General features: G+C 35.7%; 2 protein-coding genes across 3 annotated transcripts; both read left to right on the forward strand.

The window, feature by feature from the left end:
- The first annotated feature begins 1,072 nt into the window (after positions 1–1,072).
- On the forward strand, positions 1,073–78,687 carry LOC125366510. 2 transcript variants are annotated; one of them, XM_048367261.1, is made up of 46 exons: positions 1,073–1,842; positions 2,369–2,422; positions 4,833–4,886; positions 5,434–5,538; positions 6,973–7,026; positions 7,828–7,932; positions 12,375–12,434; positions 13,029–13,133; positions 13,898–13,951; positions 18,638–18,742; positions 19,694–19,747; positions 21,243–21,347; positions 22,478–22,531; positions 23,149–23,253; positions 26,195–26,248; positions 27,426–27,530; positions 28,300–28,353; positions 29,185–29,289; positions 31,520–31,573; positions 32,545–32,649; positions 33,202–33,255; positions 34,212–34,316; positions 36,526–36,579; positions 37,995–38,099; positions 39,139–39,192; positions 40,474–40,578; positions 44,118–44,171; positions 44,697–44,801; positions 45,208–45,261; positions 46,538–46,642; positions 48,575–48,628; positions 49,149–49,253; positions 51,013–51,066; positions 55,348–55,401; positions 58,022–58,126; positions 58,604–58,657; positions 62,430–62,483; positions 63,326–63,430; positions 64,374–64,427; positions 70,326–70,430; positions 71,582–71,635; positions 72,230–72,334; positions 73,072–73,125; positions 73,880–73,984; positions 77,169–77,222; positions 78,362–78,687. In XM_048367261.1, exons 1-46 carry the CDS (start codon positions 1,782–1,784, stop codon positions 78,484–78,486), a joined length of 3,588 nt encoding a protein of 1,195 aa, XP_048223218.1. In that variant the 5' UTR covers positions 1,073–1,781; the 3' UTR covers positions 78,487–78,687. The 2 variants fall into 2 exon arrangements, with proteins under 2 accessions (XP_048223218.1, XP_048223219.1); XM_048367262.1 differs by lacking the exon at positions 72,230–72,334.
- A 3,024-nt stretch (positions 78,688–81,711) lies between these two features.
- Positions 81,712–101,311, forward strand: LOC125366519. Its single transcript, XM_048367281.1, has 16 exons — positions 81,712–81,750; positions 81,885–81,938; positions 83,416–83,517; positions 85,164–85,217; positions 86,533–86,637; positions 87,180–87,233; positions 87,876–87,977; positions 90,668–90,721; positions 91,159–91,263; positions 92,352–92,402; positions 93,259–93,363; positions 94,109–94,162; positions 95,524–95,628; positions 96,820–96,873; positions 97,729–97,833; positions 101,079–101,311. The coding sequence occupies exons 2-16, from the start codon at positions 81,914–81,916 to the stop codon at positions 101,150–101,152; spliced, it is 1,149 nt and encodes a 382-aa protein (XP_048223238.1). The 5' UTR covers positions 81,712–81,750; positions 81,885–81,913; the 3' UTR covers positions 101,153–101,311.
- Positions 101,312–101,790: the final 479 nt, after the last annotated feature.

The raw sequence follows: 101,790 nt of genomic DNA on the forward strand, positions 1-101,790 counted from the left end.
ACTCTCCCTGAGCTCATCTCTATTTTAGGTTTGGAATTTACATTTCCTAGGCTATCAGTCAATAAGTCTGACCCAGCTTGAAGCCATCAGTAGAACACAACTAGATGAAAATGAACATGGTAGACTAGTATAGAATGTTCCAGTTGCTGAAGACTAGGGTCCTGTAGACATGGTATCATAACACAGGGTGGGAGATTGCTGGGAGAGTACCTAAATAAAAATATGCCATGCCCTTCTGCTTAGCAAGTCAGTCCACAAATCTTGGCTGTCATGGGTAGAAAAAGTGCAGGGGCTATATGCATCTACCTCCTTTCCTCTCACTCCTTTAACATGGGCAGAAAGCAGATTTGAGCTCAGTAATGTGATGGCCTCTTGGTATGTAAATACCAAGCACCACTCACAGGAGGACCTGCGACTTCCACATACAGAGCCTTCCTATTCCAAGCCTGATGGCTTCTGCAGGTGGAGTGTAGACATGTAGGAAGCTGCATTCTTAAAGCATACCTGGTTTGGGGGTTTCAGGTGAGCAGAGCTTGTTTGGTTTCATCTTGTAGGGTAGGGCAGGGCTGCTTGAGTCATACCATGGGCTGACACATCTTAGCTCAGTTTCCTATTATTTTTATCAGTCTAATCTTGATTTTTGAATGCATGGGTAAGTGCAGAGCAAGTTCATTTAGTGACAGGTCTGACCTCAGATGTTTTAAAATTGAGAAAAAGGAAATAAAGTCAAATAAACATTTTTTTTATTCAGTCATGGAAAATAGGGTGGTGTTAAAAATATATCACTGGGTACCAAACTGAGGTTTCTTATTTTCTAGAGCCTTTGATATCCTAAGATGTATAAGTATAAATGTTAATATACATATGATATGTAATATAATTAACATATTGTATTTTATGTGATTATACTTTAAAATAAGTATGTTAATATTATCACACAATCATATATAGTATATAATATGAGATATATGATATATAATGCTATACTGGATATACTACATTAAAATTATATATTGTGTAACTTATTAACATATTTATATGCATATAATCTGAAGTGATACAGTAGAAAATGGCTTTCTGCATATTAGAATGATGAGTGTTTCTTTTGCTTCACACTTCTTTCATATACAATGTCTCTCTAGTATAACAGCATATTAAATTACAAATATATTGCTTGTACAATGAAGAGAATACAAATTTACCAAACACATAATGAAGAGAATACAAGTTTGCCAAATATATACTTGTGGTGGGTCCTACATTGCTCCTACCCTGAGAAGGCAGACAGTGCTTAGTACACTGATGTCTACATTTACCTTGTGTTTTCTAATCTGGATTAGATTGGGGTGAGTACCACAGCAGATTCCAGAAAGGGAGTAGAGAAAACCTGCTTCAGTTGACTGCCTCTTTTGAGCCATAATTCTTCCCAAGTAGCCTCTCGACCAGCTCATTTCTCTTTTTCTGGTCCTGCTATCATCTTTCCCCAAGGCAGAAACCTCTCCCTTCTATTCCTCCCATATACCACAGGATGCTAAAGGCTTCTCACAAAAGCTACCCCCAGGGAATTCCAGTCTGAGGCTTTCTGCATTCTTCTCAGACTTCTGCACAAGTCCTCGGATTAAATGCTCCTCAAACTACCCAAACCAACCACCTCTCTTCTACTGTGACTTCACATGATATAGTCAAATTATCCAATTAAAATAGTATGTATACTGATATTTTCTTATCTTTTAAAAGGGAGAAAGATTAGTGCCAGTGATATCATAAAAGTTCTGGGAGACATGGGGATCGAACTCACTGAAAAAGAACTTACAAAGCTACTGCAAGTACTACCTACAGATGGTGAGCCATACAAATCCTAACATAGCCTTTCCAGGGAGCTTGGTTTTCAGGATCATTGTAAGCAATTCTCTAAAGTCACCTCTCCCATTATTTTCTTCTAAAATGTGCTGAACATGATTAAGAACAGATAAATTCTCTTTCATACAGACTTGATCTGTCACCAAGTTCCTCTATTGTGAATTTTGCCATCAGAATTGGTGCAAATGTAACAGTCTTACTCATTCAGGTTGTTGAGGCCTATGGAAAAAGAAGGAGGGTGAGACACACTGAAATGAAGAAAATGAAGGAAGAGGGTCAGAAAACAGTCAGGATTGTTACTGCATAATATAATCACCCCCAGAAGTTTCCCCCCTGTACACATTTTTCTCACTAAGAGTTTTCTTTTTAATATTGTATTTTGTAGGAAATTAGGGAAGATTTCTCAGGGAAAGCATTAAAAAAATCTCCTGCTGCAATTACTCCATGGCCTAATAACTGTGTGCTTTCTTTCTTTCCCTTTCAATATAAACAATGTGTTTTCTCATAGATGCTGGAAAAGTATATGAAAATAAATTGTTGGATGGTGTGAAGGCTATAAAAGGTAAAGAAGAAATATGGTTGGCATAAAAAGACTTGTAAAAAGATCAACAATGTAGCTAGAGTATTTTTTAATTGTATGTTCCTATATTTAGATATCTTACCTCATTAAATTCATTGGACAGTAATTTGATATAATCATCCAGGCTATAACACTGTAAGAAGTTTATTCTCTCTTGAATATTTCTAAGTAGTGCCCTCTCAAAAAATAATTTAAAATCTAATTACATCCAGAATATTACGTTGAGAATATTAATTTTCTGGGGATTTGCCCAACATCCATTTGGGATTATCTTTAACATAGTTTTATTTCATGAATAATCTTTTAGTTCCCTCATGTATCTTTTCCTTGTGGCCATTTAACACACAAAATGAAAGTAGAGAAAAAAGCCTGGGATTGTAGCCAGGATGCTTTTTTATTTCTTCCTCCTTTGATATCAGACCTTCACATAAGAAACAAATTTTGCTTCCTATTAAATTGCAAGAGAAGTCTTTTACAGGTGACAGTCAACTTCTTCATGTTCCAGACTCCCAGAATAGTGGCAATTAGCAACATTCACTGCAAAAATTTGTGGTTGAATATATTGTTGACAATACTGGCATAGCAAAACTTATCATTTTAATCCATTTTTTTAGGTATAGCAATAAAGCAGAACACTAATAATCAACTCTTGAACTGATTGTCACTCTCACTGGTTGCCATGACCTTCTTTCAGATAAAGACCTGTCAAGTTTTTCTCCTTATACCTCATGAGGACTAATTAATAATACTATATAACTTCAAACACACAATCATGGCCTGTTGAGTAATTCTTAAACCTCAGAACATTTTTATCTAAATTGTTCTTGACATTATAGGTGATTTGCTGAATAGTGCTAACAAATGCCTAGTCATTGATGCAAATAAACTGTGTATTTATACTTTTCATTACACTAAAATTCATCTAAGTATAAGTTTAAGCCTAAATATATCAATATTTTAAAAATCATTAGTTATTTTTCTCATTTTTGTTTGTCTGCTTGCTTCCTAAGGAGGAATAGTCAAATCCAAAAATCTAGATACTGCTTTGGGAAACCTGGAGATTAACCTCACAGAAAAAGAACATGCAGAACTGATCAAAATTCTTCCATTCAATTGTGAGCATTATAGATTCCAAGAGGTCTTAGAAAGGAATTGACATTGTAGCCTGTATTTGGTAATATATATTAACTGGTTTGTATACAAAAAATATTATGCAAAGATAAGTGAGAAACCAGTTATCATTTAATAACAAACTTGTATTATTTAGGGTGTTAGAGAAAAACTATAGCAAAACAATTTAACTGAGTTAATTTAAACATTAAAGATTCACAAATGGGACAGTAAGGTCAGAAGAAATTCAGATAAGTGCTACTTTAGCAGTATGAATGTAAAAGCAAAGTAAAGAATCACATGATTTGCTCTAGATAAACATTTGCCTTACTTGGGTATGATCCCAACTTATATAAATTAATGGTATTGTGATAGGCCTGCAGTTCATTATAATTAGCTTAAATTTGATTTTTAATACCTCCAAGCTACATTTTAGTTACATTTATATGGATTCTGGGTACAGAAACAACCCCTTGTTAATGGCTGGCTACTTGTTTTACTTAACTAAAAACAAGCTCAAGTTTTGCTTTGAAACAACTAAACTTCAGAATGGGTTATGTTTTGTCAATTTCACATAATTCTATCATTAAAGTCCAAGATGATAGCTTTATAGATGGTGAGCAGTGGTTCTTCTCCATTCAATGATAGAAGAATCCACATTCCTTCCATCTTGTAGTCCTTCCTAAGCCAATTTAGTCCTTATGTCCGCTTGATGGAATAGAAAAGAGTACATATACTATATAGCACACAGAATTTCTATAATCATCCCTTTGCTGAAATTTAGTCACATGATTATATCTACAAGCAAAGAAGGGAAATCCAGTTAGCTAGGCATTCCTCTATTTACAATTCCAGTTATAGAAGAAAGTGGGGAAAATGGTGAATAGTTAGCTTTTTTGCTAGCTATTATTCTAGCCAGCTAATTACTTTTCTAGCTTCTATTTACTATTTCTATTACTATTATAATAGCTTTATTCTTTTTTGCCAAAGAACCGTTTCTTAATTTTCATGTTTGAAAGAATAAGGCTTATAAGAATAGGGCATATCTGTTCCAGAAATCCATAGTCATTTATTTCTTCCCTTCTATGTTCTCCACATTGCTTCAAAAATAGTCAAGGCCACTTGCAAATTAGGAAATGCATATGGAGAAGTGATCTTTAGTGCAAACATCTCTTCTAATTTTTTAAAATTTTATTTAAATTAAATTGTGAGCAGATTCTAGTCCTTAATTTATTTTATTTCTTACAATATTTTCTTATCTTTCTTGTGATTTTTCTTACAGCTAGTGGGAAAGTTCATCTCCGTAATTTGCTGGAAGCTGTGAAATTTATTACAGGTTGGATTCTATAAATCTAGTATTTTTACTTTTATATTAAATTAGATTTTTATACAATACTATTGTTTTTATTACCTTTTATCTTGTTCCTTTTCTTCTATATAGATATTTCTCTGAAGCTGTGGTTTAGAATGTCATTTTAGCACTGTTTCAGTACAAAGTCTAGGATATATACTAATATGTATCTGGGATATATACTAATAAAAGTCATTAAGTTTGACAGTGAGACCTTAAATAACAAGTTATACAGTTGAATTTCATAAAGATTCTCTTGTCATTAATAGAGCCTGTTGGGAGAAGAGTATATAGACTCCTGACAAAATATATGAATCTTATACCTACAATATCCTAATTTACCTCATGTAAAATGCATCTTTTATCTTTTATTATATTAAGAATAGAATGTCAGTTTCAAACACAATTATAATTGTGAGCAATCATATTAGTCTGCATATGCATTTATAATGATTGTAATGGAATACATATCAACATGGTTTTGGAGATAGGAGACTTTTATACTAATATGTGTTATTTTATTATGTTAAAGGAGAAGAAGTTGATGTGAGTGATATAAGAAATATTCTGGAGAATATGGGAGTAACTCTCACAGATCAGGAACATGAAGAGCTGTTAGAAAGCCTACCGGTTAATGGTAAACATTTAAAATATTAATATGATCTTGAAGGCACTGCATTTTATTTCATCTGTGTGAATGTCTATGAACTTTTGAAAATGATAGCAAAGAAAATGCTGTAAAATCATTCAGAATCACTTCTCTCCTGCTAATGTAATTACAGATAGATGGACAGAATATATAGACTCTAATTTGCTAATGTGAAACTTTTGAGACTTTATGATAGTGTTTGTAGGCTGAGAAATGAGGAAAGGGAAAAAAGCACAAAGACTAGGCTTTAAAAGTATGTTCAACTATGGTATGAGGCAAATTTATGCACTTACATAAAATATATAAATCAAATATTATAAATTATTTTAAAGATAAGGAATGACCAAATTTGACCTTAAAAAGAAAAGTAACTCCTGCCTACAATTCTAACTACTTGTGAAGATCACAGTTTTTAAGTTAACCCAGGCAAAAAGTTAGTGCCACCTCCATCTCAAGCAATAAAGTTTGGCATGAGGATGTGTATGTGTCACCCTAGCTATACAGGAGGCTCCAGGTAGGATGATCATGGTCTGAAGCCAATCTTGGACCATAACCCTGTCTAAAAACTAACCAAATAATAAAAAAGCTATGATGGAGGTGTGACTTAGTGGCAGAGTGCTTTCCTAACTAGCATGATGTCCTGAATTCAAATCCAGTATTGGAAAAATTATGTCTAATGGTAGAAGAATGTTAAATGTTGAAGCTGTGGATTTATGGGATTTTTATTATAGTATTCTACTTTTATATACATTTGAAAATTTTCATAATAAAGACATTAATAGATTTTTTAAGTAATTGTATTAGAGAAATTGGTTTGGTTTGACAATCAGCTCCTGCTTTATAGTAACAAAACCTGCCATTAGGGTTAGAAGATACCTTTTGTAGACCAAGAGTCTATAAGGAAGGAATTCTCCAAGTTAAAGTGTTTTGTGAAAGAGCAGAAAAAAGGAAATTAGGAATTCATGAGGAATTTGAAAATGAAGGTTAATGTTAGAGCATTATAGATCACCAACAAAAATACTTTCAGATGCCAGCAATTGAATAAAATAGATACATTGAAAATTTTCACTTTTTTTTTTTTTTGGCCAGTCCTGGGCCTTGGACTCAGGGCCTGAGCACTGTCCCTGGCTTCTGCCCGCTCAAGGCTAGCACTCTGCCACTTGAGCCACAGCGCCGTTTCTGGCCGTTTTCTGTATATGTGGTGCTGGGGAATCGAACCTAGGGCCTCGTGTATCCAAGGCAGGCACTCTTGCCACTAGGCTATATCCCCAGCCCTGAAAAATTTCACTTTTAACCTTAAAAACAAGTTGAATTTTTTCTGGAGAAAGTTACAAATCTTCTTTATCTTAAATGAAGATGTTTGCTGCCTTGGCAAACTTCCACATGATTCACTTGTGTGTGACGTGGCTTATGTTTCTGCAGCAAATGGAAAACTCTACCAGAATAGGTTGATGGATAGTTTGCAGTCTCTTAATGGTAAGTGGAAAGCATAATGAAAAATCATATAAATCGAAGAAACATGCATATACTAAATTGTTAAATTATTAAATATTAAGTTGTGAATCTTACCCACTCAAGTTTTGATAGCAACTGTATCTTCCTGTGTAGATAGATTTGAGCCAAATTATCTCCATATTAAATTTAATTTTTTTCTATTTGGCAAAATAAAGTATATACCAAGCAGTGAAAACAAAGAGAAATAACTCTGGCTAGTAAGGAGTTGAAACAATTAGTCTTATAAAATAAGCAAAACTGAACCTATTAGTGAGAAGACTGAATTATTTTCCCATTAATATAAGTTGTTAAAGAATGACTCAGCCTATTTTAAGCTTTGTGGTTTGTAAACCTATCACCACAATCCAACTGAGGAAAAGATACTCAGTTTTGTGGGGTTTTTTTTGTTTGTTTGTTTTTGGAGGGTTTTTTGTTTTGTTTTGTTTTTGCCAGTCCAGGGCCTTGAACTCAGGGCCTGAGCACTGTCCCTGGCTTCTTTTTCCTCAAGGCAAGCACTCTGCCAACTTGAGCCACAGCGCCACTTCTGGCTTTTTCTGTAAGTGTGGTGCTGAGGAATCAAACCTAGGACTTCATGTATACGAATGAGGCAAGCACTCTTGCCAGTAGGCCATATTCCCAGTCCCAGATACTCAGTATTTAAGTCCATTTTCCCCTCTTCGTATTTAGATCCTAGACATTCCTACTGGAATTGATAACCTTACTATATCAAAATTAAGAGCTTTGGACCTTCAGTTTTACTCATATTCTTGTTGTTCTTCAAAGGAGGGCTTGCCGATGTTAAGAAAATTGATTCAATTTTGGGAAACATGGGATGGAAGCTCACAGAAGAAGAAATTAAGGATCTAAGACACAATCTTCCCATTGCTGGTGATTATTTGAAATAGTTTTGTTTGTTTGTTTGTTTGTTTGTTTTGTTTTTGGCCAGTCCTGGGCCTTGGACTCAGGGCCTGATCACCATCCCTGGCTTCTTTCCACTCAAGGCTAGCACTCTGCCACCTGAGCCACAGCGCCCCTTCTGGCCGTTTTCCATATATGTGGTGCTGGGAAATCGAACTGAGAGCTTCATGTGTAGGAGGCAAGTACTCTTGCCACTAGGCCATACTCCCAGCCCTGAAATAGTTTTAAGTAATACCAGCTGCCCGAGATGCAAAGAGTTGGAAGGATAGTGGTTTAAGGCCAGCATGGGAGAAACATTAGCAGGATGCTCTCTGGATTAGTAACTTTGGCATGGTAGTTAACACCTGTCACCTAGTGAATGAAGGAAAGCCACAGACAGGAGATTCTCTATCTGAGGCTGGCCCTCAGTCAAAATGCAAATCCTACCTGATAAATAAAGTACAAAAGGGCTGAAAGTGTAGCTTAATTTTGAGAGTACCTTCCTAGCAAGTAGAAGACCCTGAGTTCAAATTTTAGTAATCTACATACACACACATATATACTCACACACACAATTTTTATTACTCAAGAAAATTGGGGTTTTCTGTGCAAAGATCAACCAAGCTAAATGTTCATTGGGCAGAGATAGGCCTTTTACGTATAAAGTAAGGCAATGAATAACTAATTTTGTCTCATCATATTTATCAATTCATGATGCAATTCATTTCACTTGAATCTGAAACTGGGACTCCCTTTTGTTCAGGTTGTCTACAATAGTGGGAAATGTTAGAGGAAAAAAACAGAAAAATTAGAGGGCAGAAGAGAGTGAAAATCATATTAGAAAAAATTATATGGAAAAAATACAAAAGAAAGAATGCTGAGAGCAGAGAGTAACTTAGATGCCATCTACTAGCCACTAAAAGAAATGTCTACTACTACTAATCCCACTTGGTTAGGCAATTACCATTTTTGCAAGACAATATAAAAGGAACAAGAAGGAATGACAGGCATGGGACACATTCCTTTGCCAAGAAGCCGTGCAGAACCTGGCACCTGTCATGGGGTTGAGGGCAGTGAGGGATTCAGACCAGCACATATGTCATATCCTCTCTATGCAGCTACAAAATGCCTTTCCTTTGGGCCCCACTTTGTAACCCAAGGGTTGTATTCTTGGGTTTCCAACTACCTCTGACTGAACTGGCAATAGCACTTAAGTTCACCAAATCACAAAGTAATTCCATCATAAATGAGTATAATAGATGAGTAGCAACCTGGGGAAATGCTTTGGCTAAAACTGCTCATGATCATTTTCTTAATTTGTGATTTCTATTCACTGTTACGGACTAATTACTATACCCTTGTGAAGGAGATGAGTTATTTTCAGAATATATTTCTGTGCATTTATTCCTGCACATCTTTATTATTTTCATGATAGTTATTCCTTTTTGTGTTTTAAGATAAAAGACATGGAAATATAAAATTATAATGTGTAATATAGATAGATATACAGATATATATATGCTACAAAGTTTTCTTTGGCTATACTGAGTTTGAACTCACAACCTATTTGATAGACAGATGCTGCCCCACTTGAGACATATTCCAGGCCTTTTGTGCATTCAGATTTTTAAATTATTATTAAAGGTGTTGTATAGAGTGGTTAGTTACGTAAGTCAGGCAATGAATGTTTCTTTTTGGTCAGTGTCACCCATTCCCTCGCTCTCTCCCAGATTTTCCCTCCCTCTCTCATCCACAAGTTGTGTAGTTCATTTTCAACATAGTGTCTAGGGAGTACCATTGCTGTATTTGTTCACTTTTTATCCCTCCATTTCTGTGTCTTCCTTACCTTCCTAAAGACAGAGACAGATGAAAAGAAAACAAAAACAACAAGAAAAAAAACCCTCTTGTTTCCAGTTCCTAGAATTCATTACAATAAATATGATTTTATATGATTAGAGGCACATAGGCATTGTTGTCTTTGTTTTCCTCCCATAAGAATATCCTTCTTTGATCTCATTGTTCACTGTGTGTGATGCCTAGAGTTCTGTGTAAGTTAATGTGTCCCAATGTATTTTAGACCTAACTTCCGCATTTATCTCTCTGAGCTTGGCTTACCTCATTTAACATGATTTGTCCTAGGTCCCTCCATTTCCCTGCAAATAGCTTTCAATTACTTTTGCAGTAGAGTCTCACATTTTTTTTCTGGTCTGGACTGATCCTCCTACTTACATTTACATAGCTCAACTGCCACACCCAGCTTACTTATTGAGACCAGATCTCACTTTGGCCAGCTGGCCACAAACCACACTCATCCTGATCTCTGCCACCTGAGTAGCTGGGACTCCATATATGAACACTGTACCCAACCCAAGTTTTATACATATATGAAAAATGACAATTCAACATAGGGGCTCTTCCCCCATCTCATCTCTTTGCCATTCCCCTGCAAGGCAATCACTATGTTGATTACTATAGCAATCCCTTTACTTTAAAACAATTGTTTTTCATATATGTGCATTCCTAAACAGTATTTTAATGCATTCTATTAGCTTTATAAAAAGTTATCTTAGAGTATGTTTCCAATCTTCTACAATTTATTTCTTCAATATGAAATTCCTAGAAGTCATCTGTGTTTGTTATGTCACAATAGCAGTATTTCTTGGTTGTGCTGTAATGTTTAATTGAATGAGTATACTATAACTTATTGATAGTTTCTAACATCAGTGGACATTTTGTTTCCAGTTTTCACTATCATAAAGATTCCCTCCAAATACAAACATGTAGATGCCTCTTGGTGCATATATCAAAGAATTTCTATGGTTTATACCTAGAACTAAATTATGTGGAATTCTTAGGCCATAAAGAAAAGGCTAAACTGAAACTCATATTTTATCAGAAGTCTTGATGTAAATATTTCTATCAGATATTAATTTACATAGTTATAACAATTATGTATATATACATGTTTTCCTTTTATCAATCTAATGAGTATAAAATCTTTTATTTGGATATTAATTATTAGTTGGAGATATAAATTTGCTCTTATATAACTGTTACCCATATGGATGAATGATTGCCATTTTCTTATTACTTAGAGCGATTCTTTACATGTTTACATAGTCTTTTGTCTGGATAGTCTTATAGTATATTCCCATAGTTCATATATTTTCTCTTTATGATATCTGCTGATGGACAGAAATACTCAACATTGATATCTAATTGGTCAGTTTTTTTCATGATTTTTGCTTTTCAATTATAGTTTCAAATAGCCTTCCTAATGAAATAAAAAGATTCAAAAGATTTTAAAAAAACTCACTTTAAGTTTTCAAGAACTTACATATGGTATTTATTGCTGTGATCTGATTTTGTTTTTTCCACATTGATAATAATCATGTTAGTATCATTTATTGCCTTTTTTGACTTATTTCACTTATAGTCAACATAACCATTTTCAAATATGAAAATTCTATTAATTAATATATGTCTTTCTGGTCAGTTTTAGTCCATGGGTCGGTTTATCTCTCTGTACACTAATGCTACCCTAATAGTTGTTATGGCTTAAATAAATTTTGACATTTATTAGTGAAATAGGATACTTGGACTCCTAAAACTTCTGCTTAGAGATGTCAGTTTTCATTGGACAAAGTAGGTCAAACAGCCAACCCAGACATTAATGATGCAGTAAGTATAATCTTTCAACTGAGGATACATCTCATAATTTATCATATAACTCAAAAAAGAGTGAATAAAACTTACCTAAGCCTGTTAAAAAAAGCAAGGAAATACTGAAAATGTCACGTGAGAAAATGGACAATACCACATTGAAGCATTATTGAAAAGTATAAACTTAAATTTATATAAAGTATAAACTTAATTTATAAAGTATAAGCTTAAATAAATTTAAATACTGTTTAAGTTATTTAATCTTTTTTCCTTACAAAGCTAAAAGAAGACCTTTGAAAATAAATTATTTTTTAATCTCCTCTCTTGGATGTGGCAGGTTTGATTTGCTATTAAAGAATTATAAATTATAGTTACTGTTGTAATTATTAAACTTTTGACATTTCAATCTTCACTCCAATTCATTCTCAGAAAGAAGGTAAAAGTAGAAGAAGATAGAGGGATTTATTATAAAAATGTTTTAGGCTTGGGGCTGGGAATATGGCCTAGTGGCAAGAGTGCTTGACTCACATGAAGCCCTGGGTTTGATTCCCCAGCACCACATCTATAGAAAACGGCCAGAAGTGGCGCTGTGGCTCAAGTGGCAGAATGCTAGCCTTGAGCAAAAAGAAGCCAGGGACAGTAGTCAGGCCGAGTCCACGCACCAGGACTGGCAACAAAAAACAAAACAAATAAACAAAAATGTTTTAGGCTTCTCCTCACATTAAGCTTCATAGTCTATATCTTTTTGTAATTTGCCTTTCTTCTTATAGTGCAAGCTTCAAATAACATTCCAATGAAAACACTCTTGGATGGATTAAAGCCTTTTACAGGTGAGGAATTCTGTATTAACAAAATCTTCGAAGTGACAGTGTACAGTAGAAGATTTTTAAATATTTCCTATTTCAGTCCTAATTCATGAATTTTAATTTTTAACCTTTGTGAATAAAACATGTTTCACTTACCCCAAAGTTTCCTTTTATTTGTAGCAACTAAGTTTGTATAATTTACGAATATAGTTAGAGCTTCCTGGAGCTTGCATACTAAAAATAGCATTCACTAAAACATTAATAAACTCCCAAGCCAGAATAGATAAAATAACATTAAAAATAGATCTTTTATTTTCAGAAAGAACAAATAACCTAACTTAGTGAAAATTTGAAGATTCACATTGTTTATTGTTAATAGGTATAAGTGAACTGATTCTGATGTCTTAGCCAGCTGTTCAGACAATGCTAATTTTCCTTCACTTTGACTCATCCTCAGATTAGGAAATCATTCTTTTCAGCATTTTAATTTTGTTGTATTATATTTTATTATATCTGAGCCTCCTCAAATTGGGGAACACCTCATTTAACATTTACATTTTAATTTGGCATAATTATTCTGTAAGATTCTTGGGTGATAGCAGTTCATGTTTTCCAAAGGAGAAAAGATGGATGTACGAAATGTGCCTGATATGCTGAGTAACATGGGTCTCGAGCTAACAGATAAAGAACAAATGAAGCTACTGAGTGAACTGCCAGTTGATGGTAAGTTTTGTAAGTGACTTGATGCCTTTGAGTTAGCTTAGTTTTATAGAACTATTGGAGGATTTAAAAATCATTTTCTGTGTAGCATTTTTTAAATATTTAAAACACTACTCAGGAGATTAAGATAAAGAAGGTCATGTTTCAAGGCCAGACTAAGGTTTATGAGATTCATGGTGCACTCTCATCACATCTACTACAGTGGAAAGAGAAAAATGGGACTGTGGTCATGTCACATGCCTACGCAGGAAATAGCCAATGCAAAAATAGACTGGAAGTGTGGCTCAGTGGTAGAAGGCCTTAGTAGTAAGCAAGAGGTTCTGAGTTCAAATCTCAGTACTGAAAATACATAAAACAATTACCAAATAAAGTTTTGAGTTAAATAACTCGGGAGCCTTTCACCCCTTTTTAATTTAGGCCATGGAAAGTAAGCAAATGATTTAATGTCATTCCTTCTCACCAAGAGCGAAACAATCTCAGGAAGGAAAATAAAGAAAAGTAATTGTGGGAGAAAGTTTCAGAATTGAAAGAATTCAAGTCACAAACAGAGGAATATGAACATAGTACAGCCACTAAAATTGCCTCACATGTTAAAAATTGCATATTTAGTCACATTGACAGTTCTGATTTTCATTCTTCATTTTTGTTGAAGAACATGAACCTGATTATTTAGTAAAGAATAAGATTTCTTCCTGATTTTAAGATAGATAGATAGATCGGCATCTATATTACATTTTGTTTGACATAAAGCATTCTTTATCTCACAGCTACTGGGAAGGTATATAAAAACAGATTGTTGGATGGTATCAAGTCTTTCATAGGTGAGTAGCAAGCAACTTGAGGTTTAAGGTTTGTATTCTATTTTAGAGTTATTAACCCATCCTTTTCATGAGTCAATGTTTAAATTACCTTCTTAGGTTTTAAATATATTTTCCTACCTAATGTTTCTTATGGTTTTCAAAACCAAACCTTCAAAGTATACTTTGAATTTTAGATAGGTAGGCAAATTATGAAGACAGTAATATATAACTATTCCAGCCAAAATTTAATCTTGCATATTGTCAGATTGATTAGGCATTATTTTCTAGCAGAATTAGTCTATTGTCTTATTATGTTTTCCCTAATTATAAAGTATAAAGTAAAGTCAACTTAAGAAAACTGTAAAGAAAGCCACAAACATTTCTAAGATGCATTTCCCCCCCATCCCTGGTTCATCAGGTCTAGCATAAAAATAAAAGGTAAAGTGGGAGGAAATGAAGAAAGGTGTTCACTCTGCTACTTGGTGCCTGTTGAAAAGAATCTCTAGGCACAGAAAAAAAAATTGCCTCCTGGCTCCTTCATTATTCACTGGAAGAGTTTAATGTGGTTGTTTATGATACTCCCATTTTATAATTCGGAAATGCTACTATAATATAAATTTTAAATGAAGCACTAGCTGGCCACTGGTGGCTCAGGCCTGTGGTAATCCTAACTACTTAGGAGGCTGAGATTTGAGAATCAGTTTGAAGCCAGCCTGGGCAGGATAGTATGAGACTCTTATCTCCAATTAACCACCAAAAAGAAAAAAAAAGCTGGAAGTAGAACTATAGCTCAAATGATGGAGTGCTATCCTTGAGCAAAAAAGCTCAGGGACAGAGCCCAGGCCCTGTGTTCAAACCCCAGAACTGGCAACAATAAAAATTTAGAAAGGAGAAAGAAGGAAAGAAAAAGAAAGGAAAGGAAAGGAATATAAAGGAAGGAAGGAAGGAAGGAAGGAAGGAAGGAAGGAAGGAAGGAAGGAAGGAAGGAAGGAAGGAAGGAAAAACGGAAGGAAGGAAAAAAGGAAATGAAGGGCTGGGAATATAGCCTAGTGGTAGAGTGCTTGCCTCGCATACATGAAGTCCTGGGTTCGATTCCTCAGCACCACATATATAGAAAAGGTCAGAAGTGGTGCTATAGCTCAAGTGGCAGAGTGCTAGCCTTGAGCAAAAAGAAGCCAGGGACAGTGCTCAGGCCCTGAGTCCAAGCCCCAGGACTGGCCAAAAAAAGGAAATGAAACGTGAATCACCAGAAGCTTATAGTTTCTCCTCTATCCTACCTTCCCCAGTCTTCAGACTCCTGTCTCACAACTTTTTTTTTTAAGTTTTTATTATAAAACTGATGTACAGAGAGGTTACAGTTTCACACGTTAGGCATTGGATACATTTCTTGTACTGTTTGTTACCTTGTCCCTCATAACCCCCTTCCCCCTCCCCCTGTCCCCCCTGAGGTGTTCAGTTCACTTACACCAAACAGTTTTGCAAGTATTGCTTTTGTTGTTGTTTCTCATATTTTACCCTTTGTCTCTCAATTTTGGTATTCCCTTTGAATTTCCTAATTCTAATACCAGTACACACTGTTTCCCATACACTCAGATAAGATTACAGAGATAGTGTAGATACAATCACAAGAAGGTGATACACGAACATCATCAATAGTAGAAACTACAGATACACATGGGATGTTGAAAGTAGTTTCAACACTGATATAACAATCATTTTCATAAAATGGAGTTCATTTCACTTAGCATCATCTTATGGGATCATAAGGGTATAGCTATTGGGCTCTTGTGATCCTCTGTTGTGACTTGCCTAAACCTGTGCTAATTAGTCCCAATAAGGGAGACCATAGAGTCCATGTTTCTTTGGGTCTGGCTCACTTCACTTAGTATAATTTTTTTTCCAAGTCCTTCCATTTCCTTACAAATGGGGCAATGTCATTCTTTCTGATAGAGGCATAAAATTCCATTGTGTATATGTACCACATTTTCCTGATCCATTCGTCTACGGAGGGGCATCTGGGTTGGTTCCAGATTCTCGCTATGACAAATTGTGCTGCAATGAACATTGTTGTGCTGGTGGCTTTACTTTGATTTTGTTTGTAGTTTTTTGGATAAATACCCAAAAGTGGGGTTGCTGGGTCATAGGGGAGTTCTACATTTAGCCTTCTGAGGAATCTCCATACTGCTCGCCAGAGTGGCTGAACCAGTTTACATTCCCACCAACAATGAAGTAGGGTTCCCTTTTGGCCACATCCCCTCCAACAATTGTTATTGTTAGTTTTCTTGATATATGACATTCTTACTAGGGTGAGATGGAATCTCAATGTTGTTTTGATTTGCATTTCCTTTATGGCCAGTGATGTAGAGCACTTTTTCATATGTCTCTTGGCCATTCTCATTTCCTCATCAGAGAAGTCTCTTTGTAGGTCTTTAGCCCACTTGATGAGTGGGCTATAAGTTCTTTGCGGTTTTGTTTTGGAGGAAAGTAATTTTTTTAGTTCTACATATATTTTAGATATGAGGCCTTTGTCCGTTGAATGGCCGGTAGAGATCTTCTCCCAGTCTGTGGGCTTTCTGTTTATCTTGCAAGCTATGTCCTTTGCCGTGCAGAAGCTCTGCAGTTTGATGCAGTCCCATTTGTCCAACCTTTCTTTGATTTGTAGCCTTTCTGGGTCTTTGTTCAGGAAGTTCCGTCCTGCGCCAAGGAGCCCAAGTGTTTCTCCTACTTCTTCCTTTAGTGTTTTCAGGGTGTCTGTTTTGATTTCAAGGTCTTTAATCCATTTGGAATTGATTTTGGTGCAGGGTGATATATAAGGATCTAGTATTAGTTTGTTGCATGTGTTGAGCCAGTTTTTCCAGCACAATTTGTTAAAGAGGCTATCTTTCTTCCAAACTATTTTCTTAGCCCCTTTATCAAAGATTAAGTAGGCGTAGTTCTGTGGGTTCATTCCCGGGTCTTCAATTCTGTTCCATTGGTCTTCAGACCTGTTCCGGTGCCAATACCAAGCTGTTTTTATTACTATAGCTTTATAATACAGCTTGAAGTTGGGTATTGTAATTCCTCCAGCACTGTTCTTTCTGCTTAGGATTGTTTTTGCTATTCTAGGTCTTTTATTGTTCCATATGAATTTCTGGATTGCTTCCTCTATTTCATAAAAAAAATGGTGTTGGGATATTAATGGGTATTGCATTGAATTTGTAGATAGCCTTTGGCAATATTGCCGTTTTGATTATATTAATCCTCCCAATCCAGGAGCATGGGAGGTTTTTCCATTTCCTTAGTTCTGACTTAATTTCGTTTTTCAAGGTTTTAAAGTTCTCCTCAAAGAGGTCTTTCACTTCTTTGGTTAAGGTTATTCCTAGGTATTTTATGTTTTTGGAGGCTATTGCAAAGGGGGTTGCTTTCCTGATATCAGCCTCGGTCTTCGGGTCGTTAGCATACAGAAAGGCCATTGATTTTTGAAGGTTTATTTTATATCCTGCAACTTTGCCAAAGTTTTGGATCAGCTCTAGTAGCTTGGGGGTAGAGTCTATGGGATTCTTTAGGTATAGGATCATGTCATCTGCGAAGAGAGAGAGTTTAACTTCATCTTTACCTACTTGGATCCCCTTTATATTTTCTTCTTGCCTGATTGCTCTGGCTAGGAATTCTAGTACTATGTTGAAGAGCAGGGGAGAGAGTGGACATCCCTGCCTTGTTCCTGATTTTAAAGGGAATGGCTTTAGTTTTCACCATTTAGAGTTATGCTTGCTGTTGGTTTGTCATAAACTGCCTTGATTATATTCAGGAATGTTCCCTGGAATCCCAGTTTTTCCAGGGCTTTTAGCATAAATGGGTGCTGGATTTTATCGAACGCTTTTTCCGCATCCAGCGATAAAATCACGTGGTTCTTTACCTTGCTCCGGTTGATGTGGTGGATTACATTACTTGACTTGCGTATATTAAACCAACTTTGCATCCCTGGGATGAATCCAGTTTGATCGTGGTGTATGATTTTTTTTATGACCTGTTGAAGTCGATTGGCCAGAATTTTGTTGAGAATTTTTGCATCTATGTTCATCAGGGAGATTGGTCTGTAGTCCTCTTTCTGTGATGAGTCTCTGCCTGGTTTGGGGATGAGGGTTATACTGGCTTCATAAAATGAGTCTGGTAGTGAACGTTCTCTTTCAATTTCATTGAAGAGTTTGCTGTCTCACAACTTTTACAAAATATTTTCCTCTCCATGTGTTCCCAGAACCATCTCCTGTTTCAGTTTCAGAACACTTTTACTGAGTGCATAATTCATGGAGATAAGTAGATATTAATTTTTGTCAATGCAGGTAGCTATTTTTAAACAATCTCTACTCACAAGCTATCTTCAGAGCATGAATAAACCAGGTCTATAGTAATTTCTAGGTTTCAGTGGACATAGCACTAGTTTCCTCTGAATCTCCTTCCACCAACAATTTCATTGGTTGTCTTCACTTGCAATTGCAAAATCCCCTTAGTGAGTAGTGCCTGAGTGTAGTTTCACCAAGGCAAAGCTTAAGGTTCTTTAATGCAGAATTTCTCTAATCATTCATGTTTAAATAATCTTAGTTGCCGAGAAATGGATTTTATTTTTCCTTTACTGATTTATTTTTACTTTAATATAACTACCATGCTCCTAATTGTTAACATATTTCTTCTATTTTAACAATGTTCTCAATCTTCATGTCTTTTTCTAAGGAGGCAAAGTAGAAAAAAATAAAATGGATGCTACTTTAGAAACCCTGGGAGTCATGCTCACAGAAAAGGAGCTCAGAGATCTAGCAGACAGTGTTCCAGTTATTGGTGAGCAATGGGGTTATTACTGTGTCTTTCTGCACCTGTGCTCTCAAACTTACCTTATTGAATTGTCTGTATACTCTTCTATCTTACTAGGTTCTTTTTAAGATCAGTAGTTTTAATTCCTTTTAAAGCAACTCACAAATTACTGTATCTTTAAGATCAGTTACCATAGAAGTATTGTATTCCATTGATACCATGTTATGTTGCTTTTTTGGTGTTTTGTTTTTTTAAAAAATATATATCATGCCAGCCAAGCTACTCTCTAGGTCAATACTCCTGGTCCCTGAAGTACAGAGCAACACATAGGCTCAGGTGCTAAAGTAGAAATTGTTCTGAGGCTCCCTAAGAGCAAAGTTGAGTGTAGCAACATGAGATAGAGACAACTGTCTCAGGCAGTTTGTTCCCAGAGGATAGGGAGAGCTGTAGCAGCTGAATAGAGGAAATCTCATACTTTCATGTAGATGTGATGCAAAAATCACAAAGCCTCAGGGATTGTGGGATGCAATGGCTACTAGCTGGTGGAATCGGAGGAGGTATAGTAGTGACTCCAATGTCAAGATACTGCAAACCAGAAATCAAGTGGGAATTGAGCCCAGAGTTGATATGACTAAGTTGATATGGGCTCTTAAGAATCACAAGCCATCAGGATCCAGAGCTATTTGCATTCTGAAAACATTTTCTGTCCACTTGTTGAGCTGGGGGGCCTCGCTCAGGGACTCACAAGTGTTGGGAATGTACTCTTCTGAATCCCAAAGCTGAACAACTCCCTTTGATCTCACCTGCAAACTAACCACAAACAAACCTGCTCATTTCCGCCAAGGGTTTAAATTTAGTCATTGAAATTAAAGGATGCTTTTCAGAAAATGAGGAAAATTTATTTGGACTAGTGTTGAGTACATTTTATTTCATTTGGATACATTTTTTTCTGTGTCATGTATTTTTGTTATCTCATAGAATCTGGGAAAGTTAATTTCAATGAGATGATGGACAAAGTGAAAATTATCACAGGTAAGAAATGAGTTGCTATAAATCTAATTCTTAACATTAAATCATATCTTGATGATATGCCTGTTTTTCTGTTTTACAGTCTTGTTTGTATCTAATTGTATAAGGCTGAACTTCAAACTATATGATAATAATAAGTTTATTTTAAGAATAAGAATTTGGGGGGCTGGGGATATGGCCTAGTGGCAAGAGAGATTGCCTCGTATACATGAGGCCCTGGGTTCGATTCCCCAGCACCACATATACAGAAAACGGCCAGAAGTGGCGCTGTGGCTCAAGTGGCAGAGTGCTAGCCTTGAGCAAAAGGAAGCCAGGGACAGTGCTCAGGCCCTGAGTCCAAGGCCCAGGACTGGCCAAAAAAAAAAAGAATAAGAATTTGGGGCTGGGACTGTGGCTCAGATGATAAGGGCTTGCCTAGCATTCCTGAGGCCCTGGGTTAATCAATTCTCAGTACTGTAAGAAAAAGAAAGGAATTATTTTAACTGTCATTTGTTTTTTGGTTTTTGTTTTTCATTTCTTTTTTTTTTTTCAAATTTTTATTATCAAACTGATGTACAGAGAGGTTACAGTTTCATACGTTAGGCATTGGATACATTTCTTGTACTGTTTGTTACCTCCTCCCTCATTCCCCCCTTCCCCCTCCCCCTTTTAACTGTCATTTGTTAATCATAGATTTCATTCTCTGTAGTTATTTTCCAATTGTATAACTTAGTAACCCTGTGATTTTAAAAGTACCAAATTATAAATTAGTACAGTGAATTATAAAATAGCATGTTGGTGACAAAATAGATAATTTTATAATTTGAATAATAATAGGGCCACTGCCTAACTATAAAAATATCTCAGTTATCTAAAAATAATTTTAATTACATGTTTATTGCACACTGTATTTAATTATATCATTACAAAATAATCTAATTTGATAAGACTAAGAGGAGAAACTTTGTTGTTATTGGTGGTTGTGGGGCTTGAACTCAGGGACTGGGTGCTATCAGTGAGCTCCTTTGCTCAAAGCTAGTACTTTACCACTTTGAGCCACAGCACCATTTTCAGTTTTCTGGTGGTTAATTGGGAGATAAGAGTCTCATAGACTTTCCGGCTGCAGTGACTTTGCATCTTGATCCTCAGACTCTAAGTAGCTAGGATTACTGGCATAAGCCCTGTGAGAAACACTTCTTTCTTTTTAACCCTGTACTTCCCTTGTATAAAGTGGACCTCCCTATACTTTTGCTTATGTAGTTGTTGAGGTGAACATTGGCTAGTCACAAGAATTCATTCATTCATTCTGTTATTTACAATTATTTTCTCACTATGTAGCCGCAGTTGGCCTGGATTGCTCTGTAGTCAAAGCTAGCCTCAACCATTTGATCTTCTGTGTCTCTACCTCCTCAATGCTTGGGGATTATGGGCTTTTGTACCACACCATCCAGCACAATTTATTAAAGTCATTAGATAATATGCAAATTACTCATCCATTTCTATTTCTATCTTTTTGAAGGAGATGAAGAAAATATCAGTGAAGTAAAAAATATTCTAGAAAATATGGGGATAGAGCTAACAGAGACGGAACACACCGAGTTGGTGAAAAATCTTCCCATTGATGGTAAACATTTCAAGTAGCAGTATGGCCTTCAAGGGAGTTGAAGACCATTTTTTCCTATGAGAACTTTTATTAATTCTTGTTTGATAGCCAATGAAACATTAATAACAACAAATTATTGAAATGTGCCTGAAGAAAAAAAGTCCTAGCTGAACTAGAAATTTCAATAAAGAACTTAACTACATTTGGTTAATAGCATCACCTCTGACCACAAGAAGGGTAGACAGGCATTATTATCCTCCCATGAATCTGGAAGCTGCTAGAACCTGGAACATTTGACAAACACTATTTAATACTATTGCAGTAAGAATTTCTATTTCTACTCTTCCTAACCATTGTTGGAAATTTTTGTCAAAACGGTAAAGTGGTACTGTCGTTAGCTCTATTATTTCATATATTTATAAACAATTTGTGTTTCCTCTCCTGTTATCTATTTTGTTTCTTTTGCCCATTCATTGGCTTATAATTTTCTTACTAACTTGTAAGCGTTCTTTATATTCTTTCTTGATCAGGAGGCAAACAAAGGTTTTCTATAAAAGGCCAGATGGCAAATATTCTAGGCTTTATTGCTGCTGTCACAACTGCTCCATTCTTTTTTTTAATAGAGAAAAGTAGCCATAGTTGACAGCTAAACAAATTAACATCATTGTGTTTCAGTAAACTGTAATTTATGGAAGCAGGTTGTGGCTTGGTGTCTTACTGGCCATACATTGCTTGCCTCTGTTCTAAATGCTAAGTTGTTATAGGTGTTTAAATGTTCTCAATATTAGTTTGACTCTCTCTACTACACTTCCTTCTAAATGTTTGCCTTACACATTTACCTCTTCACTATACCTGAAGTGAAGTATCAGCTTGTCAGAGCTAGGAATCAGCCTATTCAGCCAAAAATGGGTTTAAACCTCAAGTGCTCATTTTTTAGTTCTCAGTTCTACTAGGAGGTTTGCTTCTAGAAGATAAAAGGGCAGAAGTGTCATAAAAGGTTAGAAGTATAGTAAAAGAGAAATTAAGGAAATGAACCCAGAAATTGGAGGGTTCATTTCAGCTTTGTTAGGGCTAATAGTTCATGGTCTGGTGTTCCAAAAAATGGGGATACAGGCCTTATCTTTGATTGAACTGGGACTTTTTTCTTGCAGCTGATGGAAAGTTCTATCACAACAGATTGATGGAAGATCTAAAATCTCTTAGAGGTGAGTGAAAGCATAATGAATGGAAAGAAGTTGAGTCTGACATCATCATGTTTTCAGTTTATAACATTTTATAGTCATGAAATAGTTCTTCAAACCATCATATATATTTCCTGTTTACATACATATTATATAATTTTTAGTAATCTGTAGATCTACATACATTTTAGCAGATGATCCTTTTATGTTCTCCCCTGGATGGAAGACTCATTTATACTAGAATTTTCTAGTCATTGGCATGGTAGAAAATAAAGTTTAAGTCTGATCAATGAATAAACAACAAAATATTAACAGATGGTAAATCCATTTGGGAGCTAGAAAAATTAATCTGTGTTTGGAGAGAAAAAATAAGCTTTATACTATTCCGAAACTGTTTGGAATTTTACTTTAATTTTTGTGAACTGATATGCAAACAAGTAATAATTTTTTAATGGTTGTGAAAAAATATGCTTAGTAAAAGTGACTTTGCTTTTATTGTATTATAAGTTATCTTTGTACACTTACATTGACCTCAATGGATGTTGGTTGTCACACTGAAGAAAACTATAGTATTCAGGAAATAATGATATTTGTTATATTTTGAACTGTTAGTTTTTTCACAAGCTTTTTTTCCCCATAAGGAGGAAAGGCTGATATCAACAAACTGGACATAATACTAGAAAACATGGGGATGAATGTTTCAGAAGCAGAATTTAAAGATATGAAAAATAATCTACCAGTGAGTGGTGAGTGTTTAAGATACAATTGAGTCCCTGAGTGTGAAAGCCTAAAGACTTTTTAAAGATATTTTCATTAGTAAATATGAGATGTTATTGGATGATACCATGCATTTATAAGGTACCTCAATCAAACTCATATACCTAGCTTTCTCCCTCTTTCCCTTTCCCTTCTTGAAATAAGTTCAACATACATGCATATTATAATTCAACGTACATGAATACTATAATTTAGATTAACCTCATCAACTGCTGTCTTTTCTGGCCCACCAGCCTTCTTCATACATAGATACAATGTGTTTCCACATTTTTAATAAGATCTAAAACCTATTTGGCAACAAAAAGACATTTAAAGTATCTTAGATAATAAGCCAGATGTAAAATAAGAAAATAACTCCAGTAAGAATGGTCATTTTCAAAAATCAACAAATGACAAATGCTAGCAGAATATGGAGAGTAGAGAATTCTATATACTGTAAATAAGAATGTAAATTTGCATAACCACTATGGAAAACAGTGTGAAAGTTCCTCAGAAAACTAAAAGTAGAACTACCATGTTATCTACCTATACTACTATTACATATATAGTCAAAGGAAGTGAAATCAGAGTAGTAAAGAGCTACCTGCACTCTTGTTTATTATAGTACTATTTTCTAGTAACCAAAATATAGAATCAACAAAGGTTCCTATTGATAAATGAATGGATTATGGAATGGTGTCCATACACAGAGTGGAATATTACTCAGCTAGGAAAAAAAAGGAATGAAATCGTGTCATTTGCAGCTGTATGGATGGAACTAGAGGACATGTGTCAAGCGAACTAAGCAAGGCATAGAAAGAAAAATGCTGCATGCCCCTCACGCAAACTCATTGATTTGTTATAATTACAGAGTAGGATGTAAGTTACCAAAGATTAGAAAGGGTAATAAGTAAAGAACAGATATAAGTCACAGCTGGGCTCTGGTTTCTCACACCTGTCATCCTAGCTACTCAGGACAATCTGAGGATCACAGTTTGATGCCAACTAAGGAAAGTTCATAAGACTTTTATTGCCAATTAGCTACCAAAAAGCCAGAAGTGGAGCTGTGGTTCAAGTGGTAGAGTGCCTGCTTTGAGTATAAAAGCTTTAGGAGAGCTCTTTGATTCTGCATTCAAGCTCCAATACTGGAAAAAATACATATATATGTATATACACATATATATGAAGAAGAAACAAGTCAGTTATTGGATACAAACTATAATTAGATAAGAGAAACAAGTTCTAATGTTCTAAAGAACAGTAGGGTGACTGTAGTTAACTAAAGATAGCAAACACAAAGGTATTTGAATCTTCCAAAAGCAAATAATATTTGAGGTACTGGATCTTCTAATTGCCTTGATTTCATTGTACATTATGTACATATAGTAAAATATATTGTACCCTATAAATATGTACAATTATTGTGTGAACTAATAAGAAAATAATAAATAGTCCAAGGGAACCATCATTCAGTACAGTACTACAGATATTTGATTCATTTTTCCTATATGCCACTCAACTTCTGCTAAAGACATACTACCTTCCGGCTAATCTAAAAGTTTTACTCTATTATTTAAATTAAATATATTATAGGGGAGAAGGATGGAAGGGGTGACACTGACCAAGATGCATTGTAGTCATACACTGACACTTGGACTTGAAACCTTTCTGTACAACTACTTAAAAATAATTTTAAAAATAAGTAGATAAACAAAATGTGATATGTATAAACAATGGAGTATTATTCAGCCACAAAGAAGAGTGATGGTCAAGGGCCAATGGCTCATGTCTATAATCCAGCCTATTTGGGAGGCCCATAATTTGAGGCCAGCTCAGGCAATAGCATTCATAAACCCTATCTTAGTAAATACTTGGACTCAAGGGCAAACACCTGTCAAGTGACTAAATCATGATCGTAGTTTCAGCCAATCTAAGTAAAAATGTTTATCTCCATCTCAACAGAAAAAGCTACACATGGTGGCTTTGCTTATTTTCCTAGGTATGGTGGGGAATATAAGTAGGAGAATCACAGTCCAGGGTAGCCCATGCACAAAAGCAAAACCCTATTTCAAAAATAACCAAAGCAAAAGAGGATGAAGTGGTAGAGTGCCCCCTTAGCCAGTGCAAAGTCCTGAACTGAAATTCCAATGCTACTACTGAAAACAAAAAAAAAAGGGCATACAAAAAAATTGTTTTCTGAACATTATGCAACTATCATATTAAGAAAAATAAGCCAGAACAACATATTGCCTATTTTTCTCCTATGTATATTTATATTTAAAATAAACACATGAAATTAGAAGAGAGACTATTAGAAAAGAGGGGCTAGATCTAGAGAAAGTAATAAGGGTGTAAATATGATCAAGTCAGGGTACACTATATACATGTATGAAAATGTCATAAAGAAACATATTTTATATAGTTGATATATACTACAAAAAAATGGCTTTAAAGAAGTCCACCTCATTTACAGGCTTGTGCCATGCCTCCAGCTCTTGCTATTGCTATTCTCATTATTTTTGAAATAGAATCTCACCTTTTGCCTAGGCCAGCCTAGCTCATGATCTTCCTGTTTATGTCTTCTGCTGTGGCTGGGATGACAGGCATGAACCACCACAGAAGGATTTTTCTGTTAAGATAGAATTTTATGATCAGAATCTTGTGATCCTGTGGCCCAGGACTAGCCTGGGACTTCAGTCTTTTTTATCTCAGCCTCTCATGTAGCTGGGATGACAGATGCACACCACCACACCCAGCTGGAGATTTTTTTTAATTAAAATTATTAACTTTTAATAATAAAAACCGAAGATACATTGGTGAAAACATTATATATTGTCATATTTAAATGTGTTCCTCGTAAGTCATGCTTATAAAGTGGTTAAATATGTTAAAATGCTAGAATATATGTATGTGAAATGCATTTTCTTGTAGATGATGGGAAAGTTGAAATGACAAAGCTGATTGATGAAATGGAAGTTTTTTCAGGTAAGTAAGTGTACTATAGCACCAAGACTCACTCATGTTGTATTTTTTTTTTTTTTTTGGCCAGTCCTGGGCCTTGGACTCAGGGCCTGAGCACTGTCCCTGGCTTCTTCCCGCTCAAGGCTAGCACTCTGCCACTTGAGCCACAGCGCCGCTTCTGGCCGTTTTCTGTATATGTGGTGCTGGGGAATCGAACCTAGGGCCTCGTGTATCCGAGGCAGGCACTCTTGCCACTAGGCTATATCCCCAGCCCACTCATGTTGTATTTTAAATTGGCATCTTACCAGTCATATATCATTGACTTTTAAATTCTGGCTTTTACATGTTTATGAGGATGTCCCATGTTTTACTGTATTATATGAATATTTAAAACCTAGAAAGCCAGAATAAATGACAAAATTAAAACTCCAAATGTTGGGCTGGGAATATGGCCTAGTGGCAAGTGTGCTTGCCTCCTCCGCATGAAGCTCTGGGTTTGATTCCCCAGCACCACATATATGGAAAACGGCCAGAAGGGGCGCTGTGGCTCAGGTGGCAGAGTGCTGGCTTTGAGCGGGAAGCCAGGGACAGTGCTCAGGCCCTGAGTCCAAGGCCCAGGACTGGCCAAAAAACAAAACAAAACAAAAAAAACTCCAAATGTTTTTTTTTTTTTATTATGAGATACAGATTATGTGTTTTCAATGTGTATATGTATGTGTGCCAGTCCAGGGGTTTAAACTCAGGCCTCTGTTCCTAAGCTTTTTTGCTCAAGGCTTGTTCTTTACCACTTGAGCCACAGCTCTACTTCTGGCTTTTTGGTGGTTAATTGGCTTAAGAGTCTCACAGACGTTCATGCCTGGGTTGACTTCAAACCACACATAATCCTCAGATCTAAGCCTCCTGAGTATCTACGATTATAGGTATGAACCATTGTTGCCTGGCTAGATCAGGTTTTAGATTTAAATCTTAAATTTAGGTTGCAAATCCAGGAGCATTCAACTCTCTGACTAATTATACAAATACAAGTTTGGGTTTTTTTTGCCATTCAGTCCTAGTTCTCAAAAAAAAAAATCAAAATTAGCTTCTCTAACAGTCTTGAAGAGTATTTATTAAACTCTGAACTTTATTTTGTACATCCTATCTTAGAAGTATAAATAGATTTCTTGTTCTTTTAGTAGTTAACATTCTCATCTTTTCCAAGGTGAAAAAACTGATATCAATGATCTCCAAAAAACAGTAGAAAGCATGGGGATAGAGCTCACAGAAGAAGAATTTTCAAAACTGCAGGAAACTCTGCCAGTTGATGGTGAGCCATTAAAATGCTACTCAGGCTTTACAGGAAACTTGATTTAGTGGGCTCTGAAAGTTAGTTTAAACTTTCCTATTTAAAATTCCTTTGGAAATTGTTAGGAAGTGTGAATCCAGCTATAAGTCTTTAGTTTTGCCAAGGACTGTGCAAAAATGTGGAGAAAATGAAAGAAGAAGAATAAATTAATTAAAAAGAAAAATGAGAGAGAAAAAAACCATGTAGTTCAGGATTATAGAAGTTTACAAAATGTTTATGTATATTTTATATACCAGAGAACCTCTAAGAATGGCTTCAAATGCTGCATTGTGTAGATTTGTCACATAGCAAAATTTTTCTATTCTTTGATTCATATTTGAAGATAAGTAGGAGAAACATTTAAAGAAATACTGTTTTACAGAAGAGAAAAAAACTGGGAGAGGGCTGGGAATATAGCCTAGTGGCAAGAGTGCTTGCCTCGTATACATGAAGGCCTGGGTTCGATTCCCCAGCACCACATACATAGAAAACGGCCAGAAGTGGTGCTGTGGCTCAAGTGGCAGAGTGCTAGCCTTGAGCAAAGAGAAAAAAACTGGGAGAGAGTAAGAGAAGGGGACATTGTCCAAAAAGAAATATTACCTGACTTATGTATCTGTAACCCTTTTGCACATGACCTTTATAATAACTATAAAAATTGAAAAAGAAATACTTTTAAAATTTCATTGTAATTAAGGTAAATGAACTGTCTTTAATAATATGTTTCTGCCATGAATTAAACCTCTTATTACAGATGCCGAGATGGTATTTCAGAATAAAGTGTTAGATGAAATGAAGTCTCTCAAAGGTGAGTAAAAAACTTACTAGGCCAGAACTAGGTGTGATGATGCATTTCTATAATCCCAGCAGTCAGGAGGTTGAGGCCCCAGGATCTTAAGTTCAGTGCCAGCCTGGGATACATAGTTCCAGGCCAGCCTGGGATACATAGAGACATCCTTTCTCAAAGGAAAAAAGGCAAAACCTTCTTAAAATCTTATGACATAAAAATAATATTCATATCTTTAGATAGGAAATCTTGTCTCTCATTTATAAACCATTTCTTAAGCATGGCTTTTTATCAAGTACATATGTAATTTAACAGCTAGTATTTTAGATATTTCTTAGCATAAGTCAAACTGTTGGACTTTTCTAAATTTCACTTCAAAAGAATTATTTTAGCCTTTGGTAGCTATTTCAGGAGAAAAAAACTGAAAAGACACATGTGAGTTGTTTTTTAAGTTGGTCAGTGGCAGGAACTCATCATCAATACAAAAGTTCAGAAAATGTGAAAAAAAACAAAAAAACATTTGTTTGAAAATATGAACTCATCAAGAGAAGTCATTTAAGTCCATCAAGTATTTTCCAGTGTGAGCCTGGTACAACAACAAGGTTTAGGAAGCAGATTCTGATTATAATTCTCCTGTTAACTTTATCTGTTCTCTTGAGTAAATCAAATTGTTTGTATTCATATTGTGTACCAGAATAATATATAACATTATATGTAATAATATGTAACATAGGACCACATTGAACTTTTTAACAAGAACATATGTTCATTACATGTAATAGTAGTAAATTATCATTAAAATAATACTTATTGCTTTAATTTATTCACATTCCTAACTTCTATCTTTTTAAGGAGGGAAATTCAGTGTCGGTGACATAGACTCTGTCCTGGAAAATATGGCGATCAAACTCACAAAATTAGAGCTTAAAGATCTAGCAGAGTACATAACAGTTGATGGTAAGCCTCTTAGAGACTGCTATTTCCTTTTGTAAGTCTTTACTAAGCTTCTCAGATAATGCATAGAATTTTTTTTTTTTTTTTTTTTTTTTTTTTTTGGCCAGTCCTGGGGCTTGGACTCAGGGCCTGAGCACTGTCCCTGGCTTCATTATGCTCAAGACTAGCACTCTGCACTTGAGCCACAGCGCCACTTCTGGCCATTTTCTATATATGTGGTGCTGGAGAATTGAACCCAGGGCTTCATGTATGCGAGGCAAGCACTCTTGCCACTAGGCCATATTCCCAGCCCCAGAATTTTTTAAATTAGTATTTCTACAATTATTCTTTAAGATACTGAAGGAAAAGAAATCGTATAACCTAATTTTAAAAATCCCAAATCATTGATCTCTTCTACAATGAAATAAGGTGCATCTTACAAGTAAAATAAGGATTACTACCCAACCCAGATCTCCCTGGAACTGGTTAGGAAGCAGAATAAAAGCTGAGAGAATAAAACAGAAGATTCCAACATGTTCATTGGCATGCCAATTATATCTAACCAGTTGAGTGATCTTTTAAGAACTCAGCCTCAATATTTCCAATTCTACATAGCTTTCTTCCAAAATGGACTCATATATTTTCTTCTTAGAGTGTCCGTTCTTTCTGCACTTGTCCAGTATACTTCTAGAGTTTTTAGCCAGAGAAACAAGTCAAGAAAAAGATACGAAAGGGGTAACAATAAGAGAAAAAGACAAAACAAGCCAACTTGTCCCTTTTTGCTGACAGTATAAAAACACCTCTTAGAGCTATAGATGCTTTTGGCAAAATAGCATAATACAAAATCAACATACAGAAACCAGTTAGCTTTTCCATAGCTCAATAATGAACAGGCTGAGGAAGAAATAACAGTTCTATTATAAAGTCTTAAATGTACCTACAGATAAACCTAACTAAAGAGGTGAAAGATATTTACAATTAATTTTGTAAAACACTAAAGAAAGAAATTGAAGACCTTAAATTATGGAAAGATTCCATGTTCATGAATCATCAGAATTTATAATGTATATAAGTGGCCATCTTACTGAAAGTGATCTACATATCAACACCATCCTTATCAAAATTCCAATGAGATTCTTTGCAGAAATAGAAGAAAACAACAACAACAATTCTTATATTCAGGTGAAATCACAAAAGACCCAAATAAGAAAGCAGTTTGGGTCAAAAAAAGGACAAAGCTGAATGTATCACATTATGTGACTTCAAAATATACTGCTAGATAGTAATAACATTAGTAGAATATAGCCACTATCAACAATAGTTCTTCTAATGTTCATACAGTAGAATGATTCTCAAAAATTCTGAAAAATTACAGTGTCTATGTATAGACAATGTGTATATGCAAGATATTTTAGGCTTTCCAGGACTGAATTCCTATCACATGTAGTTACTTATGTCCTTTCCTTTTAAGCTCACATTTGTCCTGGTCAGTGAGGTTTGTTTCTTATAGGCAAGCAATAGTTGGATCTTGTATTTTTAATCCAATCTACCAGTGTATGTCTTTCGATTAGAGAGTTGAAACCATTAACATTAGTGAAACTATTACCATTACATTAGTGAAAGATATTACTAATTTATTTCATTTTTACAATGTTTGTTCCTTTTCTAATCCTCTTTTTTCCCTACTCTTCTATAGTGAGTTTTATTCTTTCATAGATTGTCATTTTTTCTCTTTTGTATATAGAATCTCTTTATCTTCTTTATCTCCCTTAATCTTCTTTTTTAATCTTCTGGTTTTGTTTTCATGAATTTCTTTGCTATTTTTTCTTTTTCATGAAAAGTTTTTGTTTCTCCATAAATCGTGAAGGGTAGCTTTGTGAGATTTAGTCATCTGGATTGGCCATTATTTTCTTTGAAGGCTTTCCATGTCCTCCTGGCTTTAAAGATTCTATGGAGAAATCAGAGATTTTTGTATTACTGATTGATTTGCCTCCACATGTAACTGTGGCCTCTCTCTTGCAGCTTTCAATATTCTTTCTTTGCTCTGTATATTTAATGACTATAATATGATAAAGCAGGTTCTTTACTGGTCTTGTCTGTTTGACATTCTAAAAGGCTCTGATACTTGGATGACCTTTTTTCCCCTCAAGATTTGTCTTTAAGTCCGTCCATTTTACTGCAACTGCACTCTTTTTATGGCTGAATAACACTCCATTTGCTGGCTCATTTATTCTAATTTTATCTTTTCTTATAGCTAATGGGAAGGTTAGTCTTACTGAGTTAATGGATGGAGTAGAAGCTGTCACAGGTAAGAAATTTATACAAATCTGAAAGTGTAAGTTTTATGCAAGTTTTTTTTGTGTTTGCTTTTTGTTGTTGTTGTTGTTGTTGTTTGCAGGTCTGGGGCTTAAACTCAAGGCCTGGTGCTCTCCCTGAGCTTTTTTGCTCACGGCTAGTACTCTACCACTTGAGACAGAGTGCCCCTTCCAGCCTTTTCTGAGTGGTTTATTGGAGATAAGCATCTCACAGACTTTTCTTCCCAGGTTGGCTTTCAACCTTGATCCTCCAGATCTCAGCCTCTTATGTAGCTAAGATTACAGGCATGAGCCACCAGCATCTGGCTATTCAAGATTTTTTCATGTCCTTGTTTCTTCTGCCACATTGTTGTTTGTGTTTTTTAATCTAATTTCTCTAATGTTAGGTTAGGTTTTTGATTGTTTACATTTAGCAATAGAAATTTAATTTTGTGACTTTGTAGCAAGTTCGTTGCTGTTTAGATATGACACTAAAATATTCCTGTATCACAAATCCTAGATCAAATAATTGAACGAGAAGGTAAAGCTCTCATATATATGTACATGTATATATTGATGATTGTGTTATTTAAAGATGTTCAGAAAATTGATATGATGAAAAATATATGAGTCAGTTCTAATAAATTCCTAATTCACAATGAAATTTTATAAACCTCTTTTTCTTACATGTTGTGAGTCCATATAAGGTTCAAGTTATACTGTCTTATCTTTATCAGTATGACATAAATCACTTTACTAGGGTTAAGCAGTATCTTTACAGCACTTTACTAGGGTTAATCATTTTTCTAGGGTTAAGCAATGTATTTATGTGAATGTAATTGATTGTATAGAGAAACCACACTGTCTTTGCTCTTCAACAAGCAGTGAAGATCATGTGGAACAGGCTAAAATGATATTTTTTCATGCTTTGGAATTAGATTACCCTTTAAAATTCTCATATTTTTTCACTTTGTGGTTGTTGAAGGAGGAGAGATTGATAGCAATGAGGTGAAAGATGTTCTGGAACACATAGGGATATATCCAACAGAAAAGGAACTGTTGAAGCTGCTGAAAAATCTGCCAACAAATGGTAAGAATTTCAATTATACTAGTATTGCTTTAAAGGGGATTTACTTTTATGTATTTGTAATCATTTTTAAATCATTTGATTACAGAAAAAAGATTATGCATCTCAGAATACTTAGCTCATCCTTTTTCTGCCTTAAGAATGTCTGTCTCAGTTTAACAGTTAACGAAGTGCAGTCATAAATCCCACCACCACAGGAGAACTTTACATGTTTGGATTCCATGAGAGGACAAAAATTAAATTGTGAATAGAGAAATAGAATATAATACAAGTAAAGAAGTAGATTACTAATAATAGCAACAACAACAACAACAAAAATAAAAAGAACTAAAAATGAACTGTTTTATCAAGGAATTAGCCAGTAGTAACTGTATATATTGCTCATGAGTAACTGGAATGTCTGTAGAAAGAACTTTCTCTATTCCTTAATCTTATTATGTTAAAATGAACTTATTGATGTACATAATCAAATGTCTTTCTAACTTGTAAATTTTATATTTTATCATAATGAATAATTCCTTATACCTCTGATTTGACGTGTACATTTTCTTACAGAGAATGGAAAGATCTATCAAAATAGGTTGATGGATGATGTAAAGTCTCTTAAAGGTAAGAATCATGAATTTTACAAATGCAAGGAAAACACCTCAAAATGTTTGTACTGCCCCTCAATCACTAAATTGTGGATATTGTCCCTAGTCATACATATTGATTTTATTCTTATACTTCTATAAATTGTGATTTACTATTTTATTTTTATTTTTGTTTTTTGGAAGAAATTCCATACTCGGGGAGTTTTTATTCTTAGGCAGAAAAATGGTGCTTACATTTGAAATGTCAAAAAAAAATTTGTGCAGGGAGTTTAGCCATTTGTAGAAAGAAGCTCAATAGTTACTGAAAGCAAACTATTTGCTGGCCAAACATATAACATGTGTCATTAAATTGATAATGTAGTTAATCTAGCCTTTTAAAACTTTACATTACAGGACTGGGAATATGGTTTAGTGGTAGAGTGCTTGCCTAGCACTCATGAAGCCCTGGGTTTGATTCCTCAGTATCACAAAAGCAGGAAAAGCTGGACGTGGCGCTGTGGCTCAAGTGGTAGAGTGCTAGCTTTGAGCACAAAGAGGTGTTAAATAATGTTTTGATTATAAAGGCCATTATTGATTCTCTATTTTTACTGTTATTTTTATTGTTATTTTTACTGTCTACTGAGGCCTTGAGCCTCAGTCCTTGTGCTGAAAATGATACTCATAATACATAAGAATTAATAATTCTATTACTTTTTATAATGCTTTAATTTTGTTTTGTTTTTTTTTTTTTTTTTTTTTTTTTGCCAGTCCTGGGCCTTGGACTCAGGGCCTGAGCACTGTCCCTGGCTTCTTCCCGCTCAAGGCTAGCACTCTGCCACTTGAGCCACAGCGCCACTTCTGGCCGTTTTTTTCTGTATATGTGGTGCTGGGGAATCGAACCTAGGGCCTCATGTATCCGAGGCAGGCACTCTTGCCACTAGGCTATATCCTCAGCCCCTTTAATTTTGTTTTTATGTCCATGTATCTTGCAAGAAGGGACAATGGATATCAATAAACTGGACACATTTCTGGAAAACATGAGCATGAGACTCACAGAAACAGAGCTTGAAGATCTGACTCAGAAGCTGCCAGTGGATGGTAAGCAGTGAAAGTTACTGGGCTCCTCAGAAGGAGGCGTTGGGTATAAATGCCTCTAAGTATAATTATTGAGAATTATTAAGCCATTTAGAAAAAAAATCTATGTTCTTTTTATTTATTTTTTATTTTCTTTTTTTCCTTTATTGTCCAAAGTGAAGAACAGAGGGGTTAGTTTCATATGTAAGGCACTGAGTACATTTCAACTTGTTACCTCTTCCCTCATTTTCCACACACTCCCCACCTTAAAGGAGGAAAAAAAAAAGCCTAAAGTGAGATTCAGTCTTTCTCTAATTATTCTCAGCACTATACTGTCATATGTTATGGTAACTTTTTACACTGTTTTGTTAAGACCAAGGAAGTCTCTAAGATTGCTGGTGGGACAAGGGAGAGGAATTAAACAAAAACAAAAAGTAAAGTGTTTGATTTTCTAGCATAGTGTGAGGAAAAATGGAAATTGAATAGAATGCAAAAGAGACAAGAAAATAATTATAGTGAGAAATTATTAAAATGCCACTAGAAAAATAAAACACCACTATGAATTTCCTTAAGTGAATAATTAGCTGCAATCTCCCTACCCATTAATCATGAAAGTTCTAAGGGGAATAAGGAGCAATGAATGCATCTATCTCCATTGACCACAGATGCTGTCTACCACTGTATGATTCTGAAAAGTATATTGTATTTCTCCTGCTCTTGAAACACTATGGATCCTAATACTTCTCAGAATCTTCATGATTTTATGATAGTGTTTGAGCACTTTAAATCTCACTTGAAAGATAGAAAAACAATGAAGCTATTTCTGATTTTGAAAGAGGCAAACAGTGAGACTATTATTCCTCACTGTTCACTTTCGCACCTCTCCATTCACTTTTTTGGAACTGATGAAGTGCCTTGCACATGATTATTGGTGATATATAAATATGTTATATATAAAATAAAAATAAATAATATATTAACTAAATTACATTGAAATATAATAATAAATAGTATAATTAAATACCAAAATAATATTAAAACAAATCATAAATTAAATATATTATGAACATATTTGAATATTATTACATATTTAGTATTAAATTGTTTAATATCAAATATATTATTAAATATTTAAATATTAATCTATTTCTATCAAATATATTGTCCATAAACTATATACAACATATAAATATTTCATATATATAAAATACATTTATATATTGTATATAGCTTGACATTTACCTAGTCTCAGAAAACAGACTTTGTGGTAGAAATCTGTATTTCAAGTTGATTGTGAATGCTCTCAGGACACCATATCTCTGAGGAAATACATTACACAGGGATTAGGCAGTGAGGGTAATTAGAATGTACAGAAGGATCAGCTGATCATAGAGATGCAGGGCCTGTGTATTCTAAATCAATGAGGCATTCAAAATGGTCACCTCTCCAGAGGGAAGGCACTTCTGTATTGGAAGCAATTCCAAGAAGAAGAATAAGGCAAGGAGCTTTCAAAACTCAATACTTTACCTGATGGAGGAATGACTACTTGGACTAATATAGGACAGCATCTAATAAACAATCCTGAAAAATACTGAAGAAAGTTAATTTAGGCATAAGATTAATTTCAGCCAAGGAGGCCATCCTGACTGAAGAGTCTAGATTTGCAGCAGAAATGGTTCTTTTGCTTCTTTTATAGCTCAAAAATACTAATAAATTATAATTGATAATGATGATTTAAAATGAAAATTTAATCAATTATGTCATTCTGCAGTTTGTTATAATAATGTCTTTCAGGACATTATCACTACAATTATTACCTGGAGGCAAAAATACACATCTAGGTCAAATAGACATTTATACCTTCTCCTTCTCATGCTCTATTAGTGATATGAATCACTTCTAAATTTTAACCTTATACTAAATTTAAAAAGTATGTGCCAAAGTATCCACACAAGTAAACAAGTTTCATAGAAAGAAAAACTTGAAATTCAACTTTTGTATACCCTGTATATGATTCAATAACTTGGAAAATAGGAAGCCTAAGTTATATGCCATTATGGTCATTTTACCATGAAGGATTATTTTTCCTTCTGTATGATCTTGAAAGAGATTTTAAGATGAAGTGAAATTATAAACAAAATTTTACAGCAAGTCTTGGATGATTGGTACATTTCTTTGGTATCCCATGTCATATTCTACTATCAATGCATGTAATTTATGCTTTATTTTACAGATGATGGAAAAGCTGTCATTAAAAAGGTGATGGATGAAATAAAAAAATTCTTAGGTAAGTAAAAAGGTTGCCATAAAATATATCTATCAGCCTCCTCTTATTCTAGTTTTGACTTATATTTTATAACCCAATCACTTTAATAGTTGTGGAGTGTTAATTTTTTACTATTGATACTGTATTTACTACATTTAGATGTTAGATCATTTAAGGCTTAACAACAGATTAAAGGACTGGGTGTCTTAATATCTTGTTATTTTACTCTGTAATTTACTTTTCCAAGAAATTCACAACAAGCATTATTTATACAAAACTCTACTTGGAATAATAAATATATAAAATAATTGTCCTTGTTACAGTGACTACATAATCACATAATTCAGACTAAAAAACTACTTGCAGAGAATGCAGATGGTTTAGTTACTCTCTTGTGTTATTATAATTACTGGTCAATTATGCAACCAAAATTTAGAATCTGTCGTCCATAGATTTAGGAGTTTTCTTTTCAATAAATTGTAGAAGTAACTTTTTATGATTTCTCTATTGATGTACATCTCTCTATGGATATGTGTGTATGTCTATACCTTGAGTCCACCTTATATATTGATTTGTTATGTGCACTTTTGACTAAACACAGTTAAGAAATTATCTTAAGAGGAAAAGGAACTTCACATTATTATCAGCTGTGTTCAAGTTGTATGATCTTCTGGATGTTTCTCTACCCTTAATTTTGTAAAAATATGCCTTCCCAAAAGCAAATGATACCTCCCCCTGAAAAAGGTAAAAGTTATAATAATATTCCCAAGCCAAAAAGGCCATGTAAAATGCTTACTTTAGGTGTTAAGGTAAGCGGTTGAGATTTGTTGAAAGATGACATGTCTTTAGCAGTAGTTGGATGATTATGGAAAAAAATGAATCAAGCATCTGCAGTATTTGAATTAAAGATAAGCAAATGAGGCCTAGTTTGGGGAGAGTAATATTAATGTGTAAAACAGTAATTGTGTGATGGTAGTATTGTCTATTCCATGTGGTTGCAAATTATGGATGCACAGGACTGGGAATATGACCTAGTGGTATACAAGAAGCCCTGGGTTCGATTCTTCAGCACCACATATATAGAAAAAGCCAGAAGTGGTGCTATGGCTCAAGAGGTAGAGTGCTAGAAGAAGCCAGGGACAATGCTCAGGCCTTGAGTTCAAGCCACAGAGCTGGCATATATATATATTTCTTTGCATCTCTATCTACGGATCCATATAAAGAAGGAGAAAAGTTAAAGGTCTACTATATGTGTGTGGGAAAAAAAAAACATGTATATGTATCTATCTACTGAGAGAGAGAGTGAAATTTTATTCTGCCCTTGCATTGCATGTTCTCAAATTGTAGGTGATTCTTTATGAGCATGGATATTTCATTATTTAGAATCATTAAATGACTTGCTAAACTCTCAAAATCTGTATCCTCATTTTTCAAAGGAAAAAAGGTTGATGTCAGCAATCTTCAAAATCTCCTTCGGACCATGGGAATTGAGTTAACTGATACAGAGTGCTCAAAACTGAAGGAATCCCTGCCCACTGATGGTGAGCCAGAAAAGGGCCTTGACATTATAGCTTTTTTTGAGAATTTGCAAAACTTTTCTGTAATGTTTCCTCTGGAGATTTCTGAATTTTATTAAAATTAAACTTCTAAGTTATGTAGGAACTATGCAATTGTTAATTGTATTTTATTTTTAAATCATTAAAAATCCAGTCATGTGAGTTAAGAAAATACTAACTTAATAAATACCCTGAATTATTGGCTTCATTGTCCTCAGAGGTAGAAAGGCAAATGAGAAAAGGAAAAGGCTGGGAGTAGGAAGGGAAAGGAGAAAGAGAAAAATGGAAGCAACAGTATAATGAAATTGTTAAAGGCACTTTCCTAAGTCTCCATACTCAGATTTAAATTGTGGTTCTACCACTTAACCCTTATGTTGAAGAAATTACTTCTTGACCTCTCTATGACTCAGTTTGTACAATGGGACAAACATTAAATAAGAAAAAGCTATTTGAAATTGTGATTGACATGTACAAGCTTTGATAACAAATTAAGTGTTAGGCTGTTACCATAGTTGAGATTTCCATGATGATAATAATGATAATTATGGTGGTGATGGTGGTAGTATTGGTTACAGTAATGGTGCTTAAGAATGAGCCAAATTCACAGTTTCTTTAGATGACAAAGATCATAGAGATTTGGGCTGGGAATATAGCCTAGTGGCAAGAGTGCTTGACTCTTATACATGTAGCCCTGGGTTCGATTCCCCAGCACCACATATATAGAAAATGGCCAGAAGTGGCGCTGTGGCTCAAGTGGCAGAGTGCTAGCCTTGAGCAAAAAGGAAGCCAGGGACAGTGCTCAGGCCCTGAGTCCAAGGCAGGACGGGCAAAAAAAAAAAAAAAAATATCATAGAGATTTGTTATTTTTTAAAATAATTTGCCCTCCCAACTTTCATTATTATGGCTATATACAGTGATTTTTTAGAGAAAATTATTAAAAACTGTTTCTAAAGTGCTAGATTATCAAATGCTCTTTTGAGACTTTCTGCAATTTCATTCTGAGATAGATTTTTTTTTCTTATAGCTGCTGGACAGGTGTTTCAAAATAGGATGCTGGATGGTGTAATGTCTATTCCAGGTAATTTAAACATGAAATTCCTAGATTTATAGTTATAATACTGTGAATATTATTAACAGACCCAATATCTATGCTTATTTAAATATTTATATTTTATTAGATAATATCTTTACTTTTATTTTTGTATCTTTCCCTGAGTTTTTCCAAACCTTAATGAAGGGGAAAAAGTTATACTCTTTTTTTTTGTTTCCTTTTTCTTTTCTTTTCTTTTCTGAATCCTTCTGACCAGTAGATGGCAGTCGAAAGACTTTCTGGGATATGTCTGTTTTCACCTGTGAGTTTAAATAGAATCTCCAGTGAAGAGCTGGGAATATGGCCTACTGGCAAGAGTGCTTGCCTCATATACATGAAGCCCTGGGTTCGAGATTCCTCAACACCACATATATAGAAAACGGCCAGAGGTGGCGCTGTGGCTCAAGTGGCAGAGTGCTAGCCTTGAGCAAAAAGAAGCCAGGGACAGTGCTCAGGCCCTGAGTTCAAGGCCCAGGACTGGCAAAAAAAAAAAGTACCAATAAAAAAAAAAATCTCCAGTGAAGACTTGTGGGTCCTCAACCCCTGGAGTAACTGTGTGACACAGTTACATTAAACTTGTAGCTACTTCTCCCAGGTCAAAAATATCACCCCTAAAGTAATAATAAAACTATTATGGGATTGTAAAAGAATATAATAAGATTGTAAAAGGAAAACTATTGAGGAGGGTCAGAGATGAGCAGAAGTAAGGAGGTGAAAAGGAAGAGGGTATGGGAGTGAATATCATGGAAATATGTATACATACATATATATGTAAACTGATTCAAAAGGAGACAAAAGAAGGAGATTAAGAAAGAATAATACGGTGACTTTGGACAAAGTACATTATATGCATTTATGGAAAAATCACAATGAAACTCCTTTGTACAATTAAATTACACTAATAAAATATTAAAAAGATTCATTAGAAGTTTATATACAATAGAGCTATTTTATAAATTTATGACATGTAAACTCAGAGACTGTGACCAAAATGACCTAGTTTTCAGGAAACAGAAAGATTAGTTACTTTGGCTTTGGTTGAAAAGTTACGAAGTTCTTGTATATTCCCTTATCCTCTGGTCAAGGTTTAAGGAAACAGGTTCTTATCACTTGGCACTGATTTTTTCAGTCATTAGTATAGCTTATTTTCATGATTCTTTCTTTATTACATTTCTTAAGTAATAATGACTATTTAAATAAAGTAAGATGTGTTCAGAACTATATTTGAAGTCATTTAACTTGTCTATTTGAATTTACTCTTTTTCTAAGGTGTGGTAGTTAATGTTAACGACCTAAACAAAGTTTTGGGGAGCATGGGATTTGAACTCACAGAAAAAGAACTTGACAGTGTGACGGAGAACCTTCCAGTTAACTGTGAGCATGAAATATATAATATATCCCAATATTTCTGGAACCTCAGAGGGGCTGTATTCAAATATCTGTTAAATATATCCCTACTTTCATGTCTCTGGGAACTATGAAATTCAACATGACCAGAAAGAAATTCATTATATTTTAATTGAATAGACTGTCACATATTCTAGGGGTGTCCTCTGTTTCTCAAGTCAGTCATAATAGATCTGAAATCTAGAGTCATCTTTCACTGTGTCTTTTTCTTCACTCTTGTTTCAAACTTAGTTTGACATCCTAAAATTTTTTAACCCATTCCTGACAGTTTTTTACAATTGTAATTATTCCTAACCCTTGTTATCCGAGACTTATTACACCAGAGATGCCATTCAACTAGTATTTGTAGATTTGATCTTCTTACTAATATTTAAGATGTCAGACATTTTTCATATGGTTGATATGAAATAGTATCTCATTTAAAATTTTTCATTTCCTAATTGCCAGTGAGGTTTTCTTTTTATAACCTTTCAGATCATATAAACGTCCTCTACTTGAATTGCCTTTCTATATAGCTTACCTATGTTTTGGGCTCTTATAGATTTTTTTTTTCCAGAGTTGAGGATCAAACTTGGGGCCTTGCACTCTCCAGGCAGGTGCTCTTCCACTGAGCTAAATCCCCAGCCCCAGTTTACCTATGTTTTATATGCCAGTCTTTTTTTAAAAAATTATATATGTATGCAAGAGTCTCACCTCCCAGTCAGTGGCATATCACGCCACTGAAATGATCATCTCTCAGATAAGTTGTTAATTTTAGTGAGTTAAATTTTTCATAATTTTTATTTTAATTTGCTTTCCCTCTAGAAAAAAAATTACCTTTTTATCAAATTATATAAATTTCTTTCTTCTGTTTTCACATGTTAGGCATATTCCTTTAAAAATGATAAGGAATTCATTTTGGTTTTGTTGTGAGTTCAAGATCTAACCTTTTCTTTTTTTTCTTTTTTTTTTGCCAGTCCTGGGGCTTGGACTCAGGGCCTGAGCACTGTCCCTGGCTTCTTTTTGCTCAAGGCTAGCACTCTGCCACTTGAGCCACAGCGCCACTTCTGGCCATTTTCTGTATATGTGCTGCTGGGGAATTGAACGCAGGGCCTCATGTATACGAGGCAAGCACTCTTGCCACTAGGCCATATCCCCAGCCCCAAGATCTAACCTTTTCTAAATAACCAGTTTTTCATTAGGCCTTTTTCCAACTGATTGGTAAAGGAAACTTTTACATATAAGCTAGACTCTATTTCTGTTTTAACACTATTTTATTGGTCCATAATTTTACTGTAATTTTTAAGCCCATTATTTTTCTTTTCACATTTTGTTAGCTAGAAATGTCAGGGCAATGTTGGATAGTAGAGGTAATAATAGGAATGTTTATCCACTTAATATTTTAACAGAAAGGTTTCCAAAGTTTCACCATTGCATAATGGTATCTGCTCTTAGGAGATTTTTATTTAACTGAAGTGAAAGTCATTTATTCACATAACAAGACATTAACCATTTAAGGTAAATGATTTAATAGTACTAGAACATTCAATATTGTGTAACTGCTACTTCTAGTTCTTAAATATTTTCATTATACAATTAAGAATTCCCATTGTCAGCCCAGCACCAGTGGTGACTCCTGTAATCATAAATTACTCAGGAGGCTGATACCTGGAGAACTCTGATTCAAAATCAGCCTGAACAGAAAAGTCTATGATATTCCATCTCCAATTAACCAGCACAATGCCTGACCAGAGGTGTGGCTCATTTGGTAGAGCACCAGCCATAAGCAACAGCCCCAGTAAAAGAATCCCCAGTGTCTTTCACCCGCCCCCCCCCCCAGTACTGGGGTTTGAATATAGTGCCGTTTGATTAATAAGCAGGTGCACTAACACTTGAGCTATGCCCCCACCTTTCTGCTCTCTTTAAAGCAGTGAGTTTACATTAATTCTTTCTTCAGTATTAAAGTAATACATTAAAATGAGTTTGGAATTGTTTCTTCCTGTTACTTTGGAAAAGTTTGAGGAAAAAATGGTGTTAATTCTTTTTTGAATGTTGATAGAATTCATTAGTGAAACTATCTGGCCTGAGTTTTTCATTGCTAAGAGGTTTTAAATTATTGATTCAATTTCTAGTTTAAGGGGTGTTCATGTGTTCTTGAATAATTTTTGGTAGGTACATTTTAGGAATGTGTCCACTTCATCTAGATTCATGTAATTCATTACTATGTAGTTATACTATCCTCATATAATTCTTTTATTTCTGTGCAATCTAAAGTGATATTCTTGTTTTTATTTCTGATTTTAGTATTTTATGTCTCTTCTCTCCCTCTTTTAAAATCAAGCTACCTAACTGTCCATTTTATAGGTCTTTTTGGCCTTTGGTTTTCTAGTTTTTCCCTATGTTCCTATACTCTTACTTTTACTGTGGCTTTCTATTAGCTTTAAGTTTAGTTTATGATTGGCTTTCTAGGGATTATGATAGGCTCAGACTGAGGAATGTGCTGGAGAGTTAGCAAGTTTGAATATTGTTAATGGAGGGAATAGTAAATGGTTATGACTCCTAGGGTGATTAATAGGTAGACAATAAAGTTGGCCACATATCCCAAAAGCCTATTGCATAACTTGGACTATATTAACAACACTTTGCATATTTAATAAATGCATTACTAGTAGAAATGTTTTTTTTTTTTTTTTTTTTTGGCCAGTCCTGGGCCTTGGACTCAGGGCCTGAGCACTGTCCCTGGCTTCTTCCTGCTCAAGGCTAGCACTCTGCCACTTGAGCCACAGCGCCACTTCTGGCCATTTTCTGTATATGTGGTGCTGGGGAATCGAACCTAGGGCCTCGTGTATCCGAGGCAGGCACTCTTGCCACTAGGCTATATCCCCAGCCCCATACTAGTAGAAATGTTTTAATGAAGAAGAAAACAGAATGCTTTAGTAGCTGCCTCAAATATATAAAAATAATTGTTTCTGGCTAGCCATAAGAACTAAAATTTATTCAAGAAAAGATGAAGATAAATTTTATTAAGAAAACATATGAGACTTCATGACCTGTGTAAATCAAATCTTGTAGTCCTTGTGAAGCACTATATAATTTTTTTTAATCAGTCATGGGCCTCGAACTCAGAGCATGGGCACTGTCCCTTAGCTTTTATGCTCAAGGCTAGCTCTCTATCACTTTGAACCACAATGCTGCTACTACTTTTCTTGTGGTTAATTGGAGATAAGACACTCATTGACTTTCCTGCCTGGGCTGGCTTTGAATAACAATCTTCAGATCTCAGTCTGCTGAGTAACTAGGATTACAGGCATAAGCCACTAGCACTGGGTGCACTATAGCATTTTATAGCCTAAAGATTAATATAACCCAGAAATAGTTGGAATTTAATTTTATTGGATGAAATCTAGTAATTATGAACTAAATATGACTTTGGAAATTAATAAAAGAGAAGACTTTACTGAGGGCTGTAAGTAAAAGCTTTATGCATTTCTTTAAACTTATAATCTAATTGTACCTTTTTCTGTTAGCGGATGGGAAGGTTGATCTCAATGAGGTAATAGATGAAGTAAAAGCTATTATAGGTAAGTCAAAAATACTTTGAATCTAAGGATATAAATTCATACTAAATTATGTTTAATGATAACTTCATCATAACTCATTTATTTAAGACATATTTTCCTTTTTATTCATGAATGAGATACATCTAAATTCACAGAGTTGAAATATAGATTATCTGTATTTTAGGAACAATATTGGTAGCAAGCTTGTTTTACTAGGTTGTATATTACATATTTTGCAACTAGTATGGATAGCACTGTAGATTAAATAAAGCTTTGATAAAGATATAGGAAATTATGAAAAGGCTAACATGAATTGCATACAGACTAAATTGTAAGTGTAGATGATCATATTTACAGTAAGCACTTTATCACTATATTTTCTTGCATACTATATTGTTGTATCCGCCAGATTATGATACATTTCATATGTATTTATATTGGAGTTTTGCTCTTGATTCAGTAATTTGAGATCAATGTTACATAAGAAAAGATACAAGTAATTTTTAAAATTCTTATATATGTTATGATTTTTTTTATTATTTGGAGGAGAGGAAATCAATATCCATGATGTAAAAGATGTTCTGGAAAACATTGGAATAGAACTTACAGATAAGGAATGCTTGGAGCTATTGGAAAAGTTGCCCATTCATGGTAAGTAGTTAAAATGTCACTCTACTAGTGATTTTTCAAGTTAGGGGCAATATTTCTTCCAAGAAGACTTTTGACAAAATAGAAACCGTTTTGAATACCACAGTGAGGGTGGGGATAACATATCTAATGGATATACGTAATTGGTTAATATTGTCCTACAATGAATAGGACAATCCCCACAAAGCAAACATTATCTAGCCCCAACTGAAAATTCTACAATGATGCCTAAATTTAAAGGGAATTTTTATTTGTGTGCTTTTATGAAAAAAAAAATCTTGTCCCAGTTGATACCCAAAGGAAAGGCTTGTCAAAAAAGTAACCTAATCCTGCTTGTTTCTGGAATTATTTTTATTTCATCTTGGTACCTCTTACCTCCCTTTGACCTGAATTGTCCTTTTTCCTACAGCTCATGAAATAATCTATCAGAACAGATTGCTGGAAGGTATAAAGACTTTTGGAGGTAAGATGGAAACAAATACATTTGAAGGTTTTGTGAAGCCAGATGCTGGTGTCTCATGCTGTCATCCTAGCTTCTCAAGAGGCTGAAATCTGAGGTTGTGGTTCAAAACCAGCTTAGTCCACCAGACTTACTTCCAAAATGCTACCAAAAAAGCCGAAGTGGAGCTGTGGCTCAAAGTGGTAGAGTTCTAGCCTTGGTCACAAAAGCTCAGTGACAGTGAGTCCAGACTCCGAGTTTAGTGAGCCCAGACCCCGAGTTTAAGCCCCAGGACCAGCCAAAAGAAAAGTGTGATTTGTACTTATTTCCTAGACATGTAAACACAACCCCTGCTTTCTTTTATATATTATACCTCTAACTCTTATCTTTAAGATTCTTCTATAGAGTACTCTATGCTTTACTATTTTTGCTGTGGAGAAATGTACATGACAAAATATTACAATTTCAACCATTCAATATATACTTTAGTAATATTAAGTTCATTTCCAGTGTTGTGATACCATTACCCCTACCCATCTCTAAAACATTTTTATCACTGCAGACCGAATTTCTGTGGCTGTAAATACTCATTCCCTTCACCCTTCCACTCCTAGTAACCTCTAGTCTACTTTCTATGCATGTGTCTCTTCTAAATAGAAACCACTTAATTTTAATAAGTGGGTACTTGTTAATTTTTTATTTATGAATATTTATTTATTTGTACTCTGCTGGGCACCAGTGGGTCATACCTGTATAGTACTAGCTACTCAGGAGGCTGAGAGCTGAAGATTATGGTTCAAAGCCAGCCTGGGCAGGAATGTCCGTAAGACTCTTATCTCCAGTTAACCACCAGAAAACTGGAAGTGGCCCTATTCAAATGGTAGATCACTAGCCTTGAGCTGAAGAGCTCAGGGACAACACCCAGGCCCAGAGCTCAAGCTCCATGACTGACTACCTGTTTCTCTCTCTCTCTTTCTCTCTCTCTCTCTCTCTGTATATATACTTATATAATATATAATATATATCCTTATTTAATTTTATATGTCAAATTTTAGAGGAGAGTTCCATAGTCTTTGGAACTTCCCAAATTTTGGTAGAAGTTGGAATAAACAAAATCTAAACCAGTACCTTTAAAAAAGAAAAGACTTGCTTTAATTCAATTAATATCCAAAGTCAACCAATCTGAACATTGAGTCATTAACAGCAGCCACCCTATTAATTGGCAAATAAAAAAAGGATTACCCATTTTTACCACATTTTAGAATTACTGTACTTTACTCTTACTATCTTTCTTTCTTAGAAGGGAAAATTGAGGCCAGCAAACTGGACACAGTTCTGAGAACCATGGGGATTGACCTCACAGCAGAAGAACTTCAAGATCTGGAACAGAGTCTGCCAGTTAGTGGTAAGCATCTGCACTACCATTCAATCAGGGTAACATAATGGTTAGAAGCACAGATACTGGAGACAGAATACCTGGTTTTGAATTCTGGCCTTTCTGCTTAATGGTTGTATCATGCTAAGGTTTCTATGTGCCATTTTCCTCATCTCTGAAAGGGTCTATTAGTAACATCTAATTACAGAAGTTTGTTAGGATCAAATTAAATCACCATCGTTGCTATGTTATTAATCAATACTGGCCTATCCTTAAGCCTCTCTGAAAATACAGTAGATAGACATTTGAATCTCTTCAAAATGCTACTGACACTGAGCCACTTAGAAGAACGTTGAAAAGAACTCAAGAAGAAAGTAAGAACAGACCCCTTCTCTTGGTGTTTATATCAACCTAGTGACTTCTTTTTACTGAAAATTCTACATGTTGCTGAGAATGCCGCTGAGACTACTGAAGGGCCAAATAGGAGGTAGGAAAAAGAAAACAAGTGGAAGAAGGTACAGAGTGGCAGTGGAACACAAGAGAATTAAAATTACAATAGGCAAACAAAAAACACCTAATGGGAAAAAAAACCTTCCATTTAAAATTGTTTTAACTACACAGAAATTATTTTTCCTCTGGCCATTTTGAAATAGAAAGCAAAGTTAAAATAGTTAGTGGTCAACCTTTAGTTCCTCATACCAGTAATTCTGATCAGCTTGTTTGACATTCTGTCTCCTAAGATTCCCAAATAAAATAGCCAGGTTTTATTGACCACAAGTATGATCTTACCCCATTTATAACCTCCACAAGTAATTCAAAAATTATTCAGTTATAATAATGTGTAAGTTGTATGGGCCAACTTTATAAGAATGGAAATCTTCAAAACTTAAAATAATGAAATAAAACCCAGTGCCCACAGCTTATGCTTGTACCCTTAGCTACCTGGGAGGATTAGAATAGCAAAACTGCAATTCAAGGCAGGCTGGGCAGAAAAGTTCACAAGACTCCATCTCAACCTGTAGCTGGGCCTGGTGGCACACAACTGTCATCTGAAGCTTAGTAACAGGCTGGCACTGAGAGAGTTTCAGGCCAACCCAGGCAGAAAAGTCAATCTCAAGGGGAGAAGCTGAGTGTGGTGGTATGTGCTTGTCATCTCAGATATGCTTAGGAAGCCTTAAGTAGACCACAATCCATGCACATTCCTGAGCAGGAAGTAAGACTATCTCAAAAACAACCAGTATACAAAAGGGCCAAAGAAATGGCTTAGTGATAGAACACCTGCCTACCACTAAGTAATATCTCATCAAAACCCAGTATTACCAAAATAAGACTGAAATATGGGGGCTGGGAATATGGCCTAGTGGCAAGAGTGCTTGCCTCCTATACATGAGGCCCTGGATTCGATTCCTCCGCACCACATATACAGAAAATGGCCAGAAGTGGCGCTGTGGCTCAAGTGGCAGAGTGCTAGCCTTGAGCAAAAAAGAAGCCAGGGACAGTGCTCAGGCCCTGAGTTCACGGCCTAGGACTGGCCAAAAAAAAAAAAAAGACTGAAATATGATACATACTTTTTTGTTTAGTAGCCAGCTAAAATAATAATCATCTAAGATCCAAATGCTAAAAAGCAGCTGAAAATTTTAATATCTTTTTTTATTATATATATATTTTTTTATCAAACTGAATTACAGAGAGGACAGTTTCATACATTAGGCATTGGATACATTTCTTGTACTGTTTGTTACCTCGTCCCTCATTCCCCCTTCCCCCCACGAGTGAAAATTTTAATATCTTAAAGCAAGAAAAGTTGATGTCCTATTGTGAACATAACTACATTTGTGAAATTAAAACCTTTTAATTTGTCTCACAATAACGAAGGGGAAAGTAAATTTTACAGTAAGTAATTTCTACTAAATTCTTTTGCTCATTTTGTTCTGTTCAGTGTTACTATATGTTTTCTTGCAGTTGATGGGAAAATCGATGTAAAGAAGGTGATGGATGAAGCAAAAGACTTCATAGGTGAGTGATATACCACTAACAAACTGAGACTTCACAATGATTCCTGTCTCTCATTGCTGTTCCCAGTGTTCAGTAAAAAGCGTTGTCTTAGATTACATAAAGTTCGAGAAGATGAAGCAAAAAATTACAAAAATAACTATAGGACTCAATCCATAGTATGAAATCTTATGTTCTGTAGAACTCTTCTAATATATTACTCCTTGGGAAATTTGAGGTAGACAAAGTGGCACTGGTAATTTTTAAGGAGTAGAGTTAACATTGTCAACAGTATTAACAAAAATCATATGACAATTTTTATGGAGGTCTTTGTATTAGCCACCTATATGGTTGTCAACAGTAATGGAACCAAATTTATTTTTTCCTAGAATTCAGAAAGAAACTTTGTATATTGCCATAGAAGGAATCACTAAAATTCCAACTCCCCAAAGACAGTACAATGAAAAAGGACTGCATTATGTTTTTGCAAGTCACTATAATACAGTTGCATCATTAACACATTTACCTGTCACTAACTTTTTAGGTGACAAGGTTGATATAAAAATCCTGGAAGATGTACTGCGAAAAATGGGAATTGAACTTGCAGATAAGGAATATGCAAAGCTAATTAAAACCCTGCCACTTAGTGGTAAGCTTATAAATACTTCTTCCTTACTATTATTATCTTTATTTATTATTATTATTATTATCTTTAATTATACAAAAGGGGTCTCTAGTTACCTGGTTCTGTTCTCACATATGTACATTGAATATTTTGAGTATATTCTCCCAGCCTTCCTCTCTCCATTTGTCTCCTTTCCCTCTCTATGACTTCTTCCCCACTCCCAACATCATACATTTCAGCTCTGCTGGAACTTTCTTAACATTATTTCACAACCCTGGGAGTAAAATTCAAAGGCTTTAGAATTTAATGGCAACAAATTAAGGAAATAATGGAAATTTAAATTACAGGAAATTTAAGCTCTGAATTATTTTTCTAACAGCCCCACATCCAAACTGAGAGATAAATTACAAAATAAATAGTGTACTTACAAATGTGAAAATTATGAATTAAACCCTGACCCTAATGTCTTCTTAGAGACTTCAATGAGCTGGGCACTAGTGGCTCACACCAGTAATCCTAGCTACTCAAGAGGCTGAGATCTGATGATTGTGGTTTGAAACCAGCCCAGGCAGGAAACACTATGAGACTCTTATCTCCAACAAACTACTCAGCAAAAGCCAGAAGTGGCATGTGGCTCAAGTGGTAGAATGCTATCCTTGAGCACAAAGATTATCTGGAATAGCACCAAGGCCCTGAGTTCAAACCCCAGGACCAGCAAAAGAAAAAAGAAAAAAATGACTTCAATGACATGACAACCTAATGCTTCATTGCTATATAGCATTAAAGTAGCAGTTGATCAGATTTTAATCAATTCTTTAGATTAGGTTTATTGTAAGGCTGAAATGAGTTAATAAAACAATATAAACCTAGTAAAGTATTAATACCTGTGAAATCTGGGTAAAGAATATATAAGAATTTTTGTTTTATATTTGAAACCTTCTGTAAATCTGAAATTATAAAGTCTGAAAAAAAAAAAAGAAATACTGGTTTGAGAATTACTGAGATCTCCAGTGACGACTTGTCATGTTGAGATGACTTTATTAAAATATAATCCACAATGCAGATAAAAGTGTCGTGAATCCTAATGTGTAAAATAATATAATATCATCCAGGAATTGCATCAGCTTTCTATTTTTTCTCCAGGTCATTTTGTAATATATTTTGGTGGCACTCTACATTGAAATTAGACTCTTGAATTTGCTAGGCAAGCACTCTCGAACCACAGCAGGTGTGATGTGATACTAGAAAGTCCTACAGTTTTCCAGAACGCATTCATGCATAGAATATGGAATATTATTTTCATTTTTTGTGCTGGTACTGGGGCTTGGACTTCGGAACTCAAACCTCTTGTTTCGCTTTTTCTCCTTTTTTTTCCCCCTTTGGTAGGCTGGTACTCTGCCACTTGAGCCACACCTCCAATTCCACATAATTTCTAATTTATGTATTTAATTATTTTCCATTCTCATTCATTATTCACTATATTTGTGTTTATCTTTTCCTCAGTTCCTAATAGTTATCAGTGGTATTGTTTACATCTTATTTTCCTCCTGAAGAAATCAACTCGTATTTATAAGTCCTTTCTTTTTGTTTAGTGCATTAACTTTTACTGAGTCTTAATCAATTCCTTTCTTTTTTCTGTCTTTAGGACTTTTTTAATATTCTTAATTGATCTTGAACTTGAATGATCAATTCTATCTTCTTTCTTTGTTGTTTTGCCTTCTGTTTTCATAAATTCCCTTACCTGTATTATAAAAACAAATTCATCTCCCATTTTTTCAAATAGATGATGGAAGAGTACATCCAATTAGGGCACTGAAGGAGATAACATCTTTGAAAAGTAAGTAAAACTTATAGTATACTTACAGTTCTATGTGAAATCTTTAGGCTTTGTATTTTTTTTTAACTTCTCCACTTTATAGTTTTGTTCTTATGCTTATGTTGCACTTACACACAGTGTATATACTTATATCTTCATAGGAAACACCATACTTGAAATTTCACTTCCAGAAGAGAAAGTAATATCTAGATATACACAGCAAAATTGGAAGATTAGTGTCCTTTTCTATATTTAGGAGCATTGTTCAGTAAGAGACAAAGTCAATATGGGAGTTTGGCAATAATATAAGTATTCCTTACTGTACATTAGAAATATATATATATATATTTTTTGCCAGTCCTGGGCCTTGGACTCAGGGCCTGAGCACTGTCCCTGGCTTCTTCCCGCTCAAGGCTAGCACTCTGCCACTTGAGCCACAGCACCGCTTCTGGCCGTTTTCTGTATATGTGGTGCTGGGGAATCGAACCTAGGGCTCGTGTATCCGAGGCAGGCACTCTTGCCACTAGGCCATATCCCCAGCCCGCATTAGAAATATTTTTAAAAATGAATAGCTTCTAGGTCCAGTTGCCATTAAGCCAAATCCTTCTAGGAACTTCTATGCTATGTAGGTTTGTTTTCTTTTTAACCAATACAGAATTTAAGAAAATAGATTGTTGCTAGGTTCTGGTAGCTCACACCCGTAATCCTAGCTACTCAGGAGGCTAAGATCTGAGGATCACAGTTTGAAGCTAGCCCGGCAGGAAAGCTCATAAGACTCTTACCCCCAATAAGCTATTCAATAAATCCAGAAGTGGGGCTGGGGATATAGCCTAGTGGCAAGAGTGCCTGCCTCGGATACACGAGGCCCTAGGTTCGATTCCCCAGCACCACATATACAGAAAACGGCCAGAAGCGGCGCTGTGGCTCAAGTGGCAGAGTGCTAGCCTTGAGCGGGAAGAAGCCAGGGACAGTGCTTAGGCCCTGAGTCCAAGGCCCAGGACTGGCCAAAAAAAAAAAAAAATAAATCCAGAAGTGGCACTGTGGCTCAAGTGGTAGAGCACTTGCATTGAGTAAAAAAAAGCTTAAGGACAATTCCCAAGCCCAGAGTTCAAGCCCTAGGACTCGCAAAAGAAAAAAAAAGAAAAAGAAAGAAGATAGGTTCCATTTCCATTGTTGATTTATATCCTGTTCGGAAAGTCAAATAGAAATTAGTCTTTTCAAAGCCAATAACAGCAATACTAAGACAAAGATAGAATGGTATTCTTGTTGTTTCTTTTCTTAAAATAAATACTAACTAAAAACATCCAAAACACAAACATGTTTTCCATCCTTCTTAGTCGTAATGTTCCTTTGTGTATTTTGTAAGGAGGAAAAGTTGACATCATCAAACTGAAGCCTGTCTTAAAAAGCATAGGTATCAAGCTTACTGAAAAAGAACTTGAAAAGCTAAGAGAAAATCTACAAGCTGATGGTATGTATAATAGATACTATTGTTAGTCTCCAAAGCTGAAAATTTCTAAAACTGCATTTAGTTAGTGGTGAGATAAATGTTCAAAATCTTAGGGAATCTGATTATTAGTATCAAAGTATAAATACCACCCCTTAATATTGCTGGCCTTTAGCACTGTTTTTAAGATTCTAGCTACTTCAATGAGAAATTTTGATAATATAATTTTTGTTGTTGATTTTAGTTGTCGGGCTTGAACTCAGGGCCTGGGCACAACATCTCTGAGACTCTTTATGCTCAAGGCTAGCACTCTATCACACACTTGAGCCACAGCACCACTTCTGGTCTTTTGGTGGTTAATTGGAAATAAGAATCTCACAGTATTCCCAGTCTGGCTTTGAACCACAATTCTTAAATCTCAGCCCCCTGCATAGCTAGGATTACAGGTGTGAGCCACCAATGTCAGGCTTGATAATATAATTTTAGAAAAGAAGCAATACAACCTTTAGTTAGATTATATGGCTGTGTATATAAACAGTGCAGGAAAGAAACCAAACAAAACATATTAAAACCATTTTGGTTCAGGTGCTTCTATGAAATGCAGTCAATCATAAAAAACAACTCAAATTTTTTCTTTAAGCTAGAAATAACCAAGTAGAAATATAAGTAGAAAATGTCCTATTTTGTAATAATAACTATGTAGTATCTATAAATAAATTTAACCAAAATGGGACTTTCATAACCAGGAATAATGTATTAAATCCTACTACATGAATTAGATTTTCCCCAGTCTCAAGTTTTACTAAATATTTTCAGAGAGGAAAAACATTTTTTGTAAAAAAAGAGATCTGAGACATAAAGGGCAGGTTTATAGGTTCTCTCCCATGTCATCCCTGCCTTTCTAGCCCGTTGTAAAATGTGTTAATGCCACAGTTACATCAGATAACAGAAACATTTGAAATATTAATTAAAAAACAAATTGCAAAATAATAGTAGTAGCTCCTTTTAATAACTACCTTGAATGTAAATGGCTTAAATTTTCTAATCAAACAATGTAGTATGGGTGAATGGACATAAAAATTAAGACCCAAGAATATTGTACCTAAAAGAGATTAAATTCAGGCCAGTTTTGTAGTACTAAGGATTAAACTCTTGTCCTTATTGCTTGCTAAAAAAAGCACTCTACCACTTGAGCCACATCTCCAGTCCTTTTGCTTTCTTTAGCTTTGTTTTTTTCATTTTCCTACTTCTTGCCTCCCATGTAGCTGGGATTGCAGACATACATCCACCACACCTGGCTTGTTTTTGAGATGGGCACATAGTAACTTTTTTCTAAGCTTGCTTCAAACTATGATTCTCCTTTCTCAACCTCCCAAGTAAGTGATATTACAGATACATACCACCATGCACTGCTCAACTTAGTTTTTCTTCATTTCCAAAAAGAGAAGAAATTGGAAAAGAAAGTCCATAAAAATGGAACCCAAGAGGGAACATTTCCAAATTCATCAAGGTTATGGGGCTGGGGATATGGCCTAGTGGCAAGAGCGCTTGCCTCGTATACTTGAAGCCCTGGGTTCGATTCCCCAGCACCACATATACAGAAAATGGCCAGAAGTGGCACTGTGACTCAAGTGGCAGAGTGCTAGCCTTGAGCAAAAAGAAGCCAGGGACAGTGCTCAGGCCCTGAGTTCAAGGCCCAGGACTGGCAAAAAAAAAAAAAAAATCCAAATTCATCAAGGTTAGAATTTTCCTGATACCAAGACCAGTCAAAGACATAATCAAAAAAATAAAAGTAATACAGGCCAAGTTCCTGATGAAATATAGATGCAGAAATCCCCCCAAAACATCAGCTGACTGCTGAATACAATAGAACATTAATACGATTAAGTGGGATTTATTCCAAGGATATAAAAATACTCAACATATGCAAATCTATCAATGTGATACACCATTAACAGAATGAAAACAAAAAACTGTAAGGTCATCCCACAGATGCAGAAAAAAAATTTGACAAAAATTCTCAACAAATTATAGAATGTGCCTCAACATAGAAAGGTCATCTATGGCAAACCCATAGCAACTGTCCATTCAGAAGTTGGCCTTTTTTCATTTGACCTAAGACAAATACACCTGCTCCTTCCACTTTTGTTAAGAGTTGTTTGCTGACATGATCTGGGATATAGAAAATCCCAGACTAATAATAATGTTAGAAATAATTTGAAAAATTGCAAGACACAAAATAATTAGTAACAAACTATCCAAAAAATAAGGAAAAAATCTTATTTTCCTACAAGAAAATTAAATAAATACTTAGGAGTAAATTTAACAAAGGATGTGAAAACTGTAAAATACAAGTAAAAATGAAAAAGTTACAAAAAGATTAGAAATTATCTTGAGTTTGTAGATGGTGATAATTAATATTTCTAAAATGTCTGTAGTACCTCAAAACAATCCAGACACTGAATATAATTCCTACCACAATTCCAGTGACATTCCTCACAAAAATAGAAAAGCAGTCTTAAAGTTCATATACAGCCACAAAAGATCCCACATAAATAAGGAAATCTTGAGTAAGGCAAAGGAGGTATCAAACTACCTACTTCAAAATCTACCACAAGCTGGGTGTGGTGGCTCATTCCTGTATCCTAGCTACATGAAAGGCCAAGGTGTGACTCTGGCCAGTGTAGAGTGCCTGCCTAAATAAACTTTCAAGGCCTTATGTTCAAACTCTAGGACTGAAAAAAGAGAAGTTATAAATATATCTGGAATTTGTCTTCAAATATAGTCTTCATGTATGTTTCCTGAACCTATGACATCAATTACATGTCTCACTTTGGTTTTTTGATTCTTCATAGTTAATGGGCAAGTGGATCTAATGAAAGTGATAGATGGAGTGGCAGCCATTACAGGTAAGGGAAAAGTTAATGTATACACTGGATCCTGATTCTTTACAGTAGTTGTGGTTTTTCCTCATGCCTTGTTTTGTTAATTCTACCATTGTACTTCTTATTTAATGCTTTTTTCATACAACAAATGGCCTAGAAGCTGAATGTTTTCTAATGTGTTTTCTTTTTTTTTTCTCAAATTTTTATTATCAAACTGACGTACAGAGAGGTTACAGTATCATACGTTGGGCATTGGATACATTTCTTGTACTGTTTGTTGCCTTGTCCCTCATGTCCCCCTCCCTTCCCCCCCCAGGTGTTCAGTTCACTTACACCAAACAGTTTTGCAAGTATTGCTTTTGTAGTTATTTCTCTTTTTTTACCCTGTGTCTCTCGAATTTGGTATTCCCTTTGAATTTCCTACTTCCAATACCAGTAAACACGGTTTCCAATATACTCAGATAAGATTACAGAGATAGTGTAGGTACAAACATAGGAAGGTGATACAAAACATTATCAATAATAGAAACTACACAAACACATAGGACGTTGAAAGTAGTTACAACTGTGATATATCACTTGTTTCCATAACATGGAGTTCATTTCAATTAGCATCATCTTATGTGTTTCTAAGGGTATAGCTATTGGGCCTTGTGATGCTCTGCTATGGCTTGCCTAAACCTTTACTAATTATTCCCAATAAGGGAGGCCATAGAGTCCATGTTTCTTTGGGTCTGGCTCACTTCACTTAGTATAACTTTTTCCAAGTCCTTCCATTTCCTTACAAATGGAACAATGTCATTCTTTCTGATAGAGGCATAAAATTCCATTGTGTAAATGTACCACATTTTCCTGATCCATTCATCTATGGAGGGGCATCTGGGTTGGTTCCAGCTTCTCGCTATGACAAATTGTGCTGCGATGAACATTGTTGTGCTGGTGGCATTACTGTGATTTTGTTTGTGGGCTTTTGGATAGATACCCAACAGTGGGGCTGCTGGGTCATAGGGGAGTTCTATATTGAGCCTTCTGAGGAATCTCCATACTGCTTGCCAGAGTGGCTGAACCAGTTTACATTCCCACCAACAATGAAGTAGGGTTCCCTTTTGGGCACATCCCCTCCAACAATTGTTATTATTAGTTTTCTTGATATATGACATTCTTGCTGGGGTGAGATGGAATCTCAATGTTGTTTTGATTTGCATTTCCTTTATGGCCAGTGATGTAGAGCATTTTTTCATATGTCTATTGGCCATTCTCATTTCCTCATCAGAGAAGTTTCTTTGTAAGTCTTTAGCCCACTTGATGAGGGGGCTATTGGTTCTTTGCAGTTTTGTTTTGGAAGAAGGTAATTTTTTTAGTTCTGCATATATTTTAGAGATGAGGCCTTTGTCTGTTGAATGTCCGGTAAAGATCTTCTCCCAGTCTGTGGGCTTTCTGTTTATCTTGAGAGCTCTAATGTGTTTTCTACAAACAAATTTCTTTTTCCTGCTGAGCACTGGTGGCTCAAGCCTGTAATCCTAGCTACTCAGGAGGCTGAGATCTGAGGATCACAGTTCATTCAACGAAAGCCCAGGCAGGAAAGTCTGTGAAACTCTTATCTCTAATAAACTATTCAGAAAACACTGGAAATGGTGTTGTGGCTCAAGTGATAGAGTGCTAGCATTGAGCACAAAGCTGCTCAAGGACAGCACCCAGGCCCTGAGTTCAAGCCCAAGGACCAAAAAAAGAAATTCATTTTCCTTATATTAAGTCAACTAAATTCTACAATAAAATGAAGTGAATCTTATAAAAATGGATCCTAATAATAAGATCCAACAGGTTGAATTATTTTTTTTCTATATATGTGGTGCTGGGGAATTGAACCCAGGGCTTCATGTATATGAGGCAAGCACTCTTGCCACTAGGCTATATCCCCAGCCTGAGGTTGATAGAATTATTAGAATAAGGCATTTGCAATTTACTAATTGAAGAGCGAGAGGCATAGTACCCAGTTGTTGTTATTGTCATGATGTACGCCATTATTAGTATAAGCTGTCCAAGAAGCAGTCACCAAGGCAAGGACATTGTTAGGAGAAATAGCTAGATAGGATAAAATAGGAAAAAGCTGCTGGACTACAACTCAAGTCTGATTTCAGATTAAAGAACAAGGGAAGGCTCAGTGACAACCTTAGACACCAGTCAGTGTAAGGAAGACCTAACAAGGCCTTTTAGAATCTCCAGGAAAGTCAGCCACCCATGTCTCCCAAGACCAGATTTATCTTGGTGTCTGCTACACTCAGTCACTAGCCAGATTAGGCCTATGAATGATATAGGCCTAGTGCAAATTTCAGAGCAGCATCTGGGACCCATGGTCAATTGTGTTTTCTATAGTTGGAGGTCATATTGGCATTATTCCCTTCTTTATAAAACAAAATATATTTCTGTGAATAACAATCTCTTTCCATACTTGGTCAGTGCTCAATGGGCCTTACTTCCCAAGCTTATACACATCATACAGGCATCATAAATTAGCTTTTTAAATTATTTTGGTGGCAGAGGTAGTTGGGACTTGAACTCAAGGTCAGGGCCCTCTCCATAGATTCACTTCTTTATTTGAAACCATTTGACTATACTTAAATTCCATATTCATCATTTTATTAAGGAGGGAAGGTTGCTATCAACGATGTGAAAACTGTCCTGGAAGACATGGGGATAGAGCTCAAAGATAAAGAATTGTTGGAACTGGAGACAAGTTTAGTATTCGATGGTAAGCATTTCAATTACATATGTAACAAAAAAATCTTTTAGACTTCATTTGTGACAAAACTATCTTAAATTCTGAACTCTGCCAAAAACAGAAAATTCTTCTCAAAAACAAACAAAAGGAAGAAAAAATATATCCTGAGGTGAATCCATATCTACATACTTTTACTTTTAGATTGGGAAAGAACATCTCCATTATGATGAATCATACCAATGATAAAAAACCAAAACGAAGATTGATCTGGGTCTTCTGAAAAGAATAGGGCTGATAGGTTAGGAATGAGTAAAGGTGGAATTGGGTGGGGGGTGGTTAAAGAAATGTGTGCTTGATGTACCAGATCTTTCCAGTTTTCTTTCAAATTTTATTATAATGGAAAAATAAAGATCTCTACTGAGAATCATAGAAAATCAAGTTTTCCTGAGAGTATGCTGGTGATAAACCACATTTGTCCTGAGACATGGAACCTATCTTTTCTTACAGATGACGAAAAGATCTTTCAAAACAGGTTGCTAGAAGGTGTGCAGTCTCTTAAAGGTAAGTGAAATGCCTAATGGGAATGCAAATGAATATAAGATCCTCACATTGATACTGTCTTCCAAATATTAAATAGCAAATGCTAATAAGTAGATACAGCATACATAGAATGCAAATTTATTCCCACAGAAGACCAGTCAATCTTCACTTTAACAGCTGGTCTATTCTAGGAAGAAAGTTCTCCACCTTCTCAGGATTTTCCAAAACTTTTCAAAAGAAGAAACAACAGGGGCTGGGGATATGGCCTAGTGGCAAGAGTGCCTGCCTCATATACATGAGGCCCTGGGTTCGATTCCCCAGCACCACATAGAAAATGGCCAGAAGTGGCGCTGTGGCTCAAGTGGCTGAGTGCTAGCCTTGAGCAAAAAAAAGAAGCCAGGGACAGTGCTGAAGCCCTGAGTCCAAGTCCCAGGACTGGCAAAAAAACAAAAAACAAAAGAAGAAACAACAGAATTTCAAGTTGTTGTAGGGAAGAGATTGAAAATATTATTATGGTGTAAGGAACTATTAATAACCCACAAATAAACTGGGAACTCAGTTATCAGAAATCAATCCCACATGTTGTTCCAGAAACAAAGAACGGTTGAATGGTAGAATTCCTTTAAAATTTATTTTATTTTTAAAAAGAAAAGTGGAATTTTATATATTATATATAACCATATATATTAGAATATTAATATATATTAGAATATATATAGAATATAGAGAGAGAATATATATATTAGAATATTAATATATATATTAGAATGACTGAATCTAGCTGATAATCAAAGTATATTGCCTTGAATAGTTACAACTTTGGGGATAAAAGCAGTTAATATCCCCCTCAGCATATTTCAAGAAATGATTGTATTGTTAACTATATATCCCATGCCATAAATAGATCTCTTAAACTTACTACTACTATCTAGCTGAAATTCCTTATCATTTAACCAACCTCCCCCACCCCACTCATAGTCCCAATTCTACTCTCTAGTTCTATGGGTTTAACTTTTTAATATCCCACACATAACAGAGATCCTACAGTGTTTGTTTTCTTTGCGCCTGGTTTGTTTCACTCAACATGTTATAATATCTGGGTATCAATGGTTCACACTTGTAATCCTAACTATTCAAGAGGCTAAGATCTGAAGATCACAGTTTGAATCTAGCCCAGGCAAGAAACATCATGAGACTCTTATCTCCAATTACTTACCAAAAAAGCCAGGAAGTGGAGCTGTGGCTCAAGTGGTAGATCAGTAGCCTTGAGCAAAAAGCTCAAGGACTGTGCCCAAGCTCTTTCAAGCTGCAGGAACAGAAATATATATGTGTGTGTGTGTGTGTGTGTGTGTGTGTGTGTGTGTGTGTGTATTCCAGTACACGTGTGTGTGTGCACACACACGGCATATTTTCTTAATCTCTTCATTCTTGGAAGAACACAAGTGAGTTCCCCATCTTGATCACTGTGTTTAATGCTGCAATCAACATGGAAATACATGACAGTGAAATTAACTTGGAGTATAATTTAACATACTGATTTCTGATTTCTGACTTTTCAAATATGTGTCCAAATAGCAGGAATGCTGGATCATATGGCAGTTCTAAGGAATGTTCTTATTATTTTCTATAGTGACTTTACTCCTTAACAATTTATTCAGTAGTATTTAAATCTTTGAGTTGTATAGGTTGGTCCCTAAGGCAAGTCTCAAGGAAACTGACCTTAATATCAACTTTGCAGTTGACTTTCTTTATAGGTACAAAATCTCTGGTACTTGCAAGGCACCAGTGGCTCACACTGGTAATCCTAGCTACTTAGGAGGCTGAGAGCTGAGGATCACAGTTTAATGCCAGCCTGTGCAGGAAAGTCCATGAGACCCTTATCTCCATTTAACCACCAAAAAAGCCATAAGTGGAGCTCAAATGGTAGAGTGCCAGTCTTGAGCAGAAAAAGCTAAGGGACAGTGTTTAGGCCCTGATATCAAGCCCCATTACCAACACACCCATACATAAGTGTGTGTACACATAAAATTTCTGGTCTCTACTAAAATTGATGTTTTTGTAACTAAGAGGATACATTTCAATGTCTTGTCAGTTAAAAGTGATAGGTAAGTGATGTAATGGATACATTACTTAGTTTTTTCTAACCATTCTACATTGTGAACAATTATGATGTTTTTATTTTAAAATACTCTTAACTAAAAAGAATAAAATTATGGTCCATTTGTATTTTAGAGCAGCATTATTAGCTCTGGTAAGATACTTCAAGGGGGGGTCTCAGAGTTGGCTTTAGAGAATGCATGAGCTCCCCCTCCCCAACTGAAATTGCATGTAGTCTTTCTGAGCACTAGCACACAAATCATGAAATTCACACCAAGGTATGTGTCTCCAAAAGCTTTAAGAACCTTTATTTTGGCACTTGATAATTCTCTTAATGTATTATCTCTTTCTTTAGGTGGGAAGGCCAATGTTGAATACTTGAAAACTATAGTGGATAATTTTGGAATCCAGCTAATGGATGTAGAACTTAAGGATCTGATTCAAAATCTCCCTATTGGTGGTGAGCAAATCTTTCAAGCATCGTAGTTACATCAGAAGGTTTTAATTACAAAGATTCTTCTATTGGCAATAAAAGATTTAGGGTAAAGGGCTTTAGGAATGGTGGTCTGATGGGACATAATCAAGAAGCTATAAATGTGGGCAAAGCATTTTAGCAGCCAATTACCAAAATATGAAAACACTGAACTTTGAATATTGGGAATATTTATTCTCTACTCATATCATGATCCAGAGTAGACAGTCATCCACATTTTAAATAGAAAAATATGAGCTCTTAAGATAATGGCACTTGTGAATTTCTTCTGATCATTAACACATATGAGTCTGAGATCAGATAGAACTGTAAATAAAACTTTACGTTATTGAAATGGTATGTCCTAACAGTTAAGTTTTTTTAACCTAGAACTCATGAAAATAGAGATTGAATAAAATAACAGAAAATACTATCCTGTAAAATGCATACATACAGAGGAGGTGGATTTGTTCAAAGTGAATTGTGTGCACAACAAAACCTACTTCATATTACAAATTATGCTAATAATAAGCTAAAATAAAACTAAAATAAAATAAAACACTCTTGTTGAATACGGGTGGTTCACATCTGTAATCCTAGCTACTTAAGGGGCTAAAATCTGAAGGATCATGATTCAAGCCCAGCCCAGTTAGAAAAGTTGGCTGGATCCCATCCCCAAAATAACCAGCAAAAGCAGAGCTAAAGGCATGACTCAACTGACAGAATACCAACCTTGCAAGCACAAGGCTCTGAGCTCAGATCCTTTAATAACAAAAAAAAACTCTCGATTTTACTAAAAAGATAAAATAAAAAATGTTTATCATTTAAAAAAAGAAAATATTCTGTGTGCCTTTTACTTAGCAATATGCAATTAAGGTGCCTTTTACAGCTTGATAACTTACAGCTTTTGTCACTGAATAATAGATATGACCATTTCTTTATATTCAGAAATGCATATAACCATTTCTTTATTTACCTATTAGAAGAAATTTTCTTGGTCATTTCCAAGTTTGAGGATTATGAATTAAAGTACTCTAAACAAAAATAAAGAAACAAATATTGCCCCGTATTTCCTTTAAAAGCACATATAAAAATTTAGGACAGTACCTAACACATAATAAATGAGGATTTATTATCATTATGCCTATGCTTTCAATCACAATATTCTGCAATTTTTGTGAGTGTTTTTTTTTAACTCAGGATGACCTTGACCTTCTCTTACAGTTGACAGGAAGATTTCTCTACCAACACTGTTGATTAAATTGAAAGACTTCACAGGTGAGTGAGACAATGCTATAAACCTAGCATTTTGGTCCTATATTAAATTTTGATTTCCACCGATATTGCTAGTATCTTACTAAATTAAAATGTGCCACAATTTAATATATGCATGTAAGTCCCATCAGACTTTTGCAGTAGAATACATGCTGTATGTCAGTTTGAAATCCAAAGTCTATATTGGCCATGCCAGTAATATGCTTCACATCACCAAATGGTTAAACATAATTGTAAAAATATATAAAAATAGTGTGATGATGTTTAGAAGTGATCAAGAAAATATATTCACAGAAATCCTCAGGTAGCAAATATTTCTGAAGAATAATTTATGTAAGAACTAATATTATCTTAATTTGCTCTCCAGACTTTATTCTGGAAGTTATCATTCCCAATGTTAGCAAAACCTCTTTCTTTATGTATGGTTTATTCACTTGTATATCTTCGGGAGCGTGGGGAGGAGGGGTACAGAACTCAAGGGAAAATGGGTAAAAAGGTGCCTCAGTGGAGCTCACTGGACACTGATGAAAGTGAACTATACAATTCATAGGTGGAGATGGTAGGGAGGGACTGGGAGAGAGTGGGGGAAGGGAAGACACTGTATGAAAGAAAATATACTCATTACCTGACTCATATAATTGTAATACCTCTGTATATAACAATAAAGTAAATTTAATTTTTTAAACCCTCTAATTTAGATTATGTCATAAAACATGCCTGATAACTCTACTGTAGATTCTTCACCTTAACTAATAGAATGTCATTAACTTATAGAAAATGATTTTATAACTTGACATACTACCTTGGTACCCAGCATTCTTATGTCTGCTCTCCTTTTTGGAAAGGAGAGAAGGTGGATTCCAGTGACCTGAAAAGTATCCTGAAGAATCTGGAGCTGGAGCTCACAGAGAAAGAGCAAGAGAAGCTATTGGAAACACTGCCTGTGGATGGTGAGCCATCACAGAAGTTTGCCAAGGCCTGCTGGGAGTCCAGTTTTGTTTGTCTATAGGATTGTGTAGACATCTCTGATGCTGCTGCTTTTTTCTCTAAAAATTCAAGAGGAAAAAAATATTTTTAAATTGAAGTCCAAGTTATATAGCAACCTTATCATTGTGTTTATCACTTATATTGGAAACTGCAGAGCTTTGGGCAGGCAAAAGTTGATGTTAAGAAGAAAACGTGATTAGACCATTAATTTTCTTATATCATCAAATAGGAAAAAAAGAAAAAGATATTACATTACTGATTTAAAAAAAAACAAAAAACAGGGCTGGGGATATGGCCTAGTGGCAAGAGTGCCTGCCTCATATACATGAGGCCCTGGGTTCGATTCCCCATCACCACATATACAGAAAATGGCCAGAAGTGGCGCTGTGGCTCAAGTGGCAGAGTGCTAGCCTTGAGCAAAAAGAAGCCAGGGACAGTGCTCAAGCCCAGAGTCCAAGCCCCAGGACTGGCAAAAAAAAAAAAAAAAACATGCTTGGGCTGGGAATATGGCTTAGCAGTAGAGTGCTTGCCTAGCATGCATGAGGCCCTGGGTTCAATTCCTCAGCACTACATAAACAGAAAAAGCCAGAAGTGGTGCTGTAGTTCAAGAGATAGAGTGCTAGCCTTGAGCAAGAAGAAGCCAGGGACAGTGCTCAGGCCCTGAGTCCAAGCCCCAGGACTGGCAAAAAAAAAAAAAAATGCTTAATCAATTAAACTCCTTCAGGTGCTAGAGTAGAAAGGTTTGTACAATAAAGAAATGTTCTTTTCCCTAACTTCCTTGTATCAAATAAAAAATAAAGGAACATCTTCTTAAAGTGTTTTCTTAAAATAATTTATACCATGCTGTTTTTATTTCTTATCTTTTATTCATTTCAGCATTAAGGGAATTATGTTTTTTTCTTACAGATGCTGGAAAAGTATATTACAATAGATTGCTAAAAGGTGTGAAGTCTCTGGAGGGTAAGTTTCCCAATTAAAAGGCATGTTATCTGACATTCTCTGTAAGTCATTAATAGCAAATGAAGATTCTTACTGTGTTATCATTCCTATTTCTGACTCAGTTTGTCTACACTGTAATTAACAACATGTATTTTATTTTAGAAAAAGTCCCAAAGACTTGCACTTAAAAAAAAACTTTATACAGGGGCTGGGAATATGGCCTAGTAGAAAGAGTGCTTGCCTCATATACATGAAGCCATGGGTTCGATTCCTCAACACTACATATATAGATAAGGCCAGAAGAGGCGCTGTGGCTCAAGTGGCAGAGTGCTAGCCTTGAGCAAAAAGAAGTCAGGGACAGTGCTCAGGCCCTGAGTCCAAGGCCCAGGACTGACAAAAATAAATAAATAAATAAATAAAAACTTTATACACCATCTGTTTTGGCAATAAGGAAAGATTTAGTTTTGACACTTTTATTGCCTGTGTACTTGGATAAGTCTATTGAAGTGTCTACCTTGTTGAAAATGGAAACTTAAAAATCATAAAATATACTTTTTCGGTTTACTTTAATAAAATTTATGGTCATTGTACAATTTAGAATTTGACTGAAGAAGCAGGATTACTAAGAATAACATAATGACATGAGACCTGGGAAGAAGTCTTTGAAGGCTGCTGCCTTTGCTCTTTGTGACAGGCCTGAAAATCTGAACTAACCATAGCCAACAAGGCCAGCAATCAGGAAGAAAAGCTGGACACAAAAGAGTTGAGGAAAATGAGGGCAAACTACCACCTCTGACCACATATTAGAATCCATGCCTGTCTTCTGCATTCTTAAGAATTCTAGTGAACAGAAAAAAATAACAAGTACCCTTCTCTGTGGAGATGTACATCTGTATAGCACAAGACTAAGAGAATCTGAGGAGAAGACATGGCATAAGTAAAGGGACCTGTAGGCCTGGCTTCCACCCCATGATAGCAAAGGTGACCCAGAAAGTGACAGCTGGGGTATGTGCTGTAATGGCACCTGGAGACCTTCACTGACCTTCAGGGTCCGACGGCAGATGCCTCACTTGTGGCTTCCAAAATCTGATGGAAAAGTCAGAACTATGCAGAAAAGGAACTTGTAGAAATTGGTTAGTCAGATTTTTCCTCACTCTGATGAATATCTGAGAGAAACAGCTTAAAAGACAAAAACAAAATTTATATTGACTCACTGTTTCAGAGATTTCAGTCCACAATTTCTAAACCTGTGGTGAGGCAGAGCATCATAGCAGGAGAGTATGGTAGAAGAAAGCTATTTACTCCATGAAAGCCCAAAAGCAGAGCAAGGAGCAGAACAGGGGACATGTCCTCATTAACCTACTTCCTTCAGCTAGGACCCATTACCAACTCTCCACCACCTTCCAATAGGGGCACACATTATGAATCTACCAAGGGATTAGTACTCTAGTGAAGGTATAGGGATGTAGCTCAGTATCAGAACACTTGCCTAGCATGTGTGAAACCTGGGTTCAACCCCCAGCACTGAAGAAAACAATTGCTGATATCAGGCCTTTGTCCATTGTATGGCTGGTGAAAATCTTTTCCCAATCTGTGGGCTTTCTATTTATCTTGGAAGCTATATCCTTTGCCCTGCAGAAGCTCTGCAGTTTGATACAGTCCCACTTGTCCAGCCTTTCTTTGATTTGTTGGATTTCTGGGCCTTTGTTGAGGAAGTTTCCTCCAGTGCCAAGAAGTCCTAGGGTTTCTCCTATTTCTTCTTGTAGAGTTTTCAGGGTATCTGATTTTATTTCCAGGTCTTTGATCCATTTGGAGTTGATTTTGGTAAAGGGTGATAGATAGGGGTCTAGTTGTAGTTTGTTATAGGTGTTGACCCAGTTTTGCCAGCACCATTTGTTGGAGAGTCTGTTTTTGTTCCAACCTATATTTTTAGCTTCTTTGTCAAAGATTAGGTAGCCGTAAGTCTGTGGGTTCATTTCAGGGTCTTCAGTTCTGTTCCATTGGTCCTCAGGCCTGTTCTTGTGCCAGTACCAAGCTGTTTTTATTACTATAGCTTTGTCATACAATTTAAAGTTTTCCTCCTGCATTGTTCTTTCTACTTAGGATTGTTTTTGCTATTCAGGGTTTTTTATTGTTCCATGTGAATTTCTGAATTGTTTCTTCTATTTCATTGAAAAATGATGTTGGGATATTGATGGGTATTGCACTGAATTTGTAGATAGCTTTTGGTAATATTGCCATTTTCATGATGTTAATCCTCCCAATCCAGGAGCATGGGAGGTTTTTCCATTTCCTTAGTTCTGCCTTAATTTCCTTTTTTAGATTTTTAAAGTTCTCATCATAGTGTTCTTTCATTTCTTTAGTTAAGATTATTCCTAAGTATTTCATGTTATTTGAGGCTATTCAAAAAGTTAAATTCCTCCAAAACAAAGAACCAACAGCCCTCTCAACAAATGGGCTAAAGATCTAAAAAGAGACTTCTCTGAAGAGGAAATGAGAATGGCCAAGAGACACATGAAAAAGTGCTCTCTACATCATTGGCCATAAAAGAAATTCAAATCAAAACAACATTGAGATACCACCTCACCCCAGTAAGAATGTCTATTATCAGGAAATCTAATAATAACAAATGCTGGAGAGGATGTGGCCAAAAGGGAACTCTACTACATTGTTGGCAGGAATGCAAACTTGTTCAACCCCTCTGGAAAGCAGTGTGGAGGTTCCTAAGAAGGCTAAACATATAGCTCCCCCATGACCCAGTAGCCCCACTTTTGAGCATCTGCCCAAAAGACTACAAGCAAGACCACACTAAAGCCACCAGCACAACTATGTTCATCGCAGCACAACTTGTAATCACTAAAACATGGAACCAACCTACATGCCCTTCAGCAGTGGATCAGGAAAATTTACATATACACAATGGAATTCAATGCCTCCATCAGAAGGAATGACACTGCCCCAATCGTAAGGAAATGGAAGCACTTGGAAAAAATCATACTAAGTGAAATGACCCAGACCCAAAGAAACATAAACCGTATGGTGTTCCTCATAGGGAATAGCTAATACAAAAATAGGCTAGTCATGGTAGAAGACCAAAATACCCCAATAACTACACCCATATTACCACGTAAGAAGATGCCAAGTGAAATGAACTCCACGTTACAGAAACAAGAGTTATACCACTCTTGTAATTATTCTTAACATGCTATGTGAACTTGTACTACTTTTTTTCTCTTTTTCCTTGTCTGTTTGTTTGACTGAGTGGTTTGTCTAGTTTTATTTCTCTTGTTGTCCCTTCCTGTGGCTATACCCTTGCTACCACTGTACCACATCCAAGTACCCTGGATATTGTCTGTTACGGGTAATGGAACTGGGGAAGGGAGAGGGAATACCAAAATCAAGAGACAAAGAACAAAAAGACAAACCATTCAAAAAGCAACACTTAAAAAACATTTTGTGTAAACCAACTGCACAGTTCTTGGGGGGAGAAGGGAAAGGGGAGGGGGAGGGGGAAAATGAGGGAGGAGGTAACAAGTAGAACGAGAAATGTACTCACTGCCTTTCATATGAATCTGTAACCCCTCTGTGTGGGAGATTCTGTTTTTGTTTTGGTTTTATTTTTTTGCCAGTCCTGGGGCTTGAACTCAGAGCCTGAGCACTGTCCCTGGCTTCTTTTTGCTCAAGGCTAGCACTCTGCCACTTGAGCCACAGCACCACTTCTGGCCACTTTCTGTATATGTGGTGCTGGGGAATCGAACCCAGGGCTTCATGTATACGAGACGAGCACTTTACCACTAAGCCATATTCCCAGCCCTTCTGTAACCCCTCTGTATCACACTTTGACAACAAATAAAAAATATTTAATGACAATCTTAAAACAAAAACACAATTGCTGAAAGTTTCTGGTGGTTTACCAATAAGTGTAGAGGAAAAAAATTCACAAAATCATATCAAGTATCAAATATCAAGGCAGGTATTGATTTTTATCTGCAATTAAACCTTGTCTGGAGTTATAACGGAAGTTAGAAGGACCACCAAGTTCAGTTTATATAATCCACTGTTCTCCTCTAAGATTACAAGGGAATGTGATGATGGCTTCCTTTTTTAGGACTGAAATAAATGAGGATGCATGTGCAGTCTAAAAAAAGGGGGGGCGGGGAATGTGATAAGAATTACTCTGGTACCTCTTTAAAACTCTCAGTGGTGCTCATATCTGCTACTTCTCAAAAAATTTATTATTCTTTTTGGTTTGTACTTTGGGTAAATAAAGACATTACTACTGTATCTTTTCTACCACAGTAAGACTCACTTCACAGGCCAGAGAATCTTGAGGAAATTCTGTCAATTTCTGTCAATTCTGAGTCTATTTGGAATCAGAGAAATAACCACAGAGTCAATTTAGTGATCTTCTAGGCTTATTATGTGATAGAACCAAGCCAAAGCTCTGTGATGATCAACTTAAATTTCACTCTTGCCACTAGGCCATATTCCTGTCCCTTAAATTTCATAAGTCTTTATGGAATGAATGGCAGACCACAACAGTATTTTGAATCTCTCAGAATCAATATTCTTTCAAAGCCAGTATACATTTTGTCCTAAAAGGTCTGAGTGTATGGATGATCCACACACTCTCTCACTGACCCAAGTAATAGCCAGGCAACCCCAACAAACCCTCACACTCTGAACATAACAAGAAGCCCACCATGAACAAGTAGGCCTACAGAAATCTGAGAAAGCACATGAAAGACCCCATCCAAACAAATCAAGATGCTGGAAATCAACCAAGCAGCCTATTTTATCATGGTTTATCTTATTTTGTGCCTGGTTTATACACAAAGGCATCCAGGGGGCAATCAATCAACTCCTCCATCCTCCAGCGACCTCAAGCAGCAGTTGAGTAGGCCAGCTGAGTAGGCCACTATTGGAAGCTTCAACCATGAAGATCCTGAGAAGCAGATATTTGACTGGGCTTATGAAGCAGTTTGACTAAGTCAGCACCTAAAGGCCCACAAAGTCACCTATACAAACCTTAGGCACTATGTGGATTTACCTGCATGGCTAAGTACACATGGAGCCCTCAGACACTGACAAGCACTTTATCCTCATCTAAGATATACTTTACTATACCCATCTGGGCCCACAGGATAGGAATACTCTCACATGACTCACGGGAACTTATAGGCACTCCCACAGCCAGAGTCATTCTGCTCAAAGCTTCCAGTGAACATTCCTGCCAGTGAACCCATCCCCGCTGGTGGTTCAGTCTCACATATCCTGTAGCCTGGACCAGTAAGACACCCAAAGACATTGCTAACTTTGATTATAGCTAAAGAAACCTTGCTAAAGTACCCATCTAAAACCAAAGCCCCCAAAAAGTATATCCATCCAACACTGAAGGGCCCCTGGACCAGCAGAAAGCCCCATACTACAATATCTACTCTATCAGGTTGGTAGAGACAAGTGCCCTGCTGCCAGATCCACAAATACCAACCTAGGGTCAGATGAAGCATGAAAAGCATAAGGTAATGTTATACCTCCAAAAGAACACAGAACTCTAGCAACAGACCAAAAGGAATCGACAAACTGCCTGCAAAAGAATATAAGAAAACATAACAAAATACCATACCATGAAATTAAGCAAATTGTGAATAAATGAGAAAATCCTGGAGCTGCACAGGGTTGACCTAGGACTCAGAGAAACAAAAGAAGGTGAAGGGTGTGGCTCAGTGGTCAAGCTCATGTGGATTTGATCCATGGAGATGGGCAGAGATTTATACAGTAAAGAGGTTCCTGAAAACATAGTTTCAACTTAAGTTGATATTAGTCCAAAACCACTTCAGTCACTAAAGATAGTAATATTAGTATTGAATAGTTGAAATAGTACATTTCTTCATGATTCTGTGTTGTCTCTTTTTTAAGGAGGAATGGTTCTTAAAAATGAACTATACAATGTTCTAGAAAAACTGGGAATTGAACTCTTAGAAGAAGAACGTGCAAACCTCTCAGAAATCCTTCAAGTTGATGGTAAGCACTGTATCTCCCAGAAAAAAAATATCTTTTTTCTTTGGATGATTCCTGATATATTTTAAATACTTTTTTAGGGCTCAGAATGCAGCCTAGTGGTAGAGTGCTTGCTTAGCATGCATGAAGTCCAGGGCTCAATTACCCAGTACCACATACAGTGTGGCTCAAGTGGTAGAGGGCTAGCTGTCAGGGACAGCATCCAAGCACTGAGAAAAAAAAAGAATTTTTTATTGTTACTATGAAGGTGATATACAGGGGATTACAGTTACAAAAGTCAGGTGATAAGTTCAATTCTTTTTGGATATCTGATACACTTTAGAATAAATTTAGTTGGTTACAGGTGCATGTAGAAAAATGAAGATCTCAATGTTTATGTATGAATAAAATTTTTGGATCTTTATTACAATTAAGCTAAAATCATGATCATTTCTCTATTCCTATTCCTTCAAAAATTGCTACAGGTACTATCAGCACTCTGAAAGATCTAGATCACAATACAAACAAAACACAAGGTTACAGAGAAATTAGAGGGAAACCATTTGGCCCATTCTTCTATCCATTTACCTATCTACTGAAATTCTTAAAATGAATTCAAAGAGGGATCCTAGTTTATTTTTTTTAAAAACCTTCCTCTCTGATACAATATTTTGTTTTATTCTTCCCGTAAGACATTGAATTATTTGTAATTCTATGTATATAATTTGATATCCCTATAATTTTCTTTTTCTCAACCTCTCCTCAGTGTGAAGTCCCCCCCACACATGACCAGTCTTACTAATAAATTAAATATTTCAAGCATACTTCCCAAAGGAAGGAATCTTAGAACATATCAGGATGGGTTAAGGCCTCTTCCTCATCTGTGTGTTAATATAAGAGGTTAAATTACCAGAATAACTGACCATCTTCAACCATGGTTTATAATGGCAGTTGAAAAAAATATAGATAGCACAATTTTCTGATTTATTTTCTAAAATATAGAGGACATTCTTATTAATATGAAGAGAAAGTAATTCCTTGATATCCAAGAATGTAATAAGGGTAGGTAAAATTAAGATATAAGGAAACTTATAGGATTTGTCCCCAACAAAATACGTGTCTTAAGTTTGTTTTCTGTGTTTATGACATTATCTTTATGGAGTCTCTTCTTGTAGATGATGCAAAAGTTAGTATGAAAGAGGTGATGGATGGAGTAAGAGCTACCACAGGTAAATGAGAAAATATGAACATAGGGTGTTTAGAATTTACTGTGGTTTATCATCATTCCTTCATTGCTATGTTAATTATGGCATCTACTTAATTTACTAAATGTTTAAAATCCAACTGGAAGCTTTTTACTTTGTTTTCTAATGCATTTTCAGTTCATTTATGTATTTGCTACAAAGCCCTCAATCTCTATATCAGTAAAATAATAGATGAGGCAAGCACTGTAGCCACTAGGCCATATCCCCAGCAGTAATATAATAGATGAAACAAAGGATAACTTATAAAGATGAAACTAAAGACCTTGTTTTAGTTGATAGTTATTTAACTGTCATTTATAGTATTATAATTCAACAAAGGTACATACTATAGATTTCATTCATTGGATGTAGCATTGCCACTGTCATTATAATTGTCTTCTTTTTATTAGTATTTATGGCTGAAATCACTTTTCTTTGAATGTCATAGTCTACTAGTAGAACTCTGATTGGCCTCTAATACCTAGTCATGCAATGTAGTTATAGATTATTTTTCTCTGTTTGGAATCATCAGATAAAGTTGTAAGTTCATATATGTGATGGTGTCTATCTTTTTCTCAGGAGGGGAGGTAGATGCCAAAGATGTGAAAAGCACTTTAACAAACATGAGATTAGAACTTACAGATAAGGAATTGTTGAACTTGGAGGAAAATCTGCCTTTTAATGGTAAACATTTCAAATATTATTGTGATCTTAAGGAATTCTTAGCATTTTTAATTTTAGCTTCTAAAATTACTCTCATTTCCTAATATTAAAAAATAAAAATTTGGGGCTGGGGATATGGCCTAGTGGCAAGAGCGCTTGCCTCGTATACTTGAAGCCCTGGGTTCGATTCCCCAGCACCACATATACAGAAAACGGCCAGAAGTGGCGCTGTGGCTCAAGTGGCAGAGTGCTAGCCTTGAGCAAAAAGAAGCCAGGGACAGTGTTCAGGCCCTGAGTCCAAGCCCCAGGACTGGCCAAAAAAATAAAATTAAATTAAAATTAAAAAAATAATAAAAATTTGAATGTTCCTGATAGAAATTCCTACCTATGCAGTTTAACTTTTAGTTTGGAAATAAGCATTCCCACCATTTTGAATTATGTCAACCCAAAGAAGAAATAATCAGACACTCCTAGGTGACTGTAGGAAGTAAAAATGAAAGGGGGTGAAAAGAAAAGTAGAAAGAAAAGTGAGAGGCAGAATCTCTCTCCATACACAGTTATACATGTTGCAATGTACCTTATGTGTTGAATTTTCAGGTTGCTTCACCTTATAAAATTTCCCTAGTATTCTCTCAACTTTATTTTAGTGGGAGAAAGATCTAAAGCTTCATAAATACTTCAATTTTGCTGAAATAGATTTAGTACATAGCCTCATTATTTCTCTATGATCTTAATTTTGCGGTGTTTTTTTCTTATAGATGATAACAAGGTCTTTAAGAACAGGTTACTAGAAGGTGTGAAGTCTCTTAAAGGTGAGTGGGAAGCATCATGAAAAGGCAGTGGCTTTGAGATCCTCATATTTATACAGATTACATGATAATTGAATTTGTGGACACTACCATCTCTCTATATATCAACTGCCAATTGTACTTTTTAAGTGCTCAGTCTGTATGGTAAGCAGATAAACCTCCTTTGTTTTATCTTAGAAGAAAAGTTCTGCCCTCTGTTGTGATTTTTCAAACTTCTCAGGAAAAGAAATGCCAAACCACAAGTTTGCATTGCAAAACTTATGTGTGATTACAAAAAAGTCCAAATAATTAAATAAGTAGCAGATTAAAATTAAATTGGGAATTAAGATATAGTCAAACCCATACATTGTTCAAAAGTAGAAATGTTGGTCTCCATAATCAGAATTCTCCAAACATTTGTTGGATGCCATTTTGAATATTATGTTGTATAGTTATCCAAGGGAAGACTCAGGGTAAGTGGCCTGAATTCCAACTTAATGATTGACTTTTCAGCTTAAAATATTTGGCCTCAGCTAACATTGCTAATAATCTATTGAATTTTTTTTTTTACTGTTAAGTATTTTTTTAACCTCAAGCTAGTAGTCTGATAGAAACCTTAGATAAGCTTTAGTGAGTAAACACCTTAAACTATAGTGTACCAACTTTGTGTGATTAATGATAGGCTGCTCTAGAAATGCATGGTGGTATGTATGTCAGGAAAATTTAAGAACTCCTTCGTTGTCACTTATTTTATCCACTGTAACTATTTTTTTTTAAGTTGGGAAGGTCGATGCGGATAATCTGTACACCCTTCTGGAAAACCTCGGAATCAAACTTGAAGATAAGGAACTTCAAGATCTGTTTCAAAACATACCTGTTGGTGGTGAGGAATTTATCAGATGCCATATGCCTCATTCCCTTTTGTGCTGAGATGATAGCATCTACCTACTACACAATTTTTTTTATTTTTTTATTTTTTGGCCAGTCCTGGGCTTGAACTCAGGGCCTGAGCACTGTCCCTGGCTTCTTTTTGCTCAAGGCTAGCACTCTGCCACTTGAGCCACAGCGCCACTTCTGGCCATTTTTTGTATATGTGGTGCTGGGGAATTGAACCCAAGGTCTCATGTATACAAGGCAAGCACTCTTGCCACTAGGCCATATCCCCAGCCCCAACTACACAATTTTTAAAGATCAAAAGTTAATTTCTCACTGTTCTGGAGGCTGAGAAGTCCAAGATAAAGGCCGCTGTGCCTGGTGAAGGCCATCTTACTGTGTTATCACATAGCAGAGCCCTCATGAATAATCACTTGTTAAAAAAACAAAACAACAACAAAAAAAAACTCTTTTTTTCTTTCTTTTTTTTTTTTCTTTTCCGGATGCTACCATTGTTTTATTTCTTGGCCTAAGTAGTGGTTACACAAACATTTCTTTCTAGTTTTGTTTTTGTGGAAGTCCTAGGACTTGAACTTAGGCCTGGGAGCTATCCTCTGAGCTTTCATGCTCCAGGCTTGTGCTCCACTCCTTGAGCTTTTATCATGGTTAATTGGAGGCAAAAATTTCAGACTTTCCTATTGGGGCTGGTATTGAACGACAATCCTCAGATCTCAGCCTCCTGAGTAGCTAGGATGACAGGGGAAGCAATGGGTACCCAGCTTACAATCACTTCTTAATACTTTATTGGCTGTAATTTTTTAAATTATCTTTAGGTAGTTGTAGAAAAGAGTTATCATTCACCAAAGCAGATTTTTATCATTATCTTTAAGTAGTTATACAAAAGGGTTTCAATTCAACATGTCAGTTTTTTAGTATGATACATCTTGATCAATGTCATCCCTTTTATAATTCTCCTGTCTCTTCCATCCCCATCCACCCCCTCAATTTTCCTAGTTTGATTCTCACATATGTACATTGAATATTATGACTGCATTCACCCACCTTCCTGCTCTCCATTCATCCACCCTCCCCATTTTGACTTCACCACATCCCCTGACACCCCAAGTCTCAGCTTCCTACTATTCATTTTGTTAGACTGAAAGTTAGTTGTTTAAAGCACCTTGGGAATCTTCCTGTGTATATACCATACATGTTTTAAAACCACACTTCTTAACACTGTTCAAACGGCAATTAGTTCAACATGAGTTTTGAAGAGGACAGACATCCAAACCATAACACCATAGGTGCTCCCTAGCCCAAACTTAATTTAACCACCACTCTGTTTCTATGAGTTAACCTATTTTATAGTCCATATGTACATAAGACCATGCAGTATTTTTCTTTCTGTGCCTAACATTTCATTTACTACAATTCTTCTAGCTTCAGCCATGTTGTCATAAATGACAGGATTTCCTTCCTTTTTAAGGATAGTATTCATTGTGTGTATATTCCATATTTTCTTTATTTATTCATCTGTTGAAATATATTTAGATCAATGATATAATTTGGCTATTGAAAATAGTGCCATAGTGAACAAGGAGTACAGCTATGTCTTTGACATGTTAATTGTATTTGCTTTGGATATACTTAATAGTGGGATTGCCAAGTCATAATTTCATATTTTAGGAGCTTTTATACTATTTTCCATAATGGCTATACTAATTTACATCCCCTCTACAGTAGTAAGAGTTCTCTTTTCTCCATATTTTGTTCAGAATCACCCCATACTATAGAAGCAAAAATAATCAAAGATTTTATCTTGAATCAGAAGCAAAGAGAGAGAGAGTCAAGCAAAATTCAGGCTTTTATGACAGTCTTCTCAACAAGAACTTCCACAGTCCTACAAACAGTACCTTCTGCAGTCATTCCTCCAAAAACTGTAGGAGTCTGTGGGAGAGATGGTTCTACTAGGTATCTCCTGCTTAACCATTCCCCCTCCTAGTTCCAAGCAAATTCCAACTAGAGAGAGTAGAAGAAGCAGGATGCTTTTTTCTCTTCTCCATGCAGCCATGTTATCTTCTCCCTCATTATTTTCTCACCTTCCCCCTCCACAATTCCTTCCATTCCCTCCTAGTTGTACAGTTGGTTTATCATATATTGTCTTGTAAGTACTGTTGTTGCATTGGTTCACCTTTTACCCTTTGTCTCTCCACTTTGACGTTCCACTTCCCTTCCCTAGTTCCAATAAAGATATATGCAATATCCAGGGTACCAAAATCAGTTACAGTGACATCAGGGGTAAAACCATGGGGAAGAAAGACAAAAGAAAAAGGCAGAATTTCACATGGCACATTGAAAATAACAACAACAATGATAAACCACTTATTTCCATAACTTGGAGTTCATTTCACTTAACATCATCTTATGTGTTCATATGTACTAACTGTTATCTGGAGGTTCCTCAAAAGGCTAAAAATAAAGCTCCCCTATGACCCAGCAACCCCACTTTTGGGCATTTACCCAAAGGAGTACAAGTAAGATCACACTAAAGCTACCAGCACAACTATGTTCATGGCAGCAAAATTTACCATCACTAAAATATGAAACCATCCCAGATGCCCCTCAGTAGATGAATGGATGAAGAAAATGTGATACATATACACAATGGAATTCTATGCTTCTGTCAGAAAGAATAACATTGCCTCATTTGTAAAGAAATGGAAAGACTTGGAAAAAATCATATTAAATGAAGTGAGCCAGACTCAACAAAATATAGACTCTATGGTTTCCTCACTAATAATAATTAGTACATGTCTAAGATAGTCCTAACAGAAGATTACAATAGCATAGTAGCCCTACTGGTTTTTTACTACTTCTTTGTTATTTGTCAGTGTTCATCTTCAGACACCCCAGATCAAAATGTATTTGTTCATTTGTTATTTTGTTATGGGGGCAAGGAGAAGCCTATAAGCATTAGATATCTTTAGTTGGCCATCTTTCTGATGTCACTCTTCTTCTTTTTCAATGCTTATATAAAGGATAAAGGGGTACAATAATAAGCCAGAAAGCATGTATAATTAGGGTGGTTCCTGACCTAACATTTTGTAAGTGTAACTTCTATAATTATCCTTATGCTTCTCCACAAAATCTGTGTAACTATGATATCTCAATGTAATTTTAATCTCCTCCTATAGTTGATGGAAAAATACCTCTAGAAACATTGATGGAAAAGGTCAAAGATTTTATAGGTAAGTGAAAAAGCTATTGTAAAATTAAGAAACGATTTCCCAGTATTTCTCAGTATTCAATCCTCGGCTTTTAAATTCTGCTAATTTTGCATGTTTATTGAGAAAATATTTTCCACTCGAACCCTATGTTTGGACATAAAATTATCTTCACTTGTGGAATGAAATTCTATAATCTCTGGTTTATGCCAATAATACTATTCACATCACTTGAGATTAATAAGTATGATATAGAAAACCCTGGAAAATCTGAATAAGGTAATAAATGACCATTAATACCTTCATTCTATTTGTCATGTAATTTTTATTATAAAAACTAAAATACAGCTGGGCACTGGTGGCTCACACTTGTGCTACTCAGGAGGCTGAGGATCTGAGGATCATGGTTCAAAGCCAGCCCAGTCAGAAAAGTCCATAAGATTCTTATCTCCAATTAATACCAGAAAACCAGAAGTGGGGCTGTGGCTCAAAGTGGTAGAGCACTAGCCTTGAGCAAAAGAGCCCAGAGACAGTAGCAGGCTCTAAATTCAACCCTCCTCCCTGGCCAAAAAAGTTTTTTTTTAATACTTCTTGGCTAGGCATGGTATTCTCACCATTTGTGAAGCCAAGACAGAGAGATTGCAGGTTAAGGCCAGCTACATAGCAAGACTTTGACAGGAAAAGAACAGAATAATCCCAGCTACTCAGAAGGCTGAGTAGCTAGGCAGTGAGACTCATCTCCAACTAAACACCAAAATCCCAGAGGTGGAGCTATATATAGCTCAAGTGGTAGAGTGCTAACCTTGAGCACAAAAGCTCAGGGACAAGCCTAGGCTCTTAGTTCAAGCCTCAGGAATGGCACAAAGATATTTTGAAAAGGAAAGCAATAATAGAAATAGTTTTAGAAGAAAAATTCCGAAGTATCTTAAACTAATTTACCAGTTTACATGCAGAAATTATCTTCCATGCATTTTAGAACCTTGTTTATATGATGAAAATAAATTTGAGCTAACATGCTTTTTGATTCCATAGTTAAAATATTTTTGTTTAATCTTCAAACTAAAAATTAGGATGGTGTTAATCTTCATTAAGTAACTTTAAAAATAAAACTATCATTTTCTGAAATGGTCATATGTGCCCTACCTTATCTCCCATTTTCAAAGGTAAGAAGATTGATGCTAGAAATCTGCAGAATGTTCTGGAAAGCCTTGGTATTGAACTCACAGAGAAGGAAGTGGAGGATCTTTTGAGTACATTGCCAATTGATGGTGAGTTCCATGCTATCTAAGGACCTTCTAGGAAGTATGGAGGGGCTTTATCTATATGAAAATATTTATTTCTTCAAGAACAGGATGGTTTTTTTCATTAAAATTTAAGCTACATTTGGCAGGGTTTTTTTTTTTTTTAGTAGCCAAGAAACCTTAAGGTGAAAGGTACTATTAAGAATCATATGTGTGGTATGAGAGTGCTTGCCTAGCATGCATGAAGCCATGGGTTCAATTCCTCAGTACCACATATACAGAAAAAGCTGGAAGTGGCACTGTGGCTCAAGTGTAAGAGTGCTAACCTTGAACAAAAAGGAGCTCAAGGACTGTGCCCAGGACCTGACTTCAAGCCCTAGGACTGGCAAAAAGAAAAGAATCATACATGCTTCCTGCTACTTTCTTTGGAGAAACATCTAGTCATTTCCTTTGTCAAATTTTACATTAAGTTGTGTCTTTACTATTGAGTTTTAAATTCTTTATATATTACAGATAAAAGAGCCATCGCGGGCTGGGAATATGGTCTAGTGGCAAGAGTGCTTGCCTCATATACATGAAGCCCTGGGTTCGATTCCCCAGCACCACATATATAGAAAACAACCAGAAGTGGCGGCACTGTGGCTCAAGTGCAGAGTACTAACTAGCCTTGAGCAAAAAAAAAGAAGCCAGGGACAGTACTCAGGCCCTGAGTCCAAGTCCAGGACTGGCAAAAAAAAAAAAAAAAATAGAGCCATCTCAAGTCACAGTTTACAAGTCATTTTCTATGATTCTGTTTATTGTATTTTCCCTTTTTTGTTGTTGTTGGTCGTGGGTCTTGAACTCAAGGATAGCTTGAATTCAAGGATAGCTCTCTACCACTTTGAGCCATAGCACCACTTCAGTTTTTTGGTGGTTAATCAGAGATAAGTCTCATGGATTTTGCTACCTGGGCTGGCTTCAAACCATGATCCTCACTCAGATCTCAACCTCCTGAGTAGCTAGGATTACAGGGGTGAGCCACAGACCCCCGGATTTTTCATTTTCTTTATGGTATCCTTTGATACACAGAGTTTTTAATTTCAATCATGTCTAGTTCATCTATTTTTTTCTCCTTTAGTTTATAATGTTTTTGTTGTCAAAGTTAAAAAGACTGCTGTGTTACTAAGATCAATAAAATTTACACCTGGACTTTCTTTCCTGAGAGTTTTCAACTTTTCAGTTCATATAATTAGGTTGTTAACCCATTTTGAGTTGATTTTTGATTATAGTATAAAACAGGGCAGGGAATATGGCCTAGTGGCAAGAGTCCTTGCCTCGTATACATCAAGCCCTAGGTTTGATTTCTCAGCACCACATATATAGAAAAAAAACCAGAAGTGGCGCTGTGGCTCAAGTGGCAGAGTGCTAGCCTTGAGCAAAGAGAAGCCAGGGACAGTGCTCAGGCCCTGAGTCCAAGCCCCAGGACTGGCAAAACAAACAAACAAACAAACAAACAGACAAAAAAAAACACCCCACAAAAACAGAGATCCCAAACAGTGAATATCCCTTTACATGTAGCTATCAGGTTGTCCCAGAGGCATTTGTTGAAAAGATTTTTCTTTCCACCTGAATGATATTGGCACCTTTAGCAAAACTCAATTGACTATAAATATAAAGGTTTAATTTTGAATGGTCAATTCTCTTTCATTGATCTACATGTTAAATGTAATGTCAGTAATCCCACTGTTTTGATTGTTTGGTTTGGGGGTACATTTTCACATTTTAAACTCTTGAGTCCTCCAGCTTGGTTCTATTTCAGAATTACTTTGGGGACTTGAGGCATGACTCAAGCAGTGCACACCTACCTAGCAGGACAGAGCTCTAAGTTTAAACTTTAGTACTGCCAAAAAGTAGTATACGTAGAGTCCCTGCACTACCATATGAATTTTATCATAATTTCATCAGTTTCTACAAACTAATTTGAATGTTAATAGAATTGGATTGAATCTGTAGAACAAATTAGGGAGTATTAACATCTTTACAATATCAATTCTTCCCAGTCATAAATGGTGGATATCTTTTCATTTTTTAGATCTTTTAAATTTTCTATCATGTTTGTAATTTTCATAGTATAAGTCTTTCAATTTGATAACTTTATTTTTTTATGGTATTGCAACTGAAGTTGCTTTCTTAGTTTCATTTTGAGTTTGTACATTGCTACCATATGAATGTACCTCTTTTTTATAAGGACAATTATTTTAAATATCTTATTTTGTATTTTTAACTTCATACTAGCCTCATTCATCTAAAATTTATCATTTTGCAAAATTTGGCATTTTATACAGCTGCTGGGAAGATATCTAATAATAAGCTGTTTGATTGTCTGAAGTCTCTGAAAGGTAAGGAAGGAACAAAACTCAGGTTGTAAGGCCTATTATCTGAATTCTCAAATCTTCCTATCACTTATTTCCTATTTGCCTGTATAATTTGCATTTGGAATTCCTTTAACAGAACTACATTTTATCTGTTAATATGCTTTTCCCCAACCAGAGATCTAGTAACTGATTTTTTAACACTTTTCTCTGTCGGGAAAAATCAGACTTAGCAAGGCAAAATAAAGAGCTGGCCATTATCAAAGTATATGAGTCTACTAACGTAGTTAGTAAGTCAGTCAACAAAATTAGTTCTTTTTTTGTAAGGGAATAAAGTTGGTGTCTACAGTTCAACTTGTTCACTTTCTGTAATGCAATTTAAATACGTAGGCTTGCCAATAAGAATAAAGGAAATACATCCAAATCTGATGCTTCTATTGGGTGCATTCAAGTGGACAAACCTATTGAAGAGTTTCAGCCTTGTTGAATATAATGGTATAAAGGCATAAAATATATTGGATTTATACTCTCTTCTATTCTGTTTTAATAATACATGCTTACTAACAATAATACTAAAAGTGTTAGCTTTCTCATTTAACTATGACATGACTTTTTAAAATATTGTTTTGTTGTTCCATCCCAGGGGGAAAGGTTAAGAAGAATGACCTTCATAATAGTTTGGGAAGGGGCTGGGGATATGGCTTGTCTCATATACATGAAGCCCTGGGTTCAATTCCCCAGCACCACATATACAGAAAATGGCCATAAGTGGCGCTGTGGCTCAAGTGGCAGAGTGCTAGCCTTGAGCAAAAAAAGCCAGGGACAGTGCTCAGGCCCCTGAGTCCAAGACCCAGGACTGGCAAAAACAAAACAAAAAAAAACTTATTAGTTTGGGAAATACAGGAATCAAGATCACAGAAAGAGAATTTGACAAACTGTCAGAAAACTTACAAGTTGATGGTAAGCACTAGAGATCTACTTAGTTATCATTTATCTTCATCTTCTATGTGATGTTATTTTCCTAAATCACTATATGAGTAATTTACATTTGTTTGCTATGTGATCATGTATTTTGAATGCACATTTACCTACAGAAAATGGGAATATTGATGTGCCTGATGTGATGGAAAGAGTAAAAGACACTACAGGTGAGCTTGAAGTTACTATAAACCTAAAATTCTTCTTGACGCAATAACACTATTCAACTCCTGGCACTAATGTCTGGGTTAATTGTTATGTTAATTTTTTCATGCGTGTTTGTCTAAGTTGGGCTTTGTGATAAAACTGAACTCTCGGTAATAAGATTTTAGTGTTATTTCTTGCCAAAAGCACCTTTATTCTCTAGATTAATGTTCATTAATGCTTTCTCTTGGTTAGTACAATAAAGGTAAGATGAGACATTGCTAGCTGGGTGCCAGTGGCTCACTCCTATAATTCTAGGTGCTCTGGAGGCTGAGGTCTAGAGAATCATGGTTGAAAGCAAGCCTGAGTAAAGCAAAAAGCCAGGGTGGAGGTGTGGCTGAAAAGGTTAGAGCACCAGCTTAGCAAAAACAAGGCCAATACTAACATCAATACTAAAAAGAAAAAAAAAAGAAGGAAAGCAGAAGGGAAGGAGTAGAACCATTGTAGAATGCTACTTGTTATTGTTATGTATTTGCAGAAGAACATAAGTATTAAATATGTGGTAAGTTGAATAAAATAGAAGTATCTTACTTTCTAGGTTTCCATTTATATAGTACTAAATTTATTTTGTTCAGTGAATTGCTGCTCTTCATGTTGAAAAACATAAAAGTTTGACAAGAAATGTACTCACTACCTTATGTATGTCTGTAACCCCTCTGTACATCACCTTGAAAACAAAATTAAATTTAAAAAATAATCACTAAACTGTCTAAAGTGCAATAAAGTGCTTAAAATAGTAAAAAAAAATTACACAGCAGTTAATATTTTTCAATATGGAGTAGACATTCTAAAGCCAGGTTTCATAGATATTCATGAGGCTCATTGTTGGGCTCCCATGCATCCTTTGAAGTCTTTGTTATTTCTAGTTCTGGAGCTTGAATTCAAGTCTCTGTGCTCTTTTTCTATTTCTTATTTTTTGCCAGTTCTGGGGCTTGAACTACAGGCCTGGGCACTGTCCCTGAGCTTATTTTGCTCAAGGCTAGCACTACCACGTGAGCCACAGCACCACTGCAGCTTTTTCTGGTAATGTGGTACTAAGGAATCAAACCCAGGGCTTCAGGAATGCTAGGCAAGCACGCTACCACTAATCCACATTCCCAGCCAAGACCTTGTGCTCTTATTGAGCTTTCTTGCTCATAGCTGGTGTTAGATCACTTGAGCCTAGCTTTTTGCCAGTTATTTTGGAAATGGAGTCTCATAGTACATTTTTGCTTGCTTCAAACCTTGATCTCCTAGATCTCAGCCTCCTAAGTAGCTGGCACCCAGCTGTATCCTCTAAAATCTTAATGCCTAATTTATATGCATACATTTACTTTGTAGAAATGTAAGATATATAGCTGTTCTCAGATTTTCAAAGGGTTTATGTCTGAAACACCAACACACTTTAGAAATCACTTGGAGCCCTCACTTCTTTTCCTCACACTCCTATCTCTTTTTGAGTAGAGAAGGTTGACATCAAGAACCTGAATACTATTCTAGATGACATGGGAATCAAGCTTACCAAGAAGGAACTTGAAGATCTGATACAAAACCTACCAGTTAGTGGTGAGCATGTTAAGTACTATTGACTTTTTTAATGCTTATCTTCAGTTGTCCAAAGGAGTTGACTATTGATTTTGAAGGGTTTTTTGTTGTTGTTGTTATTGTTTTTGCCAGTCCTGGGCCTTGAACTCAGGGCCTGAGCACCGGTCCCTGGCTTCTTTTGCTCAAGGCTAGCACTCTGCCACTTGAGTCACAGTGCCACCTCTGGCTGTTTTCTATATATGTGATGCTGAGGAATCGAACCCAGGGCTTCGTGTATACAAGGTGAGTGCTCTTGCCACTAGGCCAAATTCCAGCCCCTGACTATTGATTTTTATTGATGTTGTTTTATAAGACAGTATCTTGCTGTGTAATCCAAATTGACTTGGACCTTGCTATGTAACTTAGGCAGTCCTCAAACTCATAATCTTCCTGCTTCTGCCTTCCAGGTGCTGGAATTTTAAGCTTGTTCTACCATACCCAGTGCTATTGAATTTTGAGCTTTGGGTCTTTTGCACTGAAAAGAAAGAAAGAACAGATATTTTTATAGGGAAGATAGTAAAGTTGGATAAGACTAACAAAGAACTTAAGAGTACAGTATTCCACACACTGCTTACATGGTCAGTTGATGTATCTTCTCAATTTTGAGGGTATGAAATCTGGCCTTAAGGAGACAGCCACTTTTAACTGTCATATTTTTGTAAGCAAACACAATACTTGCCATATTGTAGGACAGAAAGTCAAATATATATTTTTGAAGTAAATTTATTTTTGATATAAATTTTTCTTTGCTTTATGCTTGTAACATATTCTAAGTATTTATTGAGTTACCATTTAAAGTGATTAACAAAATTTTCAGCAACAAAAATGTTGTTGGTAGATGGGTATTTGGGGGTTTTTGCTTGTTTGTGGAAGTACTGAGATTTGAACTCATTGTCTTTCATGCTTTCTAGGTAGGCACTTTGCCACTGAGCCACATCTTCACCTGTGATTATTACTAGTTATTTTTTGAAATAGAGTCTCACTTCCTGACTGGGCACAATCCTGGACCATGTCCCATTTACCTTTAGGCTTTTTTCCATTGCTGGGATGTCAAGCATGTGCCGCCATGTCCAGCTTCCTTATGCATGGAGAATCTCACAGACTTTCCTGCTCAGGCTAGCCCGGAACTGTGAACCTCCTATTCTTGGCTTTCTATATAGCTTAGGATGGCAGGTGGCCCCGTTGGCTCATACTTGTAATCCTAGCTACTCAGGAGGCTGAGATCTGAGGATCATAGTTCAAAGCCAGCCTAAGCAGGAAAGTTCATGAGATTCTTATCTTCAATTGACCACCAGAAAACCAGAAGTGGCACTGTGGTTCAAGTGGTAGAGCACTAGCCGGGGCAGCGCCCAGGCCCAGAGTTCAAGCCCTACGACCAAAAAAAAAGGAGGGCAGGCACATACTTTTCCTAGCTCTAAGTTGAGAAGGGGTCTTAGGAACTTTTCTCTTCAAGCTGAGATCAATCCATAGTCCTCCCATTCTTAGCCTCCCTAGTAGCTAGGATTATAGGTGTGAGTTGCTAGTACTAAGCTGTTGACAAATGTTTACTCTGTGGAGGAGGAAGAAGAGGAAGGAGCTATTTATTTTATATCACTTTATGAGCTTCAAGTTATGTTTTTTGTTTACAGATGATAATAAAGTTGCTCTGAAAACTTTGGAGAATGAACTGAAAGCTTTCACTGGTAACTAATTATTATAGATGATTTACAATAATTTGTGATTTACAATGAAATTTTTAAGAGTATTTTTTTCAATATGCTACTAGTGGCTTATAAATCCGTATATTTTTCAATATTCATTTTTATAAAATAGTTACATGTCCTGATTAACCCTTGTAATTAAGCAAGGAGATGATTTTTATAGTAAATCTTACTTTGATGTTTTTGCCAATAAAACATTAGTAATATTTATACAGCCTGAAACTATAAATAGTTGCAATAAAGACAAATGAATCATTAAAAGGATGTAAGAAGTCTATTGTACACAACTACTTGATATCATCTTAACAAGATGGGGAAATATGTCATTTTGTTAACTGGTATTTTACTATACTAACCACACTAATTTATGAATAATTACATGACTAGATTTTCCTCTGTCTGGTACTGTCTGTTATTATCCCATTCTATTTACAAACATTAGGAGATAAAGTCTATTTTCAACTTATCATTTAACCATTTTATCAGAAGCTTCCACATTCTTGTTCCTCTTCATTCTTGTATTAAGAGACTAGGCATTCACACAGAATGAGACCGAAGGAAGATATTCTTAGGAGAGAATTACGAAGACACAATAACTATGTGCATCTGATAATATAAAATAACATTTATCAAAACAAACTCCACGGGCTGGGAATATGGCCTAGTGGCAAGAGTGCTTGCCTCCTATACATGAAGCCCTAGGTTCAATTCCCCAGCACCACATATGCAGAAAATGGCAAGAAGTGACACTGTGGCTCAAGTGGCAGAGTGCTAGCCTTGAGCACAAAGAAGCCAGGGACAGTGCTCAGGCCCTGAGTCCAAGACCCAGGACTGGCCAAAAAAAAAAAAAAAAAAAAAAAAAAAACTCCAGGAAATTGAAACAAGAGGGTTTTTTTTCTTTTTCTTTTCTTTTTTTTTTTTTTTTTTTTTTTTTTTGCTGTTTTGTTTTCTTTTCCTTTTGTCTTATCTTGCCCATTTATTTGTCTTTGGCAGGGTAAGGGAGGGTACAGAAATGGAGGACAAAGGGTAAACAAATGTAGCAGCGATCCTTACTAGACACTATGTTGAAAATGAACTATGCTAACTATGGGTGGGGATGGGGGGGGGGGGAATATTGGGAGAGAGCTAGGGAAGAGGTGACATTGTTTAAAAAGAAATGTACTCTTTACCTGACTTACATAACTGTAATCCATTGTACATCACCTTTGCAATAACAATATAGCAGCAGAAGTATATGTTTAGATAATTTGAAATCGGTTATTTACTAATATTTACCCATGAACACTCTTTTTTAAAGGAAAAAAGATTGCTTCTAGTGACATACAAAGTATCCTAAAGAACATGGGGATTGAGCTTTCAGACAAGGAATACAAGCAGATGCTGAAAATATTACCTGTGGATGGTAAGCCACATGGATGCTATATGCCTTCCAGGGAGCTTGACTTTACAAGGACCTTTATGAGCATCTGTCCATCTTATAGTGTGTGTTCACCTAAAACATGTAAATGTTAATACAAAGGCAATCTGACTTGAAGAAAATTCTGCCATCACCTCTTCAAACGCTATTTGACAAGTCTTCTATACACAGTTTTTCTAGTTAAATCTTCCCTCAAATTGTTATTTAAGCTTATAATATGAGCAGTAAAAAAAAATCTAAAAGAGAAGACTAGGAAAACAGAATAAAATGAAAAGTATATTTACATTTTTAGTGTAATAACATGGAAGAAAAGAATTCATAAATATCTCTGTTATCAAAGCATGGATAGTTTTATCACAGCAGAAAATACTTCCATTTAAAAAATGCCATTATTATCTGGCCACAAAGTAGCTTAAGTGTAAGGCAAATCATTAAAATATTACTTTGCTGCCTTCATACGTGTTGTAATGTTGTTATAAATCTCCGTGTTAGTATTACAGAAATCTGAACTTTGTCTCTTCTTACAGATGATGGGAAAGTGTTTCAAAACAGGGTGCTAAAAGATGTGAAGGATAATAAGAGTGAGTAAGAGGCATAGTGAGAAGGAATAAGGAATATGCTCAAGTTTTTAATACCAATAGAATATTATGCCTTATTTTAAGCACATTTGTAGCAATTCTGTAGTTTTCATGATAATAAACTTTATATTAGAAGGTAGTTTTCTACTATCTTACAGTTTTCAAACTTTCTGTAGAAAAAAAAATGTTTACATGAACAGAAAGAAAAACCAATAGGTATATGGGGAGATAGAGAAAGATAAGAATGCAAGAAAGAGGAAGGACAAGTAGGAAATCTGACACTTATTCTAAAATTCGACCATGAAAATAATCTGAGAGTAAGGGTTGAATAAACTAATAAAATTTCTGTTCTTTACTCACATCTATTTAACTGATGTCCTAGCTAACTTTTCACGGGCAGATATGTCTTAAGGTTTGAGAAAATGTATTCTAATTCCGTTTTTAACTTAGGATAGAACAAATCTATTACAGGTGTCCTTTTCTTGAAAATATCAGCAGTTATACTTAGCTATAAAATCATCCTTTTCCAGGATATATTCAATTAATAATAATACCTGTTAGTTGAGAATAATAATATAATGTAAGATACATATTTTTAGTATTTTAGAATCATCCCACCTTTCTGTTTTCTTTCATGTTCCCAAGGAGGGAAGGTTAGTGTACATAATCTGGATGGTACTTTAGAAATGATAAATGTCAAACTTACAGAAAAGGAGCGTGATCAGTTAAAGGACCTTCTGAGAGACGGTGAGCATTACAAGAAATGTGGATTTTAACACTAGTTGAACTTTTTAATATTATGACTGTTTCTATGGTTTAATTTATTTGTTGCCCAAAAGAAACTTGAGAAACTTTTAGAAGAACTCATTTTTGTTCCTTTAAAATATAAAATGTTTCTTTACACATCTTAGGATGGAATAAATGGTACTGGTGCAGGGAAGTTATTGTTGTCTGGTTTTACAGAAGTACGATCTGCAAACTGGGTTGTTTTTTTTTTATTTTAATCACTGAGCCATAGACCATTGACCTCAATCCAGGGTATAATCCAATTTGGTCAGCCTTTTTGCATCCCTCTATTCATTGATATGAAGGTCCCTTCTTCCTTTTCCCTCAGTCCCACCTTACCTCCTTTTCAGCCTCCCTCCATCTTCCTTCCTTCTATCCATCATGCTTTTTAATTTGTTTGTAATTTAAGGTAGGCAAAAAATGCTTATAATTTAAGATGGATACAAATTTTATGGCAAAATGATTGAACTTCAGCTGAATTCTCATCTCCCCCCCCACACACACACACACTGGATCAAAGGATTGATAAACTAACCACTGAAATCATTAGTCCCCACCAACCATTTGTCTCTTCTTACCACTACATTCTTTCATCAACACATAGCATGTCTTTATAGATATTGAAGACAGATGCATAATTTAAAGTAATAAGTGAAAGTTATTCTAAAGAAATGCTCTATCAGAACAAAATCACTAAATATATGAAGTTGATATACAACATGACAAAAAAGTATATAAACCAGTGGGCAGTGGCCCAGGCCTGTAATCCTATCTACTCAGGAGGCTGAGATCTGAGGATCATGTTTCAAAGCCAGCTTGGGCAGGAAAATCCATGAGACTCTTATTTCCAATTAACCACCAAAAAGCCACATATGGCGATGTGGATCAACTATCAGAGAGTTAACATTGAACAAAAAAGCTCAGGGACAGTGCTCAGGCCCTGAATTTAAGCCCTAAGATCACAGCATGAGAATGCGCGCACACACACACACACACACACACACACACTTAGTCTGCATGAATAATTACATAATAGGCTATTCTAAATAACATGATTTGAGCTCAGAATATTCAGAGATAGAGCATTGGGGAAAAGTTAATTCTTTTTTTGTAATTTTTTTTTTTATTTTTTTGCCAGTTCTGGGGCTTGAACTCTGGGTCTGGGTGCTGTCCCTGGGTTCCTTTTTGCTCAAGGTTAACACTTTACAACACTTGAGCCACTGTACCACTTCTAGCTCTTTCTGTGATTTACTGGAGATAGAGTCTCATAAACTTTCCTACCCGGGCTGGCTTCAAAACTCAGTCCTCTGGCTGGGGATATGGCCTAGTGGCAAGAGTGCTTGCCTCATATACATGAGGCCCTGGGTTCAATTCCCCAGCACCACATATACAGAAAACGGCCAGAAGTGGCGCTGTGGCTCAAGTGGCAGAGTGCTAGCCTTGAGCAAAAAGAAGCCAGGGACAGTGCTCAGGCCCTGAGTCCAAGCCCCAGGTTTGGTTAAAAAAAAAAAAAAAAAAAAAAAAAACTCAGTCCTCAGCAAAACCAAACACAATCCTAGGCAATAAGAATCCGAATTTAGAAGCTACAGTTACACATAGCACGTTGAAAGTAGTTATTGTAGCTTCTATTACTGATGATCTTCTTGTGTCCCCTTCCTGTGGTTGTACCTACACTATCTCTGTATCTTATCTGAGTATATTGGAAACCGTGTATACTGGTATTAGAACTAGGAAATTGAAAGGGAATACCAAAACCGAGAGACATAGGGTTAAAAAAGACAAACAACTACAAAAGCAATACTTGCAAAACTGTTTGGTGTAAATGAACTGAACAATTCATGGGAGGGAAAGGGAAAGGGGGAGGGGGGAGGGGGGAATGAGGGACAAGGTAACAAACAGTACAAGAAATGTATCCAATGCCTAACATATGAAACTGTAACCTCTCTGTACATCAGTTTGATAATAAAAATTTTAAAAAAAATCTCAGTCCTCAGATCATAGCCTCCTGAGTTGCTAGGATTACAGGTGTGAGCTACCAGCACCCAGGTTGTAAATAATACTTTTAATATGTTTGTTTCAAAGTTCTAAAAGATGCTATCATGCAAAGTAATATAATTCTGCCAGGAAATCACACAAGACAACTTTGTTTTGTTTTGTTTTTTGGCCAGTCCTGGGCCTTGGACTCAGGGCCTGAGCACTGTCCCTGGCTTCCTTTTTGCTCAAGGCTAGCACTCTGCCACTTGAGCCACAGCGCCACTTCTGGCCATTTTCTGTATATGTGGTGCTGGGGAATTGAACCCAGGGCCTCATGTATACGAGGTGAGCTCTCTCGCCACTAGGCCATATCCCCAGCACCGTCACACAAGACAACTTTGAATTTAGGCATTTGTCCATTTTTATCTCAAGAAATAGAGTAGTTATAACTATAACCTGAATTTCCTGAAGAGAAAATAAACTTATTTTTATAATTTGCATTTTCACTCTTGGAACTTTAGACTATTTTTACTCAGTACTGACTATTATATACTGGTTAATTTTGGCTAGACTTTCTCTGATTTGTCTTTTAGTTAATACTGAATCTTAGGTGAGAAGGATTTCTTGTCCTGTATCTTTTTTTTTAATCTATATAATTGGTTCCTACTGATCTACAGGCAATGAAAAGGTTCATCTGGAAAAATTGATGGATAAAGTAGAAGCTGTTACAGGTGAGAGAAAAATTATAAAATACATATGACTCTGGAAGTTTGTCGATTCGTTTTTTCTTGGATAACATCTTTTTAAAACACCAACAAATAGTAAAAAATATATATACATATATATATATATACTCAATATAAAAAAGAACAAAGATCAGTTTAAACTTTTTATTTTTTATATTTTGGTTTTTGAGACAGTGTCTCTCTGTATAACCCAGGCTAGCCTCTAACTTGTGATCTTCTTGCCTCATCCTCTTGAGACCTGGGACTACAAATGTGTACCCCCAAATGCAGCTTAAAATCATGCAAAATATCAAATATTTGCCAGAAAAATTTGTTATGCACTGAGCAGAGGCCAATAGTCAATGAATAATAGAAGATTCCTTGTTATTTAGAACAATTAGTCATTCTTTAAGAATTTAATGTGCTGCTATTTTTATCTGAAGGAAAAGAAATCAATGTCAATGATGTCAGAACAGTTTTAGGAGACATGGGAATAGAACTCACAGAAAAGGAAGTCTCAGAACTGGTGAATAATCTTCCAGTTGATGGTAAGTAAGTAAAATGTAAAGAAGTAGTCTTGAAGGGAGGCTTATTGTTAAATTATGAAACCTTCTAAAATTATCTAGTTTCCAAAATGATCTGTGAATCATGTTACATAATTTAAGATTTCTAACATCCACTCTAAAACTTTTTGAGTATAAACATGAATCCACAGTGTTCTCATATTAGGCCTCCTTAAAAACTAAGGCAACTGAACATATTGTGTACAATTAGTTTCAGCTGTGTGTACAGGAGGATATAAAATGTAAAGGAATTTAATGTTAAGTCTAGATTCCATCCATGAGAGAGAGAGAAAGAAAAAAAGAAAGAGAGCGAGAGAGAGAGAGAGAAAGAGAAAGAGATAATGTATTTGCAGAGCTGCAAATATCCCAAAATCCAAATGCTTCAGCTCCCAAATATTTTGGATAAGAGATACTCAGTCTTTATGTGTTAAAAAAAAAAAAAACTGTGTCGTTTGACTTTAGTTTGAAAGTCAGCAGTTATGCAATTTGTCTGTGTGCAGTTATTTTTTATTAGTTTTTTATTCTATTGAAAGATCTGAAGTGTAAGCCAGTCTAAGTGAGCAAATTGAGAAGGGTGTTACCTAATAGGGAAAGACAGAATTATCCTAAAAAGACAAAGAAATGTTGCCAGATGCTGGTGGCTCACACTTGTAATCCTAGGTACTCGGATGGCTGAGATCTGAGGATTGCATTTCTAAGTAGCCTCGGCAGAAAAGGCCAGGAGATTCTTTTCTCCAATTAGCCAGAAAAAAGCTAGAAGTGGAAGTGTGGCTCAGTGGTAGAGTAAAGGCCATGTAAAGGCTCAGTGTAAAGGCCATGTAAGAGGGTTAGGCACTGAGTTCAAGCCCAGTATTGGCATAAAAAGGAAAAAAGAAAAGGAAATGTTTCAGTGAGTTTGAGTAACAGTTTTAACTAAATTGCTAAAGTTAAAATGTTCCCCATGTTCTAAATAATTGCATTTTTGTTGGTAAATCAGGAAAATTCTAGTGTAATTCATGAAGTATGTCTTTCTTATTTTTGTATTGTCTGTGAAATTCTACTCTTCTGTGATCTGAATAGTATTTTTTTTACAGATGGAAAAATATATCAGAAAAGGTTACTGGATGGTCTGAATTATTTTGATGGTAAGGGGGAATCTTAGAAGTGAGGGTATAGCTAAGACAATCGTGTGTTATTTATACCATTTATTTGTGATTTAATTATGAATCTTGCTACCTTAACACATTACTATATACTTTTAGTTCTTTTATAACAAGTATACAATTTAGGAGATCATTTCTTACAATGTAACTTGGAAAGAAGCCCTGTGTGCTCTCTCAAGATTATCCATACTTTGACAGAAGAAATCATCAGAGCCTAGGTTGCATAGCAAAGGGTAAATCAGCACATACCAGATTTGTTCAGCAGCAGTGACTGGTAATCTGTCATTAAGCTCTTCCCCTTCCCCTCTCAAAAAAAGCTATGAAGTCTCCAAAAAAAGTGGAGGGACCTACGACTAATGGGATAAGACAGTAAGCAAGCCAGAAAGGAACTTCCATTAAATGAAGTTCCCACTCGTCCATCATCACATACCACAACCACAGCTGCTAAATCCGCACACTGATTGTACCACTATTAATGCTTTTGGAATTGACTTATTTTTACTTCAAATAGTTTTAATAGAAATGGAATCTAGTATCCATTAACATACTGGAAGTTCATTGTAAAACTAAATGCAATGGAAATAGGACAAATTTAAAAACTGAAGTCACTGTCACCTTGTCATCATTCTGTCAGAAGTTACTCAATAGTTTTTTTCAAGTTTTGTACTATGTGTGCTCATCATAAAGATTATAGCAACAAACTAATTTTACTTCTGATATGGACTCATTAAGCATTGACCTTTTAAATAAAAATGTTACCCATGGTCCTCAGAAATTTTAAATTTTCTCCATAATTGAGGAACATTAACTTTTGCTTCAATGTCTCTCTTTGCATAAGGTGGGAAGGTTGATTCCAGTGAAATATATGCAATTTTTAAAAACATGGGCATAAACCTCAGTGAAAGTGAACTTGAAGATATAAAGAAAAATTTGCCAGTTGATGGTGAGAATTTTAGATTCTCCTCTTTTATTTTCTCTCCTCTACTTTTCTCCCTCCCTCTGTCCTCTCTCCTCCCATCCCCCCCTCAATCTTTTCTTATTCTATTCTCTCTATACATAGAGGAAAAATGCTAGTTATTGCTAAAATTCCAATCCATCTCCTTGGTCATATGCGCAAAGGAGTGACAACAGTGTTGAATTTAAAAGGAAAGAGCTCTTAATTGTTTATGCTCTTATGCCTTTTAGCCTTACTTAAATGAATCCGTTTGCCCTTCCAAATCAGTGCTTGTATATCTGTCTCTCACTCTGACATGGGTCCTCTGGAGGAGAGCCTATCACCCACAGCATCATAATCTTTTGTAAGCAATTGCCAGATATTTTTCCAAAGTTGATATGTTATTTCCTATTTCTACCAGCAATGTGTATGAATTCTATTAGATTCACTCCTTATCAATATTTGGTGTTATCAGTATTTTTCTTTTTCTTCGCTTCCTCTTTTTCCTTCTTACTCCTTTCCATTTTCCTCCCATCTCCTCCTCCCTCCCTTCCTTCTTAGCTTCCTCTTTTCCTTCCTCCTTCCCTCTTTTTCCTTCCTTCCTTTTCTTCCTACCAACCTTCTTTCCTTCTTAACTTTTCATTCCTCCTTCCTGTTTGTCCTCCTTCCTTCCTTTTCTTCCTCTTAACCTTCCTTCCTACTGTGCTTTCTTCAGTCTCATTGTCATGTTTCTGTCTTATTACATGTCTTACAGCTGATGGTAAGATTGATCTGAAAAGTCTGTTGGAAGAAATGAGACCTTTTATGGGTGAGTAAAAGAAGTTATTTGAATCCAGTTGTCTTTTGCTTGTTTTCTTCCCAATATTATATCAAATGCATTAATGCTAATATTTTCTATATTTATAGTGAAATGTTTATATCCAACTTTTCTTCTGCTTTTGACCTGGAATTATTGAGAGTTCAGCAATGAAAATAAATAGTGATCTTTGGGTTATTTCTTGTGATCGCTGACAATAATGTGCTGACCTTTACCAGTGTTTTATTTTTTTAAATTTTTATTGTCAAACTGATATACGGAGTGGTTACAGTTTCATACGTTAGGCATTGGATACATTTCTTGTACTGTTTGTTACCTCGTCCCTCATTCCCCCCTCCCCCTCCCCCTTTCCCTATCCCCCCAGGAGTTGTTCAGTAGATTTACACTAAACAGTTTTGCAAGTATTGCTTTTGTAATCGTTTGTCTTTTTTACCCTGTGTCTCTCGATTTTGGTATTCCCTTTCAGTTTCCTAGTTCTAATACCTGTATACACGGTTTCCAATATACTCAGATAAGATACAGAGATAGTGCAGGTACAACCACAGGAAGGGGATACAAGAGGATCATCAATAATAGAAGCTACGGTTTCACATCGCATGTTGAAAGTAATTACAACAGTGATATAGCAGTCGTTTTGACCCAAAGAAACATGGACGCTATGGTCTCCCTCATAGGGAATAATTAGCACAGGTTTAGGCTAGTCACAGCAGAGGATCACAAGAGCCCAATAGCTATACCCTTATGAACACAAAAGATGATGCTAAGTGAAATTTACCAGTGTTTTAATCAGAGGTCATAAATTCTCAACTTATGAGGTAGATCCATATTGCACACTAGTTGAGAGGTGAGACAACAATGATTCTAAATGCCTTCACAAAAAGAGCTGGCATTTTGATAAGGCATTCCCTCTCCATTTCATTCTGGCCTCATTTCCTTATCTCATTTACTCATTTCCTCTCCCTTCAGGCCCCTTAAGAACTTTTGAGTTAATAAACATTTGTTTAAATAGAATCTAGCACATAAGAAAATGAATGTTTTACAGGACTGAGTTAATAGTGTTGCTTGAAATAATAATCACATGAAATAGCATTAAGAAAAAAAGACTAGATAACTAGTTTATTGGCTGATTATATAATGCAAAGTGATTTCTTCAGTACAAGATTCTCTTGCCAATAGGCTCATTTTTCCATAAAGAACCAAGTAATGTTTTGCCTGACTCCTCCTTAAACACTGGGGAACATCTGAGAATATGCAAGTGAGGATAGCATTGCACAGGCCAGCTTTCCATTATTTCAGATCATTATAATGTCCTGAAACTACCATGTGTTGTTACCTTTTTTTTTCTTTCAAAGGACGTAAAATTGATTTAAATAAAATTGATCGTTTTTTGGAAAACTTGGGGATTGACCTCAAGCCTAATGAATACTTGGACTTTCTGAAGACATTGCCAGTTGGTGGTAAGTCTGTGGATGTCATTTGATTTTTAAGGTAGTCTGGTTTTGTGGCTATGTGAAAAATGCCAAAATAAACTAAAATGGCTTGAAAACTGTTAAAAGCTAATGCTATTATGAAGAAAAGTTTCACCATTTGAATTTAAAAATCATACCTTCAGGCTGCTGGTTGGGTGGATTTGTAAAACTATCATACAAAAAATAAACAAGAAGAAAGTTAGACACAAGGCAGAGGGACAGAGATAGAAGTAGAGAGATAATGAAAATAATTTGGCTGTATGTATTTTTGCACAGAGGAAAATATAATTTACTGACAAGATGAAAATTCTGTATATTTAAAAATAGGCTACACTTCTTAATGCTAAGATGCTTTTATTTCCATAACCCAATGACAACTACTATCAATATTTTTGTGCATTTGCTTATAGTACTTTTAAGATATGTGATAAGTAGATAATATATAAATAAATATTTATGCATACATTAATTATACAACTAATCTCTACAATATGAATGCATTTGTCATGGAAAATCTTGATAATAAACATAAGCAAAAATAAAAAATAATCACCAGTGTTAGCACTGGCTACTGTTAAAAACTTGACCTATATACTCCCACTTGCATTTTTTTTAATTTGGCAACCTGAATAAATCTTTGTAAATCCCTTAAATATTCTTTTTTTTTTTTTTTGACCAGTCGGAGCTTGAATTCAGGGCCTGCACACTGTCCCTGGCTTCTTTTTGCTCAAGGCTAGCACTCTAGCTCTTAAACCACAGAGCCACTTTTGGCTTTTTCTATATATGTGGTGCTAAGGACTCGAACCCCGGGCTTCATGTATACAAGGCAAGCACTCTTGCAACTAGGCCATATTCCCAGCCTCCCTTAAATATTCTTAAGTCATAATTCCTTTATGACTTTGAGAAAAAGTTGTAAAGTGGACAATTTTTGCTTGCTTCCATAAGCATCAGAGCATTATTTTCTCAACTTTGACTGTACAGAAAAAAAAAACTGGGGGAGGTGCATATGTCATTGTTACAATTTAAATTTTGTTCATGTACTAGTGACAGTGGTCTTTCTGGTCTGTGTAGTATCCATTTGAAATGTTCACGAGACAAAGATGTTTAAAATTATTTTTCTCTGAAATTAAGATGTTCTATTTTTTACTCTATTTTCAAAATATTCCATTGTTTTTCTAGATGATGAAAAAGTGTCTCAGCAAAGGTTGATGAAGGGCATCATGTCTCTCCAGGGTAAGAAACAAAATGAAAAGATCCTTATTTGTATATTTGAAGAAAAAAAAAGTACTCATACCTGGGCACTGGGGGCTAAAGCCTTTAAATCTAGCTACTCAGGATGCTGAGATCTGAGGATCATAGTTCAAAGCCAGCCTGGTTGTGAGACTCTTGGCTACCAGAAACATTGAAAGTGAAGCTGTGGTAGAGTACTAGCCTTGAGCAAAAAAGCTCAAGGGGACAGAGCCCAGGCCCTGAATTCAAGACCTAGGATGGCATCAAACAAACAAACAAACAAAAAAGTTACCTTCCTATATTGCTGAATCCTTATATATGCTAAAGTAGAATCTGCTGTAGACCTATGATTTACTTGGTATTCCTTTCTACTGTGATTTGGCACAAAATGTTAGATTTCTTTGGATTTTTCTTTTCCCCAAACCCAAAGATGCAAAACAAACAACAACAAAAAAAAACTACTTTTAACTGCAAAGCAAAAGAAGATGAAGACTGTCCCAAGATTTCAGGAAAAGCAAAAATAACTTTGGAAGCACAGACAACAAAAAATGACTCCAGATTGTCAGTCCACTTTAGCTGTAGTTGTCAACCTCCTAGAATGTTTTACTCTGTAGGTTTATTCCCAACTTAAGAGTTCAGGAAATTGATTCTATTTTTTAATTTTATTATTTATTGGGATAAGACTGAAAATTCCATGTTTGTCTTTAAATCTTAATAGTAATACTAAGAGATGGATGATTTTATTTGTAATAAAACATGCCCATCAATAAAGAAGAGAAATAATACAGTAGCATGAGTGTAAACTACAATTTTAGAATCATTCCATTTCACTAAATTTCTTTCTGGTCTCTTACTTAGAAGGTGAGGTTGATATCGATAAACTCGATACTCTTTTAGACAGCATGGGAATCACATTCACAGAAAAAGAATTCATGGATCTAACAGAAAAACTGACAGAAAATGGTGAGTACTGTAATTTCTTCTATACCTTGTAAAGGGGTACTATTCTGTTAGCCTTGAAAATATGAATTTCTCCAACCAGAGGGTCAAAATATGAAAGATTTTTTTAAAGCTTAGAGAACTTAGCCTTAAAGTTAAGAACCCTGGTTTTCATTTCCATTGATCTAAAATCTAGTTTCTTCCCTTGTGGTTACTAAGCACTGGATAAAATAAAGCCAAGAAGACACTGTTAAGCCAGAGAAGAATAAAGAAGGAGATTCACAATTTAAAGAGAAGGTTTACAAGAATGAAAGACTCACATCTGTATCCTCCAATGGGTCTAGCTCCATTGGAATCTATTAAGATAATCTATTAAGATACTTTGTCCTTGACTCTTCTCATTTTTCTAGAGCTCTTTGACACCTTCAATAATATTTATTTATATTACGACTCTGTAGCTAAAGCAAGGATTCATAAAAATGACATAGTATACACACCTTAAACATTCTGAGTGAAAAAAAAGATAGGACCAAAGCCATTTTTATTTAATTCAAGTATGCTCTTTAGAGAGTGTCTCTTGCATAGACATACATACTTATTGTCTATATTCCTAAGGCAATTTCTTCTTAGGAGGAACAGAGTCCCTTTTTAAAAGCTCAACCAAAGTTTCAAAGTTTCATTCAGAATCTGCCTGGATTTTAATTCTTTCTCCTATTTTTTAGTTATTTATCCCTCCCAAATTTAACAGAACTTTCTTTTTCATTCTAGTATGTGAATTTTAAAGATTTGGCAGAAGACTTTTTAAAAATATTTTTATTGCCTTTAAGTATTTGTACAAAGGAGTTGCCATTCAACAAAGCAGTTTATGAATGCAATGCATTTGAACAATGTCATCCATTTCAATATTCTCACCCATCTCTCCCAACCCACACCCCTCACTTTTCTTAATTTTGTAGATTACGCATTTAATTTTCACTGCATTTCTGCCTCCTTCTTATCTTCATTCTCTACCCCTCTTCCCTTGTCCCCCACCCCACCCCTCTCAAGTATCCATTTCCTGCTGTTTATTTTTGTGAACTTTGATTAAGCCTTTCTAGGGTATTACAGTGAGTTCTCTCTTGAATCTGCTGTATTTTAATTAATACTTTGTATACACTTTGTATTCACTTATATATTTGTAAACTAATTTTAGCTTCTACATGAAAGAAAACAGAAGCCAGGGATAGTTCTCAGGCCCTGAGTCCCAATCCCCAAAACTGGCATAAAAAGAAAGTAAGGGCTGGGAATGTGTATTAGTGGTAAAGTGCTTGCCTAGCATACATGAAGCCATGGGTTGGTTTGATTCCTCAGTACCACTTAAACACACACAAAAAGCCAGAAGGGGCACTGTGGCTCAAGTGGTAGAGTGCTAGCCTTAAGCAAAAGACACTCAAGGATAGTGCCCAAGCTCTAAGTTCAAGCCCCTGGACTGGCAAAAAGAAAGTAATAGAAATTGATCAAAGTACATTGTACGCTTATGTTGAAATTTTGTACAATCAATATATACTGATAAAACAAAAAAATCCTTTATCAACCAATTCCTGTTAATACACAGCAGGCTAAGTTCAGATTGTTAGCAATTCTGACTTAGCATATAAAAAGTAAAGTGCTTCACTTTTACTTCTTAATTTTTTATGCTTCTGTGCCACCATTATTCATCAACAATTATGCATGCAATAAACTAAAAATTGTTTTTGGCTGCTTGTGCTCCCTTCTTTTTTTTTTTTTTTTTGCCAGTCCTGGGGCTTGGACTCAGGGCCTGAGCACTGTTCCTGGCTTCTTTGTGCTCAAGACTAGCACTCTACCACTTATGCCACAGCACCACTTCTGGCCTTTTCTATATATGTGGTGCTGAGGAATCGAACCCAAGGCTTCATGTATGCAAGGCAAGCACTCTTGCCATTAGGCCATATCCCCATCCCTCCCTTCGTTTTTCTTCTTAAAAATAGCTCAGAGGGGGCTGGGGATATGGCCTAGTGGCAAGAGTGCCTGCCTCATATACATGAGGCCCTCGGTTCGATTCCCCAGCACCACATATACAGAAAATGGCCAGACGTGGCGCTGTGGCTCAAGTGGCAGAGTGCTAGCCTTGAGCAAAAAGAAGCCAGGGACAGTGCTCAGGCCCTGAGTCCAAGGCCCAGGACTGGCAAAAAAAAAAATAGCTCAGAAATCTTTCAGACTTTGATTTGCTACCTTTAATTCACACCTTCATCATTTCTGTCTTAGGCCTCTTACAAAAGACAGTTTGCCTTAAATTCATTCTTCATAAACTAGCATTGCACATAAACTAGTATGATTTAGCCAAGATGAAACTCTGACCTTATTGTTGCTAAATTAAAAACTCTTTAATGACCCTTCAATGCTAACAGACATCTTAAAACATGCACTGCAAAACATTTTTATAAATTACTCATTGAGTTGATTTACTCATAATTTCTACTGGTACTTATATTTATTGATACATACTTCTATGGAATAGGTATGTATTGAATACCCGATATATCAGTCTGTATGAGTCTTAGTGATAGAGCAAATTGTCTACATGGAGCCAGAATTTTCTTTCTCAAATAACATAACAGAGTAAAGACAGAGTTCTACTTACTACCTACTATGCTAAACCCCAATCTGTCTCTTTGAATCATCTTTCTACTCCTCCTGTGGCATTCATTGTCTTTTTTTTTTTTTTTTTTGGCCAGTCCTGGGCCTTGGACTCAGGGCCCGAGCACCGTCCCTGGCTTCTTCCCGCTCAAGGCTAGCACTCTGCCACTTGAGCCACAGCGCCGCTTCTGGCCGTTTTTTGTATATGTGGTGCTGGGGAATCGAACCTAGGGCCTCGTGTATCCGAGGCAGGCACTCTTGCCACTAGGCTATATCCCCAGCCCACATTCATTGTCTTTTACCAGTTACACAAAGCAATGAAATGTAATAAACTCTGGTCTTCAATGTAGTCCAGTATGTGTTATCAAATATTTAAGAAAAATCAGGAGTTAAAAACAATCTACCTAAAAGACTTGAGAGAAGATTTTAATCTAAGATAAACTTTGTGGTCCAAAAAATCTTAGTCCTTACTGGAATTAATGAAGCTATCCATTAAGATCCACAAATTACAGATTTTTAAAGAACAAGTACAATAAAGAGCTTCATCTAAGCTGTTCCTCTTAAGTACTTGAGGCTTCATTTATTTTTTGTAGCTTCATATATCGGTGTCTGAATTTTGCCTTGTCTTGTAGGTCAAACAAAAATCAAACTAGGCAAAATAATGAAAGAATTGAGTTCTGCTTGGGGTAAGTGCAAAATTACTTAATTCTTTTTGCTGTCTTACATATATTTTCTACCAAACTTCCATTTTCTTGTTAATTTCACCATTTTAATCTATCATTAATTAAACATTTTCATTGCCTTTTTTGGACCACCAGCATTTTTGCAACAAACACAGAATCTTCAATTCACACTACAGGTAAAATTTGTATCTATATTAAAGAGAAAGAGGGCTGGGGATATAGCCTAGTGGCAAGAGTGCCTGCCTCGGATACACGAGGCCCTAGGTTCGATTCCCCAGCACCACATATACAGAAAACGGCCAGAAGCGGCGCTGTGGCTCAAGTGGCAGAGTGCTAGCCTTGAGCGGGAAGAAGCCAGGGACAGTGCTTAGGCCCTGAGTCCAAGGCCCAGGACTGGCCAAAAAAAAAAAAAAAAAAAAAGAGAAAGAGAACTTGGTTGTTTATAATAAATTGAAGGCACTATTTGGTCTAGGTTTTGTTTGTGTGTGTGCCAAAAGGTTATTACAGAATATCCTGAAACATTATATTCCAATAAGTTGGAAAAAAAAACAAAGAAATGAATTTCTAGATACGATGACTTACCAAAATTGCAAAAAAAAAATTTTAATCCATAAACATTTATAAGAAGAAATGCAAATTGAATATTAAAAGGAGTCTTTCC

The sequence above is a fragment of the Perognathus longimembris genome, chromosome 17, assembly GCF_023159225.1.
Source record: "Perognathus longimembris pacificus isolate PPM17 chromosome 17, ASM2315922v1, whole genome shotgun sequence".
Lineage (NCBI taxonomy): Eukaryota > Metazoa > Chordata > Mammalia > Rodentia > Heteromyidae > Perognathus > Perognathus longimembris.

Bases quoted from the DNA above. Each gene is read 5' to 3' on its own strand.
- LOC125366510 (XM_048367261.1), top strand. From the start codon at position 1,782: ATGGGGATCGAACTCACTGAAAAAGAACTTACAAAGCTACTGCAAGTA. The intron at 2,423-4,832 runs GTAAAGAAGAAA...TTTTTCTTACAG, and splicing joins TGGTGTGAAGGCTATAAAAG to CTAGTGGGAAAGTTCATCTC. The intron at 5,539-6,972 runs GTAAACATTTAA...ATGTTTCTGCAG, and splicing joins AGAAAGCCTACCGGTTAATG to CAAATGGAAAACTCTACCAG.
- LOC125366519 (XM_048367281.1), top strand. From the start codon at position 81,914: ATGGAAAGAGTAAAAGACACTACAG. The intron at 87,978-90,667 runs GTGAGCATTACA...ACTGATCTACAG, and splicing joins AAAGGACCTTCTGAGAGACG to GCAATGAAAAGGTTCATCTG. The intron at 91,264-92,351 runs GTAAGTAAGTAA...TTTTTTTTACAG, and splicing joins GAATAATCTTCCAGTTGATG to ATGGAAAAATATATCAGAAA.